Source organism: Salvelinus alpinus, chromosome 9, assembly GCF_045679555.1.
Source record: "Salvelinus alpinus chromosome 9, SLU_Salpinus.1, whole genome shotgun sequence".
Lineage (NCBI taxonomy): Eukaryota > Metazoa > Chordata > Actinopteri > Salmoniformes > Salmonidae > Salvelinus > Salvelinus alpinus.
Window position 1 is genome coordinate 81,984,103 of NC_092094.1, and position 144,179 is coordinate 82,128,281.

The 144,179-nt window shown below is 43.0% G+C and overlaps 6 protein-coding genes across 13 annotated transcripts; 1 reads left to right on the top strand and 5 right to left on the bottom strand.

Annotated features, from left to right (window-relative positions):
• Positions 1-3,950: 3,950 nt before the first annotated feature.
• On the bottom strand, positions 3,951-16,411 carry LOC139530763 (apoptosis regulatory protein Siva-like). 2 transcript variants are annotated; one of them, XM_071327443.1, is made up of 5 exons: positions 16,175-16,385; positions 13,033-13,215; positions 5,412-5,521; positions 5,079-5,232; positions 3,951-4,190 (listed from the first exon to the last, which is right to left on the bottom strand). In XM_071327443.1, exons 1-5 carry the CDS (start codon positions 16,329-16,331, stop codon positions 4,102-4,104), a joined length of 693 nt encoding a protein of 230 aa, XP_071183544.1. In that variant the 5' UTR covers positions 16,332-16,385; the 3' UTR covers positions 3,951-4,101. The 2 variants fall into 2 exon arrangements, with proteins under 2 accessions (XP_071183544.1, XP_071183545.1); XM_071327444.1 differs by lacking the exon at positions 5,412-5,521 and having other exon boundaries at positions 16,175-16,411.
• Positions 16,412-19,830: 3,419 nt separating this feature from the next.
• Positions 19,831-27,202, bottom strand: LOC139530762 (adenylosuccinate synthetase isozyme 1 C-like). The gene is made up of 13 exons (XM_071327442.1): positions 26,860-27,202; positions 24,932-25,034; positions 24,778-24,840; positions 24,632-24,682; positions 24,414-24,480; positions 23,897-24,004; positions 23,640-23,721; positions 23,426-23,552; positions 23,148-23,302; positions 21,608-21,732; positions 21,351-21,448; positions 21,042-21,191; positions 19,831-20,634 (listed from the first exon to the last, which is right to left on the bottom strand). Exons 1-13 carry the CDS (start codon positions 27,055-27,057, stop codon positions 20,582-20,584), a joined length of 1,380 nt encoding a protein of 459 aa, XP_071183543.1. The 5' UTR covers positions 27,058-27,202; the 3' UTR covers positions 19,831-20,581.
• Positions 27,203-27,255: 53 nt separating this feature from the next.
• LOC139530761 (inverted formin-2-like) lies at positions 27,256-51,385 on the bottom strand. Of its 6 annotated transcripts, XM_071327435.1 has the most exons (23): positions 50,922-51,378; positions 43,934-44,345; positions 42,392-42,507; positions 41,747-41,906; positions 37,540-37,573; positions 37,149-37,290; positions 36,880-37,012; positions 36,219-36,710; positions 35,902-36,044; positions 35,719-35,780; positions 35,525-35,627; positions 35,308-35,393; positions 35,007-35,107; positions 34,633-34,703; positions 34,424-34,531; positions 34,201-34,271; positions 33,969-34,089; positions 33,650-33,814; positions 33,417-33,519; positions 31,513-31,665; positions 30,424-31,188; positions 30,062-30,115; positions 27,256-29,223 (listed from the first exon to the last, which is right to left on the bottom strand). In XM_071327435.1, exons 2-22 carry the CDS (start codon positions 44,328-44,330, stop codon positions 30,063-30,065), a joined length of 3,579 nt encoding a protein of 1,192 aa, XP_071183536.1. In that variant the 5' UTR covers positions 44,331-44,345; positions 50,922-51,378; the 3' UTR covers positions 27,256-29,223; position 30,062. The 6 variants fall into 6 exon arrangements, with proteins under 6 accessions (XP_071183536.1, XP_071183537.1, XP_071183539.1 ...); XM_071327436.1 differs by lacking the exon at positions 30,062-30,115 and having other exon boundaries at positions 50,922-51,377; XM_071327438.1 differs by lacking the exons at positions 36,219-36,710; positions 36,880-37,012; positions 37,149-37,290; ... (3 more) ...; positions 43,934-44,345; positions 50,922-51,378 and having other exon boundaries at positions 35,525-35,596; positions 35,902-35,935.
• Positions 51,386-53,168: 1,783 nt separating this feature from the next.
• On the top strand, positions 53,169-100,931 carry LOC139530764 (dnaJ homolog subfamily C member 17-like). Of its 2 annotated transcripts, none has more exons than XM_071327447.1 (11): positions 53,169-53,386; positions 63,478-63,547; positions 65,148-65,206; positions 65,329-65,416; positions 65,532-65,608; positions 66,830-66,956; positions 68,463-68,512; positions 70,824-70,901; positions 73,164-73,244; positions 73,837-73,974; positions 74,460-74,590. In XM_071327447.1, the coding sequence occupies exons 1-11, from the start codon at positions 53,303-53,305 to the stop codon at positions 74,493-74,495; spliced, it is 888 nt and encodes a 295-aa protein (XP_071183548.1). In that variant the 5' UTR covers positions 53,169-53,302; the 3' UTR covers positions 74,496-74,590. The 2 variants fall into 2 exon arrangements, with proteins under 2 accessions (XP_071183548.1, XP_071183546.1); XM_071327445.1 differs by lacking the exon at positions 74,460-74,590 and adding an exon at positions 100,498-100,931 and having other exon boundaries at positions 53,170-53,386.
• Positions 80,881-84,165, bottom strand: LOC139530765 (cdc42 effector protein 2). Its single transcript, XM_071327448.1, has 2 exons — positions 83,903-84,165; positions 80,881-81,876 (listed from the first exon to the last, which is right to left on the bottom strand). The coding sequence occupies exon 2, from the start codon at positions 81,816-81,818 to the stop codon at positions 81,201-81,203; it is 618 nt and encodes a 205-aa protein (XP_071183549.1). The 5' UTR covers positions 81,819-81,876; positions 83,903-84,165; the 3' UTR covers positions 80,881-81,200.
• Positions 100,932-103,300: 2,369 nt separating the features above from the next.
• On the bottom strand, positions 103,301-108,831 carry LOC139530766 (GTP cyclohydrolase 1 feedback regulatory protein-like). The gene is made up of 3 exons (XM_071327449.1): positions 108,484-108,831; positions 104,629-104,723; positions 103,301-104,164 (listed from the first exon to the last, which is right to left on the bottom strand). Exons 1-3 carry the CDS (start codon positions 108,517-108,519, stop codon positions 104,026-104,028), a joined length of 270 nt encoding a protein of 89 aa, XP_071183550.1. The 5' UTR covers positions 108,520-108,831; the 3' UTR covers positions 103,301-104,025.
• Between the last annotated feature and the right edge of the window lie 35,348 nt (positions 108,832-144,179).

The window sequence follows — 144,179 nt, forward strand, 5'->3', positions numbered from 1 at the left end:
CCAACACCATCATCAAGTTTCCTGATGACATTACGGTGGTAGGCCTGATCACCAGTTATGATGAGACAGCCTAAAGGGAGGAAGTCAGTGACCTGAAAGTGTGGTGCCAGGACACAGCCTAGTCTCATAGACTGGACGTAATATAGTAAACATAAATCCGGGACACTCAGATTAGTATGATACACTACATGACCAAAAGTATGTGGACACCTGCTCATCGAACGTCTCATTCCATTATTATGGGCATTGATATGGAGTTGGTCCCCCCCTTTGCTGCAAAAACAGCTTCCACTCTCCTGGGAAGGCTTTCCACTAGATGTTGGAACATTGCTGTGGGGACTTGCTTCCATTTAGCCACAAGAGCATTCGTGAGGTCGGGCATTGATGTTGGGCGATTAGGCCTGGCTTGCAGTCGGCGTTTCAATTAATCCCAGAGGTGTTCGATGGGTTTGAGGTCAGGGCTCTGTGCAGACCAGTCAAGTTCTTCCACACTGATCTCAACAAACCATTTCTGTATGGGCCTCGCTTTGTACACAGGGGCATTGTCATGCTGAAACTGGAAAGGGCCTTCCCCAAACTTTTGCCACAAAGTTGGAAGCACAGAATCGTCTTGCATGTCATTGTATGCTGTAGCGTTAAGATTTCCCTTCACTGGAACTATGGGGCCTAGCCCAAACCATGTAAAACAGCCACAGACCACTAATTCCTGCTCCACCAAACTTTACAGTTGGCACTATGCATTGTGGCAGGTAGCATTCTCCTGGCATCCGCCAAACCCAGTGCTTACGTTGCTGCCGAGAGTCAGCTTGGAACTCGGCAGTGAGTGTTGCAATCAAGGACAGATGATCTTTATACACTTCAGCACTCAGTCCCGTTCTGTGAGCTTGTGTGGCCTATCACGCGCTAAGCTGTTGTTGCTCCTAGACGTTTCCACTTCACAATAACAGCACTTACAGTTGACCAGGGCAGCTCTAGCAGGACAGAAATTTGACAAACTGACTTGTTAGAAAGTTGGCATCCTATGACAGTGCCATGTTGAAAGTCACTGAGCTCTTCAGTAAGGCCATTCTACTGACAATGTTTGTCTATGGAGATTGCATGGCGGTGTGCTCGATTTTATACAGTGGCTGACATTGCCGAATCTACTAATTTGAAGAGGTGTCCCACATACTTTTTGGTATAGTGTATGTAACATTTGGTGTGTTTAAATAAGACAGATGGTTACTTAAGGCAAAAATTTAAATGAGGTGGTTGGTCTGGGTGGATAGGTAGGCATTTAACGCGAATGTCTAGGAACCCGAAGGTTGCAAGTTCAAATATCACAGACAACTTTATCAGTTTAGCTAATTAGCAACTTTAAGTACTTACTACTTTTTAGCTACGTTGAAACTACTTAGCATGTTAGCTAACCCTTCCTCTAACCTTAACCCTTGAACCTAACTCCAAAACATAACCCGAACCCCTAGCCTAGCTAACATTAGCCACCTAGCTAGAATTCGTCAAATACAAAATGTTAAGAATTTGCTAAACTTATGGTATGTCATGAGCATGGCCTTATTTCTATTAGCTAGCTAAAATAGCATCCCTCTGTTTGAGCAGGGTGTTCCAATAGGCTAAACTAGCTAGCCTAATTTGCTAGCTAAGTAACGTTAAGTGAAACTGAAAGTTTAAAAAATGAAGAAATCTCTCTTTTCATTTTGGAATAAATTAATTTGTTAAAAACTGTTCAACTACGGTCTTTCTCTTTGAGTCAACTACTCACCACATTTTATGAACTGCAGTACTAGCTAGCTGTAGCTTATTCTTTCAGTACTAGATTCATTCTCTGATCCTTTGATTGGGTGGACAACATGTCATTTCATGCTGCAATAGCACTGATAGGTTGGAGGACGTCCTCCGGAGGTTGTCATAAGTCTATGGAAGGGGGTGAGAACCATGAGCATCCTAGGTTTTGTATTGAAGTCAATGTACCCAGAGGAAGACAGAAGTGAACTGGTAGGTAGCCTAGTGGTTAGTGTTGGGCCAGTAACCGAAAAGTTTCCGGATCGAATCCCCGAGCTGACATGGTAAAAATCTGTCATCCTGAGCAAGGCAGTCAACCCACTATTCCCTGGGTGCCGTGGATGTCGATTGCAGCCTTCTGCACCTCTCTGATTCAGAGGGGTTGGGTTAAATGCGCAAGATGCATTCAGTTGTACAACTGACTAGGTTTCCCTCTGGCACCCTACAGAATGCTGTTGAAGCTACTGTAGACCTTCTTTGCAAAATAGTGTTTTAATCAATTATTTGGTGACGTGATTATATTTAGTACAGTTTTATCTAAAAAGGTTAACTTAAATGTTTTACAAATTTTATTTTTATGGAATTCACTGAGGATGGTTCTCCGCTTAACTCTACACACACAGACACTCCAACGCCCACATTCATACTGACTATACACACACACAAAATCAGGGCTCCCGAGTGGTGCAGCGGTCTGAGGCACTGCATCTCAGTGCTAGAGGTGTCACTACAGACCCTGGTTTGATTCCAGGCTATATCACAACCGACCGTGATTGGGAGTCCTATAGGGCTGCGCACAATTGGCCCAGCGTTGTTATGGTTTGGCCAGGGTAGGCCATCATTGTAAATAAGAATTTGTTCTAAACTGACTTGCCTAGTTAAAAGGTTAAATAAAAATCATATACACTGCTACTACTCTGTTTATATATCCTGATGCCTAGTAACCTTATCCTACCACTCCAGTATCCCTGCACATTGTAAATGTGCTAATGTCACTGACCCTGGAACTGCTTACTTTGTGTTCTTATCATGTTTTTTTGTTCTACTTGAATTTTTATTTTATTGCTACTGATATTGATTCCTGCATTATTGGGAAAGAGCAAGCAAGGCATTTCACTGTACTTGTGCACGTGACAATAAAAACTTGAAACTTGTTCTGAAGTCCTGTGGAGTGTACATGCCCTACAACCTCAGCAGCTTATTTCCAGTGATGTGTAGCCAGTTTAAGATTTCATTTCAAACAAATGTGCTTTGACGGACGGACGCCTGGCCACCCAGCAGCTGTCTGCCTGCTCACCCAGCCAGAACTGCTCTTGGACACCAACTGCAGAGAGATCCCCATAGACCAGAGCCACAACTGACCTGCGGAGCACTGGTGTGACTCGTGTTCAAATGCCTGTTTCCAAAGGACTCCAGTATAATCTCATAACGAATACCTGTCGCTAATACATAGGGATACGAGTCATAGGCTAGGACCTAGTGTTCACCTATTCAGAAAAAAACAATGAGTCCCCTACTCCAGAAGCGCTTGAGGTAAACTTAAAAGGATTAGATGGGTAAAAACCATACAGAAGTAGCATCACTGTGTCCTCTGATAGACCAGATGGAATTTTCACCATATTGCTTACCTATCCAATCCATTCAAATGTACACGTTTCATTTCATGGAGGGCCTAGTGTCTGCAAATCCCCGCAGACACTAGGCCCTCCGTGGATTGAGTTGGACACATGGTCTCTGGATTGTTTCTGGACAGGGCTTGGGTGACATGACAATCCTGTTCGACTGGTAATCTGCACTTCCAGGTACGCCCACAACAGAGAACAATTATCCACAGAGCATAATACATGACCCTGACATCTGTAAGTGATGAGAGCCAAGAAAAAGTGATGACTACAACAGCAGTGTATTTAGCCAAGTCACATGAATCGTTTACCAGCTCATGTCTGAATCAAACCTTGATATGTGATGCCACCTGCTGCTTTGATAGAGTACTACTTGGTAGAACAACCTTGTTTCAAACATTCAATTATGTAGCCTACTACACTATAACTTTGCACTACCACCACTTCCCTTATGGGCAGCATGAGTCATTCATGATTGAAATTAAACACATACATATGAGCTGCATGTAAACTGTGCATGACAAGCAAAGTAGCAAACAAGCAAAGTAAAGCGTCCAAGTATTTATTCCACAAACATAGCAAAATACATATATACAAAAATACAGTTGGATCATGGTTAAGATTGAAAAAAATAAGCATAAACATGTATAACAATTTAGAGTTAAGAATATTTAATGTAAAATAACTACTAAAACATTCAAGCATAATGCTTAATTTTCTCCATGTTCTGTTGTTGATTACGATAAGCAGCCGCAGCACAGTACTTGCTCATACTGGCCACTGTAACTGAAGGAGAAGAGGATACAGAGAAAACAATGAGTAACAAGCAAAGTAAAGTGGAATAAAACATTAAAAAAAGGCTACATCTCAATGTACGTGCTCTGCACTGCTTGCTAAATCAAATATGTTGCATACTATTCTGTCGTACCAAGCAAAAAGGCAGTAACTGCTCATTTGGTCGAAAATGAGTTATTTATTGTAGCAAAAATGACTACATGCTTAGCCATGATGCTTAGTCATGTGGACAAGTATCCTACCTCTATTGTATTGTGTTTTGGATCAAATGGGGGTCATGTTGAAATTAACTGTATAAAGACACTCTGAAACCAAGGTAAATAAAAGCCATTTTCTCAGTTCCATGCTATGAGCAGTTACTGCATTTTTTCTTGTTTGGGCAGTATTGTAGAGACCCTCAGACAGTTAGATGCCTGTTATATAGGTTGTCAGTGCACATTTACCCAGTTACACAGGGTTTAGCAAGGTCCAGTCTGCCAGTCAACCTGCTCTCTGACAACCACAGTAATGACTGAAATGTTTGTGCCAGGAGTCCTTGTGGTTGGTTGAGCATGGTAGGTTCCATTATATGACCATGCTGTCTATTGTATGTCCTGACAAAGTGGTCAGAGTGAGCTGTTGATTTTATTACAGATTTATTTGGCGTAGGCTACAGCCATACAGTAACCTGTGAGTGTTAACAATAAACTTTTATTTCAGTCGAGAACTCAATCTTCTATTCTGGACATGATTTAATGTAGGACTTCCTAAGGTCATTACACTATGGTAGTGGAATAGCAGTAGATGCTCTGCTTGCTGACTTTACCCAACTCAGAAGAGATGCTCACTCTGACCAGAGTAAAATCGGATGAAAGCAGAAGGGTGAGGAGTGTCACTTACTCGATGACAATGCAGACAGAGCAACAGGGGTTGGAGCAGTTGGAGCACTGCTGGATGCAGGAGGGGCAGGCTGGGCGGTCACACTGGGAGCACTGCCTCCTGGTCCTCTGGGCCTTCTGACACACACAGCTGCCCTTTGAAACCAACACAGCACCTGAGACAAACACACAGTCGGATGTCAGAGATTTCCAAGTTCCCAGTTGTCTTGAACGTGGCATAAAGGAAAGGTGTCAAACTCATTACACAGAGGACCAGGTGTCTGCTGGGTTCACACTCCTCCCTTGTACTTGATCGATCAATTAAGGTCACTGATTATTTAGAAAGTCTCCTCACCTGGTTGTTTATCTCAATTGGACACGAATTGAAAGGAAATAAATAACCAGCCAGTGGCGGCCGCTGATTGGCTGAATACTCGGGGCTCGAGGTGGTTGGAGTTGTCAAAGCTGCATGACAGGAATATGAAAAGGTTTTCAAACTACTGCTAGTTTCTTTAAGATATAAAAGTGATCTGTGCATATGAACAGCATAAATACACCCATTTCACTTTTGCATGTCAAAAACAAAATGACCACGTCTGCACATGCTGTCACTGTTTTGAGCAGAGTATACTATGAAAACGAGCAGCCAGCTTACGTCACGAACACACCAGGGAGAAAGTAACATGCCTGCCGATGCGCCCGTGGCTCACAGCGGTCTAAGGCACGGCATCTCAGTGCTAGATGCCTTAGCACGGCATCTCAGTGCTAAGGCACAATTGGCCCAGTGTCATCCGGGTTAGGCCATCATAGTTAAGAACAAATTCTTATTTACAGACTTGCTAAGTTAAATAAAGGCTGAAAAAAATAAGAAAAGTGACAACATCTAACTGGGGATAGCCAGCTAACAATGTCACAAAGCATGACACACTGCTAGCCAGTTAAGTTTGATTATGAAATAACTTCATATTTCCGAGTTAGTTAGATATTAGTTTACAAAGACTTGAAATTAGCATGGGAGCTAACAAGCTAGCGGCTTATCAAAAGGTAGATAACTTTTTGGGGGTCAAATTAACCAGTTAACCAAACTATTTCTCAAAATTACTGTAGCTGGCTAATTAATTCGATCATGCTTTGTGATAGACCTGGTTTTATGCCGTTTTAGTCCACACAACATGTCACCTACAGTAGAACCTGATAAAATATGGGGGTAACAAAATTAGCCATGATTGTTGTCCTACCAGACCTGAGATGGTTCTAGCTAGTGTATCCCTCTGTTCTTCGACTCTTGTTGGATGTAGTTGTCCGGTTTATCAGGTCCCAGGCTACCATAACTGCTATGATTATTTACTTACAAGTTAATTCACTTTAGCGCCATCTGTAACTGATAGAGCAGATCTAGTCTCACGTAAGTAAGCCATCTGTTGCAAGAGACATACTGGGAGGGAGAACGGGAGCACATTTGAGCAACCCAGGACGGTCCATTTACTTTGTGCTGTTCGAATTTACAGTTGAAGTCAGAAGTTTACATACACTTAGGTTGGAGTCATTAAAACTCATTTTACAACCACTCCAAATGTCTTGTTAACAAACTATCTACTTTGTGCATGACAAGTAATTTTTCCAACAATTGTTTACAGACAGATTATTTCACTTATAATACACTATCACAATTCCAGTGGGTCAGAAGTTTACATACACTAAGTTGACTGTGCCTTTAAACAGCTTGGAAAATTCCAGAAAATGATGTCATGTCAATTAGCCTATCAGAAGCTTCTAAAGCCATCATTTGAGTCAATTGGCAGTGTACCTGTGGATGTATTTCAAGGTCTACCTTCACACTAGTACGCAAGTATAAACACCATGGGACCACGCAGTCGTCATAACGCTCATGAAGGAGACGCGGTCTGTCTCCTAGAGATGAACGTACTTTAGTGCGAAAAGTGCGAATCAATCCCAGAACAGCAAAGGACCTTGTGAAGATGCTGGAGGAAGCAGGTACGAAAGTATCTATATCCACACTAAAACGAGTCCTATATCGACAACCTGAAAGGCCGCTCAGCAAGGAAGCCACTGCTCCAAAACTACCATAAAAAGACAGACTACGGTTTGCAACTGCACATGGGGACAAAGATCGTACTTTTTGGAGAAGTGTCCTCTGGTCTGATGAAACAAAAATAGAACTGTTTGGCCATAATGACCATCGTTATGTTTGGAGGAAAAAGGGGGAGGCTTGCAAGGCTTCCCAACTGTGAAGCACGGTGGCAGCATCATGTTGTGGAGGTGCTTTGCTGCAGGAGGGACTGGTGCACTTCAAAATAGATGGCATCATGAGGCAGGAAAATGATGTGGATATAAGTAATCCAAGATGGCGTAGCAGTCGGACGTGTGTTTGTATTGTCCTGTATTGTCCTGTCGCGTGTAAATAGTAAATAGTCTTCGTATTTTTCGTATACATTTCGTATATATTTTAATTTCACTTTCCATCTAGGAACTGAATATACATTCCTACATTCCGCCTCACCCAATGTGGTACGGACCTGCTATTTTTTTTTATACTTTAGAACCGTAACCCCAAGCAGAAGCTAGCCAGATAACTAGCTACTAGCTAGTAGTCAGTTAGCCACTGCTGCGGTCTTCACCCTCAACTCGGACACAGCCAGCTTCAATACCGGGCCAATACCTGCCAGTCTGCAAGCGCGATATCAACCCAGAGCATATAGGACTGCTTTTTCTCTACCACATCACCGGATTCCTGACGCAAGCTCTGGACAATTACACCGTATCATCACAGCTAGCTAGCTGCAACCGAGTGGCTACTACTGGCTAACACCTCTGTCCCGAAGCAAGCACCAGTTAGCCTTGAGCTAGCCTCGAGCTAGGCCCATCTGCCGGCTAGCTGCAAGCGCGATATCAACCCAGAGCATATAGGACTGCTTTTTCTCTACCACATCACCGGATTCCTGACGCAAGCTCTGGACAATTACACCGTATCATCACAGCTAGCTAGCTGCAACCGAGTGGCTACTACTGGCTAACACCTCTGTCCCGAAGCAAGCACCAGTTAGCCTTGAGCTAGCCTCGAGCTAGGCCCATCTGCCGGCTAGCTGAAGAGCTAGCGCCACTGCCACTGCCACGAAGCTAGCACCAGTTAGCAAACACAATTCTACAATTCACAACCTCTCTTTCGCCATCGCCATCTGGCTTGGATTCTCTGTCGACACAACCACGTCTGAGCAGACCCCCTCCGTCTGAGCAGACCACCCCCCGGGCTACTAACTTTAAACGCCGCGTGCTAGCTTAGTGGAGGCCTCCTCTGCTCCATCTACGGCTGCCCCCTGGACACTATGATCACTTGGCTACATAGCTGATGCATGCTTGACTGTCCATTAATTCACGGTACTCCATTCTGTTTATTTGTGTTTTATCTGTCGGCTCTGTGCTTTAACTCAGGATCTGTGTGTAGTTAATCCGACCCTCTCTGCCTAGTCGTCGCCATTTTTACCTGTTGTTGCTGTGTTAGACTAGCACCCTGTTATTGCTGCTGTTATCTTACCTGTTGTTTTAGCTAGCTCTCCCAATCAAGACCTGCAATCACTTTATGCCTTATTGTATGTCTCTCTCAAATATCAATATGCCTTGCATACTGTTGTTCAGGCTAGTTTTCATTATCATTGTTTTGGTTTGCAATGGACCCTGTAGTTCCACTCTCCGTACCTCTGATACCCCCTTTGTCCCACCCCCCACACATGCGGTGACCTCACCCATTGAGACCAGCATGTCCAGAGATACAACCTCTCTTATCATCACCCAGTGCCTGGGCTTGCCTCCGCTGTACCCGCGCCCCTCCATACCCCTGTCTGCACATTATGCCCAGAATCTATTCTACCACGCCCATAAATCTGCTCCTTTTATTCTTTGTCCCCAACGCTCTAGGCGACCAGTTTTGATAGCCTTTAGCCGCACCCTCATCCTACTACTCCTCTGTTCCTCGGGTGATGTGGAGGTAAACCCAGGCCCTGCATGTCCCCAGTCACCCTCATTTGTTGACTTCTGCGATCGAAAAAGCCTTGGCCTCATGCATGTCAACATCAGAAGCCTCCTCCCTAAGTTTGCCTTACTCACCGCTTTAGCAGACTCTGCCAATCCTGATGTCCTTGCCGTGTCCGAATCCTGGCTTAGGAAGGCCACCAAAAATTCTGAGATTTCCATACCCAACTATAACACTTTCCGTCAAGATAGAACTGCCAAAGGGGGAGGAGTTGCAATCTACTGCAGAGATAGCCTGCAAAGTTCTGTCATACTTTCCAGGTCTATGCCCAAACAGTTCGAACTTCTAATTTTAAAAATTAATCTCTCCAGAAATAAGTCTCTCACTGTTGCCGCCTGCTACCGACCCCCCTCAGCTCCCAGCTGTGCCCTGGACACCATCTGTGAATTGATCGCTCCCCATCTAGCTTCAGAGTTTGTTCTGTTAGGTGACCTAAACTGGGATATGCTTAACACCCCGGCAGTCCTACAATCCAAGCTTGATGCCCTCAATCTCACACAAATCATCAAGGAACCCACCAGGTACAACCCTAAATCCGTAAACATGGGCACCCTAATAGACATTATCCTGACCAACCTGCCCTCCAAATACACCTCTGCTGTCTTCAATCAAGATCTCAGCGACCACTGCCTCATTGCCTGTATCCGCCACGGGTCCGCGGTCAAACGACCACCCCTCATCACTGTCAAACGCTCCCTAAAACACTTCTGCGAGCAGGCCTTTCTAATCGACCTGGCCCGGGTACCCTGGAAGGATATTGACCTCATCCCGTCAGTTGAGGATGCCTGGTCATTCTTTAAATGTTATTTCCTCACCATATTAGACAAGCATGCTCCGTTCAAAAAATGCAGAACCAAGAACAGATATAGCCCTTGGTTCACTCCAGACCTGACTGCCCTCGACCAGCACAAAAACATCCTGTGGCGAACTGCAATAGCATCGAAGAGCCCCCGCGATATGCAACTGTTCAGGGAAGTCAGGAACCAATACACGCAGTCAGTCAGGAAAGCAAAGGCCAGCTTTTTCAAGCAGAAATTCGCATCCTGTAGCTCTAACTCCAAAAAGTTCTGGGATACTGTAAAATCCATGGAGAACAAGAGCACCTCCTCCCAGCTGCCCACTGCACTGAGGCTAGGTAACACGGTCACCACCGATAAATCCGTGATAATCGAAGACTTCAACAAGCATTTCTCAATGGCTGGCCATGCCTTCCTCCTGGCGACTCCAACCTTGGCCAACAGCCCCGCCCCCCCCGCTGCTACTCGCCCAAGCCTCCCCAGCTTCTCCTTTACCCAAATCCAGATAGCAGATGTTCTGAAAGAGCTGGAAAACCTGGACCCATACAAATCAGCTGGGCTTGACAATCTGGACCCCCTATTTCTGAAACTGTCCGCCGCCATTGTCGCACCCCCTATTACCAGCCTGTTCAACCTCTCCTTCGTATCATCTGAGATCCCCAAGGATTGGAAAGCTGCCGCGGTCATCCCCCTCTTCAAAGGGGGAGACACCCTGGACCCAAACTGTTACAGACCTATATCCATCCTGCCCTGCCTATCTAAGGTCTTCGAAAGCCAAGTCAACAAACAGATCACTGACCATCTCGAATCCCACCGTACCTTCTCCGCTGTGCAATCCGGTTTCCGAGCCGGTCACGGGTGCACCTCAGCCACGCTCAAGGTACTAAACGACATCATAACCGCCATCGATAAAAGACATTACTGTGTAGCCGTCTTCATCGACCTGGCCAAGGCTTTCGACTCTGTCAATCACCATATTCTTATCGGCAGACTCAGTAGCCTCGGTTTTTCTAATGACTGCCTTGCCTGGTTCACCAACTACTTTGCAGACAGAGTTCAGTGTGTCAAATCGGAGGGCATGTTGTCCGGTCCTCTGGCAGTCTCTATGGGGGTACCACAGGGTTCAATTCTCGGGCCGACTCTTTTCTCTGTATACATCAATGATGTTGCTCTTGCTGCGGGCGATTCCCTGATCCACCTCTACGCAGACGACACCATTCTATATACTTCCGGCCCTTCCTTGGACACTGTGCTATCTAACCTCCAAACGAGCTTCAATGCCATACAACACTCCTTCCGTGGCCTCCAACTGCTCTTAAACGCTAGTAAAACCAAATGCATGCTTTTCAACCGTTCGCTGCCTGCACCCGCACGCCCGACTAGCATCACCACCCTGGACGGTTCCGACCTAGAATATGTGGACATCTATAAGTACCTAGGTGTCTGGCTAGACTGCAAACTCTCCTTCCAGACTCATATCAAACATCTCCAATCCAAACTCAAATCAAGAATCGGCTTTCTATTCCGCAACAAAGCCTCCTTCACTCACGCCGCCAAACTTACCCTAGTAAAACTGACTATCCTACCGATCCTCGACTTCAGCGATGTCATCTACAAAATAGCTTCCAACACTCTACTCAGCAAACTGGATGCAGTTTATCACAGTGCCATTCGTTTTGTTACTAAAGCACCTTATACGACCCACCACTGCGACCTGTATGCCCTAGTCGGCTGGCCCTCGCTACATGTTCATCGTCAGACCCACTGGCTCCAGGTCATCTACAAGGCTATGCTAGGTAAAGTGCCGCCTTATCTCAGTTCACTGGTCACGATGGCTACACCCACCCGCAGCACGCGCTCCAGCAGGTGTATCTCACTGATCATCCCTAAAGCTAAAACCTCATTTGGACGCCTTTCCTTCCAGTTCTCTGCTGCCTGCGACTGGAACGAATTGCAAAAATCTCTGAAGTTTGAGACTTTTATCTCCCTCAACAACTTTAAAAATATGCTATCCGAGCAGCTAACCGATCGCTGCAGCTGTACATAGTCCATCTGTAAACTACCCACCCAATTTACCTACCTCACCCCCCATACTGCTTTTATTTATTTACTTTTCTGCTCTTTTGCACACCAGTATCTCTTCTTGCACATGATCATCTGATGATTTATCACTCCAGTGTTAATCTGCTAAATTGTAATTATTCGATTTATTGCCTACCTCATGCCTTTTGCACACATTGTATATAGATTCTCTTTTTTCTACCATGTTATTGACTTGTTTATTGTTTACTCCATGTGTAACTCTGTGTTGTCTGTTCACACTGCTATGCTTTATCTTGGCCAGGTCGCAGTTGCAAATGAGAACTTGTTCTCAACTAGCCTACCTGGTTAAATAAAGGTGAAATAAAAAAATAAATAAAAAAATATTGAGGCAACATCTCAAGACATCAGTAAGGAAGTTAAAGCTTGGTCGCAAATGGGTCTTCCAAATAGACAATGACCCCAAGTAAACTTCCAAAGTTGTGGCAAAATGGCTTAAGGACAACAAAGTCAAGGTATTGGAGTGGCCATCACAAAGCCCTGACCACAAACCTATTGAAAATTTGTTGTCAGAACTGAAAAAGCGTGTGTGTGAGCAAGGAGGCCTACAAACCTGACTCAGTTACACCAGCTCTGTCAGGAGGAATGAGCCAAAATTCACCCAAATTATTGTGGGAAGCTTGTGGAAGGCTACCTGAAACATTTGACCCAAGTTCAACAATTTAAAGGCAATGCTACCAAATACTAATTGAGTGTATGTAAACTTCTGACCCAGTGGGAATGTGATGAAAGAAATAAAAGCTGAAATCACTCTACTATTATTCTGACATATCACATTCTTAAAATAAAGTGGTGATCCTAACTGACCTAAGACAGGGAATTTTTACTAGAATTAAAATGTCAGGAATAGTGAAACTGAGCTTAAATGTAGTTGGCTAAGGTGTATGTAAACCGACTTCAACTGTGTGTGTGTGTGCGCATATAAAAAAATATTTAAAAAAATCGAGTGAGGCACCGCCCCTAATGCACTAATGGGCGGGCCACTAATGAAACCAGCAGACAAGTTGCAATTCACCTGAGAAGATTATTACCTTGAACAGGTGTAAGTCTGCCATCCTGTCCAATCAGTGCCTGTCCCCTCAGTAGTGTCCGGCTCACGTCAGGTGTCACACCTGGCCCCGAAGGCTGTATCGTTGAGCACTTCTCCGTATCTATATTCCAGATTTTCCCCATGACAGCTTTGGTACCATTGAAGAGCAGGGTCTTTGTCTTTTCTGTAAGAGAGAGGCAGAGATAAGCAAACAGCAGATTGAAGACAGTAAAGGCAGCCGCATGTTTCCCAGCTTAAACATTTTGGAACAGATTATGCATATATTCTTACGTTTTGGACTTCGGCAAGGGGTTTTTCAGGTGGTCGGGCACACGTTTTAATCTAGGCAAGCCGAAGTCTACGCACCCTTGTCGGCCATTGGTCAACAGTAGGGATTCTTCAATAAACTGCCTGTCATTCAACGAGAGACAACTCGTCCTCATGCACATTCTTTTCCACTTACTGCACCAAACATCCTCGTCAGATGCAAACTTGCACGACTAAGATCTTCTCTGCAAAAACATCAAAATTATTGACTATTTTGAGGAAGTGTATACTGGCTATGGCGTTTCAAAATGGATAAACTGAACTATTGCCACTTTCTCAGGGATATGCGAGCACACTCGTTCGGGTCGCCTAGCACTGCGCCAGCAGAACTGAAACATGCTGACGTCTTAATATGCCCAGAAGCAGTCTTCTGACTAGGTGACAGTTAAACACCATAATTAGGGTGTTAGGTGATGCGACAAACAATGGACGCTATGCGAGAATTCTACAAAAAACAGCAGTAGACAAATCCATTTTCACTAAGTGTCAACGGGGTCATCAAAATACATAAAATCAATGGAAAACATGAAAATGGTAGTTGTTACCCATGTCTACAAATTTACGCAATATGAGTCCAAATGGAAACCAAGTGCCATGCTAAGAACTTTCAACTGTGGGACAGAATTTGATTTGGGGAAAATAATAATACATTTGAAATCATTGCTAAGAATAATTTTAAAACTACAGGTCATTGTTTTCAGGCTGGTTGTATTGGTGCTAGCTAGGTACCAAGCTAAAGCTAGCTATCTACCCCAGAAGTTGCGGTCAAACAAATAAATGGTTTAAATTAAAAGCTTATTTAACGTGTCAACTAGTGTTAATTGACATATATCTTTTTTGACATATAGACCCAAACGGCGTTCCATAGTATGTTGTGAAGCTAATAGCAGTGACACTATTACTGTGTAACTCCGGTAGGGAAACATCTGAAAAATAGCGCACTTAGTAGTGTGTACCGGTGCTCGACCAGTCACGAAAGCCAACATCACCCACGACAGATAACGGTTGATTGTCAAGGGCAACGAATACCATTAGTTCGATTCACACAGCAGACATTGTGGGCTAGGTTAGGAATGCTGCATTGCACGTGTAGCACAACATTTTACACGTTGTCATTACATCATATACCTATATAATGTAGGTACGCATGTCAGCTTCGACATTGTCTAGTTTAATGCCGATGTGCAAAACCAGACAGAGGGCCGATACCGATGTTCGCATTTTTAGCTAATATCGGCCGATTCCGATATGTTCACCGATACATTGTGCATCCCTAAAAATAACATTACAACCTAACCCAACTCGGGCGTAGACCTACCTTAGAAGTAAGCCATGTTAGACATATTTGGCACTCTAGTCCTAATCAGTTGGGCTACTGAATACAACATAACTGGTAAATAGGAACCCATCTTTTTGTGCATGCGTGGCACCTTACTGCTCAGTGTAGACTCCCAGTTCTGCATAAAACATCAATATATATTAACAATATGACAACCTAACTTTAAATTAATGTTTTTTTTTTTTCATTCTTAAGAGTTATTAGCATATTACATATGTAATTTGCAGACAGTAGTATAAATGTTGCTTTCTAATTTCATAAATTGTTACAAACTCAGTTTAGCATATAGTATGAAGATGTGATCATTTACCACCCTACTTTAAATGGGTCTTAAATTACTCTAATGATGTATCCCGTACTGCCCGATTTGCATATTAATTTAATAAATTGTACTTTCATTTGAATCCTCTGTGTTCTACATCAGCCCTGAAAATGTCATATGACCACCCTATCTTTTAAGATATTGGACAAAACATGTTGAATCCTGACAGGTGATTACATTGACAAGGGATTCATATTGACCTGTCCGTGACCCTTTGGACCTTTTCCAATCTCTTAAAAATAAGATCAGCAACACAAAATATAACACCAGAATGAAAGAAATGTTGATTCCCAACTCCCTATAATAATAACTAGCCAGAAAGCATAGCTAGGCAAAATCAAACATCCCTAGTAGGAAGCTAGCATCATACACACAAAATATTCTTTCCCTAAAAATGTATACAAACATATTTACATCCCTGTTAGTTAGCATTTTATCATTTGTCAAGATAATCAATAAACTGATTAAACAGTGCGATCATTACACAGGTGCACCTTGTGCAGGGGACAATAAAAGGCCACTAAAATGTGCCGTTTTGTCACACATCACAATACCACAGATGTCTCACGTTGAGGGCGCATACAATTGGCATCCTGACTGCAGGCCTGTCCAACAGAGCTGTTGCCAGAGAATTTAATGTTAAATTCTCTACCATAAGCCCCTCCAACACCGTTTTAGAGAATTTGGCAGTATGTCCAATCAGCCTTACAACCACAGACTGATTGGTTGGGCCTGGCTCCCAAGTGGGTGGGCCTATGCACTCTGGACCACCCATGGCTGCGCCCCTACACAGTTATGTGAAATCTATAGATACCTTATATGAACTGTAACGAAAAAAATAAATAATTGTTGCGTTTATAGTTTTGTTCGGTACAGTATATTTCTGTAACGTTTGTGGCTAACGTTAACGTTACCTGGAAATAGTCAAAGGCTAAAACAAACTACATGTAATGCCTGTCGTGGGTGGATATAGCCACCTAGCTAAATTATCAAGTAATAAAAGGACATTCACATTTGGTGTAGTTAGTTACCTGTTGTAACCTACCTAGGTAATGTTAGCCAGCTAGTTTTTACCACTAGCTAAACAACAGCACACGGAGTAGGGCCAGCTAGTTAGCTAACAGCCAGCCAGTTATTTCAGACAGTAAACCTTACCGTAGATTTCTTGTCTGTACTTGTCCCCATATACGCCGTGATTATTCAACTCCTTTTGTCCAATGTGAATTTTATACTGCGATGAGAAAGATTCAGCGAAAGGATAAGATCTTTTAGGCATTTTTTTGGGAGAAGAACGTGCATCCAACCCTAACATGCTTGCGAAGCAACGCCCGGAAGATACTTAGCCTGCGAACTAACCAATGCGATCGTTGATCTCTGATCACGTGACTGTTTTATTTTGATTACTCAAACCACGTGTTTTTATTATTTTATTTAAACTTTATTTAACTAGGCAAGTCATGTGCCAGCGTTTGAATATTTATGTTGCAGCACGATTATTGTGGATAGTCAGATTCATATAAAAGTCTGTTTAAAACGTTTACATGCTTTGCAAGAAGAACGTTTTCTCTTATAGTCCTGTTTACATGAACACATCTGAAATCAGGCTACTGATGGGTCTTTTGATAAATGCAGGAAATCGCAGAATAAACGTTCTACCGCAGTGACCATGTTATTTTTGCGCAACCTTTTTGTGAAAATGTATGTAAAAACTATTTCTAAGATGCATACTTTCCGTTTTTCACGAACTCACTTCACTGGTAATAAGAGGGAGGCTCGCTCGACTGGTGCTAGCACACGCGCAGATCAAATACACAGTTGTCCTTGATGTCTTTTGTTTTTGCATTTTTGTTTTCTGTTGTTGTTTTCCTTTATTCATGTATTTTTTTCTATTTTGTTATTTTTGTTGGTTGTTGGCACATCGAGTGTATGGTTGTTTTGGTTGGAGGGGTGGAGATGGGGAGGGTTTGGGGATGGGGAATTGAGGGGCATATTTTTCGGGGGCTCTTGGTTGGTTGGGGGGCAGCTCTCGGGAGAACTGTGGGGGGGATCTTGGATGGTTGGTGGTCTGGCGGTTGGGAGCGTTGGGCCGGCGGCCGAGAGGTCGCTGGTTCAGGTCCCCGAATCGACTGGGTGCGGGATCTGTCGATGTCTGGGATATTTGGGTAGGGCGCTTGAGCATGATTGTTTCTGTGGGTCACTTTGGATGGGAGCGTCTGCTAGATGAACATAATGTAAATGTTGAGCGGCTTCACAGGTAGATTGTATGTTTAAAATAAAAAAATATAATAATAATAATACACTGCTGGAACACCGATTAAGCTGTTTACATGTCCTAATAATTCAAAACATTGCTCAGAAAACCAGGTGTTTTAATCGGCATATGCTTACTAAGATTTTGACCTTTCACCAGTTAAGATAAGCAGAGTAAGGTGTTTGAATCAAATCAAATCAAATGTCTTTGTCACATACACATGGTTAGCAGATGTTAATGTGAGTGTAGCGAAATGCAGTAATATCTAACAAGTAATCTAACCTAACAATTTCACAACTACCTTATACACACAAGTGTAAAGGAATGAATAAGAATATGTACATAAAAATATATGAATGAGCGATGGCCGAAAAGCAGAGGCAAGATGCAGTAGATGGTATAGAGTACAGTATATACATATGAGATGAGTAATGTAGGGTATGTAAACATTATATAAAGTGGCATTGTTTAAAGTGGCTAGTGATACATTTTTAAAGTGGCTATAGATGAGTCAGTATGTTAGCAGCAGCCACTAAATGTTAGTGGTGGCTGTTTAACAGTCTGATGGCCTTGACATAGAAGCTGTTTTTCAGTCTCTCGGTCCCCGCTTTGATGCACCTGTACTGACCTCGCCTTCTGGATGATAGCGAGGTGAACAGGCAGTGGCTCGGGTGGTTGTTGTCCTTGATGATCTTTTTGGCTTTCCTGTGACATCGGGTGGTGTAGGTGTCCTGGAGGGCAGGTAGTTTGCCCCCGGTGATGCGTTGTGCAGACCTCACTACCCTCTGGAGAGCCTTATGGTTGTGGGCGGAGCAGTTGCCGTACCAGGCGGTGATACAGCCCGACAGGATGCTGTCGATTGTGCATCTGTAAAAGGTTGTGAGTGTTTTTGGTGACAAGCCGAATTTCTTCAGCCTCCTGAGGTTGAAGAGGCGCTGCTGCACCGTCTTCACCACACTGTCTGTGTGGGTGGACGCCGAGGAACTTAAAACGTTCCACCTTCTCCACTACTGTCCCGTCGATGTGGATAGGGGGCTGCTCCCTCTGCTGTTTCCTGAAGTCCACGGCACGGTTTACATTAGTATTTCCATACTCTGCCTACTGCCATCATCAGTTTAATATCTAATTATTTGTGTGCATGTAAATGTAGACTACTCATTGTGTCATTTATATATATATATATTTGTATATATCAGTAGCTACATAATATACAAAATATCATTCATCAATGCACTACATTTGTATTGAAAACCGAGGTATGTAGCTATCATAGATGTTTTATTTTAAAGCTTCCTGTCACGACTCCGACCGAAGGTGACTCCCCTTCCCGTTCGGGTGGCGCTCGGCGGTCGTCGTCGCCGGCCTACTAGCTGCCACTGACTCTTTTCCACCCCCTCCTTATGTGTTTGTTGGTTACACCTGTGTTGAGGTGATTGTAATTAGTTGGGCTTTATTAGTCAGCCAGCCCGCCCGTTTCTTTGTGCGGGATTGATCATTTTGTACCTTGGTATCGGGAGTAGACGAACGTATTGTTTATTCGTTCGTAGAGTGTATTGGACTGTTTTTTCGTCCCCCGTGTATGGGGCATTTGTTTGTACACCCAGTGTTTTCGTGGGGTCGTTGTTTACCGTGTGTGCATTAAAAGCACTATATTGAACTCTGTTGTTCCTGCGCCTGACTTCACACTCCCGACACCCAGAGCGTTACACTTCCAGTGAGGTAGCTTCTCATCAACTCATGCTTTGTCAGGTGTTGTTAATGAAATTGTAGTAAAAACAAATCATATCCCATATTAGCCTACTATACAATTACTTGCATTTTTTAAATTTGTTTTAGTTTCACCTTTATTTAACCAGGTAGGCCAGTTAAGAACAAGTTCTCATTTACAACTGCGACCTGGCCAAGAGCAAAGCAATGCGACACAAACAACACAAATCAAATCAAATCAAATTTTATTAGTCACATACACATGGTTAGCAGATGTTAATGCGAGTGTAGCGAAATGCTTGTGCTTCTAGTTCCGACAATGCAGTAATAACCAACAGTAATCTAACCTAACAATTCCACACTACTACCTTACACACACACACAAGTGTAAAGGGATAAAGAATATGTACATAAAGATATATGGATGAGTGGTGGTACAGAACGGCATGGCAGATGCAGTAGATGGTATAGAGTACGGTATATACATATGAGATGAGTACTGTAGGGTATGTAAACATAAAGTGGCATAGTTTAAAGTGGCTAGTGGTACATGTATTGCATAAAGATGGCAAGATGCAGTAGATGATATAGAGTACAGTATATATACATATGAGATGGGTAATGTAGGGTATGTAAACATTGTATTAGTCTGCACTCAAGATAGTGCATTTTTTGGACTAGGCCTAATATAAAATTTATATATATTATTTTTGCAAAAGACCTTTGACTCTCCTTTTAAACTGCCACCATAGTCCTACACTGCACAGCCATTGGTTAGGCAGCACACAAACACGTTTTTGATCAGCAAGAGCAGAGCATGCCGGGGCTCAGGGTTGGAAAATCCATTGCAGTGTGTAATGCAGCCTAGTTTTATTTACACCATCCCAGCAGCTTTCTTAGAAATATAACTTTGCTCTGTGCTTCTCCGAGCATGCAATTCATAGCCTATAGCCAATAAGCTATGGATCTTTTGATTGAGACCACACTAAATAGCGTATAGACGCACTTGATATTGCGCCACAAGCGGAGAATCAGGGTTGAGGGGCGGCATCGGGCACACATCGATATATAGCCTAACAAGCAACTCATTATAAAACACTGAGAAATATAGACATTTCATCAATTACAAATAACATGATCCTCCCCTGGACTAGATAAAAAAATACACAAAGCCCTCTCCTTGACTGAAATTGAAAAAGCATTACCCTCCCCCATTTTCTCCAGGTACACATTATGTACATTTTGATCCATCCCTAAAGAAGACCGAAAACATAAGGCAGTTAACATTACTCAGGAGGAAAAGTTATTGGATGTGTTTTTTTCTTTCAGGGTTGTTGTGTGGCACAAGGTAAGATTTACACATGGCTCAGTCATACTGTAAGACCTTCTGGCAGACATCATTACAAGGCAATTTACTGATGCAACACAGATAGATGTAAAGTTACCAACGTTTCCACTCAACATTGTTTCAAGGCTACACGTATCTGTTGGCAACAGGTTTTTACAGAATATTAGATAGTTTGAGGGTTGTAAACATATGTCACATCAAGCCACATCTCGTCCATCCATGTGCATCCATCTTGGGGAGAGAAAAGGAAAAGACTCTAGAACATCTGGATCATGCACTCTCTGGACTTTCCGACGCCGACCCACTTAACTGTAGAGAGAAATTACAAAGGACATGTCAAAAAACACTCACAAATCCCAAAAACCTTTGCACTAGACTAGTATCATCCTTTCAGAATTGGGTACTTGTTATAATATAGCCAATACTGCCCCCCACTGGCACATTGAAGCCATGTCCCTGTACCAAGGCTCTTCAGTTTCCCATTTAGTGGTCAGTATGCTGGACTGTGGTATGGTTGTAGCTGGTAAAACTGGGTCACCTTCAGTAGGCATTCCACTGAAGAAAATATTTTGAAATGTGTTGAAATGGAGGAGATACTACTATGGCCTATATGCCTATTTGTTCAATAAGAAGGCTTATTTTTGTTTTCAGTTTGTGCCCTACTGAAGATTAGCCTGCTGTCAGCAGGAACTCCCTGTATCCTGCATGTAACTTACTGGGTACTCCAATGTGGTTCTCCACAAAGCGGATGTAGTTCTGAGCCTTCTGGGGGAGATCATTCCACTTCCTGGCTGCAGACGTATCACTCTTCCAGCCTGGGAAGGTCTCATACTCTACCTCCACTTTGTGCAACAGCTCCATGTTAGCTATGTGAATGAAGGTAGACGATAATTAATAATCCGAAGAGAAATCAGATGTTTGTTGAGATAATACTTCATGAATGTCTCTCTTACAGTGTCGGCCTAGTCTGGTACAAGTAGGCCTACTTCTTAATCAATCAATACAGTTGAATGTAGAGAGCATACCTGGGAAATGGGGAATTCTTTTGCCATTGATCTTGTAGGCTACTCCTACTTTGATCTCATCCAGCACATCAAGGATGTCAAGTTTTGTCAAAGCAATGCTGTTAGGAAACAATGTTATTTGTTTAACACATTTGAGAAAAGAGAGGAAAACTACTACATGAATTACATTCAGACTAGCAGTCACAGGCAGAGACAGTACATTGAACCAGTCAGATAAAGACTTCATAGAGGCTGATATTTTAGTCCTATCCACTCACGCAGTGAAGCCATTGATCATGTGGGCGTATCTCAGGATGACCAAGTCCAGCCAGCCACAGCGACGTTTCCTGCCTGTTGTCACGCCCACCTCATGACCTCTCGTCTGCAGCAGCTCACCTGTCGCCTGCACAAAACAGACTCAGTTATCTAGAATCAAATCAAACTTTATTTGCCACATGCGCCGAATACAACAAGTGTAGAGCTTACCGTGAAATGCTTACTTACAAGCCCTTAACCAACAGTGCAGTTCCAAGAAGAGTTAAGAAAATATTTACCAAATAAATAAATAATGAGGCCATATACAGGGGGTACCGGTACCGAGTCAGTGTGGTACAGGTTAGTTGAGGTAATTTGTACATGTAGGTATGGGTGAAGTGTAATAGTCTGGTGGCCATTTGATTAACTGTTCAGCAGTCTTATGGCTTGGGGGTAGAAGCTGTTAAGGAGCCTTTTGGTCCTAGACTTGGCGCTCCGGTACCGCTTGCTGTGTGGTAGCAGAGAAAACAGTCTATGACTTGGGTGACTGGAGTCTCTGACAATTCTATGTGCTTTCCTCTGACACTGCTTAATATATAGGTCCTGGATGGCAGGAAGCTTGGCCCCAGTGATGTACTGGGCCGTACGCACTACCCTCTGTAGCGCCTTGCGGTCAGATGCCGAGCAGTTGCCATACCATGCAGTGATGCAACCGGTCAGGATGCTCTCGATGGTGCAGCTGAAGAACCTTTTGAGGATCTGGGGACCCATGACAAATCTTTCCAGTCTCCTGAGGGGGAAAAGGTTTTGTCGTGCCATCTTCAGGACTGTCTTGGTGTGTTTGGACCATGATAATTCGTTGGTGATGTGGACACCAAGGAACTTGAAACTCTCGACCCGCTCCACTGCGTCGAGATCAGTTGGTTAATCAATAGTCATTTTTGGGTACTAATCCTAATGGTTTTCATTAATACAATTTTATAAAATGCTTAGTAAACCAATAGATTTACAGTTGGAGTGAGGGATCAAGCTGAAACATGTTGAACAGCAGCCCCATGGACAGTTCTCATGTTAGGTAACATAACCCCAGACCAGACAGTAAATCTATCTTGAACCCTGACTCTGGCCTAAATTTAGGCCTTGAACATGTGATCAGCATGATAGCTAAATAGTGTTTTAACAGGCCTCTCACACAATCTGACAGCTGGCCACAGAGGCAGGGCATTTTGAGACCAGGCTTCCTACATGTGTGAGGGTCATGTGACCTTAAACACTAGGCTTACTATACATATCCAACTCTACTTGTACCCCAAAAGAAAACAACATGTCTAAACAAACTGCAAGAGAGTGACTTAGGCACGGTAAATATCAAACTGCAAAATTCAGTATAACCTCTGCTAAGAGGCCTTCACCTTTATGGCACAGGTGATAGTGGACACTCTCACTCAAGGTCACTGGTTCAAGTCTTGCTCTGGCTGTTCCCCTTTAATCGTTACTCTCAGTAAGGAGATGCTACTGTAAGGCAAGAGTCAGAAATGTCCAGATAGAGGAAAGAGATCTTACATTGAGCTGTTCTGTGGGGAAGGCACCAATGCCTACCCTGGTGGTGTAGGCCTTTGATACACCATACACTTCACCAATATTCAGGGGAGGGATGCCAAGACCAGTGCATGCCCCACCAACAGTGCAGTTTGATGAGGTCACAAAAGGATATGTGCCTAAAGGGAAGAGAGAAAGTAGGACTTAAACTTACATACAGATGAGTTGTCCATTTAACCATCAAACTTTCCTGTCCATCTCATCATTGGCACGATCCTCAATGGGTCTATGACATGTCTTACCAAAGTCAATGTCGAGGAGGGCAGCATTGGCCCCTTCCACCAGAATTTTCTTTGGGGGTCCATGAAGAGCCTCATACATGTAGTAGACTCCATCCCGCACCATCGGCCGCAACCTCTCTCCATACTCCTGCACAATACAAGACAGACAACAGTCTCATAGATCTAATATATCCGTAGCCCATGACTATTCATTCAGAGGGGATTTACCACATACCTTCAGTTTTTTCAGCTGAGTATCAGTATCAACTGTCAGGGATGAGTACATGGACTGGTACTGCGCGACAAGGTTCTTGAATCTGAAAGAAATCCCCAAATCATCTCAATCTCTATTACTGCTCACTTCAGTGGGTCAATTTAGTTCAAGAGCAAAGTCTCAAGAGAGACACAATCATATACTGTTGGAATCTAAAAATGTTTGTTGTATGTGAGGTTTAGATGTTTATATTGTGTACTGTCTGTCAGTAAGCATACTTGATAGAGAACTCTTTAAAGTCTCCCAGCAGGTCACAGACACGCAGTCCAATGCGAGATGCTTTGCTGGTATAGGTGGGTCCAATGCCTTTCTTGGTCGTTCCAATACTGTCATGAGGAAAACACCCGTTTTAGCGGAGGGGATTACAAAATAGAATCTGCAATTTTTCATCAGCTGTGGAAGTGATTATAATAATAATTTGGTGGGTGCTTATTTGTCCTATTTCACACATGTACAAGTGTGTATTAATATGCATGAGTGAATTGGAAATGTGTTTTTTGCATATTCCATCTCCCCCTGAAAGTGGGGTCAAGGCCAGTCAGCCATTATCAATGCTCAAGGGCACATCGACAGATTGTTCACCTTGACGGCTTGGGATTCAACTAGCGACCTTTCGGTTACTGGCCCAACACTCTAACCGCTAGTTTACCTTCCACTTGACTGAAGTCTCTATTGACAGTGACCCATTGTATTCCCGTCCCCTATGTAAGCAACCATTGCCTTCCCTACCCTTACATCTTTCCCTCTGTTGCTTGTCGCTGGGTCTCCTGAATTCCATCCACAACCTGGTGGAAATCAAACACTGTCGAAAAATCAAAGCAAAATAAATGTCCTCCTTTCTCTAAGCACAATACAAAGATATACATTATGCAGATAAACACACACTACTAAAATAGCACATATAATGTATATATCTTCGCTTCATTTGTGAAACCAGAAAAATACAAACATACCGAGGTGAGCTCTGTCAGAGACAACTAGTCTCTTCTCCCAACCTTTGAGACCTGGTCAGAGAATGGAGAACAAAAATTGACTGTAATGGTTTCCTCGAACTTGACAATTACAGTATTGACTGTTTTTCTAAAAATACTTGATTTACCTTTCTTCTCATTCTTCTCCGCCTCCTCAAACAATCCTGGTAGGTGTATGACTACGCCATTACCTACAATGGACCATATGCTGGATAAATGAGCACATATAGACAGTTGCCCATTAGGGTCAGTGTAAATGGTGATAAAGATAGAAACACTCACCAATGACACATATGCTTTTGGGGTTGATAATGCCACTGGGGAGAAGGTGGAAGTCATACTCTGTGCCTTCTACTACCACTGTGTGGCCTGCATTGTTACCACCCTGGAAGATCAAAACAAGATTGTGTTTGGCAATCCAGGCACTTTCAACAAAGTCTAGTGGCATGATATCACCAAAGGACAGTTATTGAGTTGATTAATGGCTGTTACTTATAATGGGATAGCAAAATGTGGACATAAAACAACCAGGACATCCACTGGCCATACATCCAGAGCAAATTCCTAATCCTATCTGAATCAGTGGATAATACAGTCTAAGCCCCCTCCCCTGTCAGCAAGCTACCCCCCTACCAACTATTTTAACATACTTGGCTGCCAGACCCTCCACTCCTTGCCCCCTGGCTAAGACCTGGCCTTCTCACATGTCAAGTCACCCTGGGAATGTGACCCTTCACCAGCAGTGGGTGGGGCTGGCTGAAGGAGTACACAGAGTGCTCAGTGATGTGACTTGTTGTCAATGGAGAGTACAACACAACTGTGTAATGGCCTTTACACTGCAAGTGTCCCAAAATATTACTTCTGAGCAAGTTTAGTTTTTCCTTGCTGGCCAAATAGAAACTTTGCCTATGAGTCTCTCTATCTCTCTCTCTCTCTCTCTCTATCTCTCTCTCACCACCCCTCGAAAAACCTGGCTCCTCTCAAGGTTTCTTCTTAGGTTCCTGCCTTTCTATGGAGTTTTTCCCAGCCACTCTGCTTCTACAGAAGCGTGCATTGTGCATTGTATACTCTTTGGGGTTTTAGGCTGGCTATACGTATAAGCACTTTGTGACAACTGCTGAGGTAAAAAGGACTTTATAAAATACATTTGATTGATTATTGACATAATTTTCATTCAGGTTAGTCTCGTAGGAGAAAAGGTGCTATCTAGAACCAAAAAGTGTTCTTCGGCTGTCCCAAAATAGGAGAACCCTTTGAAGAACCCATTTTGGTTCCAGGTAGAACCCTTTCCACAGAGGGTTCTACATGGAACCCAAAATAGTTCTACCTGGAACCAAAAAGGGTTCTACCTGGAACCAAAAAGGGTTCTTCTATGGGGACAGCCGCAGAATCCTTTTGTAACCCTTTTTGCTAAGAGTGTAGAGTGACATAGTTATAACACCCTCTTTATGTTAATAGACCTTTGTAATAATATGATTATTGATCCGTGTGATCTTATGCTACCTTTCCCTGTCATTACTGTGTGATTTTAGACTTTAATTTGTAAGAAATAGTTATCATTTTTCCATATTGTTGGTACTATGGTCTATTTGAGCAGTTTACTATAGGTCAGATAGAGAAAATGTACAGCTACAGTAGGTGATGTGTGAGGAATGGATTCCCCATTGAGAGAATATGCTTCCAAGCTCTTAATAATCATGTTACAAGTCTCAAAAAGGGACAATTAACCAGTTAATAGTATTCCAAGTTAAAAAGTTTCATTTCAACTCCAGTCAAGTCAACAATTCAAAATGGTGTTGAAGAACTGGTAATATCACCCTGTTCTCTAAATACATGATTTAATTATTCAAAATAACATTTAAACTATTTTCCTGTATTGTTAAAATAGAAAACAAGATTTATCCTAAATTCCATTATAGCCTACTGAGGACATCACATGAAACATTTACGTGCCAAAAAACGTTCTGAAACATTACTCCACTGGACAAAATAATAATAACAGTAAGGTATTTCAAGGTTTTTCCAATGCCTGCCACACACCTGTCACACGGTTGTAAAGTACAGTGACAGTCACCGATTCCGATATGTTGAGACATTACTTTTCTAAAGACGCATCATGAATTTCACACAATCAACAATGCGTTATAACTTTTGTCAGTTCAAGCATGTCAGGGTTACATTAATATCGCATTACATGCACACGATATTACCTGACATCTGCAAACAAGGTCAGACTCAGTCGCCAGTAAATCGACGACTTTTCCTTTGCCTTCATCTCCCCATTGCGCACCGAGCACCACTGTCACTTTGTTCCCTGTGTCATTCCGTGGCCGCTTCAGCCCTTGGGTAGGGTTGGAGGGTGAATTTGTATAACTCTTGTGGTCTTTTGCTGACCAGCTCAACGACATGATGTTGTTTAGGCTGTCTGTCCGAAACAGACTAGAATGTTTCTAACGGTAGCATTGCCATATCAGTGTCTCCATGATGTCAGAGCAGGACGCACGAACGCAGTAGGCAGATCTCGAACCGCGCCTGGCAGCACTGTCGCCCAAGTCCACGTTTCCATAAAGACTTGTTTGATGTCAATAAAGAGAAAGGCAATCTCATAATGTGAATTCATTTTTTATTATACTCCAGAATCAATATTCGATACTAATTATGTTACAGTCTACTTGCGAACATGGCACCGTCTAAGCTATCACATTCCTAGAGATAGTAAACTTCCAGGGCTTAACTTACTTAAAATTGCACCATACATTTTTAATTGATGCCTTAAGTGTTCATATTTTATACTGTCTGTGTGTTTGTCCTACTGAAGAACACTGTCAGTCCTGAACGAATTACCCTTCGGGGTTTAATACACGTGTATTGTATTGTATTGTAAATGATAATTGTAGAAATAAGTTAGTTATTGATAACAGCAGGAAGAAGCTGCTATTTTTTTCCTATATGCCAAGTGTGGAATCAAAACGTTTCAAAAATGTTCACGACATTCACAAAAGACTGGAATACTATTTTCAGCACAACTGTTCCAACCAACACACTATCAAAGCTTATTGTGAAATAGACACGAATTTGGTTCCAACTGTGCTGGAGGTTATTTATAGCTTTGGAAATGAAGCCTGTGTTTTTATATTCAAACACAAAACAATAACAAAAAGTACATATACTTTTTATACTTCAATATAGAACACCTAAAGTGACAGAATGTTGACACAGCCTGGTCTCATAGACTAGACGTAACATAGTACATTTAAATCCAGGACACTCAAATTAGTATGGTTACATAAGACAGACGGTTACTTTGGTCAAAAACAGGATGGTATAACACAAATGTCTAGAAACCCAAGAGGTTTTGAGTTCTAATCTCATCACGGACAACTTTAGCATTTTAGCAACTTTTCAACTACTTACTACATTTTAGCTACTTTGCATGTTAGCTAGCCCTCCCCCTAACCCTTCCACTAACCCTTACCTTATTCCTTTAACCTAACTCCTAAGCTTCAACTTTACCCTAACCTTAACACCTAGCCTAGCTAATGTAAGCCAGCTAGCTAACGTTAGCCACCTAGACAGAATTTGTAACATATCATATGTTTCGCAGATTCGTAACATATTGTACATTTCGTAAATTTGTAACATATAATACAAATTGTAATTTGTAAAATATCATACAAAATGGGTAATGGACATCTACAAATTAATACATACATATGAAACATACAACAATAAATGGTGCTTCGGATTTACGTACAGAAAAATACGAAATGCTCTGAGACCAGGTTGCAGCGACAGAGTAAATTTGCTGGGATTGAGGCTGTGCAGAGACTACAAACAGTAGCCTTGTGGAACACAACAGCCTCTTGGTAGAATACAAATCAACCTGGCCAGGGAACCATAGCAGTTTTTCCTGTTTATTTCACAAATGTTTCAAGAACTCAAAATTATCAAAGGAAGGAAGACCATGCTGATATCTTCTTGGAGGAATCAATTTAGTTCAATATAATGTAGTCCAGGGGTACTAAATCCTGGTCCTGGAGTGCCACAAATTTAACCGACCTGGAAGACCAGGTGTGATAAATTGGGGGCAATCACTAAATTGATCAATTAGCTCAGTTGGTCAGGGCTGTGTTCAGTACATAAAAACGTAACAGAACATTAAATTGAATGGAAACGATGCTGTACTGAACAACCAGTTGACAAACGGGGAGGGGTTGGGTTGTGGGTTCAAACGCACAGCATCCCTTTAAATACATCACTCGTTGCTTCAAGCCACACCCCAGCACACTCACCGAATGGAGTAAACGGATCTCAAAGTCTGTTCAAGAAAGTACAAGAACATTTTGGAAAAACGTGTCGTTCAATACAAACCGTTCACAATGTAGCAAACGTTTAAGCGAACTGAACGCACCCCTGGTATGGTGCCTAGTTGGAACAAAATCCTGCAGTACCTGCGGCACTCCAGGAACAGGGTTGCCTACCCCTGATGTAGTCCATTACAATGTGTAGAAAGCATGTATGGAAAAATCAACAACATTTTCTTTTCCCTCTTGACTTCCTTTTCCGGGAATTTCCTAGGGAGAGTAAAGAGTAAAATTAATAGATTGAAGGAATCAAATGACATACCAATGACTTAAAATAGTATGCAGATAATATCAAACAAAGTGGGAGACCAAAAGACTGCATTTGGTGGATCTTGGCATTGAAGAGAATGAACAATTTTATAATGTTTCTGATGAATACTATTATTTTGGAAATTAAATTACATTCAGTGCTGTTGGTTCCATCAATTTCAAGATCATTAAAGCTTTCAGCAAAGTCAGACTTACAAAGGACACAGTTTACAGGAAGCACAAAAAAGGCATTGCATTAGTAGTTTAACTCGGTTGTTGTGAAGGTGGACAGTTTAGTCACATAGGGGTATGGAGGAACAGAAAACATGAAAGCAAAACAAAAAACAAAAAAATTGTGCTGAGCAAGGTCTTCCCGGTGAGGCCATCACAAGTTGAAAACCTCAGTATGACAGTGAAGTTAACTTGAATATGATAATGATTTTTCAATTGTGGCACTTATGAGGTGTCAGTTTGAGGCTAAGTACTGTATGTCTTTACAAGATAAAACTCTATGATTCAGGCTGATAAAGAGTGCATAAAGTAGTGGCCAAGAGAGATCTCACACAAAGTGGTTCATCTTGAGTCATGATGACAGGCTTACAATTTGATTAGCAGGGATTTGATAGATTTTTACTGAATAAGAGAGTGTTAAAAGCAGGACAAGACACAAATCAGGTCAAACCAGCCCCTGTTTAGGCCAACACACGTCTGTTAATTAAAATCATGGCTTGGTGCTGATGGGTTGATTAAAATGTTCCTGCTTGCACCAGTTAGTTTTCAAACCAGTTGTTTGACCTACCTCACTGCAACACACACCCCTTTTTACATTTAGGGTGTCCATTTCCAGTGTTACCTGGTGTTTTAGAGAGTCAAAGAAAAAAGACAACACGAAAAACAAACTACTTGATGATCATGACAGGACTCAAGGTGTTGTAAATGGGAGGCTTTTAAGATCGGTTTTCCAAAAATTGTACATTCATGCTAAAATGTTAAAGTTCACAGCTAAAACAACAGCACGAAATGATCAGACACTATATAAAACATGTAATGTAAAATGCAACAAAACCATATACCAAAAAAACTGGAGAAATCTCCCTATCAGACACTTCAGTAGACCACAGTTCTAAACATGATCTTTATTAGAATGAATGAATACATTACCTTCATTACTCTTCTTTTTGTTTCTTCTAAAGAGCTTCTGCTGTTTTTTATCCTCTGGTTTTAGAGTTTCAGATGCAGAGGCAGGCAGAGCTTTGGATACTGATGAGAGCAGATCTTCAGAGTCCACTCCATCGGGCACATCGTACGCCGGTCCACTTTCCGCAGCACTGACCATAGGTACGTTGCCGTTGGTGTTTGTGTTGCCATTGGTGTCTGTGCTGCCATTGGTGTCTGGGTGTCCATTAGTTATACCCTCATCCTGTGCCACCATCTTCACCATCATGTCATCCTCAGCCTCATCTTGTCCAAAAGTCTTTACCATCATGCTGCTGCTCTTACCTCCAACTTCATCTTGGCCAATGGTTTTTCCTATCAGGTTGCTTTCACCATTACTCTCTATCATCATGTCCATATCAGTGACAGGAAGTGTGCAGGCTCCATTAAGGTGACTCTCTCCACTGCTCTGTGGACATTCAGGAATCAAGTCCTCCGTTACCATCAGGTTGATTTCAGGCAGGTCTGCATCTGTGAAGGTAGAGATGCTTGGGGTGTTATTTAGGACACCCATTCCCGGGATCTCCTGTGTTGGTGAATTGGTTGTGGGAAGGCTGGAAAAAGCGGGGTTTTCTTGGGGTTTGCTGGGGCATTCGTTCATTCCTTCTCTTGGGGCCCTCTCCTCTGCCTGGGGTTGAGTTTGACTGGGAGTGCTGGAGGCTTCTGAGACAGAGGCTTTGGCTTCTTCTATTACAGGCTTGACACTTGACCCTGCAGTGGAGAAGGAGGTTCTGTTAATGTATGAAGACAGATAGGAAGAGCAGGTCTACTGTACCAGGCATTCCAAACATGTCATCATTCAAGCAGGCAATGTTTGAATCTAGCAAGTGGTGTTTCTTAAGAAAAGACACAAAGAAGCATGACCAAGCACACATTCTTGATGAAATTAAGCAAGTGTAATTGGTAGTTGTAGTGGCTGCACAAAATCACAAACGGAAGCACAGAGATGGAGCGGCAAAGCCTGTTTATGGTTCAATGCAGGAGAGTAGGAGTGGAGTTGGAGACAGGACGGGGTCAGAGTCGTCTTGTCCTTACCAGGCTGGCCCTTTTTCCTATTCATTTCACTAGAGGGGGGGCTTTCCGTATCGCACCTGGGCCGCGTCTTCCTGAGATGGAAGCCTTTCCGGATGTCAACAAGAAGGTGGTCGATAATACAGCCATCGTCCTGTGGCGAGGGTCCTTTCCGGACTGGTGACAGAGGATAGAGAAAGAGACATATCAAGATACCACATGGCTCGTTATGCTGTATCATCTTAGTGTGAATACAAAACATAGTTGGACTCATATGACAGAGGAGATACAGTGCCTTGCAAAAGTATACACCCCCTTGGCGTTTTTCCTATTTTGTTGCATTACAACCTGTAATTTAAATTGATTTTTATTTGGATTTCATTTAATGGACGTACACAAAATAGTCCAAATTGGTGAAATGAAATGAAAAAAAGGACTTGTTTCAAAAAATGTTAAAAAAATAAATGAAAAGTGGTGTCTGCTATGAAGCCCCTAAATAATATCTGGTGCAACCAATTACCTTCAGAAGTCACATAATTAGTTAAATAAAGTCCACCTGTGTGCAATCTAAGTGTCACATGATCTGTCACATGATCTCAGTATATATAGACCTGTTCTCAAAGGCCCCAAAGTCTGCAACACCACTAAGCAAGGGGCACCACCAAGCAATTGGCACTAAGAAGAACAAGGAGCTCTCCAAACAGGTCAGGGACAAAGTTGTGGAGAACAGATCAGGGTTGGGTTATAAAAAAATATCCAAAACTTTGAACATCTCACGGAGCACCATTAAATCCATTATTAAAAAATGTAAAGAATATGGCACCACAACAAACCTGCCAAGAGAGGGCCGCCCACCAAAATTCACGGACCAGGCAAGGAGGGCATTAATCAGAGAGGCAACAAAGAGACCAAAGATAACCCTGAAGGAGGTGCAAAGCTCCACAGCTTATCTGTCTATAGGACCATTTTAAGCCATACACTCCACAGAGCTGTGCTTTATGGAAGAGTGGGCAGAAAAAAGCCATTGCTTAAAGAAAGAAATAAGCAAACACGTTTGGTGTTCGCCAAAAGGCATGTGGGAGACTCCCCAAACATATGGAAGAAGGTACTCTGGTCAGATGAGACTGAAATTGAACTTTTTGACCATCAAGGAAAACGCTATGTCTGGTGCAAACCCAACACCACTCATGACCCCGAGAACACCATCCCCACAGTGAAGCATGGTGGTGGCAGCATCATGCTGTGGGGATGTTTTTCATCGGCATGGACTGGGAAACTGATCAGAATTGAAGGAATGATGGATGGCGCTAAATACGGGGAAATTCTTGAGGGAAACCTGTTTCAGTCTTCCAGAGATTTGAGACTGGGACGGAGGTTCACCTTCCAGCAGGACAATGACCACAAGCATACTGCTAAAGCAACACTCAAGTAGTTTAAGGGGAAACATGTAAATGTCTTGGAATGGCCTAGTCAAAGCCCAGACCTCAATCCAATTGAGAATCTGTGGTATGACTTAAAGATTGCTGTACACCAGCGGAACCCATCTAACTTGAAGGAGCTGGAGCAGTTTTGCCTTGAAGAATGGGCAAAAATCCCAGTGGCTAGATGTGCCAAGCTAATAGAGACATACCCCAAGAGACTTGCAGCTGTAATTGCTGCAAAAGGCGGCTCTACAAAGTATTGACTTTGGGGGGGTGAATAGTTATGCACGCTCAAGTTTTCAGTTTTTTTGTCTTATTTCTTGTTTGTTTCACAATTAAAAATATTTTTCATCTTCAAAGTGGTAGGCATGTTGTGTAAATCAAGTGATACAACCCCACCCAAATTTTAAATTTTATATTTTAATTCCAGGTTGTAAGGCAACAAAATAGGAAAAATGGCAAGGGGGTGAACACTTTCGCAAGCCACTGTATATCAGAAGAACTCACTTATTTTTCCATTCTCCCCCTTCTGTCTTTTGGATTCTTCCTCCTCAAGCTGCTTCTTCCTTTTCTCCACCTTCACAGCCTGCTCTTTTCTGCTCTTGTTTTCCTGTGGGTGTAAATAGAAAATTGAGAAAGAGATTATACCAAGCTACTCCTTAGAAAATCTTTATCTTCAGTTTTCTAGTGATGGAAATCAGTATTCATTATTTGCAGTTATCTAAACTTGCTCCTCTGACTTTTAAGGCTTTGATGAAAAGTCCCCTAAAGGTCTTGATGGTGCCAAAAAGCTCCTCCAGGGAAAGATTGTTGACATCCTCACACAGGTAGAGGGCCAGGTCGCCCTTCTTCCTCACAATCTCCAAAAAACTGTCCTCCAAATCTCGGCAGGCCACCAGGTTTTTCTTGGGGAGGGAAACAAACAGTTGAACCATTGCCTCATTAAAGAACACATTTGTATAGTTGATTGACCTCCTCCAAAGAGTTTTAAAACACCCCCAACTTGTCAATATTGTGATGCATTGAACCACAATAGAATCTAATTCACTGGTTTCATACCTCAAATACCTCTGTGAACTGCTGCTTTACATCGTCCACAGAGTTATAGACTTTCTTTGATGCTTCTTTCAGTCGATTAAGTAAGGCACTGGCCTCTGCCTGAATGGAGTCCAGGTTGATTCTGAATGATAAAAATAAATATTCAAATGTTTTAGTATGTAATTGTATCATGTATGTATCAATTTCAGGGCTTATAATACATGTCTTTTTTTAAATAAAAAGGGTGTTATACCCAGCTGCTTTTTCACAAATCTCAATGTCGTCAGGGAGGTACAACAGCTCTGGGTGGTTCAGCTCTACTTCCTGTAAACAAAATGGTCAGTCATGAGTTTATTTATGATTTCCAACTTTGATTTGATTGTCCATGTGAAGTCTGTTTGGTTTCTGTGAGGAGCACTGACCACACAGTTGTTTTTCTTCTCAGAAAAGCACGTCCTTATTTAGATTAGTGTTACCTCCAGAATGTGATGGAGCAGGGTAATGCGGCTCTTGTTGGCCTTAGTCTCAGTCAGCATCAGCAGGGAGCTGATCTTAAAGCCCTCCGCGTTTCCTGTGTGACATCCCTGTGAACAAACAGAATCAGGAGTTAGAGCTCTTCAGACTGCATAAGTGCTGCATGTTTTTGGGTGAGTAGAATGCCATCCTTTGGAGAGTCCTTACTTACGTAGTTGAGGAAGTTTCCCACATCAAGGATGAGCCTGCAGAAACTGGGCATGAGAGTGCTCACTCTGAGACCTGGGGGGGACATTTTTTTAATGTTGAAATGTTCGACGCAAAATGTTTGACAAACCAACACAAAACAATGATTCGATAGACCTGCCTCTCCAACTTGAATAGATAAAACCTTTCCAGCACCAGCAACAATTTGGTCGACATAAAACAGCATAGTTAGTCTCGCTCTGTTGATATTTCCAACAAACAAAATAGTTCATAATGAGCCTTACAGTGTCCTCTGATAGCTTTCACAAATATTTAATTGATGAATAGGGCAGTCAATGTAACATGAGTGTTTATACATGGAAGTTGGTGTTGACTTACACTGGCATGCAGCTTCAACCACCTCTGCTTTGGACTTGAGCATGTCCAGTACAGAGGCCGTCTCCTCACACAGCAACATGCAGTCTATCCTCAGCTGGTAACTGTGGGGAGACACGAGAGAAAGAGAGGGAGAGGGGATACGAAGTAGGGATGGTACAGGGAGGGAAGAGAGATGCCATAGGGAATTAAGCAAGACAATTCAAGGAAGTGCCAAACAAAAACATACACCAGAATCATCTCCACATAAAGTATCCTGTGAGGTGCCAGAAATATTGAAAGCGAGGAGAGGAATAGCATTTACCATGGTACAGCCAGGATAGTGATGTAGAATCGGTCAACATTGGCCAACTTGTCTTTTTCACCCTGGAAGGATTTCAGGTTTTCTATCTAGATAGAAAAGAGAGTACTTCAGATCAGTCATTACCCTCAAATTGCTCAATGCTTAACTTATACAAAAAATAAAACATTACCCTGTTTTATATATGAAGATAAATGAGGAAAGTACTCCTTATACTAACCTCATGTTTCTCAGGTAAGAGTTTAACAAGTTGCTTCAACACCTCCACATCAAACTTAGTCCGATCCCCATTCTGAATCAAGGACACAAACTCATCATGTGAGCTAGATAGAGGAGCATGGAGAAAAAACATCAGCTCAATGGGGTAAAAACAACATTGAAATCAATACCAACTTAAATTATCAATTACATTACCATTTGAATTGCTTGAGAAATATGTTCAAATTCAAGTTCTTCTTTACGTCAATAAAGGATATCTGTAGAGAGAAGAGGGGAACAAATATTTTGTTAGGGAGGTTGTTGTTTTAGGATTCATAATGAGCCATGTTTTTGATGTGCTCCAGATATGAGAGCTGTAGTGAGTGTTGACCAGTGCACCTCTTTAGGCTCCTTCTTGACAGGAGCAGCTGCCCCCTTGTCCTTGTGTTCGGTCACTGGGAGACAGAACAGCTGCTCAATGCTGGAGTAGTTGGGCTCCCGAGGAACGTCTTTCTGAGCAGAGGTCCACATGGAATGACCATCTGTGTGTTTGGGAAAGGAGGGAGAGAATAACCACAACACATCTGGAATGATCTAATACAATTATTCTCTATGCTGTACTATCAGACAATCTTTTCCCCTCTGAAATAGAGCAGACTGCCTCTGTAAACAAAGGGGAGGTACATTAAAGAGAGATGCCAAGGTTATTCACTCACCAGTGACAGCTCTGAGCTTCTGCCAGTTGAGCTTCTTCATCCTCAGGGTGGGGCAGCGGCCTGCCTTGGAGGAGGCAGAACAGGCACACCCCAGGGATTGGCTACTTTGGGCCACCCCCATCCCACCCATGCCAGGAGGAGGTGGTGGTGGTGGAGGCATGCCTGACATAGCGGGCAAGGGTGGGGGTGGGCACCCTGGGGACACCCCCATCCCTGGTAGAGGCGGAGGTGGTGGGGGTACTCCACCTCCTGTGTGTGGTAGTGTCGGAGCGGGGGGTGGAGGAAGGGAAGGGGGTGGGGGTGGTGGAACAGAAGACACTTGGGAGGTTGTGTTGCATTTGGTCAGTCTTTCTTGGTCATTGTCCACCTTATCAGTCTGAACAGCCTTATCAATCTTCTTGGGTGGCAGACCATCCACAGCATGGACACCAGCCGTCCTGCGCTTGGAGAACACCAGGCGTTGCATAATCGTCTCACAGGAGTCCATTGGAGCTGGAGCACAGAATCATACACAAACACTGAAATCTACAGAATTTTGCCTACATGTAACCCCCCCAAAAAAATATTCTATGCATTTTTGCTCTTAGTCTACATTCACCCAGACTCCAGTCCTTTGCCCATAACTCTCTTAGGGGACAACTTATTGCCTCAGAGGACTCACAGTCTTGATCCAGCAGTATGGCCCTGTTAGTGAGGGCCTCCAGGGTCTGCCAGATGTCAGCCCTGTCAGGCCCCAGCAGCAGCAGGGCCTGTAGGATGGACAGCAGCTGGAGGGATGACGGTGACCTGCTCACCTGGAGGTGGACCAACACACAACCAAACCTTATTAAAGTGCATTTGTAATTCAATTGTTTACAAGACTTGCCATGATGTTAATTAAGAGAAGGTGGCCTGCAGTGTTATGGTAGTGCAGCTGACGGCTGTGCTCACTTTGTTGAAGAGGGTGGTGAACACCTCCTGGTGACTGCTCATGTCGATGCCTCCATAGACCCTCAACAGCTCTTCCTCATCCTCAACCATAGCCTCTTCAAACGCTTCACACTGAATGATCAAGTCCTCATCCTCCTCATCTCTGGAGGTCACACACACACCAAGTAATTTATTCAAAAGGGCCTATTGAGCAAGTAGGCTACGTTTACATGTGTACTTCCCACTTGCAAATCAAATCAACAAGTAAATTAACAAATGTTGAAATAAATACAAGTTTTGTTGAATATTTCACTCAAATGTTATTGTGTTTGACCAATGCATTGGCATTTAATTTATCTGCAAATGACAAAAAAGTCACAATGCAATTGAGAAAGTCAGTCAAGGCACTCACCTCAGTTTGGGCAGTATATCAAGTAACTGTAATCCTGGAAAAAAGAAACAGTGCACTTAATAAGGCAGTGACAAAAACAAAGATCCACTTTCAAATGGATCAGTTTCGTACTTTGTACTATTAAAAAGTTGGAACACCACGGAATGTAAACATGAATTTGCGTGATGGGAATCAGCATGTGATTTTGATCACAGGTGAGCGATTTAGGATATAATTAATCAATCCGCAGTGGAGCGGGGATGTGGAACAACTTCGAACAAATTACACATTTTCCGTGAATGCCAAATTCACAAAAGGATGCGAATGGCTACTTGACAGACTTCAGACCAGCTTCTGTTGTTGGCTTCTGATTGCAGCCAATTTGCCATCATAAAAAGGTAGGCAGGCCTACATCGAAGCCAGTTCCTGGACAATACTGTAACCTGTCAAGAACCATAATATTGTACATACAATGTTGATCGTACTACTATGCCCATATTTCTTCAACAAATTCAGCACACATCTCTATAGGCCTAATCTTGATTTCCCAGATAAAACAGATTTTCCCAAAACAAAAAACGATTCAGGTACCACCTTCTATGTCAAATACAAATGAATAGGCCTACTTTCAAACCTAAATATGTGAGGTTTGCCAAAGATTCAAGTGTTTAGGGACGAGATAGCCCAGTGAGCACCATTCCGACAACAAAGTTTGTGCAGTTGAAAAGATCTTGAAATTTGGTCTGTCCATCCTGGCCTTGATTTCAGCGTCCACAGACGTCGTTTTTTTCGTCTGTGGATGTTAAAAAATCAGGGCCAGGGTGGGGACGGACATAGACGTCAATAACTTATTTCGATTTGGTCCGGTTTGTACCGGAATTGATTTCAACCTCCACAGACGCCCGGCCCGAACCAACCTCGATTTGGCCCGAACATAGACGTCTATGATTGGGTCAGATTTGGTCTGGTCCAGTCCATACCAAATCTGAACCAATCATAGACCTCTATGATTCACAAGTACAGTAGAGTACAGTAAAGTAGAGTTTTTATTCAGTACAGTAGAATACAGTAATGTATAGTAGAGTATAGTCCAGTACAATACAGTAGAGTACAGAATACTAGAGCACATTAGAGTAAAGTACAGTATTCTGTTTTCTACTGTACTGTACTCTATTTTACTGAACTCTAATGTACTGTAATATACTCTACTACACTGAACTAAACTCTGCTGTGCTCTACTGTATTGTGTTGCACTGTATTGTGCTGTCTCAACTTGTAATACATCGACGTTTGGTCCAGACTGACCAAATTTGGTCTTCTTTGAGGCGGGGTTCATTAGAATAATACCCAGCATGCTTTGAAAGTGTTCCTTTTTACATTTACATAATGGGCCGTTAGCAGACACTCTTATCCAGAGCAACTCACAGTCAGTGCATTAAACTAAGGTAAATAAACAACCCCTATTCACAGTCATAGTAAGAAAAACGTGTCTGTAACCGTTATTGAGAATATTATTGTTGTTGAAGTGTTCTGTTGTTTTTTTTATTGTGTAAGACTGCAATATCTGAGCATGATCACTGCCCGTTCTAAAGCTTTTGAAACAGCTAAAATAGAAAAAGCTAAAGCGATAGATGGGAGGAATAATAAACATTCCATTCTGCAGTCTTCGGTTTGCTCCAGTTTCCTATTTTAATTGTAGTTAAAAATGTTATAGAATGCTTTCTTCATTGACATGTAGATACACAGTACCAGTCAAAAGTTTGGACACACCTACTCATTCAAGTTTAAAAAAAGTTTTTTTTATTATTTTCTACATTGTAGAATAATAGTGAAGACATCAAAACTATGAAATAACACATATGGAATCATGTAGTAACCAAAAACATGTTAAACAAATCAAAATATATTTTATATTTGAGGTTCTTCAAAGTAGCCACTCTTTGTCTTGAGGACAGCTTTGCACACTCTTGGTATTCTCTCAACCAGCTTCACCTGGAATTCTTTTCCAACAGTTTTGAAGAAGTTCCCACATATGCTGAGCACTTGTTGGCTGCTTTTCCTTCATGCTGTGGTCCAACTCATCCCAAACCATCTCAATTGGATTGAGGTCGGGTGATTGTGGAGGCCAGGTCATCTGATGCAGCACTCCATCACTCTCCTTCTTGGTCAAATAGCCCGTACACAGCCTGGAGGTGTGTTGGGTCATTGTCCTGTTGAAAAACAAATGATAGTCCCACTAAGCGCAAACCAGATGGGATGGCGTATCGCTGCAGAATGCTGTGGTAGACATGCTTGTTAAGTGTGCCTTGAATTCTAAATAAATCACTGACAGGGTCACCAGCAAAGCACCCCCACACCATCACACCTCCTCCTCCATGCTTCACAGTGGGAACCATACATGCGGAGATCATCCGTTCACCTACTCTGCGTTTCAAAAAGACACGGCGCTTCGAACCAAAAATCTGAAATTTGGACTCATCAGACCAAAGGACAGATTTCCAGCGGTCTAATGTCCATTGCTCGTGTCTCTTGGCCCAACCAAGTCTCTTCTTCTTATTGGTGTCCTTTACTAGTGGTTTCTTTGCAGCAATTTGACCACGAAGGCCTGATTCACACAGTCTCCTCTAAACAGTTGATGTTAAGATGTGTCTGTTACTTGAACTCTGTGAAGCATTTATTTAGGCTGCAATTTCTGAGGCTGGTAACTCTAATGAACTTATCCTCTGCAGCAGAGGTAACTCTGGGTCTTACTTTCCTGAGGCGGTCCTCATGAGAGCCAGTTTCATCATAGAGCTTGATGGTTTTTGTGACTGCACTTGAAGAAACTTTCAAAGTTCTTGACATTTTCAGGGTTGACTGACCTTTTTTTTTGACTGACCCTTTTTTTCAATTTTTGCCTGAAATGACATACCCAAATCTCACTGCCTGTAGCTCAGGGCATGAAGCAAGGATATGCATATTCTTGATACCATTTGAAAGGAAAAACTTTGGAGTTTGTGGAAATGTGAAATGAATGTAGAAGAATTTAACACATTCGATCTGGTAAAATATTATACAAAGACAAAAACATGCGTTATTTTAAAAGCAAGAGAAAGGCCATAATGTACTATTCCAGGTTAGGCACAATTGTGATTTTGGCCACTAGATGGCAGCAGTGTATGTGCAAAGTGTTAGACTGATTCAATGAACCATTGCATTTCTGTTCAAAATGTTGTATCAAGACTGCCCAAATGTGCTTAATTGGTTTATTAATACATTTTCAAGTTCATAATTGTGCACTCTCCTCAAACAATAGCATGACATTATTTCACTGTAATAGCTACTGTAAATTGGAGAGTGCTGTTAGATTAACAAGAATTTAAGCTTTCTGCCCATATCAGATGTGTCTATGTCCTGGGAAATGTTCTTGTTACTTACAACCTCATGCTAATCACATTAGCCTACATTTCCTCAACCGTCCTGAGGGGGGACACCGATCCCGTAGAGGTTAAAGTAATGATGGACTGTCGTTTCTCTTTGCTAATTTGAACTGTTCTTGCCATAATATGGTCTTTCACTACCTCATGAAGCTGGTTGAGAGAATGCCAAGAGTGTGCAAAGCTGTCATCAAGGCAACGGGTGGCTACTTTGAATAATCTCAATTATAATATATACAATATTTGTTTAACACTTTTATGGTGACTACATGATTCCATATGTGTTATTTCATAGTTTTGATGTCTTCACTATTATTCTACAATGTAGAAAATAGTAAAAATAAAGAACAACCCTTGAATGAGTAGGTGTGTCCAAACTTTTGACTGGTACTGTATGTGAATTTATGTACGGTTGAAATTTGGCCATAGAAACAATGACCGGAAAAATAAGTATTCTCAACGTCTGTAAAATAAGTATTTTTAACATACGTTAATGACGTCTTTTCAAAGTCTGGAAAATACATATTTTCAACGTCCGGAAAATACATATTTTCAACTTTCAATCAGAACCGTAAATTAACCTAATTTTCACCGTCACTTCACCCACCGCTCACTGGGAGGGGACAGATTGCAGGCAGGCATATAGCTAAAATGACACAGTGACAGATTAGTTGCCAAATGGCCTATTTTCATTCCCATTTGTCCGGTGTTTCTTAGTAGGGAAACTACCTTTTGTTATTAACAATGTGCCACTGTGTGACCTTGCAGATGAACTGAGTGGCTGAGTAGTGAAGATAAACAATGCGCTGTACCGATAAACTCCTTGCGCATCTTATCTCTCTGTCGCAGGGCATCTGTCCCAAAGATGATGGCGTTGATGACACCGAGGAGGGTGACCATGTAGGGCACATTGTCTGTGGCCTGCAGCTCGTTCATGATCACACTGAAGCGATACTGCTGGGTCTTCACACCCTGGGAGCCAAAGTAACACATTAGTCATTCTGTATGTCATTCACTCCTGCTGTGTGAGGACAGCTTCTATCCCCATAATGCTCTAATATTGATCAGTGTGTAACATTTATCAAAGTATTGACAACTACGGACATTGCTAGATAACGCAAAGAGGTCACTTAAGCAGTTCAACACATGTACACTCGAGGGCATTACTAGGTGCATATGGTTGTTCAGTAATGTTTCGGTTGATTAAAAACTACTTTAATTAGCCTATTTAATGAGATTCCTTTGAGCTGAAATAGCATGTTACAAAAAACTCGTCATATCTGATTTCAGTACATTTTCATCAAAAGCACACAGATTGTTACTTATAATTTTCCCAGAGCATTGTTAATTTTCTCTCATGATCCTTCCTAAATCAGAACTAGGCCACTTATTCTGTAGATGTATGGTATATAGCCTCTGTCCATCTGTGACAGCTTGTCTGGCTGTATGACACTTGCCTTGTAGTGGTCCAAGGCATCCATGGCCAGACGATACCCATCAGAGGAGAACATGCTCAGGGCAGCAAGCAGCTCAAACACCTGCTTCTTCACCATGGTATTGGACGTGTCCAAGGCTGTGATAAGACATAGTCACAGACATCAGTGTACACATGGTCATTGTCCTCATATTCCCTCCTACCTTTCCCCTTCTCCCTTGTCTGGTGTCCTCTCGGATGTTATGGCTCATCTTAAGACAACGTAACGTGAACTTACCTTTACAAAAAAGTGTTTTGTTTGTGATAAGTTTGTCAGTGTGTGTGAAGATGTTGCAATGCACTGTAACCTCCACACAGTATCCCCCTCCATACACTTTGTCTGACACAATGGCCTATATCTGACCTGAATTCTGTTGCCATGGTACTTCTTTGAAATTCCTAAATCTACTTAGGTATTTTGTGGGGTTGATTTTATATTGGATTACAATTATGTACAACTGAATACTAATTCTTAAGTATTATTCATATATATATACACACACACACACACACACACACACACACACACACACACACACACACACACACACACACACACACACACACACACACACACACACACACACACACACACACACACACACACACATACACACTCGGTGGCCATTTTATTAGGTACACCACCTGTTCACGAAAATCCTCCTACAGACAGTGAGTCACGTGGCCGTGGCTTGCTATATAAAGCAGGCAGACAGGCATTGCGACATTCAGTTACTGATTGAACGTTAGAATTGGCAAACCGAGTGACCTAAGCAACTTTGAGCGTGGTATGATTGTCAATGCCAGGCTCGCCATTTCCAGTATCTTAGAAATGGCCGGATCCTGGTCTTTTCACGCACGACAGTGTCTAAGTCTAGGGTTTACCGAAAATGGTGCGACCAACAAAAAACATCCAGTCAGCATCAGTCCTGTAGGCGAAAACAACTCGTTGATGAGAGGTCGAAGGAGAATGGCAAGAATCGTGCAAGCTAACAGGTGGGCCACAAACAGGCAAATAACGACGCAGTACAACAGTGGTGTGCAGAACGGCATCTCGAAACGCACTATTCTTTTGTCCTTGTTATAGATGGGCTATTGCAGCAGACGACCACACCAGGTTCCACTCCTATCAGCTAAAAACAAGAAGAAGCGGCTCCAGTGGGCTCGCGATCCCAAACACTGGACAATTGAGGAGTGGAAAAGCATCGCTTGGTCCGACGAATCCCAGTTCCTGTTGTGTCATGCTGATGGCAGAGTTAGGATTTGGCGTAAGCAGCATGAATCCATGGCCCAATCCTGCCTGGTGGCGGTGGTGTAATGGTGTGGGGAATGTTTTCCTTGCACATGTTAGGTCCCTTGATACCAACGTTTCCATGCCTCAAAGTACCTAATAAACTGACCACTGAGTGTATATATATACTGTGTATGTATAAGGCTAATTCGTGGAACCTCTCGTGGAAAGTGTGTGTGTCATGCCATAGCTTTAAAACACTGTATATCTCCTCAGTCCTAGATGCTGTCGAACCTTGGGAGAGTTTGCGGATGTAGCCTTCATTCTCCACGATAAAGTTGATCCCAGACGAGGAGTTCATGACAGCCCGGACACAGCTGACACAGGTGAGCTGCAGCAGGGCGTCTGCGATGCGGGAGCAGCCCCTCCCAGACAGCCTGTCCAGGGCCTCCAGCAACAGGTCCAGCCCACTCAGCTCCAGGAACTGGACCATCCAAGACTCCTCACTGCCCTCCAGACGACGCTTCAGCCCAGAGTAGTTGACCACACTGGGCACCTGGAGCATGCGGATGCACAGCTCTGGGTCTGCACTCTCCAGGTTGGCCTCCAGCTGGGTGTCTGAGTCCTGGGAGGAGCCCAGATGGCCCCTCACCGCCGCCCACTTCCTCTTCTCGTCCGACTTCAATGACATGGCGATGGAAAGAGTCTGTGGAGGGAAGTTAAGGTAGTTTAATTAATTAATTGACATGGTGATGGGCAGAGGGTTTGTGGAGGGAAGGGAACGAGTTTCAATTCAGTGTCGTGGTGAGACTTTTGGTTTGCTGGACTGCAGTTTTGTTCGATAGAGTCTAATGTAAACATAAATCTGTTTTCTATAAAGTGCTGAAAGTGGTGGAGAGTTCATTATATTTTGATGGTCAAAATGTTATTGGGATGTTTTTTTGCAAACAAGCCATATACTATTTGACCTACAGATGGGCCTTTGCATAAATATTATGTAGGATGATCAGTACCTATTATAATTGTATCAGGGATATCCTGGCTAAAGGATTCATGCCTTTATCACAACATAGCACATTCATAGGAAATGACAGCTCTGCACATTGGGGGACAAGTGAAAGTTATGTCAGCAGTCCTGTCATTACTAGTCCTGCCAAACATTCAAACATAATCCTGTAGTAAAAGGGAAGGGACTCGCTGTCAGCTAATCAACAGCAAACACAAAGACAGGCACATGACACTCAGTGTATCTTTATGGGAGATATATTATATTCTGTGTAAATACTTTATTTTCAATTACATCCAACTGTGAAAAAGATTTTGAGTAGGGTTGCAAAGGGAGGGTATATTACTGGAGACTTGAGAAGTTTACCAGTAAACTACCAGCATTTTCGGTATCTTTGAAGAATTGTATGTAATCTATCACAAGACATCTAGCGGCCCTATTGGGATCAAACTGGTGGGAGCTGAGAAAAAAAGTAAATAGTTGGAAGAGTTGCAGAGTTCATAGAAAATTATGCCATTGTTGATTAGAAGCTTTTCTTCATTAATTAGGCTATTTTCTCTTGAACTATATGGTCTATCTACTAGAAACTCATGGACAATATGGACACAGATATAAAAAAGGAATACCATATTAAAAGTGATTCAAGTATAAATTACCAAAAGTTACGATAGATTTAACTTTAGCAAATTACCAGTAGCTTTGCAACCCTAGTTTTGAGTAATATGCTGCAAAACAAAAGTATCATTGTGAAGCGAAAAATCTCACCCAGGATATCCCTTAGCTCACCTGGTCTTTTAGCATAACTGGCTGAATTGGCACAAATGCACACATTGATCACACAACTGACCTTTTCTGGCATAACCTTAGCTCAGAACACTGTTCTATCTATCAACCTGTCCCACCCTCAACTACGCACAACATCCCTTGCAAGCTCCCACACTCACTCAGAAATAACAGGGTAGGGAATGAGCCTAAGAAAGGGGGAAAAATCTATAAATACTTCATCTATAATCGCAGACATCTGATCAAATGAATAACTGTAGGGGTATAATTCTCCTCCCAAAATGAGTTACTTATTTCAATAACATTAGTTATTTCACACTTGGCAAGACTAACCTATACAGATGGCATTGGAAAGGCAAATACATATAAACAGCAAAACTGCAGCTCTGCACGCACTGCAGTACTATGGATGGTTCTAAGCCCCCGTCTGCCTCTCTCTATATCTACACAACACATGGCTTAGCTCAGGAATCCGGGCTATTTCAATTATGTTTCTGTGTGGTGTTTTATGTAAAAGTCTCATGAAACTCACTGAGCAGAATATCAAGAGAGTAAAAACTGGGTACTGATGACAAGATTCCACCACAGTGGTTATTTACATGGAACTAAAGTCAACTCTAAAATGTAACAAACTGTAAACTCCTACAACTTTCCATTCAGTTCTCAAGTTCCCAATAATTCAACAGGCCGAAAAAGGAGCTGCTCTGTTCCAGACACATTTGGCAAATCATTTGTCGGCTTCAACTTTGGCGGGGCTGATTCTCTCTGACTTGGACTGCAAGTGCGACAGTGTTACCGAGCAAGCCAGGAAGACAATTTCCTTTCACAATAGGCTTTCTCATCCCCCATCAAAGAGCTTTGTTCATTAGCTACAGAATGGGAGGAATGTCTCCTGCTACACTGGCTGCTTTCTGACGACTAATGGGTTTTATACTCAACAAGCATCTGAACACATTCGTACAAGGATTTACAATCTATTCATCTGCACAGAGTGATGTACTGTAGGGTCACTGGTGAATAGAACATTTTAGTCCAGGTGAATTCCACCACATTAGTCATGGACACAGTCATGGACACAGGGGAAGTAAATTAAAAATGCATTGACATTAACATTAGGTAGCAGGACAGTCAGCAGGACTTTCCAACATGGGTCAGGCGCTTTTCAGTAGGAACTAAGGGAAGGACTTTCCTGAGACAGGAAACACAAGACAAACATGGTGCCACAACAACATTCATTTTTAAAATGTAATTTCTCACACAATTCTGACCTGACCTCAGTTATAGAGAGAGAGAGCATCTGTTTATAAACAAACAGCTGGCTCTCAATGCAGGACCAACCATGGATCATCTGAATAAAAAGGATGAAAATGACATTCTTTATTAGCTTGTTGCTTCTGCACATGTTTCTACTTGAACCAATATTAACATGAGCTCAGTGACAGCTCCCACATACCACAACTCACATTGGCTTACTTACTGCATGTCAGGAATACACTCCTCCTGTACTCAAGGGAAGCTGCCTACATTCAAACAACCCAACCCACCAACCCACTGTTCTACTGTAAAAATAGAGTGCTATTATATAAGAAAGACGATTCCCATTTATTTCCTTGTAAGAACTCAGCCAACATATACAGTGTAGATATGTCTGCATTTGCCATGGATAGAGTCTCACAATCTATTAGTTTATTCTTACCACCTTCAGAGCAGGGGGATTTTGTGTAAGCCAAACAGAAGAGAGTAAATAAGCAGCAACATGTACTCGGGCTGGGATAAGAATTGAGCCAGATGAAGCCCAGTGTTTATGGAATCTTATTTGTTGTCCTTTAACTGGAATGCCAGACTTGGCCATGAGAGAGAGAGACCCATGATGCCTCAGAACTGTCTCTGAACAACATTGTTGCCTGCAGTTTAGCTGACTGTGTAACGCTCGTCAGAAGGATGAGACCAAGGTGCAGCGTGATACGTGTTCATGATTCTTTATTAAATCCAAACTCCAACCATAACAACAAAAGACCAACGAACATCACGTTCCATAGGCTACGCAGAGCTAACAAAAAAAACAAACATCCTACAACCTAAGGTGGCAAAACAGGCTGCCTAAGTATGATTCCCAATCAGAGACAACGATAGACAGCTGTCCCTGATTGAGAACCATACCCGCCCAAAACATAGAAACACAAAACCTAGAAATAAAGAACATAGAATGCCCACCCAAATCACACCCTGACCAAACCAAATAGAGACATAAAAAGGCTCTCTAAGGTCAGGGCGTGACAGACTGTCGTGTTTTTATAATGCAGACTTAAGCCATAAGAAAATATTATTTAAAAACAGAGCTCCCTGGAACTCTTGTAAAAATCTTGAATTGTCATTGATAACATCTCACTTTCATTTCTAAACATTCAATTCAGCATAATTGTATCTGTAACTTATTTGCCCAAAACAGCCAATGTGTTGGCCATGTCCCTCTCTTCACATCTGGTATTCATTTTCTAGAACTAGTAGCCTGGTATGAATTCCTCGCTTCACTTGCTATCTTCATTGATGTTTCTTCTTTGAAGTGGTTGAATTTAAATCCTGTTGATGTTATTGACTGACAATGTTTTAAGACCTACAGTGGGGAGAACAAGTATTTGATACACTGCCGATTTTGCAGGTTTTCCTACTTACAAAGCATGTAGAGGTCTGTCATTTTTATCATAGGTACACTTCAACTGTGAGAGACGGAATCTAAAACAAAAATCCAGAAAATCACATTGTATGATTTTTAAATAATTAATTTGCATTTTATTGCATGACATAAGTATTTGATCACCTACCAACCAGTAAGAATTCCGTCTCTCACAGACCTGTTAGTTTTTCTTTAAGAAGCCCTCCTGTTCTCCACTCATTACCTGTATTAACTGCACCTGTTTGAACTCGTTACCTGTATAAAAGACACCTGTCCACACACTCAATCAAACAGATTCCAACCTCTCCACAATGGCCAAGACCAGAGAGCTGTGTAAGGACATCAGGGATAAAATTGTAGACCTGCACAAGGCTGGGATGGGCTACAGGACAATAGGCAAGCAGCTTGGTGAGAAGGAAACAACTGTTGGCGCAATTATTAGAAAATGGAAGAAGTTCAAGATGACGGTCAATCACCCTCGGTCTGGGGCTCCATGCAAGATTTCACCTCGTGGGGCATCAATGATCATAAGGAAGGTGAGGGATCAGCCCAGAACTACACGGCAGGACCTGGTCAATGACCTGAAGAGAGCTGGGACCACAGTCTCAAAGAAAACCATTAGTAACACACTACGCCGTCATGGATTAAAATCCTGCAGTGCACGCAAGGTCCCCCTGCTTAAGCCAGTGCATGTCCAGGCCCGTCTGAAGTTTGCCAATGACCATCTGGATGATCCAGAGGAGGAATGGGAGAAGGTCATGTGGTCTGATGAGACAAAAATAGAGCTTTTTGGTCTAACTCCACTCGCCGTGTTTGGAGGAAGAAGAAGTATGAGTACAACCCCAAGAACACCATCCCAACCGTGAAGCATGGAGGTGGAAACATCATTCTTTGGGGATGCTTTTCTGCAAAGGGGACAGGACGACTGCACCGTATTGAGGGGAGGATGGATGGGGCCATGTATCGCGAGATCTTGGCCAACAACCTCCTTCCCTCAGTAAGAGCATTGAAGATGGGTCGTGGCTGGGTCTTCCAGCATGACAACGACACGAAGCACACAGCCATGGCAACTAAGGAGTGGCTCCGTAAGAAGCATCTCAAGGTCCTGGAGTGGCCTAGCCAGTCTCCAGACCTGAACCCAATAGAAAATCTTTGGAGGGAGCTGAAAGTCCGTATTGCCCAGCGACAGCCCCGAAACCTGAAGGATCTGGAGAAGATCTGTAGGGAGGAGTGGGCCAAAATCCCTGCTGCAGTGTGTGCAAACCTAGTCAAGAACTACAGGAAACGTATGATCTCTGTAATTGCAAACAAAGGTTTCTGTACCAAATATTAAGTTCTGCTTTTCTGATGTATCAAATACTTATGTCATGCAATAAAATGCAAATTAATTACTTAAAAATCATACAATGTGATTTTCTGGATTTTTGTTTTAGATTCCGTCTCTCATAGTTGAAGTGTACCTATGATAAAAATTTTAGACCTCTACATGCTTTGTAAGTAGGAAAACCTGCAAAATCGGCAGTGTATCAAATACTTGTTCTCCCCACTGTATAAGTTCAGACCTGTGAGTTCACCAGAGCAGATGTCTGACGGAACTATTAGGAATAATTTCTCATGGTCTTGATTCTGGTTTTTATAGTCTCAGATATTTGGCCATGGACTTTAAGACATTATGACCATGTTGTTATGGCAATGCATTTGAGGGCTGCAGTATAGCCTAGTGAATACTGTTGCAATCCACAGCTATGAGGGTATGCTGTGAGTCACAAAGCCCTGAGTGGGTTGCTTTTTCTTAGTGGCAATTATACAGAGTGATATTTCAGAGCCCTCTCATCCTGGTTCTAATGATGACTTTGAGTGTGCCTTGCCTTGAACAATAAATCCGTAGAGGTACCATGCGATACTCCTGCACTCCTGCTTGGATGAACGGGCCCCCAGAGACTGATGTAAAGTATGAACAAAGTATGTAAATGTCTGCACTCACTACTAATTTACTAAAATGTAAAAAATACAAAAAAATAAGCAGAGACTAATGTAAACAGGGCTGAGGTCTCCAACATAATTTGGGCAGTGTATCCCAACCTTGTTACTGTTAAACAGTTCAATGCAACACACATGATGTTATTAGCGGGATGTGAATATGTAACAAATGTATTATATTTATAATAACTTTCATTTATATTCTATTAGACCACATCTGTCTGTGTTTCTGTCAACAGGGAGCAGCTGACTCCACTGATGTAACCTGTCCTGCATCACACACAAGCAGTCCTCCTTTCTATGGGAAATACTAAGAGAATGTTTGACAATTTCCAAAAAGATTAACATGCATTATGTCAGGATATTCACTCCTGTTGTAATAATATGTTATGATAAATAGGAGATAATGGGGATGTGATGCCAATAAGGATGAACTGCCATCTGTTGGATAAATGTTCAATAGGCCCACAGGTAGTTCATGTTTTGTCAGTAGCCTTAGATTATTCTTTGGAACAGATGTGAAACTATGTTTCTGGTTGATAATCATGTGAAGTATCCTACTCTAGTCCGGAGGATTCCAATGTTTTAGGACCGTCTTTATTTTGCGCTCCTGTCCGCTCCCATTTTTATGGTGCGAACGTAACGGGAAAACCTGTCACCGGTTTATAATGGCGAATTCCGATAACTCGTTTAGATTGCCTAATGGAATGATTGCCTTCAAAACACTCATTTCACTTTTAAGACATCCAAACAGGTCGTTGTCTGAAGTTCTCGTAAATAGCCTACCGATGGGCTAAAATACATTTCCATTTAAACCGTTTCCAGTTGCGCTGCCTTACCTGAGGTTATGCCATAAATAACCACTTGAAGAATCGCGTCCTCCGATTGTGGCCAGATAACGAACGTCCCTTTCCAACCTCCAAGCGCCTTTTTCTTTCTTTCGTACGTTACCAGGATACCTCTCTGCAGTGTATGTAGTGGAAAATAGATGGGGATGGTTAGGAAGATTTCAGTTTGGACCTGGAACTCCTTGCAGTTTACACATGAGTGTGACGATGTTGCAGGCACAGCTGGATGGCCCCTCCCACGCCCTGAACTCAGCTGGCCCAGCTGGCCAGCATGCTTTATTGTGGCATGGGGTTGAGATAGGTAGAAGACAAATGTCCCAACAGGTTGCAATAAAGTAGCCAATATATCATATTCTATTTTGTAGCCTACCATTCTGTTGTATTCTATTCTGTTGTATTCTATTTGCATAGGAATCTTGTCTTTCAAAAGTCTCCATGGGAAAAGGTGATACCAGGCAGGCCTACCGTTTCTTATTGGAATGTCACTTAGCTATGCTTACAAAAACGTTATCTGCCTCAGGATTACAGTCTTTTAGGCTGATTACCCTGACCACGTGGTAAACCCAAGCGGCCAGGCCTAACAGTAGTTTGAAGATTAAAGATAATAATCTTCAACCAAGGGCCAAACCAGGCTTAATTAGTCTATCCATCATTGTGATGAAGACTGCGTCGGCAACTTCCATAAAATAAAATGATTTCACTTTTATTTAACCAGGTAGGTCAGTTGAGAACAAGTTCTCATTTACAACTGCGACCTGGCCAAGATAAAGCAAAGCAGTGCGACAAAAACAACAACACAGAGTTACACTTAAACAAACGTATTTGCTTCCTGACGTTCGAAGTTCAGAGTAATGCTAATTTAGGTTGGGGGTCTTGAGTCCTGTTTCTGATGGTTCAAATTGAGACCTTGTTTGCAAGCCTCCTGTGTGTACAGACACACAGAGATTTTCTCTATTAGAGGTTATTCTGAAGACATGTGTAACCATGTTACGTCTTAAGTTCATAGTCATTTACTCTGTTTTATTACGTATCATGTCTTCCATGTATGCTGTTACTGTTTTGAGTGTTAATTCATTCATAACTAATAAATCTATTAGTTGGTTTGAGTAAATGCATTTCTCGTTTATAGAGTAACTCTTTGATTGACTACTTCATCATTTAGAACTGGTAAATTATCAATCGTAGAGTTAATTACACACACATTTGTATGCTTTGCGGACTGGGACCAGAAATCGGCGTTGGCATTTCTAACCCATTTATTTCCTTGAGGCCCCCATTACTAGACAGATAATGATCATAAAAAAATAAAACATATGCAAATAAATGGAGACAGTACAAATAAGCCAAAAATGGACCAGCCCATCTTGCATTTGACCGAAATGTTAGATGGCCAGTCTGCCCCTGTCTCTGTGTGGGTGTGTGATTGCTGTTCTCTTCTCAGAAAGTTCTAAATCATTCTAGGAACTGGACAGACTGGCATTGTTTACAGGGCCGGACTAACTCATTTGGGGCCCCAGGGCACCTACCTCCAGGGGTCCTACCAGCCTCTCAGGGAATGCTGCAATAATGGGCTTTCCGTGAAACTCGCTGCATTATCTTCCTCTGTAAGCCACAAGCCCACATCCAGACATCCAGAAGTAAAACCAGAGTGTATTATGCCATAATAACCCATATGAAATGTTCATGAATGTACCCTCTCTTACCCTTGTTTCAAACATTGTTAAACATTTTTTTTTAAATGATGTCCTAATATTACTGTTATATCTAGCGTAGCTGTAGACGAACGCACATCTTCACGGTTTCACATTTTACATCACTCTCTCGTTTAATGACATGTACACTCATTCTCACAACCCATTCATCCTTAAAGCAGCACACTGTCGTAAACCATAACAACATACAGTAAGACTTACAGCACGTCGTTCCATACATAACAATTACCATATTATAATGGCCAGTCTGGTACAGTTTGCATAGGTAAATAAATATTACACTTTGACACCAAAAAGTTAATATTTGTTAATTATTTACAACATTTTCATATCACAATGATATCCCAAATGGATCACTTTAAAGTCAGCAAAAAGTATTTGAATATGCCACACTAGACCAAATAGATCAACATGCTTGCAAATATCATTGTAATTCAATACGTATCATTTAAAATCCACAATATCGTGCAAGTTCGATAATAAATGACGTGTAGTGCACTTAAACTACACCTCCCATAATGGTATGTTTTCAGGAAGTGAATGAGTCCGAATTGGAAGTTCGAAACGTTCAACCCATACGTGCTACAACAACAAACATCTTTAGGACGTTGATTTAACGTTTGTTTTGGTAGCTATTATATTGTACGAAAGAAAGATAACATGACAGGAAAGACAGCGAAAGACCTTTTACAGATGGACCTATATGGTCTACTGGGTATTAAAGACACAGCGACAGCGAAAGAGGTGAGTGATGGCTAGCTAGCTAGCAATACGGAGCTAGCTTGCTAACTAGCTACTTTAGATAACTAACGTTAACTAGCTAGTTTACAAACTTTGACGCCTTGTGTAACTTAGCAGTAGGTTAGTTAGCTAGTTGGTACATAATAACATAGCTAAAGACCTATCTCTGCTCTTCCAAAAGGTGCTAGCACAGACGGGAGTGGGTTGTTATACTTAAGCCAGCTCGCTCTGATCCAGTCACGCGACGACAACAACGAGTTGCCTCTGCTGTGTTAGAGGGACGAGCACTTAGCCCTGGACCAGAGCTACTAGCTAGGTTGGTTATGAACAAAGCAAGCTAACGTTAGTTACCTAATAATTTTGTTTGGTCAGAATTTGTACGTCATGGATAATGTCATTAGCAATATTTTTACCAAGCCTGTAGGTATTGTGTATTCTTGTGTGTTCTAAGTAAAGTATCTTCAAATGGCCACTAAGTGGCGGCGTAGTACTGTTCAAAATTCAATGTATCTAGTGGTCCTATGACAGTTTTTATTAAGATAATACAGAGCCAGCCATTTTTTTGCCATTTCTGTAGATGTGGGTTGTATCTGAAGGAAGCATGCAGATGAAGTGCAACACCTCCTGGAGCAGATGTCTTCTGAAATGATAAATCAGACTCATAAGCCAATGCATCATGTTGCCAAAATTAGACTGTGGCTTCCTTGTCTAGCACTATAAGAAGGTCCTGTTTGATTCTCCCAAGGGATACCAAGAAGTACTGGTTGAGCCAGTATTTGGATAAGTTCAAGAAACAAATTATCTTCCTCAATATATCTTATTGTTTGCCAATCAGAAATTGTACTGCAGTCTGCATGTTAAACAAGTATGTTTGATTGCTTGCTCAAACAGAAGGCTGCTCCACCTAATTGAAACAGAATGTAATGGGTTAGTCTGAATGACATTATGTGCAGACATGGGTATTTGGTTTGCTCTGGGAAGATTCCCCTTCCCTTGTACTATATTCCCTGCCCATGCTCCATGGGTGATAAGCCTGCTACGTGTGTGTCCCCAAATCCAGTCATTTTCACGATCACCTCCGTGCTAAATTTCCAGCTCCTAAAATCTGCAGGCCAGAAGGAAATTAACATTGCTGCCAAATTGTGGGAAGAGTTACATTTCTTAATTGGATTTCAAAGTCTCATCCACCCCAGAGGAGTATTTTAGGGAAGTTAGTGGTTGTGGCTTGGACAGAAAGAGTCCCTGAAATGGGGAGCTGAGTTTTGTGAGGTTTGCTGATGGTCAGGAAAGATAGTGAGCAGTAGTGCATACACCGGTGCGTGTCTGGGGACTGGTAGAATTTGTGAAACCAAGTGGTGTAATCTACAATGTCAGATGTCACAGTTGTTTTCTCCCACTGTTACACCAGGAGGACTGCTGTTTATCATTGAGAGAGGAAATAGTCTTTCAAGATCATGTTAATGTGGGCTTAGCAACAGCTTGTAAACCATTCCCTGATGAATCTCGGCTTCCTGTTACTCCTCCTGGTTTGAATTACCTCTGTCGTTATCTCTGGTTTTGAAATTCCTCTCATTTTGGATTGCAGATCTTTTAGTTGGGGAGCTGGAGCTGGTGGCTTGGAACCTGTGGTTTATGCACATCACTGAGTGAATCATTATCTGGAGTCATTTTTGCCACAGAGTTCTCCTGTAGCTGACAGTTAAACAGGCCAGCTATCATTTTTCAGCCACATGCTCCTGCATATCAGCAGGGATAAAGAAGTGGCTGTTTTACAGAGGAAGGGAATAGACCGAACACAGTTTAGGCACCAACAAATTCAATAAGATTCAGCAATGTGGCTGCCTGGTGCTATTTCTGTTGGCTAATAAAGACACAATATAGCCTACCTATAGTGTGACTGTTTAAAACGGCTAAGTTGTCTACATATATCTGAGTTATGTGCAGACATTATTCACCAGCAGATGTCTTTATGGACTTTATCATGACAGCGCAGCGTTTACATGTGGAGCTCCTTCCTCTCCTTCTCATTGCTCTTCGTGTCTGGCTCCCTGACTGCAGTAATGTTAGGCCTCAGTGGCTAAAACAGCTCATGGTACTGTAGCTTAGCTAGCTGTGGGACTGAATAGAGTGACCCCCTGCCAGGCTGGCTGCGTTTCACTGTGCATCCTACCGTTGCACTCTGCTGCCTGCATCCATTCAGAAGACACTTTCCACGGGTAGGTGAGTAACTCAGCTGGCCCTTGGCAGGCCCCACTCATGCTAATTGTGTCACTGTCCCAAACAAATGTTCTTGTCAGGCGAGATATGCTCAGCTCAGGGCGCATTTTGGAAGCTGAACCGCAATTTCATCTTAGTAGACATAGACACACACACACACACGTTCCGCTTTGTACCCCCGACCTCTGTACATATTTTATAATGTCCTTTTCTTTCTCCCCCTGCACCACTCCCTTCTCCTTCTTTCTCTCTCTCTTTCTTCCTTGCATGTGTTTTCTCCAGCGGATAATTTTCTAATAATGCCAGATCAGTGTAATTTAGGAGGATGGCCCAATTGCAGAGCAGGTAGTTAATCAGCCACCCATGTGGGTCCTGTTGGGGTCCTGCTGTGGCTGTGTTGGGGCCAGTTGTCAGCTGTAATAGGCACTACAGACGGGTAATGAGTACAAGATGTGGGCATGCAGTAAAGACTGTGGCAGGCAGCGGGTGGCAGAGAGAGCCTGATTTCACCAGGCACCAACCATTAGGCTACTGTGTGCCTACTGGTACTGTAAGTAAGTAGCCCACTGCTAAGGAGGGAGGGATGGGCGTGATTATCAATTGACATTTTATGTCACATGTCCGAATACAACAGGTGTAGATGTTACCGTGAAATGCTTGCTTACGAGCCCTTCCCAAAAGTCGAAAAATAGTCACACAAAAATGGCGTTATATACAGGGAATACCAGTACCACATTAATGTACAGAGGTACGAGGTATTTGAGGCAGATATGTGCATGATGGCAGGGTAAAGTAACTAGGCAGCAGTATATGAGTGTAAAAGTGTGTGTTTGTGTTGTCTGTGTGTGTGTGTGTGTGTGTGTGTGTGCGTGCGTATGCAGTGTTTGTGAATGTGTGTGGGTTCTGTGTGAGAGTGTCAGTGTAGTGAGTGTGTATATAGACATGTATAGTCTTGTGAGTGTGCATGGAGTCCGTGCAAGATAGGGTCAGTGCAGATATTCCGGGGAACCATTTAAAGTAATTTCCACGTAAAATTACCCATGAGCACCAACGTGAAGTTCATAGGAGCCTGTTAAATTGGGTGTCAAATGAAAGATAAGAGTCTAACCATTATCCATCCTAAAAATAAGTAATAGACAAAGGCTTTGATTTCTGGTCAAACAGATGGAAAAGGGGTCTTAGAAAACATCTAGCAGAAAAAGTCTTAAATTCAGTTACCTAAAACCCACATATTTTAAAGATATTTTCTAATTTCTCTCTCTCATGAGGAGGGAGGTTAATGAAAGTTCACAGAAGTAACAAAGTAAAGGTAGATTTATCATAGTTAGTGTTTTTACTAATATACATTTTGTGATTTAAGTGATTAAAACTCAATTCTGTTTCTAAATCAGTAATTTCATTTCTGCAGTTGAATTTGCTACAATGGGAAATCATAGTAGTCACAAACCACAATTGGGTTCACAAGTTTATTCAGCGTAGCACAGTAGTATAGTGTTGTCACAATACCAGAATTTTGACTTTGATACCGATATTACAGTAGATTTAGTATCACGATACTCGATACCATCATGATACTCAATACCAAAACGGTACCATGGCAAAAAAAGGCCTATTAGCCGAACTCCCAGAATGGCACTTTATCCAGACAGATCTTTTGAGTTCCATATCATCACATTTGAAATGTTGGATTTTTGTATGTATGCATTAATGTATCAATTATACAATCATGCAGTCAATTTGACATTTTTTTTTTTTTACCAATCAATCGACATAACATAATGGTAATAATTGATTTGAATGGTCGGTCTCTATTGATAAACTGGACAAATCAAGATGTAGCCTAGGCCTATTCACAATACAGGTGAATTAATATTCAATAGGAGTGTGTGCGTGCATTGAGTTAGTGAGATTGTTTTGGCTGATTTCACGGGGCTACAGATGAAAAACAATCTGTGTCCCCTCCATTTGGGACTTATTTTATTGTACTGATCAACAACATTTGCATAGAAGAAGCAATCTCTTATTTTATAAATGTGCGTGCTGTCTCACTCACAGTTTGAGGCTCGAGCAAAGATGATCTTGACTGGGAAGTGATGTGAGGCGGGAGAGACAAAGGTTTTTGGTCACAATCAGCTTTGTAATCATCAATATTTTGTGTTATGGTTAGCATATTATCACAAACAAGGTACTAGTGTAGTAAATTGATCTTAGCTTCAGCTGTAAGTTAGCTTGGAAAGTTAGCGTACAAAGCTGGAAGCTACCTTTATCCTCTTGCTTTGTAAAGTGTTCTAGCCTGTAATGGACATTTTGGCGAACAGTAATTAAGTTGCGACATTTCTACATGCCGTGTTGCATTATTCAAGTGTCTTAAAGCTGCAATATGTACTTTTTTGGGCGACCTGATCAAATTCATATAGAAATGTAAGTTATTGAAAGCAAGTCTAAGAAGCGGTAGATCTGTTCTATGTGTGCTATTTCTATGCTTCCTGTTTTTTAAGTTTAGTTTTTGCATCTTTTACTTTCGGTTTTGTACACCAGCTTCAAACAGCTGAAAATACAATATTTTGGTATATGGAAAATATATTTCACAGTGATTTAGATGGTACAATGATTTTCTACACTATACTTGAAATTAGGAGAACTATTATAATTTTAGTGCATCTTTAACTTCTTGGTTTTGTTTGGGGGCAGAGTTCATTAAAATTATAGCAAAAAACAGAGGGAGATTTTACCGAAATTCTGTTATTAAACTTTGCATCTGCGCAGTTCTTCCAGTAAATGTGTTTTTGTAAAATGAAATCAATGTTTTTTGTTTGGCCTACATTTTAAGTGAAAAATCCATTACGGTGCAATTACCCTTAACAATTTAGCAGTCTTATGGCTATTTAGCAGTCTTATGGCTTAGGGGTAGAAGCTGTCTCTGAGCCGGACGGTAGCAGAGTGAATGGTCTATGGCTTAGGTGGTTGGCAAGTCTTTGGCAATTTTCTCAGGCCTTGCTCTGATACCATCTTTATATAGAGGTCCTGGATGACAGGGAGCTTGGCCCCAGTGATGTACTGGGCTGGCCGCACCACGTCCTGTTAGTCTTATGGTTAATTTGCTCCTTTAAGAAGTCTCATTCTCATAATTTATTTAAGATATCCAGCACTGGAAAAACAGTAATGTTTTTGTAGTTGCCACTGTTATTGATCCTCCTTACTCAAGAGGACCTGTCCCGATTTGAGATTTCTACTTTCCCTTATCACTGAATTAGCTCACTCTTTAGTTGCCACATTGGCATGTACAGATGACCCTGGGTCTACCTCAATTGGGGCTTGCGTGTTACATCAGTGATGGGACCAATGATGTATTTAACTAAATTCAGGGCTAAGGGAGCAGTATTCACTTGCCAGCAGTAGATGGGGGAGATGGGGGGGGGACCTGGCACTGGACTGGTCTGGCTGGTCTTATGGAGCCCCAGTGCCGAGCACAGCACTATGAAACCCACAGTCAGTAATCCCCAAGAGGGTGTCCTTCTGCTGTTGGAGTGCTTGCACGCATTTACCAAATAGGCTGTTATTAACACAGAGGGGATCTCTCCCCCACCCCATCCTCCAGCCCCTGAGCCCAGTTCTTCTCAAGGCGATGAGAATAAGGGCCTCTGTGGAGCTTGTTAAAGGGAGGTGAGGTAACCACTCTGAGGGATTTGATTTACTGACGGTGTTACAATTACTAGCGTGGATGTTTTTCAGCACAGCGTGCTTGATGACAGGTTGCTCTTGTTCAAGAGCTCGGTAGATGTCCGGGCAGCTGGAGAAACCTACTTTGACCTTACAAAATGACAGAGACACGTAAACTTATCAGATTGGTCTGGTGATGGCCAAAGCCACTATGTGAGTTGAGGTCACAACCTGACCTCTCAACCGGCTGATGTGTTTCTCTTGGGCAGTGGCAGTAACTCAGGAGCTTCTCATGACGTTCAGCTCGCTGCCAAACAGGGCATACACCGCTGACGCTGACTCACTCCTCGGCTGAGGTAATGTGCTGAACTCTGGGGGGGAGATGAAGAGAAGGAGTAGGATTAGGAGGTGGTCCAGGAGATGAGAGACAAGAAATGCAGCAGAGCAGAAAGTGATTGGATAGTAGAGGTGGTAGGAGGCTGAGGGGGAAGCGTTGCTGCTTGAAATAGTTCTACTGACCTGAATGTTACTGTATGTAGGAAGCTCTCTGAGTGAAGGGCTGTAATAATGTGTAGCCTCAGAGCGATCCCACCCTGTCTATCCCTCTCTGGACAGCACACCAGGTCCAGACCAGGATAGGCTCATCCCCAGATAGTTAAAATGTCTTCTCTGACTGCTGATGCATTACCACATCCTCTTCAGTTCACTAACAGCCAGTCAGTAAGCCGGTCTGCGCTGTCTATTTTGGCACATTCCTTAGATACAATAGTGCGGAAAAAAAATAGACACGCAGGGAAACGTTGCCCGGAGTAGATGGCGTCCTATGCAAAAGTTCCAGACGTGCAGAACAGAAAGGGGCCCTTGATCTATCCAGTTGTACTGGACAGGTTCTGATTGATTGGCAGCACGGGAGAGATGAGGTTGTGGTGAAAGGGGCGGGGCTGGGAATTGCCAGGGACCTCAAAATACGACATTATCATGATTTAATTTTTAATTTATTTAACCTTTATTTAACTAGGCAAGTCGGTTAAGAACAAATTCTTATTTACAATGACGGCCTAGGAACAGTGGGTTAACTGCCTTGTTCAGGGGCAGAACGACAGATTTTTACCATGTCAGCTCGGGGATTTGATCTGGCCCAACGCTCTAACCACTAGGCTACCTGCCGCCTGATACTTAGCTGCTGATACAATCAGAGGTCGACCGATTATTATTTTTCAACACCGATACCGATTATTGGAGGAGCAAAAAAGGCCGATACCGATTAATCAGACAATTTTTTAAAATGTATTTGTAATAATGACAATTACAACAATACTGAATGAACACTTATTTTAACTTAATATAATACATCAATAAAAATCAATTTCGCCTCAAATAAATAATGAAACCTGTTCAATTTGGTTTAAATAATGCAAAAACAAAGTGTTGGAGAAGAAAGTAAAAGTGCATTATGTGCCATGTAAGAAAGCTAACGTTTAAGTTCCTTGCTCAGAACATGAGAACATATGAAAGCTGGTGGTTCCTTTTAACTTGAGACTTCAATATTCCAAGGTAAGAGGTTTTAGGTTGTAGTTAATATAGTATTTATAGAACTATCTCTCTATACCATTTGTATTCCATATACCTTTGACTATTGGATGTTCTTATAGGCACTTTAGTATTGCCAGTGTAACAGTATAGCTTCCGTCCCTCTCCTCGCTCCTACCTGGGTTCGAATGAGGAACACATCGACAACAGCCACCCTCGAAGCAGCGTTACCCATGCAGAGCAAGGGGAACAACTACTCCAAGTCTCAGAGCGGGTGACGTTTGAAACGCTATTAGCGCGCACCCCGCTAACTAGCTAGCCATTTCACATTGGTTACACCAGCCTAATCTCGGGAGTTGATAGGCTTGAAGTCATAAACAGCGCAATGCTTGAAGCACAGTGAAGAGCTGCTGGCAAAACACACGAAAGTGCTGTTTGAATGAATGCTTACGAGCCTGCTGCTGCCTACCATCGCTCAGTCAGACTGCTCTATCAAATATCAAATCATAGACTTAATTATAACATAATAACACACAGATATAAGAGCCTTTGGTCATTAATATGGTCGATTCCGGAAACTATCATTTAGAAAACAAAACTTTTATTATTATCGCATATACCCTGACTCTGCGTGCAATGAACGCACGAGAAGTGACACAATTTCACCTGGTTAATATTGCCTGCTAACCTGGACTTCTTTTAGCTAAATATGCAGGTTTTAAAAATATATACTTCTGTGTATTGATTTTAAGAAAGGCATTGATGTTTATGGTTAGGTACACGTTGGAGCAACGACAGTCCTTTTTCCACAAATGCGCACCGCATCGATTATATGCAACGCAGGACACGCTAGATAAACTAGTAATATCATCAACCATGTGTAGTTAACTAGTGATTATGATTGATTGTTTTTTATAAGATAAGTTTAATGCTAGCTAACAACTTACCCTGGCTTCTTACTGCATTCGCGTAACAGGCAGGCTCCTCGTGGAGTGCAATGAGAGGCAGGTGGTTAGAGCGTTGGACTAGTTAACCGTAAGGTTGCAAGATTGAATCCCCGAGCTGACAAGGTAAAAATCTGTTGTTCTGCCCATGAACAAGGCAGTTAACCCACCGTTCGTTCCTAGCCCGTCATTGAAAATAAGAATGTGTTCTTAACTGACTTGCCTAGTTAAATAAAGGTGTACATTTTTTTTTTTTTTTTTATCAGCCAAATCGGTGTCCAAAAATACAGATTTCCGATTGTTATGAAAACTTGATATCGGCCCTAATTAATCGGCCATTCCGATTTAATCGGTCGACCTCTAGATACAATATATATTGAGATTCTCACGATGTATTGCGATTTGATACTGCAATTTTATTGCGTTTTGATGTTCCAAACATATTGCTCACTAGATGTCTGCTGCAGAGAGATGAGAGTGCATGAGAAAATTAGTTTTGATCAGTCAAGGAAATAAGTGCTGAAAACATGTTGGCTCACGTGAAGAAGGAGAACAAGCTTTAAGAATAAATATACCAGTGTTTTGGTACAGATACAGCTGACTAGCACTAGCTAATGCTACCTAGCAACAAAAAAATATTTGTAGTCAAAGTATCAATATAATTTTGCAATATGTAACTGTATTGATTTTTCCCGCATCACTAGAAAGGGGGGAGGTGAAAGCATGCAGAATGCTGGCAGGGCTGATTAGGACGGGAGGTCTTCATTGGGCATAGAGGAGCGGTTTGAAAAGCTGGGCACTGTCTCTTCAGAGAGCTGCTTTCTCTCTCAGTGGGTCCTGCTTCCTCTCTGGAGGAGTAGACATCGCCTAATGAAAAACACATTGTCATTAACTCGCCCAGAAGAACCCAAGAAATGCGGTTAACATTCCAGAGAACAACTGAGTAAAAAAAAAGAAGCGGACTAAAACCTGATTTTTAAGATTACAATGCTCCAAAGTATTTTTTCCCCCTAAGTTTGTCGCTCATATTTTAAAATGTTTTGGCTTGAGACACAAGATATTAATGGCTGCCATCCCAATTTAGTGACTGACAATGGTTCACTGTTTGTGTGTTATTGTAATTTTTTTCCTCTGCTGTCAATCCATATTTATCCTTCTTGAAAAAGTTGTCAGCATTAAGGTGACAGCAGTCAAGCTGTGGCCCCAGTGAAACAGAGCCTAAACTCCCTATCAACTATTTAACACGTTTCCACCCCCTGTACTGTCATATCAAACTTCTACTCATATTTTTGTTATGTTTCCAGGAGACCATCATTTTTATACACATTTCACTTTTCGGGCCAGTGATGGCATGAAAAAGAATAATCGTGTTGGAAATATATTTCAGAGATTCTAGATTGGCAAGATGCATACAGCGGTTTTGGAATATTCAGGAAAAACAACTCTGAAGGCATTCTTTCGAAACAACAACCTAGTACAGTCTCTACCACAAAGTCCAACCAAGGTGCACAAAATGAAGAACTAACTGCATGCATCTACAAAAATATTCATCCACTCTGGGGGCAGTTAAAAACAACAACACAGTGATAGAGGATCTGCCCATTGCAGGTTATTGGTTTCAATAGAGAACTGAACATAGTGGACTGGGACATAATGTGAATAACAATGTGCTGACCTAAGTCCATACATACTAAAAGAGTAAACACTCTGACTCTGATTTCATTCTCCCCTTTTTTTCTGTAGATCAAGAAAGCCTACCGACAGAAGGCCTTGACATGCCATCCAGACAAGAACCCAGACAACCCAAAAGCAGGTGAGTGAAAATGACATGGCACGATGTCCATTTCTCCTCACCTCGTATATCGGCCTTCTGCCTCTGTAGCAGATTGTAAAACCTGAACTCCATCGACACTAGCTACGTCCATCATTGTGACCTGACACGCTGAGAGAATATAGTGTGTGTGTATTTGGTGTCTTGTATGACTGGGAGGTTAACATGGGTATTCATGTGCAGTGTGGCCCTGTCAACAGGCACCATGCTTGCATCTCCTCTCCTAACCCACACCATTACATGCTGACATCTCCTCCACGAAACCCTCTAGAGTCTGACCTTGCTGCCAGATGGACCTCCATGGCTAACCAGAGCAGAGGCTTCCCACAAGCCCTCCAGCCATGCGGGCCAGCTCAAGCCAGACAGCATGACTAGCATTTCCCCAGTCAGCCCCTTTGGCACTCCGCGGCTTGTCGCCAACAAACGTCAACAACCAGTTTCGGAAGTTTCAGTATAATTCTGCGTCAGGGGAAAAAAATCACTGTGGCAAAGGCCCATCGTAAGGCATGTTTTAAAGTGAGGTTTGTGCGGTTGTTGGATTCCTCTTACTATTCCTGATTAAGTCAAAAATGGGAAACAAGGGGGTAATGGGGGGGCTGAGTGGAATAAAACAACGAAATTTACCAGAAATGAAAAGGAGACGTTGAAGAATGTTCTCTTTCACATCACATGCACTGATTTACTCACTCACACGAGAGGTTAAGAGCCCTGACACTGTAGCCCCAAGGAATGGGGGGGGTCAAGTTCCACCTCCCCATATTGCACCCCCTGTGCTGTAATACTCTGAGCTGCTCCGGCCAATGTGGCACTCCAGCAGGCTTTCATTCAGCCAGCTCTGCTCCATGTGCGTAGGTAACTTGACCCGTCCACTTCCACCACAGTCTCTAGCCTTCTGTTTGTGTGCTGCTTTTCTCACAGGGAGTAACAGTAGAGGTCCGTTATATAGAAGAAAGAAAACTCCCGTGAGTGATTTAAGCGTGCAGTAGTGGGGCTGTTATGAGCTGGGGGTTTGCGGTGCTGGGGGGGTGGATAGAGGCGAGCTCCGGGGATTTGTGTGGTACTTGTGATTGACCCTGTGGCCCCGTAGGGCTCGCAAATGTGAGATGGATTGAGAGGTCTGGGTGGATTTATGTGGGGAAAAGTGCGAGTGGATCATTGGGGAACCAGGTTTTGTCAGACTCCAGGCACATTTTAACGCAGGAAATGTCTCCGTTTATGTCAGCCCCGGGTCCTGCGTTGGCAAGGAGACATCACAGAGCACACGCCTGCTCGTTTTTTGAACCTTGCCTCATTTCAGTCCTCTCCTCCACACGCAACCCTGGTCTCTCCTTCTCTCTCCTCCCCTCCTCTCACCTCCCCTCGCGTGTTAGCAGCTCACTAAGGTATCATTACCGTGCGTTGTTAACCTTTGTCCCATTTGGTTGCTGTTTTAAAAGCTAACATTCTACACATGCACTATGGTCCCCTTAACCACATCTTAAGTCCCCACTGAGCAGGACTATGAAAGAGTGCATGTTTCTATGTATTGTACAGTATTTATTATCTCTAGAACATGACAGTGTCCTTGGTGTTTCCTCCCCAGCTGATCTCTTCCACCAGCTGTCCCAGGCCCTAGAGGTGCTGACTGATGCTGCTGCCAGGGTAAGACTCTCTGTCTGTCTGATACTCACCCATCATCCATACCCCCCCCCCCTCCAGGCCCTCTTTCCCTCTTCTCTCCAACTGTTCATCACATCAGACTGTCCTCCTCTCTTCTGTGTCAGGCTGCTTACGATAAGATCTGTGCTGCCAAGAAACAAGCGGAGGAGAGGAATAACAAGCTAGATGCTAAGAGGAGGAAGATCAAGCTAGGTGAGCCCTCAAACCTGTGCCATCTCAACAAGCACTTCCCTCAGTTACACAAAACTGCCGATTTTAGGATGATTGTATGTGTGTGTGTGTGTGTGTGTGTGTGTGATTTTCACAGACTTGGAGGCCAGAGAACGCCAGGCTGAGGCCCATAGTGCAGAACAGTTCCAAAACACCAGAACTCTAGAGGAGGAGGTAAGAAAGATGCAACCTAGTTTCCTACTCTGACCCTAGAACAGATCATACAGGCACGTTTCACTTGAATGCCAATCCCTCATCTACACAGTCAGGTGGCTAAAACAATCGGCATCCAGGAGGGTGGATGAAGCAGAATATACAACACATGCTCAGCTCACCTGCTCAACCTCCTGAATGCTGCACCGCACACAGTCAGCCCCAGAGTACAGCTGTTCCAATCACTGGCTTAGTGAAGGTAACACACACAGCCACCTCTCTATTCTCGGTCCCCACACCCTCTCAAACAGCTGAGCCTACCACTGTTATTATAATGCACACTTTCACGTGTTTCCCTTGATTGACCTTGAAATTCACTAAAGACGTGGGCAAACAACAAAGCTGCAGCCATATCTCATATCTATTATTATGAATTCTTTTTTTTCTTTCCTCGCCCCAATTTCGATCTTGTCTCACCGCTGCTCGGGAGGCGAAGGTCGAGTCACGCGTCAACTGAAACATGACCCGCCAAACCGAGCTTCTTAACACCCGCCTGCTTAACCCGGAAGCCAGCCGTACCATTGTGTTGGAGGGAAACACCGTTCACCTGATGACCGAGGTCAGCCTGCAGGGTTCCGGCCTGTCACAAGGAGTCGCTAGAGCGCGATGAGCCAAGTAAAGCCCCACCGGCCAAAACCTCCCCTAGCCCGGACGATGCTGGGCCAATTGGGAGTCCCATAGGGCGGCGCACAATTACGGCCGGTTGTGATACAGCCTGGGATCGAACCCGGGTCTGTAGTGACGCCTCTAGCACTGCGGTGCAGGGCCTTAGACCGCTGCACCACTCAGGAGGCCATAGAAGTGTTTTCATTCCTTGCCATATCATTATTATTTCCATTAGGTAACATTGCATGACTTGATACACTTTGCTCATAAAGTCAATGATAAATAAAAGGTTTGGGATGCTTTTTGTGTGAGTCATGATGACTTGCACTCAGCCTGTTAAATGCATGTAGTTATGGGTCGTGTGTGTTGTGACTGACTGACTGGGAGTGATCACCAGTAGGTGGTAGTATTCTATTGAGCTGATGGTACTGCACCGTAGCTGGTCTTAAAATCTGATCTTTTAATTTTTTTTTATTTTTATCACTGGTACTCTAAGACGCTTTGTGAATATCGGCCCAGAACCCATCCTTGGGAGAATGATGTTCCTTGTTAACCCTGGGGTTATTGTTCTGTCAGATTGCACGTCTGAGGGAGGAGGGCTCCAGGCAGCTGCAGGAGGAACAGAGGCTGATCAAGGAACAGATCCAGAGGGAGAGAGAGACACAGCTCCACCACACAGGCACATCAGATTACACATCTACAGGTACTGCACTCAACCACACTATATATATATATATATATACACTGCTCAAAAAAATAAAGGGAACACTTAAACAACACAATGTAACTCCAAGTCAATCACACTTCTGTGAAATCAAACTGTCCACTTAGGAAGCAACACTGATTGACAATAAATTTCACATGCTGTTGTGCAAATGGAATAGACAAAAGGTGGAAATTATAGGCAATTAGCAAGACACCCCCAATAAAGGAGTGGTTCTGCAGGTGGTGACCACAGACCACTTCTCCGTTCCTATGCTTCCTGGCTGATGTTTTGGTCACTTTTGAATGCTGTCGGTGCTTTCACTCTAGTGGTAGCATGAGATGGAGTCTACAACCCACACAAGTGGCTCAGGTAGTGCAGCTCATCCAGGATGGCACATCAATGCGAGCTGTGGCAAGAAGGTTTGCTGTGTCTGTCAGCGTAGTGTCCAGAGCATGGAGGCGCTACCAGGAGACAGGCCAGTACATCAGGAGACGTGGAGGAGGCCGTAGGAGGGCAACAACCCAGCAGCAGGACCGCTACCTCCGCTACCTCCGCCGGTACTCCAGTGCCCGTATAGAACTTTATTCTTGAAATGTTGGTGATGTAACAATACGAGAGCGCCTCTGACAGTTCATTCTCCTTCTCTAATTCTATGCTTCTTTTTTTGCCCCTGGTGCTGTCTGTCAGACCCACTGCCAATCCTGTCTACTGAACCAGGCCAGTCAACAGGGCAATGAGCGGCCAGTCGGACATATATTATACAGTACACAGCCCGCCTGGACAGAACAACAATGGCCTGTCTTTGACTTAGAATTTGTTACACTATGTTGCTTAGGAACACAAAACTGTTTGGAATATTAGTATGAAATACCTATTTTTGTCCTTTGGCAAAGAAATGCCCGAACTACATAATGCAGACCTAACAGAAACATATACAGCTTCATCATCTGGTCGACTAGTATTCTACCTCTTAATATCATATTTGCATTTGAGGGGAAAATATGCTGGTTCTGGGCTGTAGCCATGATAAACCGTTGTCTAAATGTCTAATAAAGGGATTTGATGGAAGTCAAGGTTGTGGGAGATGAGGTCTTGGCCTGGCCCCCCTTTGCGGCTACACACTAAGTCATGCAGGGTCAGCACGTCTTCACCAAGACCCTCTCTGCTCGCATGCTATTGGGCCTCTGCGGTGAGGCCTTCCTGGAACAATGCCCTGTTATGGCTCCAGAGGTGCCCGGCGGGTCAGCCGGCTTGGGACCAGTACAGTACGGTGGGGAGGATGAACAACCAAAGGCTGATCATGTATGACCTGCGGTGATGCGAGACAACCGGTCCTGTCCGTCTCCCAACGACGGGACAACACTTTCTTGACCACTGTGACGGAGCCCTCCCCGACCAACTGCACTTCTCATTTGTCTCTTTGACATTTTTTTTGTCTGCCTGAATAAATAATAGTTTCTTTGTCTTTCTCTGTGTCTCTTCCTTTCCCTCGCTCTCTCGCAGATTCAGCTGTTGGAAGGCATTCCAAGAGCAACGTGACCCCCAAATTAAAAGTAAGTTATAATATTGCTTTTAGTCGGCATTGGAAGAGGGGTCAGCGTTTTAGGGTTGAGATTCTTGGAGAAGGAACGGGGGAGGAGAGGGAGAAGAGTCTCCGTACTGGTGTCCTTTTGAGGAATCTTTGACGGGAGTTAAACCATGGCCAGAACCTCTAAGGTATTTCATTAGTAAGGGGTTTATGATGGAAACCAAGACATTTGGGATATAGTAGAGAGCACATACGCGCTTGGGGAGGAGTGTATGTGCCCTGTTCCTGTCTGTTCCTCTCTGTAGTCCATCGTCAGGAGAGCTGTAACGACGTAAATAGAGGGTTATTATATTTCCTTTGGAAACCACTCAATCCACATCTATTAAAGGACACGGGGGATGTTAGCTAATGTCTTTATATATTTAATCTTGTTAAAACGTCTGATACCCATCAAGAGCGGTGTATCCCCTAAAGAATCCGGTTGTATTAGGAAAACAAACATCAGGGTTGAGGGCTGAGTCTTGCTACGGTATTAAACATATCATATTCACGTACTGTACATGTGAATATTATTCCATACATTGCTCTAAGGGGCAGTTGTATCTGATAGTTGGGAACACGCAAGAAGTCAATATCAAAGTCAGTCAGATTTTGCAGTATTGATAGATGTAAATGAATGATGTCTGTATAATTTTTATATTACAACATTCAAGCGGTATTGTTCCTGGCCCTATAGCGTTGTTCTTTCCTTCAGTATTCTAATACAACAGGCTCAATTTTAGGTATCTTATCAGTCCTTCATCTTTCAATCTGACAGAAATTGAATCATTTTGTTGATGTTATTTCGGTGTAGAATATATTCCAAAACTACTGGGGGACATTGACCCTTACATTTCTAATAGTCCTCATTGATTTCAACAGTGCTATTTTGAAGTTCATCATAAACCATTGTTGTCCTCCCCACTGTGGCAGATTCTTTGACAGACTGTTATTTTTCGTGTGAGGGTATTTGTTTTTGTTCTAAAATATTTTGTTATTTGCGGCTTCCAAGCGTGCGTATCAAATGTACCAGAGCAGTTGGGAACTGCCAGGGAACTCCAATCTCTTTAGAGTTGTTTAGACTGCCAGCAACATATACCACAGCAATGTGCTGGAGCAGTCTGAAATTTGGGTATCACCCAAGATCGGCTCCGCCTTGTTAGAAGATTAATGGGATACAAGGTTATCGTTGGGTAGAGGAGAACTGCCTTGGAAGGAGAAAGCACATTTTCAAAATAATTGTTTGAAAAAGAATGGTGTGTAGAAAGGGCAATTCCCAGAAAGGCTCCCTCTGACAGTGAACAGAGTGTTGGTCTGGACCTAGTCTGGCCGCTTGCCTTTGATAATTCTGCTCCAGGTAGTTAGCGAGATAGTCTTGACCCTGCAGTGTTATGAATGGAATTAGCCTGTTACATAACATCTTACTCAGAGAGCTAAGCACTGGGAAGAAGAAGCATTTGCAACTGAAATGATGTACAGTTCAGATAGGTTTATGTACAGTAAATTGAGTCAACTTTTAGCTGTCAGCCAACATTATAGAGATCATGGCTTCATTACATTGTATTTGCTAATAATGCCCAGAGCTAACAAGGGGTTTTCTCAGAATAACTCTCACATATTTCTGTGTGAATGAGTGACCCTCACGTTAGATACATGCCACACATATATACTTCTCTGGATCCACATGCTTTGCATTAGGTGCTCATTAAAAGGCCTGGTGATGTGTGTTGCGTTGTGGCTAGCAGCAGGTGAGTCAATGTGCTGTCTCCGGTCCAGGGCCCAGTAAGCCCTGTGTTAATTTCAGCCCTCTCGAAGGCACGTAAAGCTGAATGGAAATTGACTGCAGGTCTCCCAGGTGGTGGTGGGTATGCTCCAAGACCTGAACAATGTCCCCCTGGAGCGCCACTCTGCTCCTTGGCCTGGTGCAGAGGCTATTTCCTGCTTAATCTACGCATGTCATTAGAACGTGACAGTGTGTTCTTGCCACACTCTTCTCTCAGCTAGGCTGGAACTCCATTACTCCAATATCTGCTGGTTAGACAGATACTGAGGAAATGAAACTTCAGTGCGGATGTGTTCACATGGGTTCAACAAGTTTTGTGACATTCATGAATTCTCTCCGGTGATCCATAACCAGCTGCTCCGTAACCCAAGACTGGCAGGGTTGAAACACTTTAGTACAGGCCCTATGTTCCTCCAGGACCCAAGAGGATTAAGTAAGTTAGTTCCATAACCAAAGATGGGTTATTTGTCTTTCTGTTTTTCTCTCCTAACTCTTTTTATTTTTCTCTTTTCAGTTAAAGTGGAAGTGTAGTAAAGAGGATGACACTAACGGGGGCTACTCTCAAGACTTCATTTTTAGCCTTCTATCAAAGGTGGGTGCCCTGAACGTGAATCACCAGATACCACCGCATGGCTGAGATTCCAAAGGCCACCGGCTTTAAGTTGGCACACAGTTATTACGAAGAGCAACAGTTTCTCACACCTGCATCGTTTGGAGGGAGCTGTGACTTATACCGTATGTCTCATGTCAGATGTTCCAATTTGAATGTGTAATGTAGCAGAAGAGACACTGGTTATATAATCATACTTGTAGAATATTTATTTGAGGGCTTGTCCCCTGCTGTATCACAGACCTGTATCTCACCCCAACTCTCCTGTAATGAGACCTGCCTGGTGCCCAACTGACGTTTGAGCTCTGCATGACATCAGTGTTATAGATGGTTTATTTTCCACTTTATACAAGCCCCATTTAAGTTTAGTAGCAGTGAAAGTGCTGGGGGCAATGCAGTGCCCTCTTAAAGTGGTGCACGCCATTGTTAGTGCCCCTGTTACTGGGCAGGTTTAGCAGTGCCAGGGGAGTCGCTAGGAAATGTGCTTTTCTCATGCAACCGTGTACCACCTCGAACTGCACCCAGCTAAGGGGCATTTTGGTGGGGCTTAGGTTGGGCAGGAATGAGGATAGGGAAAGTGTCACTGACGTCAAAAGCTCAAAAAAAGGTTGAACTTTCAATTTCTCCTCCGCACGCAATCAGTCAGGCGTGGGAGACTGGGTCAAAGGATTGTGGGGAAACAAATGTTGCTTTTTCTTAAATAAAGGGAGTGAAATTTAAAAAACAACTTGATGCTATTTGATATGGCAAGCTGCTCTCATGAGTGGCAGGTAATGCTTGAGTAGGAGCAGCCGCCCATGTGTGGGAATGGGGACTGTGTGTGTTTTGGACTCACACAACCTTACGTCTACTCTGGAGGGAAACACATTTGGAGTTATGAACTAGGGGTCTACAGAGACTCCTGTTTGTCACTTGGCATGCTGTGGAGTCTTCTCAGTGTCCATTAGCATTCCAGGCCTGTCCTTTTCCCAGAGATACAGATTCCTGGGAATGGGATTCTTAGAGGCTTCCTTGCTGGGACTGTGCTCTTTAGGAGTGGGCTTAGTGAGAGAAGCCCTGTATTTCAGGTGACATACTGTATCAGCCATCGGCCTTCTCTCTGCTGCAGGCCTTTACCCAGAGGAGCCCAGCTTCCATCAGCCAAGAGCCTCTCTGTAATTATCAGTGCAGCTGAGAGGGATCAGCTTTTACTGCAGTCAGAGACCCAGTCCAAGTCCTGTCTCCACTCTCCAGCTCCTCTGTGTGTGTGTGTGTGTGTGTGTGTGTGTGTGTGTGTGTGTGTGTGTGTGTGTGTGTGTGTGTGTGTGTGTGTGTGTGTGTGTGTGTGTGTGTGTGTGTGTGTGTGTGTGTGTGTGTGTGTCAGTGGTTGACCCAGGCTGAACTCCTCCTACCCTGTACTCCCCTGTCTCTGACTTGTTCTGGCAGGCAGCTGGACAAAGGCCACAGCTAATTTCAGCTCATACCAGAACATGATGTTTTATTGAGTTTTCTCACCACATATAGAGCAGGCTAACTGAAGAAGTAAAAGTAGCAGTTTATGAGGAAGTGTCCCAGTTGATTGTATTCAAAATGTTACTGAGGTTAACGTTTTTCTGTAAATGAATAATAAAACAGATACATTAGGGTAGGGTTCATGCCATTTTAGAGCCACATTTAGGGATAATGTGATGTTTCTCATTCTCGAACAAAATGTGTCCCTCCCACTCTCTCTCAAGGGCCAAATCACAGTATATCCCCCCCTTTGTTTTTCCACTGCTGTTGCTTGCTGTTTATTATCTATGCATAGTCAGTCACTTTACCCCTACCTACATGTACAAATTACCTCGACTAACCTGTACCCCCGCACATTGACTCGGTACCGTTACCCCCTGTATATAGCCTCATTATTGTTACTTTAGTTTATTTTGTAAATATTTTCTTATCTCTATTTTCTTAACTGCACTTGGTTAAGGGCTTGTCAGTAAGCATTTCACAGTAAGGCCTACACCTGTTGTATTCAGCGCATGTGACAACTTTTGATTTGATAGTTAATTTGTAACTTAAACTCAGCAATTAAAAATGCATAATCTAATGTTGCCATTGGAGGTGGCGTTCTGTTGCGATACACTGTAGAATTTAAGGTTTTACAGTCCCGGCCAGTCATCTATTGTTTTTATAGCTGATTTTTAAATTATTCAAATTTTATGTGATCTACTTTCAGAAAACATTGTGTACTAACTCTCTCTGTTTCTCTATCTCTTTCAGTATGGCGACGTTTTAAATGTTCTCATATCAAGTAAGAAGCGAGGAAGTGCTGTGGTAGAATTTGAAACCGTCAAAGCAGCTGTAAGTATTTGGTTCAGAAATGATACACTCATTTAATCTCATCTCATATTGAAAAGTCCCTGAAATCAATCAATACCCACCAGCTTATTGTTTTTTTGTACTAGTTTGTACTGGTTTGCACTGAGCACTATGCGTCTCACCAACTTCCCAGCCCAAGGCCCCACATGATGACATTTTGATGAGTCTCTCTGGTAGTTGACAGAACAGAGGAGTGTTCTGATGGGAACCAGGAGAACAGGACGGCTGAGCCGCCTCATTGTTCAGGCCGTCTGAGTCCTCTGCCCCTTTGTTGTCGCGTGCTGTTTTGTTGTGGGCTCTGGTGTGCCGTGTGGTTCCCCTCAACAGAACATATCTGCTGTCCCCTGGGGAGCCAGACTCGGGGCCTGTGGTCTCCGTCTCTCTGTCTGGAGATCTCAGGGTCCCTGCGCTGGTTGGGGTATCCAAAGTTCACATGTGTGTTTCAAATACACAACACAAATCCCCACACAAACTTGATGGAACTGAAAGGAGTAGAGAGGTTGATGCTCCATAAGTGGTGCTGGGGCAGGTCATGTCACACTGGGTCTAACGTTACTCTGTTGTTTCTCTCCAGGAACTGGCATATAAGAACGAGAGTGGCCTTACAGCAAACCCACTGAAGATCTCGTGGCTTGAGGGACGACCTGAAGTCATCACCCCAGTGGTGTCGCAGGTTCAGCAAACATCTGGACAGTACTTCCCACCTATACAGGTATGTAACCAGGGGCAACCTTCACCACGAGCAGGGCAACCTCTCCCCAATGTGCTTAGTCCTAATTCTCCTTCTCTCGCGTCAATGATAAAGTAAGCCGTATGTTACCAAATACCCCCCCCCCCCCCCAAATGTACGTGGCTTCCAATAAAAATAACATTTCTTAAAACGATCCCGCCAAAGACAGGTATGTAAACGTCTACAGTTTTATTTTCATATCAGCGGGCAAGTATTGCCCAGGCACTTGTGTTCTGGCTCAGGGTTTGGTTAAATGGGCTTAGGTTTGTCTGGCTTGGAGAAGCAGTGTGTTGTCCTGGCGCTGGCCCGTTCCCCAGCCCATGGCCCGCCTCTCATTAAGGGCTGACCCACCAGGGAGACCCATGGAATGCCTCGCTCCTTCAGAACCACACAGTAACTCGACCTGACCAGCGTGTCGTAATAGCAGGCTGGCACGAGGTTGACTACCTCTTTCTCTCTCTACCCAGAGTGGTGCCCAGCCCAGCAGTCCGTCTTTTTGCTAACCTCCTGGTCGGCTTTCATCTCACACACACACACACACACGCACTGGCACTGGCACTTTGGAGGCCTTTTCCAGTCAGAAATGTTGCAGCACAGTTGGAAAATGTAGGTGGAGGATGAAGGTGATCTGAGTCAGTTTGAGGAGTACAGGAAGTTTCAGCTCCTCTCTTGTCATGAGCTAGACATGACTCAGTCTGTTTCAATGTCCATAATCACCATTACTTAGTTTCAGTGCTGTGGTCGTTTAGGCCTAATGATGTTAACATTGACTTTGTTTATAAAGAGATTTTCCATACATTTCCTTTAAGCTGTGCTGTATTTGTGTTTGGGTCTGCATGGTTTGGGACCAGTAGACTATACCTCCCCAGAGCTGCTGATAAACTGTGTTTCACCTCTCAACCCACCACAGCACAGCGACTCAGGCCTCTCGTCAGGCCTCTCGTCAGGCCTCTCGTCAGGCCCCCCGTCAGGCCCCTCGTCCGGGTTAGCACGGCACGCAGGGTTCACAGCCTGGCCCGCGCACTTGGATTTGTCAGAGTAGTATGTTATTATGGTAACCGGTTTCGCCTTACGCATATCCGACGCAGATTGCTTCATCTCTCGCAGAGCTTTTCAGGGCAGAGAACGAAAACATGATTATGGTAGTGTAATTTCCCCATTAGCCTTCAGTGAGAACACTCCTCACTAAAGAGGCCAACATGACATAATGGGATCCAGTGAATATTAGTAATGTTGTCCCATCTGGCCCTGGTCACTGGAGACTGGGGAGAACCATGGAGGTCCTGAGGAGTCTGTCTGGGTTCCAGAACACTACATCTCTCTCTCTTCCTCTGCCTCCTCTCTTTATTTCTCATCCTCTCTTTCTCTGTCTCCCTTTCTTTCTCCCCTCTCTCCCTATCCCTCCCCCCTCACTCGCCCTCTTCTTTTCCCTCTTTCTCCCTTCCTCGCTCCCCTCCTTCACGGTGATAGTTGCGATCACAGAGGATCAGCTGTGCTGATACCTGATTTTTAACCTCAGCAGTCCAGCCCCATCACAGCAGGGAGCCCAGGGACGCTCACGCATGATTTCGCACTCTGCTCCACTCCGTTTAATAAGAGAATCTGCTTACACTGTTCTGGAACCTGCTGCTACACTGGTCTGGGACCTGCAGCTGCACATGGGCCCCCCCAAGTCACCAGAGGCCCCTAGTATCACACACTGGACTGTAGCAAAGTTTGACAGACAGAGCCTGAAGTGATGCTCCCTGTTGTACTGCTGTGCTGAGTGATTCTCTAAGCCTGTGAATGATACAGGCTCTCTGTAAGACATGTGTTGGGTCAGGCATTTCACCAGGAGGGGACACCATGCAGAGACAATACTGTAGGGCCTGTGGTCCATTCAGTATGTTCTTCTTAACATAAATTATCAAGCACGGTAAGGAACAGAGGCCCTGTCCCGGCCAGGCCATAGTGCAGAGATTGCTCCCCATGCTCCTTACTAGTTCAAATCCCTTGTATTGGGATAGGATTTAGTTTCACCTGCTGGGTGTGCTATGTTTTGTATCACTGCCCTGTGCCATAATTACATTTGTATTTATTTATTTAACCTTTTATTTAACTAGGCAAGTCAGTTAAGAACAAATTCTTATTTACAATGATGGCCTACTTGTAAAGCCCCCCCCCCCCGGGCCAAACCCTACCCTAGCACGGATGATGCTGGGTCATTTGTGCGCCACCCTGTGGGACTCCTGATCACGGCCGGTTGTGATACAGCTCGGGATCAAACCCGGGAAGCGTAGTGACGCCTCTAGCACTGAGATGCAGTGCCTTAGACCGCTGCGCCACTCAGGATAATACATTCTCATAGTGAGAGGTTGTGAAATGAGTAGGTTTATGAAATATATGTACAGTAAATCATTCTGTGGTATAGTGCTGTTTTTTCTTCTCTCGGTCTCTGTTGACGTTTTGATGTAAAGTTTTATTGAATGGCAGTGTGATGTACACAGCTACGTGGATTACGTAGATCGAAACAAAGAATTAACTATACTGTAGCTACATGGATGTAATGGCAGGGACAACTGTGGGATGTGTGTTAATGGTGGTTTGCATGACAATGGGAAGTATACAGAGGTAAATTAAGTGTTAGAGCTGTCCTCCAGAACTCCTCACATCTGTTGTCAGACTACAGGGATTCACACAGTGTCCATATGATTCATAGTTCAGCCCTTACCTCCCAGAGTCTCTGGAGTTTGATGTCCACATTCAACCATCTGTATCCTATTCCCTATCAGAAGGACTTGTAGCATAATCATGTATTTTTTAAAGTCATTGTGTCCCCAATTTAGAACAATAGTTTAGCATATTGTATTTTTAGAGGGTTTAGTCTGATAAAGCGTTATCTCAGTGCTTGATACAACTCTGTTTATTTAATTTTCGAGGAATCTTCGACTTGGAGCCTGTCACGACATGAACCAGATCTAGCGTGTCATCTATTCTGGGATGGTTTTCCCATCATATCAGAACGGCTAGCTTCCTTCTGCTGAATAAAGTGCAGGCTCACCTAAAATAGCCCTGCGTCTGTCTGGGCCCTGGTATGCCGAGTGTAGTCTTGCTGCAGCTGGCTGTAGTGCTGGGCTCTTTCCGGACGGAGATAACAACTTCTAGTGTTCTGACTTCCTGGAAGAGGCCGTTTAGAGATCAAAAGGACTAGTGTAACAGATTGGTTAATTTACATCTGTTGCCAGCTGTTATCAGCATGAATTCATTTAACTGAGCTTTAGCTTGGACAGGGAATAGAGAAGGAGGTGGCGAGAACTATCTCAATGAGATCTGGGAGCACTGGAAACCCCTGCATTCTTCTTCATGGGACAGTTAAAAAGAGGCATGGGAGAGGGGCATGTTTCTACGTTGCTGACTCAGTGTTTTTCCTCTGGACTAAAGTTGCACATTACGCACTGTAGCACATTGCATGTGAACTTGATTAAATCTCTTGCTTGTTTTAATCACTGGATGTTGAACTTTTGAGATCTTTGATGGTTTTGTCTTCATCCCAATGTCTTACGATGCCCAAGTGTATCATGGATATCATGTGAAGCAGTGGTATTGTGTTCCCTTGAACCTAATTGATCTTTAAATGGGGGTGAATCGGTAGCTCTGTTGTGTGTCCTGACACTATGCAGTTTCTGAAACGGTCCCCCACGCTGCGTACCCCAGTGAAGCATGTTGCATATTTTCAGTAGCATTAGGTTGCACTGCCAGATGCAATTTCAACAGGAGTAGGAATGTATCAGTCGGCAAAAACAATATTTCCCCCTAAAAAAATTTGCAGAATAAGAATAAATAAAATCCACCGTCTTTTGGAAGATGACAGGCTTTCATTGTATTCTGTATGATGGCAAGTTTGGAATTTGGGGGGAAAGTGGTTCCAGATGGGATGGGGTACCTCAGTTTAAACTGTTTGGTCAGTGATGCACAGCGCCAACGTAATGTGTCTTCCAATTACAGACTCTTTCTTCTCACATCAGCCGTGTGAGTTTGGGCGTTTTGTTGAGAATACCTTTGAATCCTCGTGCGGAGAAGCCCATTGCAGACGATGGGGTTGTCGCACGGTCTTTAGACTGTCTGTGTGGGAGTTCTGTTTGTGTCTGATTACTATGGTATGATGGAGGAAGAAGACAGTATGCGCACTGTCCTAGAGGCGTGTTATACCATGGTGGAGAGTCTGGGTAGGCGGCCATGTAGATCTGGGCACCAGGTTTGCTCATTCTTCTCCTGAGCAAATTATATCAAAGTCCTTAACCTAGAAAGCCAAGATGTGACATTTAGCCTAATAAGGCCCAGGTAAACAGTCACAGTTAACATTCATTATGAATGGATTGCTTTTTCTGTTGATCCAGGATAAGGAGAATAAAGGTTGACTTCGTCAAGCCACACCTTAAGCTATTCAGTAACCTCTCTATGATGTAGGTGTGATCCGCGCTGTTCATCATAGCAATTCAGTGCTTCCCTCTAGTTCCAGTTTTATATAATAGCAGTAACTTTCAAAGTAAACCCGTCTGAATGAATGGATGGTTCAGTTGGCTTGGAATGTCTGTCTAATTTGGGTTTGACATGAACTAGCTACCTCTAGTTGTCTCATGTAATGTAAGGTGTAATTCCTCTTCAAACACTAAGTGTAAAGTGAGACCGACAGGGCTTTAATATGGCTGCTATGGCAGCTCATCACTGTTAGAAAACCAAACATCTCTGTCAGTCCATCAAAGTGTCTAAACAGTATTATACAAGCCATCTAAAATGTTGATGCGAGCAATTCCAAACCACTGGTCTTCCACACAGTTAAGTTACAGTACACACTGGTCTAACAGTCTTACACAATGTGTTATTATTCTCATAAAACATACACTGAAAGCCATAACAATTGGTTTTCCTGAAAGATGCATGGAACGGATATAAAGTACAGATGTACCCACAAACATCAGTGCCTCCATTGGATTGTTAACATGCAAACACTGTTTAACTGCCTGCCAGCAGCAGGACACTCATGGCTAGTGAAGTTCTCTGTAGCGCCTCAGGGACCCCTGGAATGTGACTGCTTTTGGCTTTGCCCCACTGCTTTCCTTTCCTGACAACCCCCTGCTGTGGTGCTGGCTGTGGCTCTCTCCCAGCTCCCCTGGCAGGTGGGTGAGTGGGCCCAGGACTGGGGGTGGTGAGGGGTGCGTCAAGCCCTGTTGGTTCAGCAGGTATTGTTTAAACTCTCATCAGGAGCCTTGCTGGTAATGGATGGCTCTGGTCCCCAGCCTCCTTGGCCCTAACAGCACATGTGGAAGTATCACATTACCCCTCGCCACTTTCCCCTCTCGTGCCACTCATCAGAGCTAGGGACTCCGATTTACAGCTAAGAAAACAGTGCTGGGGTTTTGGGGCTCGGACCTGCGGCCTGGCTGAGGTTGCAGCCCGCCAAACCTCGGCTTTATTAGAAGCAGAGCTAAGTGTTTGTTTTCACTGTGTTGTTGGGAAAGAGAGACGGGGGTACCTTCGTGCACCTTCGGGTGGGGCCTCTAAGATGCGTGCGGAGGAGAGATTGCCCTCCCCACACAACGTAATGGCAAGGATGCCAATACGTCACAGCTTCAGGACCTTGAAAACTAAGCCTTCATTCTTTTTTATTTCTTTAACATTACACTCTAAAGTCTAACATTAGTCTCATCAAGAGATCTGAAGAAAGGAACTGGCTTTTAAACTGAGAAAGGACAAAAAGCAGCCATCTGAAGATGCCCACTTTACTTTTTTAACAGATTAAAGGTCCAATGCAGCTGTTTTTATCTCAATATCAAATCATTTCTTAGTAACAATTAAGTACCTTACTGTTATTTGTTTTACATTAAAATGGTCAAAAAGAAACAAAAAGCAAAGAGCAATTTCTCAAGCAAGAATTTTGCTTGGACTGTCTGGGAGTGGTCTGAGTGGGAAGAGGAAAACTAGCTGTTATTGGCAGAAAGGTTTGGAACTATTTCTTATTGGTCTATTAACTAATTTACCACTTGGTGATGTCCCCAGGCATGCCCAAACTCCATCCAACCAAAACAGGCTGAAATTTCAGGCCCAGTGAATGCACTGGGCCTTTTAAGATAAATAAGGTGCTAAATTACTAACTAGACTATGTAACATTTTATCTAACGCTGCAACAGGTAATGCTAGAAGAACATGAACTTTGCCCCATAGAGTGGTTGAGAGGGAAGAATTCCAACGTTAACCCTTAACCATCAATAGACACTCATTCTGATTCTATTACTGTATCATAGAAACAACAGATACAGTCAAGAAATGTTCAAATTAGCGTACAACTCCATCATGAGTAGCATTCTGTCATAATAATCTACTGTAGATAAAAAAAATGTTTGCTAAGTAAAATGAGAGAAGGAGTAAGTTAAAGTGGTAGTCCATGTATACTCTTATTCTTGTTGATGACCTCACGTGAAATGGAAGAGATCCCTTTGTAGGTTATATCCCCATGGTGTTTCAAATGCCCTGACACTGGAGTGTGTTTACATGCACTAATATGTTTACATGCACTAATAATTCGATATTAAACTAATTGGCAGTAGGCAGATTATGCATTAAGCAGAGTAAGGTGTTTACATGACTATCTTAATCGGTGTAAGGTCATAATTGAAGTAAACGTACGACGATTAAAACACCTTGTTTTCTGAGCAATCTTTCAAAATATTAGGACATGTAATGCCTTAATCTGTGTTCTAGCGGTGTATTTGATCTGTGCCAGCACGAGCAGCACAAGCTTCCTTCTTTTGCGCGAGTGAAGTGACTTCGGGAAAAACTGAAAGCATTCATATTAGAAATAGTTTTCACGTATAAACTCAGAATCTAATACGCTTCACAAATATAACATGGTCGCTGTGGTAGAACGTTTATTTTGATTGGTGATTTTCTGCGTTTATTAAAGGCCCATCAAATAGCCTGATTTCAGATGGGTCTATGTCAACAGGATTATTAGGGAAATTGTTCTTCTTGCAAAGCATGTAAACGTTTATTTGAACTATTATATTAATCTGACTATTCACAATAATCATATTATTGTGTGCATGTAACCGTACTCTATTTTATGTCAGCCGTTCATCGTCTAATGACAGTTTGGAGTGTTCTAATGCCAGTCACAATGATGATGTTAGTAAAGTCTCTTGCTGAGGACCCATGTCAGTCTGGCTGTTCCTCTAATAGTGGAGCCTGTCCATGACCTGCAGCACGTCGTCCAGGATGGATGGGCCCAGGTCCAGGCTGAAGGAGAAGCTGTTGTCCACCTCATCCAGCTGCTGCGTGTCCTCAGAGCAGGTCTGAGTGGAGTCTCCATCCCGGCCAGAACTCAGGCTGCCCCGGCCAGGACTGGGGCTGCTGACCATGACCCTGTGGCTGGGGCTAACACTGCCCTCCATCTCCCCATTCCCCTCACCCTCCTCGCTGTCCAGCAGGGGCAAGGAGCTGCACTTCTTCCTCCTCTCTGAGGCACTGTGGCTCATGTGGGCCCTGGTCCACTCGGGGCTCTCCGTGGCCTCGTCCAGGTTAAGGCGTAAGGGTTTGGGTGGAGGGTAGCAGGCCAGCAAGAGGTTCTGCTCACTCTGAGAGCTCTGCAGCACCAGGCTGTTGCCCCTCTTCAGAAAGGACAGGTCCCCGAAGCTGTCGCTGTGGTCGTTGTTCCCGATGTGGGAAACATGGCGGAAGTCGGCCAATGGGAGGCTGATCATGTTGACAGAGAGCACCTCCCTGCGCTTCTGTGTCCTTCTGGACCAGCGGGCAGAGGCTGGCTTACGGTACAGAGACGTCGTCAGTGGCATCTTACCAGGTCCTGTTGAGATGTCCTTTGGTTCACTTCTGAGATGAACTGAGACGAAGCTTAAAGGCAGTTTACAAAAAAATAAAGAAGAAGAAATATTAAAATCGTTTCACTTCGAGGTTAGGTTCATGTCAGATCATGTGGTTTCCCATCAACAACACATCATACATCTCTGATATGATTGTCCAGGCTTACTTTCATCATGCTGCAGCCTACTGGATGGGCATTATTTGTTTCCCTCTGCTTTCCAACACCAGATGTAACCCTTGGATTATGTCAAGTTTAATGTGACAAGGCAGCAGCTCTGCTTGGTTTTGTGTTAATACGATTCGGCGTCATTTGTATCCTGGGAGAGGGTCCAATACATACTTAGAAGGGTTTTGATTTTAAATGTTTACTTTTCAAATCCAGTTTATTCCCATAAATGCAGGTCTGGTCTGCTGAATGCACCAAAGGAATGGCTAAGCCTGATTCTGACTTCCAGTAACCATGCTCCAAATATGCACATTCTAAGCAGACACAGCATCCTCTATATCTATATAAGCCATGTCACCATACCCTCTGGCCCCCTTTCCTGTCAATTTGTCAGGCAACTCCAAGCTTTGCTCTCACTTCTTAAACAGTAGTTATTTTATGAATGGGTTGTAATTTGTTACGTGTTGAGAGACAAAGCTCAGAGACACAGTATGTTCATTCGTCTTTATTTATTTCTCCTCATCTTTAGATCTGTTGATCTGGTTTACTGGTCAAAGACTGTCAGCCTTTCCTGTTATGCTGGATCCAGATAAAATCAAATTATACAACTCTTGATTAGAGAGATGTGTGGCAATACCTGACATTGTTATGATTGTGATATATGTAGAATTGAACTGGAATATGCCTTTCACCTGCTATAAATGGCGTCAAACTGTCTTTTTTTTCCTCAGACAGCGCACTTTTTACAATGGTAATTTTAGAAGTCAATCTGTTATCTGTAAACAATGGGCCTTGGACAGCTACCACCATTTTAAAAAGCAAAGGCATAAAATATATTACATAAAACAACTGTACAAACTGAGAATGTGTGGCTCTGAAAAGATTGTTTAAATCCATTATAGTTTGTGTAAGAGCTAGGCCCAAAGCACAAAATAAAATTCACCAGTAATTTAGTGTTTTGTGAGTTGTAATCATTTTATTGAGTAACACAGAATGCAGTTCATCTCTGGCAGGTCAAATGGACGATCTCAGTGGTCTCTGTGATTTTACAGGCTCCCAACAGCTTTGCCCATATTAGATTTGCGTTCGTGACTTGAAACACTCACTTTGTAAATTTGTAAGGCACTACGGCAAACGGGTTTTGTTGGCCTGTAAAGGTTTTATCGGTACTTTAGTAGCAGCGGGAGATGGGGAGAGTGTGGACACAACAGCATTCCTTTCCAAACATGTCAGTTGGACGAAGGAGGAGTGTTAGAATTGCAGCGGTGAGGATCACATTAAGGAAACACTTCTCTTCCAAGTCCAAATGAAATAAGCCTAGTTAAAAACCGCTTTGCCAAGACAATTTACAGTTACTAAATAATCTTCCTCCTCCAAACTTCCTCTAGCTGAGCACCTTTTTGAGGGAGATGCCTAAAATATATTCTCAAGAGCAGGTGTTGGTTATGATTTAAGAGTTGGCATATGCGTGTTTTATAACCAATATTTTTAATAAGTTGATGGATACGGTTTGTAACAACAGAATGTAGTGTGATATATCTGTTAGTTCTTTTCTGTACTGCTGTGTACACAGGGTGTCTGTATCCCACACCCACGTGTCTGTCTCTATCAGGGAGCCAGGCTGGGGCTGGTACCTGGAGACTGTGACACTGTTTCTCCTGACATGATTGGGCTTGTTCAACTGCAGCGGGAGAAGCACAGTGAACATCACTGAGGGAGAACTGGAGCTACTTCACCCCCCCAAATTCTCTAAATCACAGATTTAACAGCCCAAACACTCAGTTTCAAGTGTTAATGTCACCACAAGTACAGTGAAATGCCTTTCTTGCAAGCTCCAAACCCAACAATGCAGTAATATCAAATGTAGCACAAAAAATAACTCTCTCTTACCCGAGTCTTAGAATCCTTCTCAGTAGAGGGTACCTATCATGTCCTGTAGACCTTGCCAATTTGATCCTGTGCTTCCCTCTATCTTCTCAAAGTTCAGTTCAATAGTACAAGTATATTCCTTCTAGGACCCAGCAGGTGTGTTGTTTGAGAAAGTCTCCTCTGACGAAGTAACCCAGGTGAGGTGAGTGTATAGAGACGACCAGGTGGAGTTTTGTTTCCTTCTTTCTTTCCTCCACCTCTTCCTACCTAACGACAGAGAGTGTGTTTACCCTCGGATGATGTCACTCTCCCTGTCGTGGGAGTCTGAATCATGGGCGTGAATCCTGCTTGCTGCACCCACTACCTGAGTGAAAGGACAGAGCAGGAGCTGTTGTAGTCCCCACTGATTTACTGCTTAAAAGACGGAACAAGATAAAGCTGAGCTGGTGAAAGAGCACAGCATATTCCTCACACACACACACACACCACACACACACACACACACACACAAACAGGACCACAGTGACTTGTCTGTGTGCTAGTAATCTTAATTTCATTGTCTCTACTCTGCTGATTTCCTGTGCTTTGTTAACTTGTGTAAAGCGCTGGGCCAACGCAGGCCGTTCTGGCAGAGTAGAGGCCAATAGACTGTGGTATTCTATAAAGCCACTGACTCACACACAGACATGTATGTACAGGCAGGCTAAGTTGCACAAGATAACTTGTTCCAATTCTCACGCCTTCAGCGTTAGGGCTGTGACAGTCATGGAATTTAGGATGACGCTTATTGGCCTACTGTAGTAACCATTAGGCTTATCGATAATCGGTGTTTGTATATGCTGTGTGATGATGCCTGCCCACAGACCTACTTTTCCCTTGAGAGCTAAAGCTTTAGCAGTGGCCACCCCACTCTGCTCAACGCCTAGCGTACACATCTAACATTATGTCCACATCTGGTCTCCGCAGCAGAGTCACAGTCCGCTCTGCACACCAGCATCCTCTGAAACATTTTGGTGCCTCCTAGCAATGGCTTTGACCTTGAGAGAACGTTAGTGGTCGTCTGTCTGGCTCCAGACAACATGGCACTCTCCTCCGGGGTCTCTGAAGTGAAACATCTACTGGATTGGCTGGATTCATTCTCTAGGATTACTGATCAGATTCTTTCAAATGGCTCCAAAAAACAAAGGCCAGCCGCCATTCATTTCTCATTCACTCCCCAACACCAGAACAGACCTGTCTGCTTTTAACAGATGCAATTACAAACGTAATAATTGCCTTGTCATAACATGTATCCAAGACTGGAACTGAGCTTTTGAACAACTCCAATTCGATAATTGTTTTCTCCCCCCACCACTCCACTTCATAGCCTCCACCTCGACCCACATGACTACACAGCAAGGAAAAGCTTTCGAGAGCTGGTGTCAGTCAGACTATCCACCTCACACTATTTTGTTTTGTTGGGAAGCAATCTGTTCATGCTAGCAGACAGTCAGGGGAGGGGATAGCGTGTGTTATTTGTGGTGATGTGGTCACACAGGGCCTATTTGACCAGGGGTTCGAGGTGGGCTTACTCCCATGTTTGTGTTGGTACAGTATGTTGTTCAGAATCTGGGGTGATTACGTTGGCCCTGGACCCTGACCGTAGGAGCAGAGTAGGTGTCTGATTGCCTTCCTCTCCTCCCTCTCCCGTCTCAGGGCAGTGCTGGTACTGTGGTCTGGGCCGACTATGTTCTCCCTTAACCCTAGGATGCTGCTTGTTTTTGTTGTTGCATGAAAAAGTGCTTCCAGATACTGATTTCTTTGACTGGCTTTAGAAACCCAAATTGAGCTTTTTGTAGAATATTAATTTGGCCTTTTGTTGTGTGTTCTTGTCTTGTGGACAACAGACAGTGGTTTTTCGCTGTTGTAAGAAGTTTCCACTCACATGGAAACACAGAGGTTCGGTCGTGACCCTGATAGTGTATGATGATCTGTACAGGACTGAAACATTGGACGCAAACCAGTGTTGTGCATGTCCATCAACAAGTGAAATCCGTCATTCGACAGTGAGAGAGCCCGTGTCGTCACTGTCTCTCTACAATGATGAGTCAGTCAGTCAGTCAGTCAGACAGACAGTGATGAGCCTTGTGGTAGAGCGCCAACTGAAACTCACCTGTCTGAATCGATATACCTCTGTCTCTGGAGACGTTTCATTGCGTGACATGACAAAGTGCTCTTGTTGTCTTGATGTAATAGTGTGGTCTTCTACCCCCTTCCCCTCCCCCCCAGACCTTTTGCCTGGGGGATCTTAACAGATAAGAGAGGTAACTGATGTCAGGCCCTCTGAAACACACCGTTTGTTTCATTTCAAGTCCTTGTATATTGTTTTGATTGGAAGGAACACACGGACCTCTTCCCCACTGTGTGATTTGTAGAAGTAATGTTTAATTGCTGTGTTTGTAGACTAGCAGACCAGAGGTGTGTGTATTTGTGTGTGTGGTGTTCTCGCTGGACGTGGGAGGTCAGGGAAGTCTGAGAATGTTTACTTCCTTGTGTCTCCTGGCACTGAATTATTTGTAATTATTAAATTAAGGGTTTGATATTTTGGTTTCTTTGAACGTCTGGGCTCTGAAATAAACAGTGTGTGGAGGGCTGCATTCCAGTTGCTGTTTGTGCCGCACATTAGGCAGATAAAGAACTGTTACACATGTTAGAAGCAGCAGTACAGACCTCTCCTCAGGCCCTACACCAGACACATACACAAAACACCAGCTTGTTCAGACTCATGCACGCACAGTAGAAATTAGCACATTGTTTAATTTGTGTATTTGAACTTTAACCTTCGGTTCACTTTTTTCTTTTTTGGGAATATTGAGGGTTTAAACTACATTATTGCTGGTTCTGTGGCCCCAGTGTTTTAATAGAAAATCTGTTGCAATCAGAGGGCTTTTCCCAGAAGGCCCTGATGTGAAATACATAATTCTGGTATTACAAAGATGTATTGTTGAATATTATTATATAGCTGAACAGCCGTCTCCCCCATCTATCTATTATATGAACCCCCAACGCATCCATCATACAGAGAAATGCCAGAACACAGGGAGTTCACGTCTCAACTTCCATTTCTCTTTCATTTTGTCTATTTCCTTTCCTTTAAGGGTTTACAAAGGCACTCTCTCGATCCAGCAGGCTCAAATCCAGCCTTTTACACCCCCTCCCCTCCCCTCGCCCCCTGAACTCAGTGCTGACTGGCTTTTCCTTTACACTAATCTACCTCACTGACCAGAGCTTTCAACCAGACACCAAGACCTCTACATGTAGCCTACAAACACCTGCACACAGCTTACTCAGTCAGTTGTCACCTGCTGCTCCTGTAAGTTTTAGTTGCTATTTTTACATTCCTCGTCAATCATGTTTGTGATTGTGTGGTTCGGCCCTGTCAAAACTGTAAAACCTCATTCAGAGAAGTCCATTTTTTTCTGCTCGCTACATTCCAGCCGTTATTACACTGAAAAAAAATATTAATGCAACATGTAAAGTGTTGGTTCCAAGTTTCATGAGCTGAAATAAAATATCCCAAAAATGTTACATCTGCACAAAAAGCTTATTTCTCTCAAATGTTGTGCACAAATCTGTTTGCATCCCTGATAGTGAGCATTTCTCCTTTGCCAAGATAATCCATCCACCTGACAGGTGTGGCATATCAGGAAGCTGATTAAACGGCATGATCATTACACAGCTGCACCTTGTGCTTGGGACAATAAAAGGCCACTCTAAAATGTGTAGTTTTGTCACACAACACAATGCCACAGATGTCTCAAGTTGAGGGAGCTTGCAATTGCCATGGTGACTCCAGGAATGTCCATCAGAACTGTTGCCAGAGAATGTTATGTTAATTTCTCTACCATAAGCCGCCTCCAATGTTGTTTTAGAGAATTTGGCAGTATGTCCAACCGGCTTCACAACCATAGACCACGTGTAACCACACTAGCCCATGACCACATCCAGCTTCTTCACCTGCGGGATTGTGTGAGACCAGCCACCCGGACAGCTGATGACACAGGAGTATTTCTGTCTGTAATAAAGCCCTTTTGTGGGGGAAAAGCTCCTTCTGATTGGCTTGGCCTGGCTCCCCAGTCGGTGGGCCTATGCCCTGCCAGGCCCACCCATGGCTACGCCCCTGTCCAGTCATGTGAAATTTACAGATTTGGACCTAATGAATTTATTTGTTAACTTTTTTCCCTTATATGAACTCTAACTCATTTAAATTGTTGAAATAGTAGCATTTTGCGTTTTTTTATTTTTGTTCAGTATAGAAATATTAGGACAAGCTGTGTGTGTGTATGTACACACACACACACACACAGTAATACATCCTCAAGTCTTCTTGGGTATGACGCTTAAAGCTTGGCACACCTGTATTTGGGGAGTTTCTCCCATTCTTCTCTGAAGATCCTCTCAAGCCCTGTCACGTTGGATGGGGAGTGTCGCTGCACAGCTATTTTCAGGTCTCTCCAGACATGTTCGATCGGGTTCAAGTCCGGGCTCTGGATGGTCCACACAAGGGCGTTGTCTTGGCTGTGTGCTTGGGGTCGTTGTCCTGTTGGAAGGTGAACCGTCACCCCAGTCTGAGGTCCTGAGCGCTCTGGAGCAGGTTTTCATCAAGGATCTCTTTGTACTTTGCTCCGTTCATCTTTCCCTCGATCCTGACTAGTCTCCCATTCACTGCCACTGAAAAACATCCCCACAGCATGATGCTGCCACCACCATGCTTCACTGTAGGGATGGTACCAGGTTTCTTCCAGATATGACGCTTGGCATTAAAGCTAAAGAGTTCAGTCTTGGTTTCATCAGACCAGATAATCTTGTTTCTCATGGTCTGAGAGTCCTTTAGATACCTTTTGGCAAACTCCAAGCGGGCTGTCATGTGTCTCTTACGGAGGAGTGGTTTCTGTCTGGCCACTCTAGAATTAAAGGCCTGATTGGTGGAGTGCTGCAGAGATGGTTGTCCTTCTGGAAGGTTCTCCCATCTCCACCGAGGAACTCTGGAGCTCTGTCAGAGTGACCATCGTGTTATTGGTCACCTCCCTGACCAAGGCCCTTCTCCGTTGATTGCTCAGTTTAGCCGGGCGGCCAGCTCTAGGAAGAGTCTGGGTGGTTCCAAACTTCTTCCATTTAAGAATGATGGAGGCCACTGTGTTCTTGGGGACCTAAAATGATGCAGACATTTTTTTGGTCAACTTCCCCAGATCTGTGCCTCAACACAATCCTGTCTCGAAGCTCTACGGGCAATTACTTCGACCTCATGGCTTGACTTTTGCTCTGACATCAAAACTGTCAACTGTGGGACCTTATATAGACAGGTGTGTGCCTTTCCATATCATGTCCAATCAATTGAATTTACCACAGATGGACTCCAATCAAGTTGTAGAAACATCTCAAGGATGATCAATGGAAACAGGATGCACCTGAGCTCAATTTCTAGTCTCATAGCAAAGGTCTGAATACCTATGTAAATAAGGTCGTTTTGTTTTTAAATGTGCAAAAATGTCTAAATCGTGAGAAAAGTCAAGGGGTCTGCATACTTTCTGAATGCTCTGTGTGTGTGTATGTGTATGCATGAATGTGTGTGTATATATAGATAGATATATATTTAGTGTGCAAAGCTGTCAAAGGCAAAGGGTGGCTATTTGAAGAATCTCATATAAAATATATTTTGATTTGTTTAACAGTTTTTTGGTTACTACATGATTCCATATGTGTTATTTCATAGTTTTGATGTCTTCACTATTATTCTACAATGTCGAAAATTAGTAAAAAATAAAGAAAATCCTTGAATGAGTGGGTGTGTCCAAACTGTTGACTGGTACTGTGTATTGACAGTAGATGGATAGATTATGTAGTATATATCAAGAATACGTAGGATACAATAGTATAGGTACAAAAAATGTTAAATAGGATAGTCCTTGACTAGAATACAGTATATACATATGAATTTGGTAAAACAGAATGTAAACATTATTAAAGTGACCAGTGTTCCATGTCTATGTACATAGTCAGCAGCCTCTAAGGTGCAGGGTTGAGTAATCAGGTGGTAGCCAGCTAGCGGCAGTGACTAAAGTAAAGGGCAGGGTACTGGGCGGAGGCTGGCTTGTGGTGATTATTTAACAGTCCAATGGCTGAGATGGAAGCTGTTTTTGAGTTGCTCGGTCCCAGCTTTGATTAATCTGTACTGATCTCGCCTTGTGGATGGTAACGGCGTTAACAGGCCGTGGCTTGGTGGCTGACGTCCTTGATGATCTTTTTGGCCTTCCTGTGACACCGGGTGCTGTAGATGTCCTGGAGGGCAGACAATGTGCCCCCAGCTGAGCAGACCACACCACCCTCTGGAGTGCTCTGCGGTTGCGTATGGTGCAGTTACCATACCAGGCGGTGATACAGCCCGACAGGATGTTCTCAATGGTGCATCTGTAAAAGTTTGTGGGGTCTTGTGGGGCCAAGACTCATTTCTTCAGCCTCCTGAGGATGAAGAGGCGCTATTGCGCCTTCACCACATTGTCTGTTGGGTGGACCAGTTCAGATTCAGTGATGTGTACGCCGAGGAACTTTAAGCTTTTTGATGTGGATGGGGCGTGCTCCCTCTGCTGTCTCCTGAAATCCATGATTGGCTCTTTCATGTTGTTGAGGGAGAGGTTATTTTCCTGGTACCACTCTCCCAGGGTCCTCACCTCCTCCCTGTAGGCTGTCTCGTCATTGTTGGTAATCCGCTGTTGTGTCATCTGCAAACTTGATGATTGAGTTGGAGACGTGTGTGGCCATGCAGTCATTGGTGAACAGGGAGTACAGGAGGGGGCTGAGCACGAACCCTTGTGGGGCCTTTGTGTTGAGGATCGGCGTAGTGGAGGTGTTGTTGCCTACCTTCACCACCTTTGGTCGGCCCGGCAGGAAGTCCAGACCTAGTTGCACAGGGTGGGGTTCCGGCCCAGGGCCCCAAGCTTAATGATGAGCTTGGAGGGCACTATGGTGTTGAAGGCTGAGCTGTAGTCAATGAACAGCATTCTTACATACACCATATATTCAAAAGTATGTGGGCCCTTTAAATGAGTGGATTCGGCTATTTCAGCCACACCTGTTGCTGACAGGTGTATGAAATTGAGCACACAGCCATGCTATCTATCTCCAAAGACTAACATTGGCAATAGAATGGCCTTATTGAAGCGCTCAGTGACTTTGAACATGGCACCGTCATAGGATGCCACCTTTTCCAACTAGTCAGTTAGTCAAATTTCTGACCTGCTAGAGCCCCCCCGGTCAACTGTAAGTGCTGTTGTTGTAAAGTGGAAACAGCTCAGCCGCGAAGTGGTAGGCCACACAAATTCACAGAACCGGACCGCCGAGTGCTGAAGCGCTAAAAAATGGTCTGTTCTCGGTTGCAACACTCACTACAGAGTTCCAGCAACATCAGCACAAGAACTCTTTGTCGGGAACTTAATTTCCATGGCCGAGCAGCCGCACAGAAGCCTAAGATCACCATGCCAATGCCAAGCGACTGCTGGAGTGGTGTAAAGCTCGCCGCCATTGCACTCTGGAGCAGTGGAAACGTGTTCTCTGGAGTGATGAATCACACTTCACCATCTGGCAGTCCAACGGACAAATCTGGGTTTGGCGGATGCCAGGAGAACGCTACCTGCCCGAATGCATAGTGCCAACTGTAATGTTTGGTTGAGTAGGAATAATGGTCTGGTGCTGTTTTTCATTGTTCGGGCTAGGCCCCATAGTTCCAGTGAAGGGAAATATTAACGCTACAGCATACAATGACATTCTAGACTATTCTGTGCTTCCAACTTTGTGGCAACAGTTTGGTGAAGGCCCTTTCCTGTTTAAGCATGACAATGCCCCATGCACAAAGCGAGGTCCATACAGAAATGGCTTGTCGAGATCGGTGTGGAAGAACTTGACTGGCCTGCACAGAGCCCTGACCTCAACCCCATCAAACACCTTTGGGATGACTTGGAATGCTGACTGCGAGTCAGGTCTCATCGCCCAACATCAGTGGCCGACCTCACTATTGCTTTTGTGGCAGCAATGTTTCAACATCTTGTGGAAAGCCTTCCCAGAAGAGTGGTGGCTGTTATAGCAGCAAATGGGGACCAACTCCGTCTCCATATTATTGCCCATGATTTTGGAATGAGATGTTTAACGAGCAGGTGTCCACATACTTTTGGTCATGTAGTGTAGGTATTTCTCTTGATCAAATGGGATAGGGCAGTGTGCAGTGCGATGGTGATTGTGTCATCCATGGATCTATTGGGGCGGTATGCAAATTGCAGTGGGTCTAGGATATTGGGTAAGGTGGAGGTGATACGATCCTTAGCTAGCCTCTCAACGCACTTCATGATGACATATTTGAGTGCTACGGGACGATAGTAATTTAGTTCAGTTACCGTTGCTTTCTTGTGTGCAGGAACAATGGTGGACATCTTGAAGCAAGTGGGAACAGCAAACTGGGATTGGGAGAGATTGAATATGTCTGTTAACACTCCAGCCAGCTGGTCTGCGCATGCTCTGAAGACGTGGCTAGGGATGCCGTCTGGGCTGGCAGCCTTGTTAGGGTTAACACGCTTAAATGTCTTACTCACGTCGGCCACAGAGAACGAGAGCTCACAGTCCTTGGAAGCGGCTATTTCTAGAGGCAACCCGGAACATATCCCAGTTTGCATGATCAAAACAATCTTAACCTCTCTGGGGCAGGTGGGACGCAATCGTCCCACCGGCCAATAGCCAGGGAAAATACAGCGCGCCATATTCAAATAAAATGATATAAAAATCAAACTTTCATTAAATCACACATGTAAGATACCAAATTAAAGCTACACTCGTTGTGAATCCAGCCAACATGTCAGATTTCAAAAAGGCTTTTCGGCGAAAGCATAAGATGCTATTATCTGATGATAGCACAACAGTAAACAAAGCGAGTAGCATATTTCAACACTGCAAGCACGACACAAAACGCAGAAATATAATATAAATCATGCCTTACCTTTGACGAAATTATTTTGTTGGCACTCCAATATGTCCCATAAACATCACAAATGGTCCTTTTGTTCGATTAATTCCGTCGATATATATCCAAAATGTCAATTTATTTGGACCGTTTCATCCAGAAAAACACAGCTTCCAACTTTCGCCACTTCACTCCAAAATATATCAAAAGTTACATGTAAACTTTACCAAAACATTTCAAACTACTTTTGTAATACAACGTTAGGTATTTTTAAACGTTAATAATCGATCAATTTGAAGACGGGATGATCTGTGTTCAATACAAAAAGAAAACAAACTGACGCAACTTTTTTCGTAACGTGCCTTTCTCAAAAAATTTACTTCATGTGACCCTCATTTACGATAGCCCTACTTCTTCATTACACAAAGGAATAACCTCAACCGATTTCCAAGGACTGGTGACATCCAGTGGAAGCGGTAGGAACTGCAAGCAAGTCCATTAGAAATCTGGTGTCTCTAAGAACTCATTGAAAAGACAGTGACATCAAAAAAATAACGATTCTGAATGGTTTGTCCTCAGGGTTTTGCCTGCTACATAAGTTCTGTTATTCTCACAGACATGATTCGAACAGTTTTAGAAACTTCAGAGTGTTTTCTATCCAAATCTACTAATAATATGCATATCTTATATTCTGGGGATGAGTAGCAGGCAGTTGAATTTTGGCATGCTATTTACCCGAAAGTGAAAATGCCCTCAAGAAGTTAAAGCATGGATTCCGATTGGTCAGACCAGCGTTGAACAGTCCTTATCACGGGTACTTCCTGTTTGAGTTTCTACCTAATGGAGGCGTGATCTGATTTGTCGAAGGAAGGTCGGGTGAAGCCCTTGTAGCCATCCCGGAAGGGAGAGTAGCAATGGTCGAGAATTTTTGATGTATGAGTAGCGTGTGTTGGTAAAACTTCAATAGCGTTCTCCTCAGATTTGCTTTGTTCAAGTCCCCAGCTACAATAAATGCGGTCTCAGGATATGCGGTTTTCAGTTTTCACAAAGTCCTGTGTAGGTCTTTGAGAGCCGTCGTGGTATCTGCTTGATGGGGAATATACACGAATGTGACGACGACCAAAGAGAATTCTCTCGGGAGGTAATGCGGTCGGCATTTGATTGAGGTATTCTAGGTCGGGTGAACAAAATGACTTGAATTCCTGTACATTACCACAATCACACCATGAGTAGTTAATCATGAAACATACACCTCCATCTGTCTTTTTCCCGGTGAGTTCTTTATTCTTGTACTGAGAACCCAGCTGGCTATGTGGACGGGGACAGTATATCCGGAGAGAGCCATGATTCCGTGAAACAGAGTATGTTACAGTCCCTGATGTCTCTCTGGAAGGAGATCCTCTCTCTGAGCTTGTCTACTTTATTGTCAAGGGACTGAACATTAGTGAGTAATATACTCGGAAGCGGTGGATGGTTTGCATTCTTCCTGAGTCTGACTAAAAGTCCACTCCAAATTCTTCTTCCCGCCAGCGGCGTCTTGGAGCAGCCTCTGGGATAAGTGGAATCGCCTTGTGGGGTACGAACAAAGGATCCAATTCAGGAAAGTCGTATTTCTGGTCGAAATGCTGGTCAGTTACCACTGCTTTGATATCCAAAAGTTATTTCCGGCTGTATGTAATAATGCAAAAAACATTCTGAGCTAATAATGTGAGAAATAACACACACAACAAAAAAATACTGGAACATTGCTGGGAAGCCAGAAACCAGGTGACCATGTCTATCGGTGCCATTTTGAATGATACTGACTGCTTTTCTGATCCACACCCCTACCTTTTTTTAAGGTATCTGTGACTAACAGACGCGTATCTGTATTCCCAGTCATGTGAAATCCATAGATTAGGGCCAAATGAAATGTATTTCATTTCACAGATTTTCTTATATGAACTGTAACTCAGTAAAATCTTTGAAATTGTTGCATATTGTGTTTAATATTTTGCTTCAGCGTACATAAATACAGTATGTTCGTATTTCTATAGCTTAGCTTTTCTTTAGAGGGGAATGGGCCTTTCCCTAAACTCTGTGAATGGCATTAAGAAACTAGGTGTTCATTTCTGATTGTGGCCTTAACTGAATACACAAGAAGTAGACTTGGGGCCCATTTCTGTAGAGGTTACTGCAGTATTATGATCTAGTATTTGCTCCATCATTACAACATCTGTCTATAGACCTGGATTCCTTTTGTGTTATGTCTGTTCTCAAAAATAATGATGATGATTGATCTTCTCCCATTTATAAAGTGTGAATTTACACTTATGAGGAATCGTGGCATATGCGATCCTCCTGCCCAGTGTGTGTTTGTTTGAGTATGCCTAATGATCTCTACATAAGTAGTTGGCTCTCATAAATCACCGGGTCCATAGCCCACTGACACACATGCATACACTCACGCACACACATGCACTGAAGAGAAATGGCCCCTTGATTAGTTTCACCAGACTGCAGTGCAAGTAGAACATTTTATCCTGAACCACAGCATGGCCAGAAAGAGACCAACTTGGCAGAAATTCAACAAATCTTACCCCTTTGTGTTAATTTAATTAAATTTTTTGAAATACCATATGTATGTACTGTACAGTTTTTTTTTGTTTGTTTTAAGGATGAAATCCACATCTAGACCTAGCAGTAATTTACCTGTACAACCCCTATGGTGTGGTAGTTCTGTGGTAGAAGTACCGTAGTCTATAGGAGGAGCTGTCTGTTTGACCTATTTGTCTCAGACACATTGGAGGAGGATGTGTGTCTCATTGTTTACAGTGGATCTTGGAGAGAGGGAAATCAAAGCAAACTGAAGCGAGGCGACGTTGATCAGAATGTTCTGAAAGGAGGTGATGGCTTCAAGTCTTTTCAGTCTCGTCCAAATCATTCAAAGACTTCTATGTTTATCAACGCTGTACACAAACACATCTCTCCTCGTGATCTCTCTCTTTAGGCTAATGAGGGCTGATGGCTTCCAGTCTGTTTCTGGACTGCCAGTTAAGGAGGCAGACAAACTCCGTCTCATGTCCATGACGCAGTGCTGTCAAAATTCAGTTTCCCTGTGTTTTATATCATATTGTACAACAGCTGATGAAACTAACACTGTAAAAGTGTGATTTAAATTTTTTTTTTGTATCAGTTATACTATCAGATAGTTGCTGATTTTGAAAATACAATCTACAAATTACCTTCTAATCAGAAGGTTTGCATAGCTGGGAGTTTCAGCTTTCCATGGTGACATCACTGTGGTAAATTGGTGAATAGACCAATAAACAACGAGTTCCAAACCTCTGCCAATAAAAGCGGGGCCGTACTTGTGAACATAAGCAAACATTTAAAGTCAAATGGGTTCTCCCGCAAAAAAATGCATATCATCCAATGAAAAGCGTTTGATTTACTTGCATGTGACCGAACGCTAAATTGTAGCTGTTCCCATCAGATAACATGGTACAAGTTAGCCCTATGCTAACTTCAACAGGTGGCACAGATTATATCCTGGCACAAGTGCATCAACCAATTCAAATAGTTGAATTAGTTGGATGTGTTCCAGCACTTCTTCACAGCTGTCCAACAGCATGTTCTGATCATCAAAGCAACTATCATCAAAGTGTATTTGATTGACTGGTCAAATTTCTCTCTGTGTAAAGTGCCTAGGCCACGTAATTGCCACAGATGTTTTTAGTTTTTCCCCACCTTTTGATATGCACAAAAACGCACTGCTATTTCCTAATAATCATAATGCACAGGCTATAATACATGGATGTGTACACCTAAATGTAGGGCTACAATGGTTTATAGGCTATGCATTATTATAATCATCCACTTCGTCGCACATGTTTTTAATGGAGCATCAAGGAGCGGCAGTGAAGTTTTTTTCCTCAACAAAAAAGCTTGCTACAAGGGGTTAAAGTGCACTATCAATTGTGAGTTCACCGCTTTAGCAGTGGTGCCACCAAGAAGCAATGATGACAATCATGGCCTACATGACTGCTATTTGACAAATCCATGAGGCTCTTTTTTTATTTTATGTATGATAAACTTGCATGTTGTAAGGACCTCCATTTATATTTTTCAATAAAAGCACATGGATGTGTGTGAAACTGATAAACAAAAACATGGGATTTTGTCATATATGAGAAAATGTTGTCTAACGTAGTAGTAGCCTAGTCAAGGATGCATCAGTGCAATATTGGCACACAACATTTTATTACAGATCAACGGAACAACTAAACCTTGAATTTGTAGGTTTAAAATATCCCTCTAGTGCAAGCATATAATCAGTACCACCTGATGAGGTTAGCATAAGGCTAACGTGTGCCATGTTATCTGATGGGACCAGCTACAATTTAGCATTATGTCACATGCAAGTAAATTTGACACTTCATTGGCTGATATGCATTTTGTGTGTGAGAACCCATTTAACTTTAAATGCTTCCTTGTGTTCACAAGTATGGCACCAGCTATAGTAGTTTTCAGTTTTACCCACCCCACTCAGACTACTCCCAGACAGTCCTAGCAAAATTCCTGCTTGAGAATTGTTGTTTGCTAAAAAGCTATTTTTCCCAATTTTAATGGAAATCTATTACAATAAGGTATTTAATTGATACCTAGAAATTATTTGATATAGAAACGGCTGCATTGGGCCTTTAATGACATCATCAGGTCATCACAGCTCGGGAGGCACACATCTGTCATGAGCTGGAGAGAGAGATTTAGGAGGGGGAGAAAATGAGTCTCTTTCTCTTGATAACCCTCATTTCTACCCTGCAGTAGGTTAAAGGAATGAATACCCTTAGACGATACTGCTATGTTTTCAGATCAGTCCTTCTGTGATCGTCGGCCAGATCAGATACCACTTTTTGTTCTCCTTTCTCACCAACAAAAGTGAGAGATATGTGTAACTCAAGACACACACACACACACACACACACACACACACACAGAGAGAGAGAGAGACCGGTGGGTCTAATGTAGAACCGACCTCTTGATCCCATCTGTCTGTGGGGGGAACACACTGCCTGGCCACCTGCAGCATGGCCTGCCGCTTCCAGGGGAGCACCCTAACTCACAGCTCTGCCTGGTGTATGGTGATGTCACGGCTGGCCTGGGGTCAGGTTGTTGGGTGCTGTTGGGAGGCCTGGACCGTGAGTGACATCAGCGCTGTAAGTCCGGCCTAAGCAAGCGAGCGTGGACCGGGGCAGTGTGTGTGTTTGTCATCCTATCTCTGTGCTGGCCCTGTCCTCTTCTCCTGGCTTTGTTGTGGGTTCTATTGTTTGTCTTCTGCGGTTTCCCTAGACTCCCTCCGGCCCACACACACAATTGTACATACAAACACATCTCCCCAAGTGTTTGGTTAGTGTGAGGCACAGGCTAACCATGTACGTTGAGTGTAAGTCCCCAAGCAAGGAAACAGCTCTCAGCTAGAGAAGTGCACCACACCACTCATAGACACCTGTTTGTGTTCTGAGCTCATCTCTACATGGGAAGTGAACCACTAGATTCTCTATTGACCATACATGGGAAATCAATGGAGACCACTCTGTCATATAGGCACATTTTTTTTATATGAGCATTTCAGAGAGTGGCCAGTAGAGGCCAGTGTGGAGTAGAGGTGGAAAAGGGGGGCTGCATTTCCTCCGGCCCACAGTTACACCCTTTGTTTTGTTTAATTGAAGATGCAACAGTTAATTGAGCTTGCGTGGTATTTCATAGTTACATGTTAGTCAAGGGCTTGAGCTCACATTACTGGAATGATAATCACAGCCCTCTATCCAACAGCAGGGCGAGGGAGCCTGCATCCGCACACCATCCCTCCATCTCTCCTATCTTCTTTCCTCTCTCTCGCACACATGGTTGGATGCTGGAGTCCCAGTGATCTCTTCCAGATGGTTTACCTCGCCGAGCCACTCTCTGACCCTCCCTCATTCTCTTCCTCTCATTTCACTTTGTCTCTCTCCCCCTTTCTCTTCTGTCTCCCACTTTCTCTTCTGTCTCTCACACATCCACAAACACTCCCTCTCTTCTCTCCCCTCACGGTCTTAAGGAGATACTTCCTTGGCACAGCAGACTTCCTCGATCTAATCCTATAAAACAAAGGTTTATTCTGTAGACACTGAGCCTCCTTCTCCCTCCATGTCAGGATTAGGGGCAGTGTGTGTGACTGACTGTGTGTGTATACATGCATAAGAGTGTGTCTTTGCATGCTTTTGTGTTTGTGTGTTTTAAAGTGTGTCGGCACCTAGTGCTGACTGTGCAGCCTAAGCTTCCCTGTGACAGTGTATATGTGTGTGTGTGTGTGTGTGTGTCAAATCCAAAAATCAAATCAAATGTTATTTGTCACATGCGCCGAATACAACAGGTGTAGATTTGACCATGAAATGCTTACGACTGTATACAAGGAATACCGGTACCGTGTGTGTGTGTCTTTCTTTCTCTCTGTGTGTGTGACCGTACAGGGCTGGAGTGCAGGCTGAGCTGAGGCTAGCCTGCGTCTGTTCCAGCCCGGTTGATTAGCCATTAGCTGGTGGCTGGCTCACTCTGGCCTCTCTAATTTCCCTCAGTAAGGGAATCCCTGTACAGCTCTCCCACCCCGGCCCTTCAAAGCAATCACACAAGGAAAACCACGACCACGCAGGCAGCATCCCAGCCCTCATTTTTGGGCTTACTGACCTCAGGCAGGGAATTATTTTGTCCTAGTTCCTCCGGCCCATCTAATGCATGCTAACTCGCTGTCATCCTATTTGTAACTGAGACTCGGATGTAAACTGAGTGTACAAAAGATTAGGAACACCTGCTTTTTCCATGACATTGACTGACCAGGTGTAAACTATGATCCCTTATTAATGTCACTTGTTCAATCCACTTCAATCAGTGTAGATGATGGGGAGGAGACAGGTTAAAGAAGGATTTTTAAGCCTTGAGACATGGAATGTGTATGTGTGTGCTGTTCACAAGGTGTATGGGCAAGACAAAATATTTAAGTGCCTTTGAACGGGGTATGGTAGTAGGTTCCAGGCGCACCAGTTTGTGTCAAGAACTGCAACCCTGCTGGGTTTTTCACTCTCAACAGTTTCCCATGTGTATCAAGAATGGTCCACCACCCAAAGGACATCCAGCCAACTTGACACACATGTAGGAGGCACTGGAGTCCACATAGGCCAGCATCCCTGTTGAACACTTTCGACACCTTGTAGAGTCCATGCCCCGACAAATTGAGGCTGTTCTGAGGGCAAAGGGGGACATTAATATTAGGAAGGCGTTCTTAATGTTTTGCACTCTGTACATCTGAAGCGGTTCTCTCCTCTCTCTGGTCGTGACAACAGACAGATACACAGACAGCAGCAGTGACAGACAGTGTTATCATTTGCTCCACTTATGTAACATTGTATTTTTGCATTTGCACTCTTTACCCGTGTTATCCCATTATTAATGCAATGGCTTAGCAGATGGGTTGTTCTTCATTTTGAACGTTTTACACTGGTAACTGAAGTAAAGCCTTTCATGGTAAGGATCACTGGTTGTAAAATCTGTGTACCTGTCCTTCGTCTACCTGCCTGTCCCTGTGTTAACCTGTGTCTGTGTCTGTCTTCCCCTGCAGGGCGCCCTGAGCAGCGAGCGGGACTACGAGAGTGTGGTGCTGATGAAGATGAGACAGGCAGCAGAGAGACAGAGACTTATAGAGGAGATGCAGAGAGAGGACGAGGAGAATGCAGCTTAGTACCAGGCCCTAGCCGCGATTCAATCCAAGGTGTGTCGTCTATAAGCGCACAGTGCTTGACATTTTAAAGGTCATTTCCATTTGAGCCGACATCTGTGACCTCCGCGAACGTCTGGGAAATTGCCTTTTAAAAGAAACGTTGTCGGTAGTGCAGGGCACAGCGCTTTAACAAGCCTTTCAATGAATCCTGGTCCCAGTCCAGCTCTGCCCAGCCACAACCCAACTCTACTACACACTTGATGCTTTAGTTTCATAAAGCACATCTCGTAGTTTTATTATGAATTATCTGTTGAATAAACATCTCCTTTACAGAATGTGTTTTTCCTCGTTTGTCATTCACTGAATTACTACCGGTATGGCTCCGTTGGTAGAGCATGGTGCTTGCATTGCCAGGTTTCGATTCTCGGGGCCACCCATATGTAAAATGTATGCACGCAGGACTGTAAGTCGCTTTGGATAAAAGCGTCTGCTAAATGGCGTAGTTTATATTATATGTTGCTAGTTACAACTGTAATGTAATCTCAACCAGTGTACTTTTTCATCCAAACCTCTTCTAAGACAAACAGGGGAACACGATTTATACTATGAAGTGGTGTTATCGTAACATATTTCAAAAGACCCCAAAGAGTTGAGCCATCCAACACAACTACACCAGATCTAAATGCTGCAACCATGTGATTTGCGTCTGTCACCATCACTCCATCTTTAACTGTGAAACGTTCTTTCATTACCATATCTTTGCAGCCAAGAGACTTGAGTCGTTTCCCTTGAATGCAATTTTTGTTAAATGCAGTATGTGTGTCTGTGAAACTAGTTGAGTCTTCCAACAGTCCAAACCACGACCATGTGATCAGAAGATGGGAAGGTCATGGCTATTCCATGTTAAATCGGCAATTAGCCTGGATTGGAGTGGTAGTACCGTAGGCAGGTTTTATGGGAATGCTTGTGGTCTCACGTGATAAAGGGAATATACTATGGAGGCCCTTATAGCAGCGGTGGTTATGATGATTGTTCCTTGGATTTTCTATATCTAAGGCTTTGCACCAATTTACAGAGGCAGTACTGTACAACTTCAAGGCTGTAAACTGTACTGTTGTATTTAGTACTCAAAAAAAAGTTTGATTCACCCTTATGTTTCCTTTGTCACATGTTTATGGGTTGTGTTATAGTAAATACATAAGTTCCTCGAAAGTACCTGAACACTGAAGGTCATTGGATGACTGGTTGGCCCACCTATGGCAGTGAAACCAACTTCAGTCCCTAAAATCAATAATATAATTTCTGTACATCAATGGCATTCATGAACAATATGCTCATACAGTGTCATGATCATTGCACTAAGTTGCTCTCTTCCGATTTGTTGCGGTTCCAATTTCAGATGAGTTTCCCAATAGAGGCTATTAAAGGAGTTGCTCATGGAGGAAGAGGTTTCCTGATTTGACAGGCTACTGCTGGGAGCTCTGGTCAGGACCTGTCACTCTGAGCCAGACTGTGGTCACTCTGATGGGGAAACAGGCTTTTGTAACAGTCTCCTCTCTCCGTGGAACATCCCAAATACAAAATATATTTATTTTGTTGTCTTTCGGGGGACTATGGCGTAATGGTGTCTCAATTTGTGGGGTTGTGGCGTTTCCTCCTGTCATCGTGTTATTTAGGAGCCAGGCGGTCCATCCCAGTGATCTATCTTCCCGGCACTCCGCAACTCTCTTACACAACAACCAGCTGTGGTGTGGCACGGTGTGGTGTGAGCCATCTGGTCCCTACGCTGCTCTGTTCCCCCTCCTCTCCTACTGCAATATATACGCTCATCAGATGGTTCTGTTTATGCATTTGACGATCTGCCTTTCATATCCCGCCTTTCATATCCCGGAGAGAAAAAAAGCCCAAACATTCATTGTCCAAATTACAACAGAGGAAATACAATTACAGTTCCCTTTCCAGAAACACATCCTGACCGTGCCCTGTGCCAGCAGACTGTGCTGCATGCAAATTAAACGGGAAGACACAGCGTCCCAACAAAGTCCATCCAATCAACAGGAGACCCGGCGGCATCTTCACAGCATTCTCTCCTCCTCTTCCTAGGATTCTCTGTCCGTGTGGAAACTGGCAGCTTCTCAGACGCCAGCGGAACCTGGAACTGTCATAGTCACACCCGCATGGAGAAATTAGGGACCTTTTGATAGTTAAATGGTGGCCAAGTCACGGCAGAGGCAGCAGGCCCGGTGAAGGCTCAGTGATCTGGGGTTAGCCTCAGACACGCGCTGGCAGCCCAGGAGCTGCAAATGAGCCTCTAATGAAACCACCCAGCAGCAGAAGGGCTGGCTCACACTGTCTCTCTCCGCCAGGCCTCGGACAGGCCTCCTGCAGCACTCGTCACACTCACAGGACACAACCTGACTCTAACCTCGCCCTATATACTGAGCTTTGACTGGCCCACTTTGAGTCTCAGAAACCACCTAAACGGGTCTCAGAAACCACCTGGGCCTGAGGCGAGAAGGCATTGTTCTTACTGTTTTCTTAGGAAAGAGAGTCTCTGATGTATCCAACAAGTGTAATGCTAACCATATTCTACTGACAGATGGCAGATGGGGAGATCAGACTTCCAACCTGTCCTTTTAGTATACTCTACCTCCTTGAGAGTTGAGACGTGCCTCGGAACAAATCGGATACAAATGACATCAAATAATATTCATCTTTTATTATAATTGCCTCACATGCATCTCATTAATTTATATCACCAATGACAACAAAACTACATCAATAGCTCTAATGGAATAGATTGTGTGCCATGATGGAGTCAGGATAAAGGAATGTTTGTAGACTGGTAAAAGTAAAAGGTAAATATTTGCTTGGCCTAAAGGCAAAGTAAAATAAACTTTGAAACTGATTAATCTCACACTTGACATTCAGGTTCAGTTACAGATAGGTACAAGTTGCAATGACATGAACTATACTCTCTACTCAGGTAAAATGAATCTTGGTCATTTGAGCTGTAATTCTTTCTGGAATGTACATTGTCCTCTATTTCCCTGAAGTCTGTAAACCCATTGGTATGATAGATTATGAACAAGCCACTACTCACATATCTATTTGGTAGCTGCTCCAAAACATTGTAGTGCGTCTGAACGGGAGTACAAATGTTTGACAAGTAGCGTCATTATACAAATTCGCTCATTTGAGGTCCTTTTATGTCAAATTCTGTACTTTGCTCCCCTTGCTCAAAAATGACTAGAAGGTAGAAAGAACCATTACATCACTGAGAGAACAGTAGCAGAATCAATGTATAGAATCCTCCGATTTGTAATGTTAAATGTATAGTATAGGTTTTCTCTGTGGCCCCTCATTGGACGGAGGACACTACAACCACAACCTCGTGGCCCAGGAGAACACACTCGCACTGACCCCCGGTCAGGTTATGCAGTCTGTCTCCTTGTACATGCACCACACCAGCGTCTGTCCCACGCCAGTCATGGTCACCACACGGAAGCCAATCTTCTCCAGCTTGTCCAACACCAACCGCGGAGAGTCGTCCACGTGGTACTCCGAGCTGCAAGAGGCACAAAGCATTGTTTTTCACGACCTGTAAAACCCATTGTAAACTCTGTCGTCTGGAACGCTAACACACGCAGGAGGACTCAATGAGCCAGGATTTTGCTTTTGTGATTAGTCCCTCAACACCTTTGGTTAATTTCACAAAAACACTCGTGGCAGATCCGCAACGACAACACTTCCCTGTTCTGTGTTCCATCAGCTCTGCTGGTCTGTTCCCAAACTAAAGAACAGCAGTCTCCTTTCTGCTGTGGTACAACTTATCTTTCACTGCTACACCATTGTTCCATGGCTCTGTGACTGGCTCAAAGGTTTGTCATGATCTTGGGCTATGAAAGTAAGAGCCATTTCCTGACACAGTAAGGATGGATTTCGCTACACCCGCAATAACATCTGCTAAATAAGTGTATGTGACCAATAAGATTTGATTTGATGTCACTAGTGGACATACTGAACACTCACAAATTGTTCCCCAGCATGGTGGTTTTCCTGGCTCCCAGGTAGTTCATTATGGCTGGGTCAGAGTATTCATCTCCTACCATGGTTGGCCCAGTCTCCTGAAAAACAACACCTGCAGTTGAAGTCAGAAGTTTACATGCACTTAGGTTGTAGTCATTAAAACACATTTTTCAACTACTCCACATTTCTTGTTAACAAACTATAATTTTGGCAAGTTGGTTAGGACATCTACTTTGTGCATGACAAGTCATTTTTCCAACAATTGTTTACAGAATTTTTTTCACTTATAATTCACTGTATCACAATTCCAGTGGGTCAGAAGTTTACATACAGTAAGTTGACTGTGGCTTTAAAACAGCTTTGAAAATTCCAGAAAATGATGTCATGGCTTTAGAAGCTTCTGATAGGCTAATTGGCATAATTTGAGTCAATTGGAGGTGTACCTGTGGATGTATTTCAAGGCCTACCTTCAACTTCAGTGCCTATTTGCTTGACATCATGGGAAAATCAAAAGAAATCAGCCAAGACTTCAGAAAATAATTGTAGACCTCCACAAGTGTGGTTCATCCTTGGGAGCAATTTCCAAATGCCTGAAGGTACCATGTTCATCTGTACAAACAATAGTACGCAAGTATAAACACCATGGGACCATGCAGCCGTCATACCGCTCAGGAAGGAGACACGTTCTGTCTCCTAGAGATGAACATACTTTGGTGCGAAAAGTGCAAATCAATCCCAGAACAACAGCAAAGGATCTTGTGAAGATGCTGGAGGAAACGGGTACAAAAGTATCTATATCCACAGTAAAACGAGTCCTATATCGACATAACCTGAAAGGCCGCTCAGCAAGGAAGAAACCACTGCTCCAAAACAGCCATAAAAAAGCCAGACTACGGTTTGCAACTGCACATGGGGACAAAGATCGTACTTTTTGGAGAAGTGTCCTCTGGTCTGATGAAACAAAAATAGAACTGTTTGGCCATAATGTCCCTCGCTATGTTTGGAGGAAAAAGGGGGAGGCTTGCAAGCCGAAGAACACCATCCCAAGCGGGGGGTGCTTTGCTGCAGGAAGGACTGGTGCACTTCACAAAATAAATAGAATCATGAGGAAGGAAAATTATGTGGATATATTGAAGCATCATCTCAACACATCATTCAGGAAGTTAATTAAAGCTTGGTCGCAACTGGGTCTTCCAAATGGACAATGACCCTGAGCATACTTCCAAAGTTGTGGCAAAATGGCTTAAGGACAACAAAGTCAAGGTATTGGAGTGGCCATCACAAAGCCCTGACCTCAATCCTATAGAAAATTTGTTGTCAGAACTGAAAAAGCGTGTGTGTGAGCAAGGAGGCCTACAAACCTGACTCAGTTACACCAGCTCTGTCAGGAGGAATGGGACAAAACTCACCCAACTTATTGTGGGAAGCTTGTGGAAGGTCACCTGAAACGTTTGACCCAATATAAAGGCAATGCTACCAAATACTAATTGAGTGTATGTAAACTTCTGACCCACTGGGAATGTGATGAAAGAAATAAAAGCTGAAATAAATCATTCTCTCTACTATTATTATTCTGACATTTCACATTCTTAAAATAAAGTGGTGATCCTAACTGACCTAAAACAGGGAATTTTTAATATGATTAAATGTCAGGAATTGTGAAACTGAGTTTAAATGTATTTGGCTAAGGTGTATGTAAACTTCCGACTTCAACTGTACATTATTGCCACTATGTCTCTTTTTTTACAGCATTCAGTGTGGCAGACATACTAAAGAGAGATGTCCTTGTTGGCCTGAGGATCCCTTTGTATCCCAGCTCGCCTGCATCAGCCTCAATACATTTTCATGCAATTTCGTTCATTAATTAGATATTTATGACCATAGCCGTAACTACATATGAGGACACCGAGGTCCAGACCTCTGTAATTTTTGAAACCTCGTCCCCCAAAAAAGAAGAATACAAATAGATTTTGTACACAATAAAGAAGATCAATTACGGGTCAACATTTTAAATATTGCTCCCAAGCTCAGAACGCTTATATTCTTGATCTGACTGACTTCTAATTGTGCCAGCCTCTTCGAACGACTGGAATCCTTAACAGTGGGTAGCTCGTTATGTCCGGTGGACGCAGGTGATTAACTATGAGAGGGCGGTACAGGCCGGGGGCTGGAGACATGAAACGAACTACCCCAACTCGGAGGCGGCTCAAGTAGGCACATAGAGACGCTGCTGGCAGTGTTTGCGAGGTGCTGGACAAAAGGCAATTTTAAAACCGTCCTGCGACTCCTGCCGAGCCTACAGACATTCCCCAAACAAAACAAAAAACGACTCTTGGAGAATGAGTCAGTCTGTCGGCAGAGACTCTTTTATTGCCGTAAAGTTGAAAGACTCCGGCCAGCTAGAATGATAAAGTAAGAAGCTAACGTTATTAAACGGGGTCTACCTCAGCAGGAGCAAGAAATATGCTAATAAGTTCTCAACTTTGCTTTACAGAGAGTAGGCGTTTAGATAAAAGTGTATTCTCAATGGGATACATTGTGCTATTATATTCTAACAATGATGTGGCGCTCAGTGCTGAGGCAGGCTGCAATGCATTCAGGAGAAGGCAGAGGAGACAGAGGTTAGTATGTGGCTCCCAAACTTGGTGTCAGGGCCCCATGTGGGTCCCCTGAGAAAATCTGTGCTAATCTTATGAAAGCGAACTTTAATAAAATATGTTTTAAAATCTCCATGGCCTATCTTCCCTATAGGCCTACAGTAACATGCAATCAAAAAGCAAACGAAGTTCTAAAAATGTCATGTTTTCATTGTGTAGAAATTTAGAACTAAACTGTTCTATACCAAACACTCAAACTGAACACAATTAATTGGTTAGAGAGGCCTGAAATATCACTTTAATTTGTAGCTTTAGAATGTGCAAAGTGTGTTGACATATAGTGCCTCCCACAATGCAGGTGGTGATGGCTGCAAGGTGCAGTTGGTGAGAAGCAGTCCCGTGTAGCTCAGTTGGTAGAGCATGGCGCTTGCAACGCCAGGGTTGTGGTCACCTTCATTTATGTTACGGCTATACACGTCTGGCTCCAAAGGGCTACAAGTATGACAATAATATGAACATGTATGCACTCACTACTGTGTCGCTCTGGATAAGAGCATCTGCTAAATGATGTCAAATAAAGTGCAGTGACTTCATCAAAAACTACATGACCTTTGATCACATGATTTTTATCAAGTTCATGCAGTCGATGACCCATCAGTCACAATTCGGGCAATTTTGAAAACCTGCAATACACTTTGAAAGGCGTGACTAAATAATAAGAGTGATCCACTCGAACGCGCCCACAGACAGGGCATTTTCATGCCATTGTCTCTTCAAAAAGTTGCAAGAAATGCGTTCTGTTGATGTCTTTCTTATAATAAACTTGTGCAGATTAATTACATTTCAATACATTTTTTAATATTGTTGAATTCAGATTAATTGTCTGGATTCTGTGATTGAGATTCTGTCCGCATCGCGGATTTTATAGGGCCCAGATGCATGGCAGGCCATCCACAATCTCAAAAACAATTGATCCAATATGCACAGAAATAGGCCTATATATTTGACTGAACAGCGAACATGTGTTTTTAATTTGGGGCACAACATTGCCCCGTAGTTAGACTTATTTGTTTTGCTTCCACGTTTGAAAATGTTACAATGTTGCATAACAGAACATGGGTTGCAATGTAATAAGCGAAAAATGTCAAATCGGCTACATTGTTGCAGAACCATTGCCTGCTTTTACAGCATATTTTGAGTCTAACATTGCGTGCGTCAACTACAAGCATGCATACTGTATGACGAGAAGAGGAATACTAACCAGACGGATCTGAGTACTAACGAGTACATAGGGCATCGTGGATCTCAACCGTTTAACGGGTAGTCCCCCGGGAAAGGATGATTAGACGGTTACTTCAGAGACGCGACAGTCCGCTTTCCAAGTTGCTCTCGCACTGACAGCAAATGCGGAAACACCCATCGCAATGGACAAATCACAACTCTCACTCTCAACAGCTGTCAACAAAGCTGGTGTATGCACAGTGTGCTCGCGTGTCCAATATAAAGAGCAAAATAAAGTGTTAAAGCTATTAATTTAGACACGCAATGAAACCTATTTACATGACAAGCTGGACTTAATGTGAACATGCTTTATATTAAAATAATATCTGATGTCATATTTAAGGATTTTTGTTAGACCTATTAAATCAGTGGCAATCATAAATGTAGCACGACTATTTGTTTACAGATATAGGTTTGTTTACATTTCATGGAGATGTTATCTGGGAAGTGAACTCTGGTCATGTTGCAATCAGAGTAGCAAGGCTACCCGTCTGACTCTGAACATATTGCCATGTTCATGTTTGTTTCTCAGTTCGACTAAAGTTGTTTATTTTAATTATGTGGCTTTGAAACGGTGCATTATTACCCACTGTTGCTTCAGCCAAGACATGCCTGTGTAGCAATCGTAGTGGTTTCGTATGTGAAGAGCTTCTTTATGCAACAAGTAAATTGGCTCGCATAACTACAATAAAAACCCTCTCTGTCAAAGTTCTAAGAGGTTGACCGAGTTCTTTTGTTTTTGTGACGTGTCTCCTGGATTTCTTTGAATTGTGAAATATGAACTTTCAACTTTCCATAGTCAAACACTAATTATCTTTAGCTATAGCCTACTCCAAATATATATTTAGCTCCTTTCAATATCCTCACTGTATTGATGAATGGTGACAGTATTTACAGGTCCTAAATATTAGGCTATTATATTGTCTTTTTAGTTTTGTTACAAAATACATTTTGAGCCAATATACATCAAGGTGCTGCTATTACACAGTCCTAATTAATGTGTTACTACACAGCCTGCACTGTGATTTTGTCTGCATGCAGTACTCAACCATATTTTTACTGTCTAGAACTCTAATTTCCTTTTCTGAGATGTATTCATTTCTCTTTAAGAGCAGCAAAAACTAATTTGGATTAGTCTTCTAAGGCTGTGGGGGAAATGAAAGACAACCTAATAGCCAAAGAACAATGGATGGGGACATTGATAAAATCAGCAATATGAATGTATTGTCCTTTTGATGACAAGAGGACTTGACAATCCGTTTGGCTTTGCATGTCATGCTCAGTAGGGCTGGTAATTTATAGTGTGATCCCAGCTTGATATTGCTCTGATGGGAAGAGATGAATGGCAGTGAACCAGACTTAAATGTGGTTTTGGCTGTTGTTATTGTGAAAAACACATTATTAAAAAGATGTAACATGTTGTTTTGCGATTTTATACATTTCTTTGAACTCAATTTGAACAGCATGTGTCACGTATGATACTAACCCTAACCCAAGCTGATGAATACAGGCTATGCATTCCCATTGACACAGGTGGGAGGTTTGGTGAGAAGATTGCCACCTGCTGGCTTTGTAGACAAATGCCATCAGTAGGCTTATTCTAATATTAGTAGTAGTGTTGAAAGGGAAAGGTGGTTTCCCAGAAAGTGTCTTTTTCATATTTTTATCGCCCCCTGAAGAGCAGAGGAGACTTGATTCACGAAGGAAAACAGGAAACCAGTGGGGATGTCGCTGCTGTAGTCCAAAAACAAATGAAAGACTCCTGCCAAAAAAACTGTCTCTTAGAATGTGTTCCTGGGGCCCTCTGAACATCCTGTGGTTCTCTGAGGGACTTCCTGATCTAGCTCTTCTGTTGTGCATTATTAGAGCCCAGGGTCACCTTTACTGTGACCTGGAGGGACAGCAGGGCTCATCCTAAGAGCAGCCTACCCAGCTGTAGGAAGCAGTTGACTGCTTTGATAAGGATCTCTTCTTCACCTTCTCACCACTGAGAAGCAGTGATGAGGGGAGAGATATTATTTACTGTCTGAAGAGTATTTCCCCACAGACGGCAGTACGAAGAGAATACTGCCACATGATGAGGAAATGTGAGGCTCCCCTTGGCCCCAAAACAGCAGTAGCTCAGTCCATCTTTATGAATACCACAAACTCACACACACATTCTCCCTCACACACACTCAATCATGTTTCTTTGCTGAATGCAGAGGAAGCCCATATTTCACAACTTTTTGGCTTGCTACGTCCTGCCACCTACAATGCCAATTTCTAGATATTTGCTTACTCTATGGTTGCAAAAGACACATTTATGTTTCCTGCTCTTAGGATGAGAAAATCTAAAATACACATGCTTGTCCTTTGCAGAAGTATGATTTGTACACAAGGCATTGCACTGATAATCGGTCAATAGTCGGTCGCCTGCCGTTTCTAGTGTGCGGTTTTTACTTGATTTTGATAATGGCATTGTATTTATCATTACATTGTTATTGATATGTGAAACGATTGCAATACATGCTTATTAGAAGGCTTTGCCTTGAACCATATGACGTCTCCAAATGAAAAGTCACAAAGATTGGATATAGGAAGCACTTTCTGTAGTTTTTTTTATAACCTACCCTTATAATGGACCAAATGAATGATTCTACATCTGCATAGGCTGGGTTTCTATATAACACTTTGTGACATCTGGACATGTCAAAATGGCTTTTTAAATATATTTGATTTGATTTGTTTCTTTCAGAAGCTTTCACTGTTCATTGTTCACAAGTCAATGAGACATGGAGGAGTAGTCCTCTTTTGGATGAGTTTAACAGTTCTCTTTAATTGATTGGCTTCACCCTGACATCTCACAAGATGTACCTTTGGAAAGAGGGAGAACTTTTCACATGATACTTATGAGGCCCCAGCATCCCATTGAGCAATGCAGGAAGCCAATGGCTGAGGGATTTATTTGCTGTGAGGATCAGTGGGTGGGGACCAGAGACGAAGCTATCATACTAGACCTAGATGCTAAAGTGATCTGTTTAAATCATGGCCGTTTTTTTGTGGTCTGGGATGAATTATACGAGACAGCTAAGGACATGAAAGATGTACACTAAGTGCTTACTGAAAGAGAAATCAAATAGTCAGCAATAAGCATCCAGCTGCAAGATAAGAGATTAAATTATGAGAGAACATAAGCAGGCAAACCTCCACTTGTATAGTGAAAGAACATGGTGTAGACACAGCTACAGTCTCTCCTTAAACCCCACATGACATTAGCGTCAGCTCGATTCAGTGTTTGTCATAATTCATATCTAAAAGCACGTTTATTGTAGCTGGAATAGAAATGAACAGTTACTAAATGGCATGGGAAAATCTCTTTATTGAGACATGCGTCTACTTACTTGGCAAAGCCTCAGCGAGTGACTGTCCAACAGCTTTAAATCGAACCACACTGAAGTGGAGATATAAGAGAAAAGTGTGGTGAACTTTATACTTTACAGTGACATTGTTGCATGGGGTCTTTAATAAAAGCAGACCAATGACCAATGTGTGTGTGTATATACAGTGGGGAGAACAAGTATTTGATACACTGCCGATTTTGCAGGTTTTCCTACTTACAAAGCATGTAGAGGTCTGTCATTTTTATCATAGGTACACTTCAACTGTGAGAGACGGAATCTAAAACAAAAATCCAGAAAATCACATTGTATGATTTTTAAGTAATTAATTTGCATTTTATTGCATGACATAAGTATTTGATCACCTACCAACCAGTAAGAATTCCGGCTCTCACAGACCTGTTAGTTTTTCTTTAAGAAGCCCTCCTGTTCTCCACTCATTACCTGTATTAACTGCACCTGTTTGAACTCGTTACCTGTATAAAAGACACCTGTCCACACACTCAATCAAACAGACTCCAACCTCTCCACAATGGCCAAGACCAGAGAGCTGTGTAAGGACATCAGGGATAAATTGTAGACCTGTACAAGGCTGGGATGGGCTACAGGACAATAGCCAAGCAGCTTGGTGAGAAGGCAACAACTGTTGGCACAATTATTAGAAAATGGAAGAAGTTCAAGATGACGGTCAATCACCCTCGGTCTGGGGCTCCATGCAAGATCTCACCTCGTGGGGCATCAATGATCATGAGGAATGTGAGGGATCAGCCCAGAACTACACGGCAGGACCTGGTCAATGACCTGAAGAGAGCTGGGACCACAGTCTCAAAGAAAACCATTAGTAACACACTACGCCGTCATGGATTAAAATCCTGCAGCGCACGCAAGGTCCCCCTGCTCAAGCCAGCGCATGTCCAGGCCCGTCTGAAGTTTGCCAATGACCATCTGGATGATCCCGAGGAGGAATGGGAGAAGGTCATGTGGTCTGATGAGACAAAAATAGAGCTTTTTGCTCTAAACTCCACTCGCCGTGTTTGGAGGAATAGAAGGATGAGTACAACCCCAAGAACACCATCCCAACCGTGAAGCATGGAGGTGGAAACATCATTCTTTGGGGATGCTTTTCTGCAAAGGGGACAGGACGACTGCACCGTATTGAAGGGAGGATGGATGGGGCCATGTATCGCGAGATCTTGACCAACAACCTCCTTCCCTCAGTAAGAGCATTGAAGATGGGTCGTGGCTGGGTCTTCCAGCATGACAACGACCCGAAACACACAGCCAGGGCAACTAAGGAGTGGCTCCGTAAGAAGCATCTCAAGGTCCTGGAGTGGCCTAGCCAGTCTCCAGACCTGAACCCAATAGAAAATCTTTGGAGGGAGCCGAAAGTCCGTATTGCCCAGCGACAGCCCCGAAACCTGAAGGATCTGGAGAAGGTCTGTATGGAGGAGTGGGCCAAAATCCCTGCTGCAGTGTGTGCAAACCTGGTCAAGAACTACAGGAAACGTATGATCTCTGTAATTGCAAACTAAGGTTTCTGTACCAAATATTCAGTTCTGCTTTTCTGATGTATCAAATACTTATGTCATGCAATAAAATGCAAATTAATTAATTAAAAATCATACAATGTGATTTTCTGGATTTTTGTTTTAGATTCCTTCTCTCACAGTTGAAGTGTACCTATGATAAAAATTACAGACCTCTACATGCTTTGTAAGTAGGAAAACCTGCAAAATTGTCAGTGTATCAAATACTTGTTCTCCCCACTGTAAGTGTGTGTGGTTCCCCTCAGGCCTGCGCCACAATCCCTGTGCTGTCCGGTGCCTCCTCCTACCTGACATGTGGAGCGGCTCTGAGAGGAGATTTATCCTTGACCTAATTTCTGCTCAGTAACTTTCCTAATTATGCTCAACAGCTTACATAAAGTAGCCCTCTGCCATAAATATTACCCAGCAGTCTAGTAACACCCTTGGGGACTCCTGTCTGCTACAGACCACTGTGCTCTCTCTCCTGTGGCTGTTCAATGTATCGTACCTGGTTTTTGTGTACTATCCGTAGACTGAGATTTGTTTTGCACTGGACGACAAAAGAATGTCTTTTTTTTTTTTTTTTACAAGATCTATCCTCCTCCATTGCTATACTGTTATGGTATTGGGAATAATGGCTGGCATATAGCTTTTTGGAGAACGGGCAATTTATAGTATCATTCTCCTCCTTCAGTATCTGTTCCCTCAGTATTCTGGGCCTGTGTCTGACCTCGGGTCTGGTCTGCATTCAGCAGGATTCATTATCAACAGTCTGCTGGCCTGAGGTGGTTCTGGATGCTTCAGAGAGCACAGAGCACTCCTCTGATCCTCTGTGTTATTTCAACACAACAGTCCTGGCAGCCACTTGCTAGTAATTCATTAAAATAAAAAAATCTCCCCTCAAAAATACAGAATAAGGGAGTTGTATAGCACAAGACAATCATAAAATAGAAAGAACATATTTTATAACAAGACATATTTTGACATGATAGTTTGAAAGAGGGGGAAATGAAACAAAAACGAGGTCAAGTAATTATGTACAAGTAAACATTTCCTTTTGCTTTAATGCCTTAAAAATGTAGGAAAAATCCAGTTAAAGGCTTTATTGGGAGCAGTTGGTTTCATTGAAGGCTAGGAAGTGGATTATACAGTATGTCCTCCACATCTGTCAATTGAGGATTGTGAAGGGGTTTTAGTATAGGGCAATTCCATGATAAAGGAATTACGTTGAGACTCAGATTTTTCACTTTAAAATGTATACCAAACAAAAATCATTAATTTCAAAGTTTAACAAACTCTATGCACAATGACTACTTTTAACAATTTCCACTGAACATTTTACAAAAACACATTTACAGGAAGAAGTATGCAGATACAAAGTTTGGTAACAGAATAAAACTGAGGGAGATTTTACCAGGAGATTTTTCCAGTAATTTTTTTAATGTATTATGTAAATTGTTCAAAGTACTCATTTATGCATGGAGTTGTATAGTTTGTTAAACTTTGAAATCAATGTTTTGTTTGGCATACATTTAAAAATGAAAAATGTAAGTCTCGGTGTATTTCCCTCACTGTAGAATTGCCCTATGATACATTTAACAAGCTGATTAGACTAGATTGTCTCTTCAACACCTCAGCATGCCCAAGACTAGATAAAAAAATAAGTGCCACAAGTGGTTGAAGCCTTTATTCCAAGTTATTTAGCCACCACAGGATAATGGCATTAGACTTCAGTTTGTTGAAGAGGAAAAAGAGCATCTCAGAGGAAGCCTTTGATTCAAGGAAATACCAGGGAGCACATGACCGTTTGACAGGTGTGTGTTGATAGTGGGAAACATCCAGGTCTCTCAGCCCCTTTGTGAAGTTTTGGCCCCGTAGTGCTCTAGTTTAGCTTCTCCTCCATCAAGGAGCAGATGAGACCGAGGGACAGAGGAGGAAGCAGGACAACCTGGATCCATGCATAATGCCATGAGTGCTGATTCCCATAAAGCGCTGGCGTTGGCATCATGGTTTTTATTATGGTGCAGCATGTGGTTGTTGTTTATTAACCAGCCTGCAGAGTTCATCTGTTCAGTGGATCGTCTCTGGATAGAAAATGGACGCTCTAAAAAACAGCAACAACAATCTGCAGAAAAACCCAAAGGGACAGCTTGATTTTGTTAAACCTATAACAACAAGATGGCAAAATAGTTGTCCAGACACCTGGCCTTCCATAGCACAGGAAGCAGGGAGAGGTCCCCTGGTTTACAGTGAAAATATGTCTGGCTGGCCACCATGTTCCACACTTAAGGTTATGTGAGGTGTTTTTGCATGACGCCATTTTGGACAACTGCTGGAGCAGCTTCGCTCCAACACAGCGTGAGAAGAGGAACAGTAGTTTGAACAGAGGACAGAATAAAGAGGGGATACAGGCAAATTGAGATGAAAACGCATTCTATCTTTGTGGGAAACCTCTTCAGGTCTGGTCTGGTGACGTCACCTGACCAAATATTGTCATACTCCAGATACTAATGTCTGTGATAAAGGCTTGCTTCCCCTTGTGAGAGCCATGTAAGTGTTTGTGATTTATTAAGACTGATAAACCAATAACTGATTTGCCAGCTACAAAAGCTGACATAAAATGTTTCTTCTCAACATAGCCTGCCTTTATTTTCCTTTAATAAATCATTGTGTTCTGGAGCCCATTGAAATAAATGGCCTCTGGTTCATCTCTACTTAACAAAGACACCACTCAGTCTAACAGTGACCAAGTGGAAAAACAGTGGTGGTTGGTGAACCCAGATAGCTGTGGCCCTGCACTGTGTGACATATCAGACCACAGAGAGAGAAGCCCTGTTTATACCTGGTTCTAACATGCATCCTTTGTCCTGTTCCTGTCCACTATCTGATTGTGCACACATTTTTACTGACAATTAAAAGATGCATTGTGATCTGATTGTGATCAGATCTTCCTGACCACCTAGTCAGACATGCATTGTGTCTGGATGACTTACAAGTGTAGACAGATCTTGGCAGTGAAACCCTTTAAATCCTCATTATCCCGCCCATTGACAAATGTCACCATTCACTTATGCCATCAATATGTGTCTTAAAATTAATAAGTAAATATTATTTGGAAAAATAGCGGTGAAATAATTTACGTAAAGGGAGGGACATGAAAATCTGGTCACAATGCGGACACAGTGGGTGGATAAGAGACACGTTTTAATACCATGTGTAGACACATTGCTGAAAATGTGGGCACAATCAGAATGTGGACAAGATCAGGGCAAAGGACCCATGTTAGCACCAGGTGTAAACAGGCCTAGAGAGAGAGAGGGTCACAACAGCATACTGTATTATGAGGTGAAAAAAGGCTTGAAGGGTTGCAGCCTTACTGTAGCTTCAGCTCTCGATTTAGAGGCGTAGAGGGTAAATTATGTGACAATGATGTCATTGGACTACTGGCTTTGATGAAGTCCGTATGTCTGGGGGGTTCTCATGGAACAAGTTCTCTCTGGTACCTTTCAAATGAGGAACCACCAAATACCCCCTCTAGAAAGAAAGCCCAGAGAACGTGACCACAGCACCGCTGGAGAGAACTGACCATTACCAAGACCTCTCAGCATTATACATGTCTTTATGAGATTAGGCTAGAATGTGCAGGAGGTACTGTAATAGTTATAACTTCTGAATGGGATTTATTGTAGAGTTTCGGAGACATGAGATGTTTAGATTGCACAACTACGGTGTGTAGAATAGAGGTTCCATTCTGCATTGCACTATACAGTATAGGCTGGGATTACTGACAATCTGTCAACAATTCTGTTTCATTATGTTTTTGTGGTAGGTAGATATGATTTATTGTTGCAATTTTATTGTTGCAAAAACACTTCCGTGAACTGACCATTAACACATTGGAATACTTGGGAAGTACGTAACTCATGAGTTAGTACTGTAACTCATTTCACTTCCAGGAAAATTTGTATTTTCTATGTGGTTTCAAAACATGATTCATGCTGTTGAGGTAAGAGTCACATTCTTCACTGTGTTGGGAGGGCTGCACTGTCCCAACTGGTCCAAGACCAATACCTCACTGACACTTATCTAGTTCATAATTTGCTCCCATTTTACAAGCTCTGAGGTGCAAGGTCATGGAAAGCACACATACGCACACACACACGTATTGTAATAAGTGTGTAGAGGGACTGGGGAGGTTGACTAACGAGGGCCACAATACATAGCCTCCATTTATTTTATCGGCCTTACCCCCTCTTTTCTCCATCTCTCACTCATGGGAGAGAAACCACATGCATAAAACTCCTCTTGTTGCGTCAGACAGCAATGCATTCCATTGTTTCATCATTCAAATGCTGCATCTTTTCCTTGCTCCATTTAAAGTATTCACACCCCCCCCCACAACCTTTATAACAGGAACCAAAGGGTGATGAAATAACTCTGCCATGCCTCCACCAAGCCTAGAGCCAGAGATGATTTTTCGGACCATGTGGTCTGGTCTATCTACTATCCTGACCAGCAACAACAGCGGGCCCACGTTTTAAGACTTTAGGACCTTCTGGTTGTTCTGGTGAAGTAAGACTCCTGTCCCTGAAGCATGCAGAGAATTTATGTGGCTTTCCAGGAAAGAGGAGTGTGTCCCTGAGTTTAGAGAGAGCTGTTATGTAGTTGACTCAGCGCCATAGCAGGCCCCCTCTCCTCTTCTCCATTCCTTCTTTCCTCATCCCTCGCTTCCTCCATCCACTCATCACAGAACACATGCACCAGCCTGGGGTGAGCGGCTGCTTCTGATTCTGGGTAATAGCCATCCAAACTGGGCCACAGCCTAATGAATCATTTCCTCCAACATACTGTGAGAAAATCACTTTCAGAGTTTTGGGGTAGGGGACTGATTCAGTGTGGAGCGTTCTCTCTTCTTCGCCCCGCCTCTCTCCTCTCCTTCTGTGAGGATGAGCCAATCAGCCAATCATGTGGTGAAATGCAGTACAGAGCCAGCAAAGCAGAGAAGGTTGTATAATGTCTTTTCTTGTGCTGTGTTGTTTCTTTGATGCCGCAAACTTGTTAAATACGATACTCAAGAACCAAATGAGCATGTGAGTGTGGAAATCAGATGTGAATTAAAATGTTTACGCTTGGTCCTCTCTAATGGTGTGCCCCCCTCTTCTACACCCCTGGGGGCTACAGAGGATCACGCGGCCCAGGTTACCCTCCTTACCCCCCCAACAACCATACATGCCCCCCCCCCCCCCCCCCCACACACACACACACACACACATACGGCAGCAGCTTGTTCTCTGTCACGTACCATCTCCCCCTGGGTTCCTGGACCTCCCTGCTTCTCAAGCTGTGTGACTTGGCAGCTCTCTCTCCACAGCACAGTACACAGCACCCGGGAGGTCACCATGTGTGTGTGTGTGTGTGTGTGTGTGTGTGTGTGTGTGTGTGTGTGTGTGTGTGTGTGTGTGTGTGTGTGTGTGTGTGTGTGTGTGTGTGTGTGTGTGTGTGTGTGTGTGTGAGTGTGAGAGAGAGAGAGAAAGAGAGAGAGAGAAAGAGAGAGAGAGAAAGAGGGGGAGAGATATGATGGGGTTACACGCTACAGCACAGCTCCATGACACAGGTATACTGTATATTACTGTGTAACTAGACTCAAACTCCCCGCACGGGTGGAATATTCCTGAACACTGATTCCCTCCTCAGATTCTCATTGATGCTGTAATGGTCCCTGTTCCCCTGCTGTCCATGTTAACTCCCCTCCACAGCTATGTATGGCTTCCCCACACACAGTCCCTCATAGGGGCCTTGTCCTCTGCCCCTCTGGGCTGTTTGGCTTGGCAGCCTGCCCTGATCTGTCCAGACTCATGTCCCAGTCGTCACGGTACAGTTTTAGGACTATTTTCATGCATGTTGTTTGTTGATGCCTTGGAACCCCTCATTTACAATCCCCAGCCCACTCTTCTAACTCAGTGTCAATGTGGTCCATGGCATGCAGCTGGGCCTAAGGATGAGGCAATAGTGAAACTGAATCCCACAACAAGAGCTTTGCTTAACCCTGATGTCCTGTTGCTTACCACAGCCTGGACCTGGACCCCACTGCTCCAATCGGAGAGTCAGTGTCATGGTCCACCAGGAAAATGGGCCTGTAATGGGCCTGCAGTTATCGCTCTTCTCCCCACGTGAACAAAAAAACAACCAGATGACTTAACCCTATCAAGTCACAGATTAATGTATCCGTTTCAGTAGAAAAAATACAATATTTTCCTCTACATTTGTTTGACTCTATCAAAATAATAGTGTTTTTGACTAAAAGCTTGAAAGCAAGTATAGGGTTGTATTCAATGCCTTTTGGATTTAAATCCAAACACAAGAGCAGACCAGCGCAATCTCTCCTGGAATTTGCCGTGCAATTGTTGTCTTAACTGTCAACTACTTAAGAGCACTGCATAATTCTTCAGCTTTTTGAGCATTCTTACATTACCAATATGAAGATCTGCCAACTTTCAGTGTGCTTTAAGTTTTTTTTATTTCCCCCCTGCATGCGAGTTTTCTTCCAATGCCCTATGCCACAATAACTTGCGTAGTCAATTAGTGGTTTTGGCAGAGAACCTTCCTTGTATTCAGTCTGGCCACCTCCAATAATACATGTCCTCAGCACACATGGATTCCCATCAATAACAGGGCAATTTCCTCAATCTGTGTGTACCAGTTACCATGGGGGCTGGCACAGTTGACAGATAGCTTTCCTTACTCCAACTTTGTTATAAATGAGGGTCTGCATGTTGCCCAATCCCAGCCCTGCCTAGTACCTAGGGCGTATCATTTCTGGATGCAGACACAGCTGAGGATTGTGCTGACTCTCTCTCTCTCTCTCTCGTTCTCTCTGACATGTTGAACCCAGCTCATTCTCTGGCCAACACACATGCAGTTATCCTAAATCTCTGTGTTTTTCTTTGATTGACTGTCCTCTTGCCCATATTCCACTACTTTTCACTCTGAGATCTCTCTTTATCCAGGAATCTGTCCTCGTGAAGAGCGTTTCTCATTCAGTTGGAAACGTCTCCAGAACTAACAGAGAGGAGGCCATCAGTCTAGATAATGAGATGATTGAGCACCTTCCACTTTGAAGGAGCCTTTGTTGCAAGAATATTTGTATTGGTTACTGTTATGGATTATATAACTGTCTCCCATGTTCCCTAAACTGAGCCCTAAACTGCCATCTACTCATGTCTCTTCTCCTCTTTGTCTCCTCCTCTTCTCTCTCTTGTAGGGGCCCAAAACGGTATTTTGGTCATTCCACCAATTCGGTGCCTTTTGAGAAGTGTAACTTGGGTCCAAAAAACATTTGATTTCACCTAATAAAAAAAGGTGTCATTATTAAGAGCTTCATAAGTTACTTCATAAGTTACTTCATAAGTTACATTGAGTTTCAGCTTCATAAAAAACATCTCAACAGGGTTGATGATTTCATCATAAATTAACCATAAATCCCCTTGTGAGGAGCCTGTCTATCTTTGGGTAATAGGTTTGAGGTGTTATGCTCGACCCGTTCAGTTTTTCACCACAAAACATCACAAAAAGGCCAAAAAAAAGTAGAACCAGCTCACCTGCTTTTACACTATGATTTGACTATTAGATGTTCAATGTTTCTTTTGAAAAATATATTTAAGAAGGAATAGTTTCACCATATTGAAAAGAGTTTAGTACACGTAACAGGGGTGACCTTAAAATGAAGGAAAGATGTAAATGAATCACTAATCACATTAAATAAATAATAATCTTCAGAAATGACTTTGTCAAAGCAACAAAATAACTAGTGGTTGAGTGGGTTAAAATCTTCCTAGAAGTCAGAGGGTGCAGGGAGGGACATGAATTTGACACTTAAACAAGTCTTTATTCATAGAAAAAAATCGGATTTATTTAATTCTTCATGTGGTCTATATTAAAAGGCACTACATTTAATATAACAGGCTTTTAAAATTCAATATTGGCGCACAATTATACTTAAAATATCAAAGGCAAAAGGCACTATTTTCGTGGAACGAACCACCTGTCGTTATAACCATATCTCTCCTCTTCTTCCCTCGCTCCAACCTCTCTTTCTCTTGTTTCTCGCTATTTCTCTCTCCCTCTATCTCCCTCTCTCCCTCTCTATCGCTCTCCTCTCTCTGTGGCCAGGGACAGCAGCTGGCTGCACTTTGTTAAGCGACCGTGAGTGTGGACGGGTGACATCACTGGGGGGAGATATCTTTGAACAAGATCTACAGGCGAAACATTACGGGCTTAATGCCCTCATTACCATGGACATGGGATCATGATGCAATCAGGGTCACTCAGAGGCCTTCTGGCTCTTTTATCTACCTCTTATTTTCCATTATCCTCAGTTATTATCTAATCCCCCTAACTATGTTCCCTGCAGCCCATACCTTGGAGTTCTACCGCAATTCTGGACATGGAGCAACAATCAGAGGGTGTTGGGTGACTTTTCTTTGTGTGCGTGTGTGTGCATGCAAACTGAAGTGCGTGTACGCTTCGTTAATGTGTGTGAATAGGTTGGTGCACGGCTCCAATGCAACTTTTACTCTCTAAATGAATTCAACTTTTATTTTCTTTGGCTCAGAGCCATTAGGATGTTTTCCATTGGCATGTTTTCCCCTCATTCTGTTTACGTTTAGAAACGTCACTTCTAATTGACAAAGATGGGGATAGGAATGCTCCCCTCATGTACTCCCTGTTCACCCACGACTGCATGGCCACGCACGACTCCACCAGGTTTGCTGACTACACGACGGTGGTAGGCCTGATCACCAGCAACGATGAGACAGCCTACAGGGAGAAGGTCAGCGATCTGTCAGTGTGTTGCCGGGACAACAACCTCTCCCTCAATGACAGTAAGACCAAGGAGCTGATCGTGTCCTACAGGAAAGGGGGAGGGGGCACGCCCCCACCCACATCGACAGGGCTGAAGTGGAGCGGGTTGAGAGCTGTCCAAATCACTAAGGGCTTTAAATGGTCCACTCACATGCGCACAGTCACGAAGAAGGCGCTACAGCGCCTCTTCCCCCTCAGGAAGTTGAAAAGGTTTGGCATGGGCCATCAAATTCTCAAAAGGTTCTACAGCTGCACCATTGAGAGCATCTTGACTGGCTACATCATTGCTTAAGACTCCAGCCACCCAAGCCATAGACTGTTCTCTCTGCTTCCGCATGGCAAGTGGTACTGGTGCATCAAGTCTGACACCAACAGGCTCTTGAACAGTTTCTGTCCCCAAGACTGCTAAATAGCTAACAGAATGGCTACATGGACTATCTGAGTTGACTTGAATTTACTTTTTTATTTTTGCACAAAACACACAATACCCCACAATAGTTAAAACATGTTTTTAGAAATTTTGGCACATTTATTGAAAATGAAATATAAAATGTCTCATTTACATACAGTAAGTATTCACACCCCTAAGCCAATACTTTGTAGAAGCACCTTTGGCAGCGATTACAGCTTTAAGTCGTCTTGGATATGTCTGTATCAGCTTTGCACATCTGGATTTGGGGATTTTCTCCCATTCTTCCTTGCAGATTTTCTCAAGCTCTCTTAAGTTAGATGTGGAGCTGCAGTGAACCGCAATCTTCAAGATTTTCAATGGGATTCAAGTCTGGGCTTTGACTGGGCCACTCAAGGACTTTCAAATTCTTGTTCTGAAGCCATTCCAGCATTGCTTAGGCTGTATGCTTGGTGTCATTGTCTGTTGGAACGTAAATCTGAACAGGTTCTCATCGTGTATTTGGCTCCATGTATTGTTCCCTCTATCCTTACCAGTCTCCCTGTCCCTGCCGCTGAAAATCATCCCCATAGCATGATGCTACCACCACCATGCTTTACAGTAGGGATGGTGTTAGATGGGTGATGAGCTGTGCCTGGTTTTCTCCAGACATAGTGCTTTGCATTCAGGCCAAAGTAAAAATGTTGTATTATTAGACCACAGAATCTTTTGCCTTATGCTCTGTCTTTCACGTTCCGTTTTGCAAACTCCAGGCGTGCTGTCGTGCCTTTTTCTCAGGAGTGGCTTCTATCTAGCCACTCTCCCATAAAGCCCAGATTGGTGAAGTGCTGTAGAGACTGTTGTCCTTCTGGCAGGTTCTCCCATCTCAGCCAAGGAACTCTGTTCTGTCAAAGTGGTCATTAGGTTCTTGGTCACATCCCTGACCAAGGTCTTTCTTGCCCAGTTGCTCAGTTTGGTTGGACGGCCAGCTCTAGGCAGAATCTGGGTAGTTCAATATTTTTTCAATTTCCCAATGATGGAGACCACTGTGTTCTTGGAAACATTCAACACTCTAGAAATTGTTTTATACCCTTTCCCAGATATAAGCCTCATCACAATTCTATCTTGGAGATCTACAGACAGTTCCTTGGACTTCATGGTTTAGTTTCTGCTCTGAAATACAATGCCAACCTTATATAGACAGGTGTGTTTCTTTCTAGATTATGGCCTATTGTGTGTAGATGGGTGAGAAAAAAATCTATTTAATCCATTTTGAATACAGGTTCTAAAACAAAATATGGATTAAGTCAAGGAGTATGAATACTTACGAATGCACTGTATCATCCAATGTTACATTACATACTTAAACACACCCTTAGAGGGTTGCAGGAAGAAGGTGTGATGTCAACTTAAGGCCATGCCAAACCGAATAAGTGCTGTGGGATATGAGTTATAGGGCTCCATCCATGTTTGGGAATGCTGCTCTTCTGTGTCGGAGAGCGTCGGGATGCGGAGCGGAGAGCCGGGAGTGTTTTCTCAGCCGTTTCAGTCAGGAGGGGGATGCAGCTAGAGCTCTCTGCACTCTGACATCTGCACATTCTTCTTTAATGCTCAGGTTTTGCATGAACGTCACCAAGCCTATCTAAACTGACAGTACTGCTGGCATGCACTTACACCCATCCTTGAACATCCACACACGCACTAGCTTACATACAAGCGAATCCTCTAAACCAGATCGATCCTTATTTGCAGTGACTTGCAGAAATCAGGCACATAGAGACAGTGAAGTGGTGAAGCATGGTTTTGAGAGACTAGGAGGTGAACTGTCTGTATACAACCAAACGTCATGTCCAGAAGCTGTAAACTGCTCTAAGGTGGGGCCTTTTCCAAGGATACAACTTAAATTGCCAGACTTGTAAGTGGATTTTGCCCGTTTTAATTGGAAAGTTACTCAGTCGATATAAAAGCCTATAAAGTTTACAGCCTTTAAAACGCCAAACAAGTTATGATAGAACCGGATTAGTGGTTGAGCTCATGGTTAGAGTATTGGTAGCCTGGTTGAGAACCAGGCTTCTCTAATCGTAAAGGCGGCGTGACAACAATGTGATTTGGAGGTATGGCTACATGAGACTAGAGTTTTGGTAATGCTGATAAACTGGTCTGGTAGCAGGATGCCAGATACCAAACAGTGGCAGTCATCCCTGCGAAACCACTTTACGTTATTATGAAAGCATGCCACAAGGGTGTGTTGGTCTGTGTGTTTCAAGTTTTTATTGTCACGTGCACAAGTACAGTGAAATGTGTGTGTGCGTGCGTGTGTGTTATGCTGGTAGATTTGAAGAGCTCTCGAACTGGTCCTTACTATTTTCAAACCTGTGGCCGAACAATGTAACTCCCAATTTCTAACAAATGAACAATACAATAACTGCAACAAGTGTATTGCTCGTGTGTAAATAGTAACCTATCTCGGTGTGTACACATTTCCTCTGAAACTGGCAGCCCACTATCCACATACATTTTATTGGGTAAAGTAAATCTCTGCCTGAGAGAAAAAAAGGACAAAACAGAGTGTAGCTGTTGGCAGCAGCCCCTGGCAGTTCTCAGACCACTGTGATTCAGGCTGGCTTCAGTAGTGGAGGAGAGAGCGAGAGGGAGGGGGGCTGGCTGGGTTTATTTATACTGGCGTAGAGGAGAAGCGCTACCTTGGAGGTGGTGGGCTGTGGAGGCCTATACATCTTACCCCCTGGCAGCTAATTTGGCGGGGGGTGCAGCTCTGTGTAGGGGGAGACTGTGGAAGGGGCTGTGGTGGGGTGGCTGGGGGGTACGACGAGGGAAAAGGGGCCTACTCTGCTGGGGAGTCAGCCAAAGTGCAGGCCTCCCTTAATGGGTTCTCCACTGCTATGTGATCCCAGCTCGGAGAATTGAAGCAGACACCCTGACTCCTGTCTTCCTTGCTCTCTCTCTGTAGCAATGGGCTGGACTGTGTGAGAGAGGGGGTGGGAGTCATCCTTGGCGTCTGATGCCTCTGACATGAGGAAAGGTGATGGTGACTAAACCACAGCCACTTGTGGTTCTACAGTGTGATTGGAGTCGCACACTTAGTGTAACATGCTCACAGTACATGGAGGGAGGAACTACTTCTTTATAACTGGAGCAGCATCTTCTCAGTTAGAACTGGCCTGTGAGTCACTTTAGGCTGGATACGCACCTGTTCCAGAAACATCCTGGTAAAGGACTCAGTCAGAGGAAAGTACTGTGGTCTTTGTGCCATTGTGCTTTGGCGGGCTAGAGAAAGAACAGAGGCACAGAACCACACTGTTCATGCTATTTCTGGAAGCGGAAACATGGTAAAATTGTTTTATCCTAAATTCCCCTTAAATATGTTAAATATGGTTTCCACTTTTTAAGATCTGCATGGGGTTTCGTGGGGGAACTGGGTGTCATTTGTACGCACTAGTAACTGTATATGAAGGTTGTGATGCAGCACCATATGAAAGGGGCCATAGTCAGTCAGGTTCAGACAGAGGTAGTAGACTGAACTGCAGAGATGTTGTTAACCCGTTTTCTGCCTGTCTGTCCTGAGTGATTACGTAATATACTACAAGTGCTGAAGATAATCAATGTGGTTTCCATTAGATTTTCATGTCGTGATCTGAGATGCTGCTGCTCTTCAGCCAACAAAATGTTGATTTGATTTTGCGTCACACACACACACACACACACACACACACACACACACACACACACACACACACACACACACACACACACACACACACACACACACACACACACACACACACACACACACACACACACACACACACACACTATAGCAGGGAGGGCTGCGTGATCAGTTGCATGCACCTGGCTGTCTCACATGCACTCTTCCTGAGGTCTGGCATGGGTATAACTGTCTTATGTAATGCTATGAGATCCCTCAGGAACAGACAATGCTATAATAGCTGTTTGTTGTCATCAGATGCATTGCATAGCTTTGCAGAATTGTTATTGCTTTGAGTGTGCTTAAAATAACAAGGCTCACATGAGGGCCCTACCAAAATATCCTGACATTTCCCCATCTGCAAACCTGAGTGCATGGCTTTATGTGAGTCTACCGTACACAATATGTTATGCAATAGATTCAATTATTCCCTGTAAAAAAGGCATTTTGCCAATGTATCACAGTATGACCAGTTACTGAGTCAGATCAGCGTTCACTTCCCACTCCTTCTCTGTATTACACGGTTACATCTACAGTACTATCAGCGAGGGGAACTTCAGTCAGTAAACGGTGTCTCCGGAACCCTGTTTTGTTAGCCGGGTCCATTCCCGTAAGCACCCTTCATCCCCGCGCTGTTATTCTTTACAATTTGCACCTCCGCAACGGCTCAGCCTACCTTCCAGAGCCCTCTCTTTGTCCCCAGGCGGCCCCTGGATTCACTCAGACCCTTTATTACAGCAGCGCCACACGAGGTCTGTCAGACATAGGTTTACTTTACTTACTGCACACTACACTATACCACACTACACTACACTATACCACACTATACTACACTAAACTATACCACACTATACCACACTATACTATACCACACTACACAACACTACACTTCGCCACACGACACCATACCACACTATACCACACTACACAATACTACGCTATACTACACTATACCACACCATACTACACCACACAGCACTATACTACACTATACCACACTATACTATACCACACTATACTACACAACACAACACTGCATTACACTACACTACACATTTAACATTTACATTTAAGTCATTTAGCAGACGCTCTTATCCAGAGCGACTTACAAATTGGTGCATTCACCTTATGATATCCAGTGGAACAACCACTTTACAATAGTGCATCTAACTCTTTTAAGGGGGGGGGGGGGGGGTTAGAAGGATTACTTTATCCTATCCTAGGTATTCCTTAAAGAGGTGGGGTTTCAGGTGTCTCCGGAAGGTGGTGATTGACTCCGCTGACCTGGCGTCGTGAGGGAGTTTGTTCCACCATTGGGGTGCCAGAGCAGCGAACAGTTTTGACTGGGCTGAGCGGGAACTGTACTTCCTCAGAGGTAGGGAGGCGAGCAGGCCAGAGGTGGATGAACGCAGTGCCCTTGTTTGGGTGTAGGGCCTGATCAGAGCCTGAAGGTACGGAGGTGCCGTTCCCCTCACAGCTCCGTAGGCAAGCACCATGGTCTTGTAACGGATGCGAGCTTCAACTGGAAGCCAGTGGAGAGAGCGGAGGAGCGGGGTGACGTGAGAGAACTTGGGAAAGTTGAACACCAGACGGGCTGCGGCGTTCTGGATGAGTTGTAGGGGTTTAATGGCACAGGCAGGGAGCCCAGCCAACAGCGAGTTGCAGTAATCCAGACGGGAGATGACAAGTGCCTGGATTAGGACCTGCGCCGCTTCCTGCGTGAGGCAGGGTCGTACTCTGCGAATGTTGTAGAGCATGAACCTACAGGAACGGGTCACCGCCTTGATGTTAGTTGAGAACGACAGGGTGTTGTCCAGGATCACGCCAAGGTTCTTAGCACTCTGGGAGGAGGACACAATGGAGTTGTCAACCGTGATGGCGAGATCATGGAACGGGCAGTCCTTCCCCGGGAGGAAGAGCAGCTCCGTCTTGCCGAGGTTCAGCTTGAGGTGGTGATCCGTCATCCACACTGATATGTCTGCCAGACATGCAGAGATGCGATTCACCACCTGGTTATCAGAGGGGGGAAAGGAGAAGATACACCACACTACACTACACTACAGCATGCTATACTATACTACATTACACTACACTATACTACATTACACTATACTACATTACACTATACTTTACTACACTATACCATATTACGCCAAACTACACTATACAGCACCGCACTACACTACACAATACTACACTGTACTACACTATACTATAATACACTACACAGTACTACACCACACTACATTACACTGCACTATACTACACTATACTGTATTACACTACACTATACACTACTACACTACACTATACCAAACCCTACTACACTATACTACACCACACTATACCACCCTATGCTACACTATACTGCACAACACTACACTATGCTGTACTACACTTTACTACACCATACTACACTATACTACACTGCGCTATACTACACCATGCTGCATTGCACTGCACTATACTACACGGCACTGCACTATACTACATTGCACTACACAATACTACACTGCACTATACTACACTACACTATTCTACACTATACCACACTATACCACACTACACTAGACCACACTATACTACACTATGCTACATTGTACCATACTACACTGAACTACACTATACTACTCTACGTTGCACTATACTACACTACACTACACCATACGATACTGTACTATACTACACTATCTATATTACACTACACTATACTACACTAAACTGCACTATACTACACTATATTACACTACACTACACCATGCGATACTGTGCTATACAACACTATCTATATTACACTACACTATACTACACTAAACTGCACTATACTACACTATACTACACTATACTAACCCGCACTACACTGTTACACAACACTACACTGTACAACACTGTACTACATTACACCATACTACACTATACAATACTACACCACACTATACCGCACTATACTACAATACACTATACTGCAATATACAACACTGTACCACACTATACCATACTAAACTATACTGCGCTACACTGCACTACCCTATACTACACTATACTAAACTACACTACCCTATACTACACTACACTGCATTGCACTATACTATGCTATCTACATTACACTACACTATACTGCACTAAACTGCACTATACCGCACTATACTACAATACACTATACTGCACTATACTACACTGTGCCACACTATACCATACTATGCTACATTATACCATACTACACTACACATACTATACTATGCTACATTATACTATACAATGCTACACTACACTAAACTACGCTGTGCTATACTACACTACACTGCACTACACTAACTAGCCTGTTAATGTAGCTCAGCCTCATTGAGAGACACTATACTAGTACAATCATACAGGCAAGCAAACTACACACTCATAATTATACAGACAGGCAGCTTGCATCGTTGCGTGTTGGTATTGACCCCACCTGTTCCGTGTCACCTGGTTGTCAGGCTAAGCGGGGGGCCCTGCTGGCACACAATGTGCTGTCATGAAGCTAATGAGTGTTGAATTAAATATGGGACACACTGTGTCCCTGAATGGGGACCTAGCTGCCTGAAAAGGAGCTCATCACCAGGTACTGTACGCTGCACTGACTCCCGCTGACGTGTCATAAATATTTATCTGCTGCCGCCTGCCCACCCAAATTAACAGTGTTGACTTGCTGAAATTTTTATCAGACCTGTAGCCAATGTTCACCAGGGAGTTTGTGTTTGCAAAACAAACCTAAGTCTGAACCTTACAGAAGAAATTAGGTTTACAGCAGGGGTTCTACTGTGAAACACACTGCTTGACGATGTGCACAACAACACAGGGAGGGAGTGACTATGGACCAAGTAATTGTCTGTAAAAAAAAGAAGACATATACAACACAATGTATATCACTCACTCAACACACTTAAATGTGCAGAACCCCAAAGAAAATGCCAGAGAGTATTTTAGTGTTCAGTGATTGTTTCAGAGACCAAGACTGTTTAAATTGGAGTTGGTCCTTGACAGGAACAATCAGTCCCCCCTCCAAATTGAAAATAAATTTTTAAAAACTGAAAATGAATCCTTTCGAACACAAATAGCTTATTGCTAAATTATTTAAGTCTGGCTATGAGCGTTACCAAGAAAATAAATGGCTTGAAGTTGGATGGAGGGTGGGATAAGTGAGGGGAGGATGGGGAGTGTATGGTGCAGTGCAGGGGAGAGACGCAACCTTTGGCCTCTTGTCAGAATCAGCCACTTGTGACAGGTCATTGTTACTGAGACAATGTCCTGCTATCCTGAGCAGAGGACTGACCACACACACAAGTACAGAAAGTCTATGGATGAATGTCTGGAAGGCAAATTTGCATTCTATTCTATGTTTATGGTTATTCACCAAAACAACATTTCTGTGATTGTCATTTACTACTATTTACTGTGTTTTACTGTGTAGAAAAGCATCAAACCACCTCATTTCCACTTTCAGAAGACTGTGGTAATCAGCAGTCTTTCTGATGAAGCTCCTAATTCTAAAACTCAGTTATAGGTCTCTGTCACACCCTGATCAGTTTCACCTGTCCTCGTTATTGTCTCCACCCCCTCCAGGTGTCGCTTGTTTTCCCCAGTGTATTTATCCCTGTGTTTCCTGTCTCTATGCCAGTTTGTCTTGTATGTTGGTCAAGTCAACCAGTGTGGTTTTCCCGTATGTCTTTTGCTCTTCTCTTTTTGATAGTTCTCCCGGTTTTGACCCCTGACTGACTCTGGACTACTTTCCCACCTGCCTGCTCATCCTGCCTTCCCTGACCTTGATTCTGCCTGCCCTTTGGTACCTTTTGGACTCTGAACTGGTTTTGACCCTTTTGCCTGTCCACGACCATTCTCTTGCCTTCCCCTATTGGATTAATAAATATTGTAAGACTCCAACCATCTGCCTCCTGTATCTGCATATGGGTCTCGCCTTGTGTCATGACAGTCTCAGTCAATCTGCAGAGCTGTGGACTAGTGCTTTTCAGCCTGGTTTATTAAGACACGTTGACAGTTGGGAAAACTAATGCTAAGATGTTCCCTTTAATTCCAGGAGCATCCTTAATCTACCTGTGTTTATACTGTTGTTATGATTTTCCATTCAATCCAAAGGAGTTAAACCCAGGCTTCACATAGACGCAGAGGCTTTACATTACCATAGTAACAGACAACTTTGCTCAGTGGGCCCTAATGCTATGATTAGCTGCCATGCATGTATCCATGCGAAACAGAGTGTGGCTCTTGCCAAGATCGAATGGCTGGGCAAGGTGGACCACTGCATGTGCTATCTCCTTTTCTCTTTTTCTCCCTATCCATAGCACCAGCGGTTTGGCTCGAAGTTTAGTGAGGGTTCAGTGTTATGGAGTAGGCTGAGGATAGTTATTTTCAATCCACACATAAGGGGTACATTAGGGTACAGCAGGAGTCAGCAACAAGCTGTCTGTGTGCCAAAACCACCCCGCAAGTGATTATTTGCCCCAAAGTTGTGGTCAATTTGCAGTCAACAAATAATAATAATTTTCCGCCCCCCCCGACAAAGATCTAGTTGCCTACCCCTGGTGTACAGTATGTTACATTTTACATCATATTATTCCCATGCAGCTGTGCTGAAGATGAATATCTTCCTTCATGTGTTATTATTGAGGATTGCTGTTATACACTGAAGATGTGTGACTGTCACTGCGTTGCCTTTGACAAGACACTATCAGCTATGGACGGGTTGAGCTATAGCTACTAAAATGTAAGCGATAGGCTTCCATTAGGCTGTGTTCCCTTTAGTTGTGTTTTTGCAGTAAAATACATTTTTCTGCCAGCCCTTTAATTAAATGTAAAGATCTATGCAGTTGATACTGGAGAAGCCATTGTTTTCCCCTCTGATATATTACCCATACGTTGGATAGCGCAATCTCTTCCGCTTCCAACCTTCTCTTGGTATTTAAAACAAATACACAGCAATAATACAATTTACTTTCTCCATTTCAAAATGTACAGTTATGTCTTCAGAAAGTAATTCATACCCCTTGACTTATTCCACATTTTTTGTTGTGTTACAGCCTGAATTCAAAAGTGATAAAATATATTTTTTTCTCTCACTCATCTACACACAATACCACATAATGACAAAGTGAAAACATGTTTTTAGAAATGTTAGCAAATGTATCAAATTAAATACAGAAATATCTAATTTACATAAGTATTCACACCCCTGAGTCAATACATGTTAGAATCATATTTGTCAGTGATTACAGCATGAGTCTTTCTGGGTAAGTCTCGAAGTGCTTTCCATAACTGGATTGTGCATCATTTGCCCGTTATTCTTTTCATAATTCTTCAAGCTCTGTCAAATTCGTTATAAATCATTGCTAGACAACCATTTTCAGGTCTTGCCATAGATTTTCAAGCAGATTTAAGTCAAAACTGTAACTCGGCCACTCAGAAACATTCACTGTCTTATTGGTAAGCAACTCCAGTGTAGATTTGGCCTTGTGTTTTAGGTTATTGCCTGGCTGAAAAGTGAATTAATCTCTCAGTGTCTGGTGGAAAGCAGACTGCTACAGGTTTTCCTCTAGGATTCTGCCTGTGCTTAACTAAATCATTTTATTTTTATCATGTAAAACTCCCCAGTCCTCAACGATTACAAGCATACCCATAACATGATGTAGCCACCACTATGCTTGAAAATATGGAGAGTGGTACTCAGTAATGTGTTGTATTGGATTTTCCCATTTTTCCCATTTTTTACATTTTAGTCATTTAGCAGACGCTCTTATCCAGAGCGACTTACAGTAGAGTGCATACATTTTATTACATTTTTTTTTTTTTTTTTTTTACATACTGAGACAAGGATATCCCTACCGGCCAAACCCTCCCTAACCCGGACGACGCTATGCCAATTGTGCGTCGCCCCACGGACCTCCCGGTTGCGGCCGGCTGCGACAGAGCCTGGGCGTGAACCCAGAGACTCTGGTGGCGCAGCTAGCACTGCGATGCAGTACCCTAGACCACTGCGCCACCCCAAACATAACTCTTTGTATTCAGGCCAAAAGGTGAATTGCTTTGCCACATTATTTCGCAGTATTACTTTAGTGTCTTGTAGCAAACAGGATGCATGTTTTGGAGTATTTTTTCTTTTCTTTTTCTTTTCACACTGTCAATTAGGTTAGTATTGTGGAGAAACTGCAATGTTGTTGATCCATCCTCAGTTTTCTCCTATCACAGCCATTAAACTGTTTTAACTATTTTAAAGTCACCATTGGCCTCATGGTGAAATCCCTGAGCGGTTTCCTTCCTCTCTGGCAACTGAGTTAGGAGGGATGCCTGTATCTGTAGTGACTGGGTTTATTGATGCACCATCCAAATTGTAATTAATAACTTCACCATGCTCAAAGGGATATTCAATGTTAAAATGTTTACACGTCTACCAATAGGTGCCCTTCTTTGCGAGGCATTGGAAAACCTCCCTGGTCATTGTGGTTGAATCTGTGTTTGAAACTCATTGCTTGACTGAGGAACCTTACAAATAATTGTATGTGTGGAGTACAGAGATGAGGTAGTCATTCAAAAATCATGTTAAACACTGTTATTGCACACAGAGTGAGTCCATGCAATTTATGATGTGACTTGTTAAGCACATTTTTACTCCTGAACTTATTTAGGCTTGCCACAACAAAAGGGGTTGAACACTTATTGTTTTAAGAAATTTCAGTTAATTTGTAAACATTAAGAAAAACATAATTCCACTTTCACATTATGGGGTATTGTGTGTAAGCCAGTGACAGCAAATCTCAATCCATTTTAAATTCAGGCTGTAACATAACAAAACGTGGAAAAGGTCAAGGGGTATGAATACTTTTTGAAAGGATGGCCAATTCCTCCACTCACAATGCACTCTTTAAATAGCCTTCCTTTGTGTCAGTGAAGGGCTGTTAAGTTAAAACCAGGACTCGAATTGAGGGGGTATGAGAGGGGTATGCCATAGGACTGACTGCCTTTTATGAAAGAAAATGTCAAAAAGCACCCTTTGTTAGCTTAAGATTTGGAAGAAAATTACACAGATCCGATAATATAAAGTGATCTATAACAACTCTTTGGTCCGCGATGCTTTATGCTAAAAACAAACAGCAAAATAACCTTGAAATTCATGACTCTGATGCATGTGCTGATATCATTGTTTAGTTTCTTTGACATTCAGAGACTGAGCTACAACCTTCTATAGCCAGGGAGACAAAACATTTACTTTGCTTGGGAAGTAATCTAATTCTGTCACTACAAATTGATTAAGCTTTTCACGTTCTGTACAATAGAAGATGTTTAAACCCAGACAGCTTTTAGGGAAACACTTGTGACCTTCTCTCGTTGGGTTAAACCACAGAAGAAGAGTAGCCAGCAGTTAAAGCGTACATCAAATCAATCAATCAAATGTATTTATAAAGCCCTTTTTTACACCAGCCGATGTCACAAAGTGCTGTACAGAAACCCAGCCTAAAACCCCAAACAGCAAGCAATGCAGGTGTAGAAGCACAGTGGCTAGGAAAAACTAGAAGGGCAGGAACCTAGGAAGAAACCTAGAAAGGAACCAGGCTCTGAGGGGTGGCCAGTCCTCTTCTGGCTGTGCCGGGTGGAGATTATAACAGAACATGGCCAAGATGTTCAAACGTTCATAGATGACCAGCAGGGTCAAAAAATAATAATCACAGTGGTTGTAGCGGGTGCAACAGGTCAGCACCTCAGGAGTATATGTCAGTTGGCTTTTCATAGCTGATCATGCAGAGTTAGAGACAGTAGGTGCGGTAGAGAGAGAGTCCAAAACAGCAGGTCCGGGACAAGGAAGCACGTCCAGCGGTAAGGTAGGCCTAACTTTTTAAAGTACCATGCTCAGATTCCTAATGACGTCCAGCGGTAAGGTAGGCCTAACTTTTTAAAGTACCATGCTCAGATTCCTAATGACGTCTCAGATTGAATTATTTGCCAACAGGGACAGTTTCATTGCAACCAAGACGCACTGATTTGACATTGGAGATATGATAAGATTAACACTCTGAAAATATTAACAATCGGAAAGTATTCACACCCCTTGACTTTTTCTACATTTTGTTATGTTATAGCTTTATTCTAAAATGGAATAAATAAAAATAATCCTCATCAATCTACACACAATACCCCATAATGACAAAGCGAAAACAGGTTTTTAGAAATGTTAGCAAATTTATACAAAAAAAACCCTGAAATACCTTATTTACAACCAAGCCATGAGGTCGAACTCAGAGACAAGATTGTGTCGAGGCACAGATCTGGGGAAGGGTACCAAAACATTTCTGCAGCATTGAAGGTCCCCAAGAACACAGTGGCCCCATCATTCTTAAATGGAAGAAGTTTGGAACCATCAAGACTCTTCCTATAGCTGGCCGCCGGCCAAACCTGAGCAATCAGGGGAGAAGGGCCTTGGTCAGGGAGGTGCCCAAGAACCCAATGGTTACTCTGACAGAGCTCCAGAGTTTGTCTGTGGAGATAGGAGAACATTCCAGAAGGACAACCATCTCTGCAGCACTCCACCAATCAGGACTTTATAGTAGAGTGGCCAGACAGAAGCCAATACTCAGTAAAAGGCACATGACATCCTGCTTGGAGTTTGCCAAAAGTCACCTAAAGGACTCTCAGACCATGAGAAACAAGATTCTCTGGTCTGATGAAATCCAGATTGAACTCTTTGGCCTGAATGCCAAGCATCATGTCTGGAGAAAACCTGACACTTCTCATCACCTGGCCAGTACCATCCCTACGGTGAAGCATGGTGGTGGCAGCATCATGCAGTGGGGATGTTTTTCAGCATCAGGGACTGGGAGACTAGTCACGGTCGAGGGAAAGATGAACGGAGCAATGTACATAGAGATCCTTGATGAAAACCTGCTCCAGAGCGCTTAGGACCTCAGACTGGGGTGAAGGTTCAGCTTCCAAGAGGAGAACGACCCTAAGCACACAGTCAAGACAACGTTTGAGTGGCTTCGGGACAAGTTTCTGAATGTCCTTGAAGGGCCCAGCCAGAGCCCAGACTTGAACCCAATCGAACATCTCTGGAGAGACCTGAAAACAGCTATGCAGCGATGTTCCAAATCCAACCTGACAGAGCTTGAGAGGATCTGCAGAGAAGAATGGGAGAAACTCCCCAAATACAGGTGTGCCAAGCTTGTAGCGTCATACCCAAGAAGACTCGTATACACGGGGACACACACATGTAAATAGTGCCAGACATGCACTCAAACATATACAGTTGGCCTAGTTGTCATTGATGTCCTTTGTTTATTGCATAGTTGTTTTTGTTTTCCTTTGTCTTTTTCTTTTTTCTCTTTAGTTAATTTTCTTGGTTGTTGGTGCATTGGGGGGGGGTTCTTAGGGGTGGGGAATGGAATTATTATTATTATAAAAAAATTCTTAGGGGGGACTGTGGGAGGGGTCTCGGATGGTTGAGTGTCAGCTCTTGGGGAACTTTGGGGGGATCTTGGGTCGCTCTGTGTGTCGCTCTGAATGGGAGTCTGTTGGATGACTGATGTGGTGTAGTTGTTGAGCGGCTTCACTGCAAGTATATTGTACAGTTGAAATCGGAAGTTTACATACACTTAGGTTGGAGTCATTAAAACTAGCTTTTCAACCACTCCACGCATTTTTTGTTAACTTCTTATGGCTGGGGGCAGTATTGAGTAGCTTGGATGAATAAGGTGCCCAGAGTAAACTGCCTGCTACTCAGTCCCAGAAGCTAAGATATGCATATTATTATTATTATTACTATTGGATAGAAAACACTCTAAAGTTTCTAAAACTGGTTGAATGATGTATGTGAGTATAACATAACTCATATGGCAGGCAAAAACCTGAGAGAAAATACAACCAGGAAGTGGGAAATATGAGGTTTGTAGGTTTTCAACTCATTGCCTATCGAAGATACAGTGGGATATTGGTCATATTCCACTTCCTAAGGATTCCACTAGATGTCAACAGTCTTTAGAACCTTGTTTGATGCTTCTACTGTGAAGTGGGGGAGAATGAGAGGGGATTGAGTCAGAGGTCTGCCAGAGAGCCACGAGCTGGCCACGCGCGTTCACGTGAAAGTTAGCTTGCTTTCCATTGCATTTCTACAGACAAAGGAATTCTCCGGTTGGAACATTATTGAAGATTTATCATAAAAACATCCTAAAGATTGATTCTATACATCGTTTGACATGTTTCTATGGACTGTAACGGAACTTTTTTGACTTTTCGTCTGCTCGTCTGCTCGCGCATCATGAATTTGGATTTGTGAACTCAAGGCGTGAACTAAAAGGAGGTCTTTGGACATAAATGAAGAACTTTATCGAACAAATCAAACATTTATTGTGGAACTGGGATTCCTGGAAGTGCATTCTGATGAAGATCATCAAAGGTAAGTGAATATTTATAATATTTATAATGCTATTTCCAACTTCTGTTGACTACACAACATGGTGGATATCTGTTTGGCTTGTTTTGGTCTCTGAGCTCTGTACTCAGATTATTGCATGGTGTGCTTTTTCGGTAAAGCTTTTTTGAAATCTGACACAGCGGTTGCATTAAGGAGAAGTTGATCTAAAGTTCCATGTATAACACTTGTATTTTCATCAACATTTATGATGAGTATTTCTGTAAATTGATGTTTTGGAACTACTGAACATAACGCGCCATTGTATACTGAGATTTTTTTATATAAATATGAACTTTATCGAACAAAACATACATGTATTGTGTAACATGAAGTCCTATGAGTGTCATCTGATGAAGATCATCAAATGTTAGTGATTCATTTTATCTCTATTTCTGCTTTTTGTGACTCCTCTCTTTGGCTGGAAAAATGGCTGTGTTTTTCTGTGACTTGGCGCTGACCTAACATAATCGTTTGTGGTGCTTTCGCCGTAAAGCCTATTTGAAATCGGACACTGGGGTGGGATTGTGATCTTTAAAATGGTGTAAAATACTTGTATGTTTGAAGAATTTTAATTATGAGATTTCTGTTGTTTGAATTTGTCGCCCTGCACTTTCACTGGCTGTTGTCATATCGATCCCGTTAGCGGGATCTCAGCCATAAGAAGTTTTAACAAACTATAGTTTACAGACAATTGTTTACAGACAGATTATTTCACTTATAATTCACTGTATCACAATTCCAGTGGGTCAGAAGTTTACATACACTAAGTTGACTGTGCCTTTAAACAGCTTATAAAATTCCAGAAAATGATGTCATGGCTTTAGAAGCTTCTGATAGGCTAATTGACATCATTTGAGTCAATTGGAAGTGTACCTGTGGATGTATTTCAAGGCCTACCTTCAAACTCAGTGCCTCTTTACTTGACGTCATGGGAAAATCAAAAGAAATCAGCCAAGACCTCAGAAGAAATTGTGGACCTCCACAAGTCTGGTTCATCCTTGGGAGCAATTTCCAAACGGCTGAAGGTACCACGTTCATCTGTACAAACAATAATACGCAAGTGTAGATTGATGAGGGAAAAAAAATATTTAATCAATTTTAGAATAAGGCTGTAACCTAACAAAATTTGGAAAAAGTCAAGGGGTCTGAATACTTTCCGAAGGCACTGTATGTTGAGAATACAGTATATAAATGCACAGTGTGAAAAACAGTATACAAGAAACTTGAAGTGTCCAGTATTTGATGTCTCTATATATTGTAAATGGGACAGCAGCGTTGACTGTGTGTGTGTGAATGTGTGTGTACAGTATGTGTATTTGTTTATGAGTATGTGTGCATGTGTGTGTGTGTGTGAGTGTGCATCTATACAGTATATGAGTACAGGAGTCTGCGTTTGTATGAGGTGTGTGTGTGTGTGAGCTTGTGTGTGTGTTTTGTGTGAGTAAATATGCGTGCAAAAAAGTCTCAAGGTATAGGACAGAGTACAGGGCAGGTAAAATGCTATTGATGGCTGTTCAACAGTCTGATGGCCTGGTGATAGAAGGTGTTTCCAAACATGTACCGTCTGCCAGACGGTAGCTGAGTGAACAGTCCATGGCCCGGGTGGCTGAGGTTCTTAATGATCTTCTTGTTCTTCCCTCGACACCAAGTGCTGTAAATGTCCTGGAGAGCAGGCACGATGCCCCCTATGGTGCGTTGGGCTGACTGGCAGTGCAGTTGCTGTACCAGGCAGTGATGCAGCCCGACAGAAAGCTCTCAATGGTGCATTGGTTCGTGAGGGTCTTATGGACCATGCCGAAGTTCTTCAAGAAGAAGGCGCTGTTGAAGGCACTCTAGTCCACGATCAGCTCCTTGGTTTTGTTGATGTTGAGGGAGGGGTTATTGTCCTGGCACCACACCACCAGGGCTCTAACCTCCTCCCTGTAGACTGTCTTGTCGTTGTTGGCAGGGTAGGTTACTTTCTAAATGTAATCCATTACAGTTACTATTACCTCACCAAAATTGTAACAGTAACGTAACTGTTGGATTACCCAAACTCATCTGATTAAATTCAGTAACTTTTAGATTACTTTCCCCGAAAGAGGCATTAGAAGACACAAATGTATATTACCAATTGAACCACATCTGTTGCAGGATAAATCAGTTAAAGTTTACATAGCTGGCCATATATGGATGTTACATTGTACTTTATGGGTTGGTTATGTAGGCTTCTTCTAACTCATCGCTTTCTACTACTTATAATAATACAATTCAATTATATCTTTACATATCTTTAAATGTTTACATATTTTTGCTTTACTCATCTCATATGTGTATATACTGTATTCTATTCTACTGTATTTTAGTCTTTGCCACTCAGACATTGCTCATCCTAATATTGATATATTCCTTAATTCCATTATTTTACTTTTAGGTTGTGTGTATTATGTGTATTGTTGTAAATTGTTAGATATTACTGCACTGTTGGAGCTAAAACCACAAGCATTTCTCTACACCCGCAATAACATCCGCTAAACATGTGTATGCGACAATACAATTTTATTTGATTTTGATTCAATTTATTTTTACAATAAAAACCAAAGTCTATCAGAATTCCAGTCAGTCCAATAAATGTTGTACCCCTTGATCTTCAAAAATAGGACTTGGAAATATGGAAGTATAGATTAGCCAAATTGTTTTACCTGAGCATAACCACAAAACTAAGGACTTATTAGCCAGCCCTACTCTGTTGTTTATGATTTTGTTGTCATGGAGGACTGATTGGATTCATTGATTTGAGTTGAAAAAAAATATGGCATGCTTTGAGCAATACTGAAAAGTGCTATTTACATGTGAAAAATGAATGCCATATGCTGCATTTGCTATAGGCCTATTGTTTAACTTTATGTTGGTGACACTTTGATAACTTGATAATATGCAGCTGTTTAAAGGGCAAATCCACAAATGAAACAATAACAAAACCCTCGCCCCGACTTTGTTTTGGTAAAACGCTGAGGGATGGGCCTGGAGAAATGTAACCACTCTCAGATTAATAGACAGCTATGGATGCAAGGACTGGTCATCCATGATATCAACATTATTGTTTTAACCATGTTATGAGGCTATACAGTGTTTGTTTACATTTACAATGTTTACAAACATTGGAGAAAAACAAGCTTATATTTTGGGTTCTCATGGAGTGTGACAGTTGAACTAAGCTCATGAGACATAAGTTATATTCTCCAAGAATCAGTGGTTTTATATATATATATATATGTATAACCATTGATTCTTGTAGAATATAACTTATAAATGTCTCATGAGCTTAGTTCAACTGTATATATAATTTACAAGTCCAAAAGTGGATGTAGCAACTACAGAGTGCCCCTTTAAGTCTATCAAAAGTGTGTGAGTTTGAACATGTGTCCGTTATGCCTTTTTATCAGCATGAATTAGACTGGGCAATAAAAGCCCCACTTTTATTCCATAGGCTGGGATCCGCAATATGCAGCTGTTGCAAGAGTGCATTTTTCACTGGCTGTCCACTGGTTTCAAAAACCATGATTGATAGGAAGCTTAAACTTTTTGAATTCAACCATTATTGGGTTCAAATACACATTTAGATTTGTGAACAGCTATCCACAACAACCACACTCCGTAAGGCGCAAATAGCTAAATGAGAGAGCAGCAGTGTGATTCACATCAATGCTCTATGTAGACATCAATATTAAGTGATATCCGTATATCTGTAGACTACACCACTGCTGTCATCCTTACCTCCAAGCTTTTATTAAAGTTGTATAATCTTTGGATGCCAACAGCAGTCGCACCATTGGAAGACATAGCTTGGACTGTAGCCTACAAAAGCCTATTCCTGCTCTTTTCCCGCAATCCATCAAACCCATTTGGTGTGTCATCGTAGTGGTCTCTGACTTGTGGTCAGACTCGTGCAGGTGGAACAAACTTAAACTTGCACCTTTTTTCAATGCTGATTTGAATGTCATTGAGAAAACAGAGAAGTCTCAAAGATTTTTTTAGCAAACATCCTTTCTGAATTGAAAAGTAATCCTCGAAGTAATCATCTAGTTTTTCAAAAGTATCTGTAATCTGATAAAAATATTTTTGCTGGTAACGTATCAGATTACACTTACCGTTTTTTTGTAATCCCTTACATGTAACAGATTACATGTAATCCGTTACTCCCCGACCCTGGTTGTTGATGATCAGGTCTAACACAATGTCGTGTTGACAGCAAACTTGATGATTGAGTTGGAGTTGTGCGTGACCATGTAGTTGCGGGTGAACATGGAGTACAGGAGGGGACTAAGCACACACTCCTGGGGGAACCCCGTGTTGAGGGTCAGCGTGGTGGAGGTGTTGTTGCCTACCCTCACTACCTGGGGTCGGCCTGTCAGGAAGTCCAGGACCCAGTTGCACAGGGATGAGTTCAGACCCAGGGCTCTGAGCTTAGTGACAAGCTTGCGGGGCACTATGGTGTTGAAAGCTGAGCTGGTGTCAATGAACAACAGTGAGCATTCTCACATAGGTATTCCTCTTATACAGGTGGGATAGGGCAGTGTGTAGTGAAATGGCAATTGCAATGTCCGTGGATCTGTTGGGGCGATATGCAAATTGTAGGGGGTCTAGGGTGTTGGGTAAGGTGATATGGTCCTTGAATAGACTCTCAAAGCAATTCATGATGACAGTAGTAAGTGCTACAGAGCGCTTGTCATTTAGTTCAGTTACCTTCGCTTGCTTGGGTACAGGAACAACTGTGGACGTCTTGAAGCATGTGGGGACAACAGACTGGGAGAGATTGAATGTCCAAAAACATTCCAGACAGCTGGTCTGCTCGTGCTCTGAGGACATGGCTAGGGATGCCGTCCGGGCCACATGTTTATGGCTATGATATAATTCCAATGGGGGTTTCAAAAGAGGGAAACATATTTTTGGGTTAACCAGTGGAACCAATGGAATATCACAGACCAACTCTGGAATACATTAGATTGGATTCGAATGCAAAGAAGGACTCTTTCCACTTTCGAGTGAAAACAATTTAAATTCTTTGTGTGCTGTGAAGTGTTCTGATGACAGACTGACATTCTCTAATACATGGAGGATCTGTTAAAGGAAGGATCATGCTTATTAAACTGACAGGCAGAAGCTGATGATTTCTGCTTTGGGTCCAAAAGCGACAGCCAGATAATCTTGGGGAAAAACAGTCCCTGTTTATTTGAATTTGGACCAATACTTCCAGCAATATTCTAAGGTATGTTTTGTATTTTAAACCTCATAACTACATTTGTCACAGTCATATGACTTTTTCAAATGTCACCTTTCATAAAAAAATTCTGACATTTCCTTCCATTCTAATGTTTGTCAAAGTGAAACTTTGGTAGTTTCTGATATTCAGGAGTGTCTCCATTGAAAATACTGAAGGAAAACTTTCCAGACTCAATGTTCCACTGTATTTTTAGGGATGGCACTGGACAGTAGAACATATTCTTTACGCATTACAGCTGTCTGCTCAATCTCTCTGACGGCTTCTGTGTACAGTCACCTCACTATGGTTACTACTTCATCTATTAAACAGTCTTTTTAACATGCCTGTCAGGACTCTGGCAGAGGGAGAGAGATTATTTACAGCACAGAGCGGTAGCTGGTAGCAGGGGGAGGGAAGGCCGGTGTGGGAGGTCATTCTGTGGATGTGTGTTCGTGCAAAATACAAAGAACTCGAGCTGAAAAAAGGTTGCTCATACAAGTTTTGTTTTCCTGTCAGAAATCAAATTCAGCAGTTCTGGGGCCTTGGGCTCGGGGGAGGAGCGAGTGAATGGGGTGAAAGGGACTCTTTCAGTGGGAGATTTCTGGGGTGAGTCTGGAGAGTGGGGGGGGGGGGGCAGGCAGTTGAAGGATCAGGTAACTAGCTTTGCTGAACTGGAGGCACATACTGCGGCTACTCTCTGTCTCCTCGCATGCGGCCCCCACCCACACCCCACCCCCTCCAAGCTCCCAATGTTGTCAGAGCAGAGAGAGACTAAAGCGGTACAGAACGTCTCCAGCCTGCTCTGAATTAACACATTTCAAAACAAGCCTCCCTCAGAGTTCACCCACAGTGTTCATTCCTGCAGGCTCCAGACCGAAGCCCAGCACAGCAGAGCGCAGCGTGTGGAGGCTACATGCACCACTGGCTGTGGGGATGGGGATAATGGGAGAGGGGAAGCAGTGGAGAGGCGCAACTCTCTATAAAAACATGTATGTGAAATGTAGATGTACAGTATATATCAGTATTTTGTAGATGGAGGTGAGAAGTAGGGGGGTCGCCTGATATGAAAATAGGGTCGTGGGAGACCCTTTATATATATATATATATA

Excerpts from the sequence above, each read along its gene's own strand:
- LOC139530764 (XM_071327445.1), top strand. The coding sequence starts at position 53,303 with ATGACAGGAAAGACAGCGAAAGACCTTTTACAGATGGACCTATATGGT. Across the intron at positions 68,513-70,823 it reads ACGTGACCCCCAAATTAAAA|TTAAAGTGGAAGTGTAGTAA; the intron begins GTAAGTTATAAT and ends TTCTCTTTTCAG. Across the intron at positions 73,975-100,497 it reads AGTACTTCCCACCTATACAG|GGCGCCCTGAGCAGCGAGCG; the intron begins GTATGTAACCAG and ends CTTCCCCTGCAG.
- LOC139530766 (XM_071327449.1), bottom strand. The coding sequence starts at position 108,519 with ATGCCCTATGTACTCGTTAGTACTCAGATCCGTCTG. Across the intron at positions 104,724-108,483 it reads TTAGTACTCAGATCCGTCTG|GAGACTGGGCCAACCATGGT; the intron begins GTTAGTATTCCT and ends GTTGTTTTTCAG. Across the intron at positions 104,165-104,628 it reads ACCATGCTGGGGAACAATTT|CTCGGAGTACCACGTGGACG; the intron begins GTGAGTGTTCAG and ends TGCCTCTTGCAG.
- LOC139530762 (XM_071327442.1), bottom strand. The coding sequence starts at position 27,057 with ATGTCGTTGAGCTGGTCAGCAAAAGACCACAAGAGTTATACAAATTCA. Across the intron at positions 24,481-24,631 it reads CTCTGACAGAGCTCACCTCG|TGTTTGATTTCCACCAGGTT; the intron begins GTATGTTTGTAT and ends ATTTTTCGACAG. Across the intron at positions 23,722-23,896 it reads TTTAAAGAGTTCTCTATCAA|ATTCAAGAACCTTGTCGCGC; the intron begins GTATGCTTACTG and ends GATTTCTTTCAG.
- LOC139530765 (XM_071327448.1), bottom strand. The coding sequence starts at position 81,818 with ATGCCACTGACGACGTCTCTGTACCGTAAGCCAGCCTCTGCCCGCTGG.
- LOC139530761 (XM_071327435.1), bottom strand. The coding sequence starts at position 44,330 with ATGTCATTGAAGTCGGACGAGAAGAGGAAGTGGGCGGCGGTGAGGGGC. Across the intron at positions 36,711-36,879 it reads CATACTGCTGGATCAAGACT|CTCCAATGGACTCCTGTGAG; the intron begins GTGAGTCCTCTG and ends TCTGTGCTCCAG. Across the intron at positions 33,815-33,968 it reads AGTTCACAGAGGTATTTGAG|AAAAACCTGGTGGCCTGCCG; the intron begins GTATGAAACCAG and ends TCCCTCCCCAAG.
- LOC139530763 (XM_071327443.1), bottom strand. The coding sequence starts at position 16,331 with ATGTTAGGGTTGGATGCACGTTCTTCTCCCAAAAAAATGCCTAAAAGA. Across the intron at positions 13,216-16,174 it reads GTACAGACAAGAAATCTACG|AAAAGACAAAGACCCTGCTC; the intron begins GTAAGGTTTACT and ends TCTCTCTTACAG. Across the intron at positions 5,233-5,411 it reads CAATTGAGATAAACAACCAG|GTGCTGTGTTGGTTTCAAAG; the intron begins GTGAGGAGACTT and ends TGTTTGTCTCAG.